At 49.0% G+C, this 140,366-nt stretch overlaps 1 protein-coding gene and 1 non-coding gene across 2 annotated transcripts; one reads left to right on the top strand and one right to left on the bottom strand.

Moving 5' to 3' along the window:
- Nucleotides 1–30,520: 30,520 nt before the first annotated feature.
- CLMN (calmin) lies at nucleotides 30,521–118,982 on the top strand. Its single transcript, XM_049769778.1, has 13 exons — nucleotides 30,521–30,672; nucleotides 88,187–88,248; nucleotides 93,815–93,910; nucleotides 94,658–94,741; nucleotides 96,110–96,202; nucleotides 97,153–97,343; nucleotides 99,600–99,793; nucleotides 101,145–101,227; nucleotides 105,897–107,372; nucleotides 110,107–110,303; nucleotides 112,682–112,742; nucleotides 113,396–113,466; nucleotides 118,782–118,982. Exons 1-13 carry the CDS (start codon nucleotides 30,591–30,593, stop codon nucleotides 118,948–118,950), a joined length of 2,859 nt encoding a protein of 952 aa, XP_049625735.1. The 5' UTR covers nucleotides 30,521–30,590; the 3' UTR covers nucleotides 118,951–118,982.
- LOC126004725 (U6 spliceosomal RNA) lies at nucleotides 56,380–56,486 on the bottom strand. Its single transcript, XR_007493987.1, has one exon. It is a non-coding gene; the product is annotated as a U6 spliceosomal RNA (small nuclear RNA).
- Nucleotides 118,983–140,366: the final 21,384 nt, after the last annotated feature.

Raw genomic sequence — 140,366 nt, 5'->3', positions numbered from 1 at the left:
CTTGTTCTCTTTCCTACATACAGACATATTTCTTTCTCTCTCAAACAAGATTTTAACAGTTAAATTCAAGTTACATATAATCTGATCATTCTAACTCTAGAAATTTATGGGGGGAAAAGCAGCATATCCACTTTCTACCTAAAGACCAATACTTATGAACTCAGGCAATTTTATTTATGGTTCTAAGCCCCAAGTGCCCTTGAATGAGTGACTGGATAAACAAACTTCTCTGTCACAGAATTCTACTTACGTTTACAAGAAAATGACATACAGACAGCATGACCACATGGATGAATGTTAAGTAAATTGCTATGTAGTAAGAAAGAAGCCAGCAAGGGATTGGGGAGACAAAAAAAATCCTGGAAAATCCAATGTTATGAAATTCTAGAAAATGCAATCTCAAGAGACAAGAAGCAGCTCTGTAGATCCTGGGCAGATGGGTGAGAGAAATGAATTTTGAATTTTGAAGTAGTCTTTGGAAAATGAAAAACAAGGACTTTAGGAGTGATAAATTAACCCAATATCCTAAGTGTTTATGGTAGTATGCACAGAAAAAGTCTTCACAAGTTGGCACTTTAAATATGGAAAAGTTGGGGCTGGAGTACAATGGTTCGGGTGTTTGTCTTGCACATAACTAGTCCGGGTTCAATCCACAGCATCCCATATGGTTCCTGAGCACTGCCAGGAGTGATTCCTGAGTGTAGAGCCTGGAGTGTGGCCCAACCCCCCCCCAAGTTTTTTAATTAATATGTATAATTTATTGTATGTCAATTATGCATTTAAAAAGCTGTAAAAAATAAAAAAAGGTGTTGACTGAGTCAGGAAATTTGCTCAAAGGACAAGAGTATTAATTTTTTGAGTTGGGGGAGAGTTTGTTCCCAGGTAACTATATATTCCCCCAAGAACTGCCAGAAGCCACCCCCAAATAAAGATAATAAAGTCATTTTCTGACAAAATAAAAGCTGAGAAAAATTATTGCAATGGACTCATATTTCAAGAACCATGAAAAGAGGGACAGAGCAATAGTATAAAGGACAATGAGCTAGCTTGGAACAGGTCAATCTGGATTTAATCTCCAGTACCTCATATGGTCCCAGAAGAATCATCAGGAATAATTCCCAAAGAACTGTAGAAAGAGACTCTTTAGGTAAAAGAAGGCACACATAGATGCAATCCAATGCTGGGGATATTAGAAATGTGTATACTATGAATATTATAATTCTAAGTTTCTTTAAGAAATGATGGATGCTTCAAGCAAAAAAAACAAACAAACAAACAAAAAAAAACAGGAAAGCTAAAGCATATTGTAGTATTGTTTTGTTTTGTTTTGTTTTTGGACCATACCCAGTGAACTCCTGGCTATGTGCTCAGAAATCACTCCTGGCATGGGGGACCATATGGGATGCCAGGGGATTGAACCACACTCTGTCCTAGGTTAGCCGCCTGCAGGGCAAATGCCCCACCGCTTGCACCACTGCTCCGGCCCCAGCATATTATAGTATTAATGACATATTTAAACATAAAATACATAAATGACCCAGTGAGTCTGTAGTTTTGTGCCAGAAGACTTGGTGATTTCACAGGAACTGGCAAAATATTAATTCAAGGGAGAAATGGCAAGTGGAGAGCATTTATTATAATACCTAATGTAACCACTAAAAAAAAAAATAATTCAACTGCTTCACTTTTGGTTAACATTAAAAATATCTCTCTTGTCCCCAAAGGAAAAAATAAAGTTTATAATGAGAGAAGAAGACAAAAACACAAGTAGAAAACAGAACCTCATATTCAGCCTATTAATAATTACTTTATGTATAAAATCAACACTTCAACCAAAGACAGCCATTATCAGCCTGGATTAAAGTGTAAACAGAAGTTCCAAATAGAAAACCAATTCTCTGCTGTTCACACAAGAGGACTTTCATTATAATGATTAAAACAAATATGGAGCTAGAGGGCAAGAACAAATATATCACATTAAAACATCAAGCTTTAAAAAACTCTTAAGATGGGGCTGGAGAGATAGCATAGAGGTAGGGCATTTGCCTTGCATGCAGAAGGTCAGTGGTTCGAATCCCAGCATCCCATATGGTCCCCCGAGCCTACCAGGAGCGATTTCTGAGCATAGGGCCAGGAGTAACCCCAGAGCACTGCCAGGTGTAACCCAAAAACCAAAAAAAAAAAAGCTCTTAAGAAGGCAATAACTGGGACCGGAGAGATAGCACAGCATTTGCCTTGCACACAGCTGACGCAGGATGGTGGTTCTCATCCCATATGGTCCCCGAGCCTGCCAGGAGCAATTTTTGAGCACAGAGCCAGGAGTGACCCCAGAGTTCCACCTTGTGTGACCCCCCCAAAAAAAATTTTTTAAAGGAAGGCAACAACAGCAAAATCAAGTTTAAGACAAAGAAAGAAGATTGCAAGAAAAAGGGAGGAAATGAGTGATGCTAAAAGGGTCAGTCAGGGCATGAGAGAGAGCACAGTGGGTAGAGCACTTTTTTTGTATGTGGCCAACCTGGGTTCAATCTCTGGCATCCCATATAGTCCCCCAGAAAAACCATCAAGAGTGATTCCTGAGGGCCAGGAGTAACCCCTGAGCACCGCCAGATGTGACCCCCCCCAAAAAATACAAAAAACAAACAAACAAAAATTTTGACTATAGGTATAGCACTAACAGAGTTTTGCAATAGGTAAAGAAAAATAGACAGGGGGCCCGGAGAGATAGCACAGCGGCGTTTGCCTTGCAAGCAGCCGATCCAGGACCAAAGGTGGTTGGTTCGAATCCCGGTGTCCCATATGGTCCCCCGTGCCTGCCAGAAGCTATTTCTGAGCAGACAGCCAGGAGTAACCCCTGAGCATCGCCGGGTGTGGCCCAAAAACCAAAAAAGAAAAAAAAAGAAAAATAGACAGAATAGAAGGAGAAAAAGGCAAATCCATGATTCCTGTCAGTTTTAACAATTGTTTTTTTTCTGTTTGTTTTTTGTTTTGTTTTGTTTTGTTTTTGGGGGACCACACCCAGCAGTGCTCAGGGGTTACTCCTGGCTATGCGCTCAGAAATCCCCTGGCAGGCTCAGGGGACCATATGGGATGCTGGAGTTCGAACCACCGTCCTTCTGCATGCAAGGCAAATGTTCTACCTCCATCCCATCTCTCCGGCCCCAGTTTTAACAATTGTTATATCAACCATTGTTGAATGTGACCATCAGCAGATTAATGAAAAAAAATATAGTAGATGTGGTAAACTCTTCCTTTCCACTGTGGAAAACTCTTTAGAAGCATTTTTTATAAGCATTTTAAAGTATTTTACCTAATTTTGAAAGATGTATATGTTTAATTTACATGATTTGCAAACATAATTCTCCCTCTTAAAATATAAGATATTATTAAAGAGATAAATAAAATTTATCATAACTATCAAAAAAAAAAAAAAAGACTTGGTAAGAAACACAGTGGAATAACACTCCACCATGGAAACTGAGAGTCTTGCCATTTGGAGCCATGCAGATGGACTCAGGGCAGCATTTTATTCCTATAAACAAGAAAGAAACAAGCACCTACCCTGAATGTTACTCCAGGACCAGCCTTTATAACCAATGCGGAAGGCCAGTTTCCAAACTTTCTACCCTTGGGAACCAGCAGCAGTTAAAGTTTGCAGATTAGAGAAAACTGTGACCAGTGAACTGTCAGACAGAAAAAGATTCCCCAAGACTATATAAGTTTACTCATACATATGAATTAAATTAAACAGCAATGGTGATTAGATAACAAAGATCAAATTAGGGCTGGGGAATGATGGAGTGGGTCTTTAGTTAAAAAAAAGTTCATGATGTAGGGTAGAGGGTCCTCAAACTTTTGCTTTTATTTTTGTTATTTGGGCTACACCCGATTGTGCTCAGGGGTTACTCCTGGCTCTGTACTCAGAAGTCATTCCTGCAGACTTGGGGGGTTCATATGGGATGTGAGGGATCAAACTCTGTAGGCAACATGCAAGGCAAATGCCCTACTCATTGTGCTATCTCTCTGGTCTAGTCCTCAAACTTTTAAAACAGGAGGCCAGTTCACTGTCCCTCAGACCATTGGAGGGCCTGACCATAGTTTAAAAAAATCCTATAAAAATATTTCTATGCACACTGCACATATCTTATTTTGAACAAAACAGGAACACATACAATATTTAAAATGAAGAACAAGTAGTTAAATCAACAAACTTACCAGTATTTCAATGTGAACTAAGGACTGGCTTTTGGCAGGCTGTAGTTTGCGGATCCCTACCTGAGACTGAGAGGAAGAATTGAAAAACAAAGAAACGGAGAGGAGTAGAAGAGTGTGGCACATATCCCACACATTCACACTTGGAGCCCAGGATGAGTTGGCTGATAAGCAGGACAGGCAGTGGTGGCAAAAACACCCTGCATACTGGATTAATGTCTTTGGTGGGCCACATGGGGCCTGCAAGCTGTAGTTTAAGGACCCCTATTCTAAACCCTGAGCTGGGACTGCAGAATTGTGCAATGGAAGATGCTGGCAGATTTCCTGCTACTTCTAGAGTTTTTCAAAAGGTGTATTTTCAAAGTCCACTTTATCTCATCTATGTAGAAGATGTAGCAGCAAAAAGTGGTTGTGGTCTGCTTATCCTGGGTAGGCTCTCTCTCTCTCTACATTATTCCCACTGTTGGTCAATGGCCCAGTTTGATCTTTTCCTTGTCTTTATCAGCCTCACTAAGACTTTTTATGCTTCATTAATTTAGTCCAAGAATTGGTGGCAGGAAATGTGCCCTAGTGAAGGGTGATGGACATGGTTTGACTGAAACTCAATTATAAACAATTTTGTAAACACGGTGCTTAAATATAGTAAGGAGTTAAGAAAAATCTTGTCCAATAAATAACTTTCCAGCTTACTATTTGTGCAGTTTTCATTTCATTATTTAATTCTCCTTCATGATAGCTTTTATGAAAGTCAACTTTTCTCATTTCCTCCTAACACTGTGCACGTGCTTGTGCCTTTGTGTGTGCATGCACTCACCATAACTTACAGTATTCAGGAGCTATTTCTGACTCTGTGCACAGGGGTGAGCCCCTGGCAGTGCTGGAGATACAACCAGAGTTGGCCACATGCAAAGCAAACCCCTTAAACTAGCTGAGTGATACCTCAGATCCTCCCTTATCTATTTAACAGGAGAGCTGAGCCCAGTATTAGCTGTTAGCAGCCATATGGGGATCCCTTTGGGGCCATAGAATAGTCCAAGGGGACTAGAGGATAACCTGTGTACTTCGGGAGCATAGCACAAAACAAGGGGCTATCCAATAGAATTGGAAAATTATGGCTTTGAAAGAGGACCGGGGTCAGAAATGGTTGAGAAATATTGATTTTTAAGCACTATTAATTGTTATCATGGAAGCATTGAAAGGTAGGTATTTTCTCTTAAGCAGTATGATTTAATGTGCACTGGTGGAGGGTGTTGGACATGGTATGACTGAAACTAAATCATGAACAACTTTGTAACTGTGGATATCATAGTTATCCCATTTAAAATGTACATATATGCATAAAAGTGTGAGATAGCTGGACCCCTATATCTCACTATGTGATATTTTCACCATCATTCCATTTTCAATGTATTCTATTTCCTGTTGTGATTTCTTCCATGACTCATGGATAACGATGCTGCAGAAAATTTAATAATTTAGGAAGGATCAGTAAAAGTGCAGATTGTACTGAGCCTGAGGCGCAGCGAAATTCACACACTGATTTTTCTTTTATTTGTTTTTCAAAAGGGAGAAAGAAATATCGGTGTTGTCGTTATCTCAGAATGGTGTTTTTCATCATGCACCTTTTGCATTCCTCCTGATTATTTTTAACGATTGCACTGAAATCTTAGTTATCTTGGCTACAGAGTTCCCTCCAAGTACCCCCTTAAAATTTGCACACATGGTGAGTAGCTCCATGGCCTTCTCTTCATTCTGACTCTGGTTTAATCAGATTTATTTTGGAGACAGACTAGGTGATTCTCAGAGCTTACTCCTGATTCTGCATTCATGAATTATTCCTGGTGGGCTTGTGGGACCATATGGGATGCGGACTATTGAACCTGGATTGGCTTTGTGCAAAGCAAGCACCTTATCTGCTGTGCTATCCTTGAGGCTCTGGTTTAATCAGATTTATAAAACATGTTTTCTTGAAGTTAGAGCATTTGTAACTTATTGGGTTTGGGTGTACAACACTATCAGTCAATGTATTGCTGTGGGAACCACACTATATTCAACACTAAATCTAATTCCAGACTTTATCACACCATAACTGTTTTTCATTTTCTGTTTAGGGGCCACATCTGGTGCTCAGGATTACTCCTGGCTCTGGCTCTGCACTCAGAAATTGCTCCTGGTAGGTTCAGGGGACCATATGGGATGCCAGGGATAGAACCTGAGTTGGCCGTGTGCAAGGCAAAAGCCCTATCTACTGTACTATCACCCAGCCCCTACATCAGGGGTTCCCCAAACTATGACCCATGGGCCACATGCAGACAACCAAGGACATTTATCTGGTCTTCAGGGTGTTTTTGCTGCCACTGTCTGTCCTGCTTAGCAGCTAACTCGTCCTGGGCCCGCAGTGTGCATGTGTGGGATGTGCACCATACTTTCTGACTTCCTTCCTTCTCCTCTGTCTTCCAATTCCTTTCAGTCTCAGGCAGAGGTCCTCAAACTACAACCTGCCAAAAGCAGGCCCTTAGTTCCCATTGAAATACTGTTAAATTTGTTTATTTAAATTTACTTGTTATTCATTTTAAATATTTTATTTTTATACTTCAAAATAAGATATGTGCGGTGTGCATAGGAATTTGTTTATAGATTTTTAAACTATAGTCAGGCCCTCCAATGGTCTAAGGGACAGTAAACTGGCCTCCTGTTTAAAAAGTTTAAGACCCCTGGTTTAGAGTGTTTCTCCAGATTAGCAGGTCTCATTTCTCAAAACCCTCTGAGGATTGAGCCTTTCTTCTGGGAGGGCTAATAAAGAAATGGTAGCTACAATATATTTATTCCTTTCTTTAACAGAGACTTTCCAAATGATTTCACCAAAATAAACTCAACATCTTGTTACTAGTAATTTTGGCACAATTTTATTTCAAGCTTCACTTCATAGTCATATCCCATCTTTTCTCAAAAAAAAAATTGGTACAAATATTTGTGAAGATTATGCACTGAAATGCATGTCTGGAGTTCTGTGTGATGTTAGGCACTGACTATGGCAGGGATCAGGGATCTTACAGTTAATGGTAGCAATTCATAATTCTCCATATCTCATCACTCTGCGTTCTAGTTAAAAAGTGGGTCCTGGTGCTCTCTTCGGCAGCACATATACTAAAAAAATTGGAACAAAAAATGTGGTCCTGGATCCATGGTGTAGACGTAAGGGATCCAGTCCATGATGATGAGGATGAGGCTGTTTCTATGGAGATACCAGAGGGACTAGACATCATTTCCAAGCAACGGTTTGCTTTGGAAAGTAATTCTCTTAAAACCTGTGAACATCTATATTGGTGAGTGGGGCAGGGACACTTCTCACTAGGCTTTCCAAGTGGGCAAGATTTACAGGGAAAAATGTTGGTGCCTGAGAAATAAATATTGATGGAGGCTTATTCTCAGCAAGAAACTGGGCTTAAAGGTCCCCTATGCTTTACCTCTTGCAGTGTGGTTCCTCACAGGAATGGGGAACCAGGAATCTGGTCAAAGAGGGAAGGAAGAAGATGAGGCCAAGTTAAGGTCTAATAAGCAACTATTCAATCTTTTGTTTTGTTTTGTTTTGGGAACACACCAGCAGCATTCAGGGGTTACTCCTGGCTCTGCACTCAAGAATCACTCCTGGAGGTACTTGGGGAAACTATATGGGATGGTGGGGAATGTGCCTGGGTTGGTCACATGAAAGGCAAACGTACTCCCCACTGTGTTATCACTCTCGCACCCACGGCTGTTGGAGCTTGCTCTGCCTTTTAGCTGCCTCATGCAGCTAGACAAAAAGGGCTGTGAAGATTTGGTGAAGAAGTAACTCTGGGCAGCCGACTGAGCAGGAGAGAAGAAGGTGCTTCAAGGCTTGAAGTGATCCCTTGCATGCGTGAGAGCTTGAGTTTGATCCCCAGCTCCCCTTGAAGTACTGCCAAGTGTGGTCCTGGGGGTCCCTAAAGTCCCTGGGCCTGAGCAAGTTTATGTCCTGGCTCTGCTTTGCCTAGTAGCACAGGAAGTGGCCCCTGGGCCCTCAGAGTGTGACTTGGTAGTCCCCCTCCCCAACTAAATAATAAATGTGAACTAGAGAAGTAGAATGACATGTGGACAAAGATGTGGAAAACAAACTAGCCAGAACAAAAATTAGCTTATCAGTCAGATCTGCCCTGGGCAGGACTTAAACTGACTCAGCTTCCTTTGCTTATCTGCTCAATGGAGACCATATGGGGATTGTGGAAAGTTCCAGAATGCCATTCTCTCTTACTTGGGGCTGGAGCCTACACTGCAGAATTCATTCACAATGATCCACAGATGGATGTTGGTAGGACTAGGAAACAGGTTCTGGGGGCTCAGATTCATGCTTTGCATCAGAAATTTCAGATTTGATCCCTGGCATTGGGTGCCCAAACCCCCGAGTCAGGAATATGCGCCTCAGCACTCTGGGGTGTGACCCCAAATTGATGCTAGTAAGAGGGTCCTTTTTGGGGGATGCTTTTGAACAATACAGACACGAATTTACAGCTTGCAAAGCTGCCTTTGGTGTTTTCACCAGATAATGGACCAATGCAAAAAGCTCTGGGGCCAGGTGGGGACAGTAAAATGCCAAGCAGATAAGGGTTCTCTTGAAATCTACAGGTTATTTTCTGTGCCAAAGCCTGGCAGAGCTGATAAAAAGATTGGAGGGTTCCACTCTGCTGTGAAGGAGCCCAGAGCAGCTTGTGGTTGTGGGGGCTGAGCTTTGCAAATAGACCTCTTGTTTCTTCCCACTCCCCTATGCTAGCCTGGAGGATGAAAAGGGATGCTGAGTGCCTGCTTCCAGACAAGCTTTTCTTCCATGTATTCCCCTGTTCCTTACTTCCTGCCATTCTTCCCCTGGGCCACACAGAGGGCAAAGGATGCTAGTGTCTACTTCCAGGGGCTCATCTTCTAGCTGCTGCATCTCTAGGACTCTGGAATCTCTTGCCACATGCTGTCTGACAGTTTCTCCCTCATGAACTTGGGAGCAGGAACCATCTTGTCCTCTCTTCTCCTGCCCCACCTCAGGCTCATTCCACCCTCTGCTTGGTCCCTCCATCTTGAGCAGTGGACTCCAGCCAAGGACTACCAGCCCTTCTCCTGCCTCTCCCTGATTTGTCTGTTCACATTGCAGCCAGGGGAAGCTTCCAGAACCACTAATCCTATCCTTCGACTTCATTGCTGAAAACTCTCAGGTGGAAGGGACCATCTGCCAAGGTCTTTCCTTGGTGGAAGCATCAGAAGTGAGACACATGATTCAGCTTTAATGGCTCTGCTGAGAAGTCATACTTATGGTCCTAGTGACTATGCACTTAGCAAGTGCTCCCCAGCCTTGGAGAAGCACGGGATGTGCCACATTTTGTTTCATTGGAGTCAGTCTGGGGCTGTGCAGGGAATCTCCACTCTGCGAACTGGCATTTCCTCATGACTAATGATTTGAACCTCTGTGCTTGAGTGGATGAGCCATTCACCTGTCCTTGGAGTTATGTCCTTGTTCATGAAGAATCATAGTTTGTCTTTTTCTAATTGGTTTGTAGGAGTCTGCTGAAGGTTTTAAAAGGCTGTAAACCCCTAAGGGCTGTAAATGAGTCAATAAAAAGAAAACATAAGATTGTCTTTATGATATTTACAGAAAAGATGCTTAAACTGAATTTTAAAAATGAAAAAGGAGAAGATATATACAGTGAATTATATTAAAAACAAGAGCTTCCGTTAAGTAGAAGATACTAAAAGGCACGCCATAAAGGAGATGTTCCATACACACGCGCACACACATGTACTCATTAAATAACATGTACATATTAAAGAATGACCTTTGGGGTCCACTTCTATTAATGTTGATAATGGTCTAGTCTATAGATAAATACATACATAGTTTTGAGGATACACCAATGGGAATGACTATAGGTGCACTAAAATATGGTTATTGAGAGGCACAAAAATAGCACAATGGGTAGGGCATTTACTTTGCATGAAGGCAACCTAGATCTGATCGCTGGCATCCCATATGGTCCCCAGAGCACTTTCAGGATTGATTCCTGAGCTCAGAGCCAGGAGTAACCCCTGAATGCTGCTGAGTGTAGCCCAAAAACCAAATAACACATGAATATTGGAGTTAATAGCAGTTCCAAGCTGAAAACTATCTAAATGCTGATCCACAGTAGAATGAATAAATATTACATTTTCATCTTCTATTGAAGGGGGCGAAAAAGAGCCTCATCATTCCATGTGAAAGATTTTGGCTGAATCTTAGTGACCAGACAGATGAAAGCCCAGGCACAAAGAAATAGAAGCATATAGTCTATTTGTGTAAGGGTCAATCATAGGTGATGCCAACTTCCCTTTATAAAAATATCTCACAGGTGTGTCATTCTGATGTGAGCTGGGCACGAAATAAACTGTAATTAAGTGGCAGACAGGCAGCCTTCTGTGGCTTCCCGCTGGGCTTGGAGAAGTCCACATTATTATCAAGGCCCTAGATGACAGAACTGGGCAATAAGGCTCTGCCCAGCTCTCAGGGCCCCAATCCTGCCTCTCCCCCTCATTCACTCCTGGACTAGTTCCTACTTGTGAATCATATGACTGTCATCCTGCTACCTGGCTTCACAGGCAAAGTCCACAGGTCTCTGCACCACCATGTTTATGAGGCCTGAGCTACACTCCACTCAGGGGGATATAGCTGAATGGTCTTTGTGAGCCAGTGTCCAGCCCAGCATCTATGGGATAGTCTCTTTCTCCTTGTCCTGCTGTTTTCTGGCCTCAATTGGAGAACTATTGGTGACCAGAGGCTGAGAAGCTGAGCCCTGAACCCATGAAAACAGCTGTAACCCTCAAAATACCTAACAATCACAAATCCCCCAAGTTTGGAGGTGTCAGCATCACTGTGGTAATAGCTAACACAGCTGATCTTTAATTTATGATTTTCTTCTGCTGAATGATTTCCCTGTATATACCCACCACTCATAGGTCACACCCTTTCTAGTCTTCATGATACATGCCACTTCAAGTTGGTTTTTTTTTTTGTTGTTTTTTTTGGGGGAGGGGAGGGGTCACACCTGGCAGCACTCAGGGGCTACTCCTGGCTCTATGCTCAGAAATCATCCCTGGCAGGCTCAGGAGACCATATGGGATGCCAGGATTCGAACCACCGTCCCCCAGCATGAAAGGCAAATGCCCAACTACTATGCTAACTCTCCGGCCCCTCAAGTTGTTTTTTAAATTTTGGGGTAGAAAGACATGTCCAGAGGGCATTTGGTGACTACTTCCAGCTCTGTGGTGGGAGTCATTCATTCCTCATGGTGCTGGGAGATCCTACAGATCTGGGTACCAAACTCATGTCATCCCCCAATTCCCCATGCAAAGCATGTGCTCAGCCCTTTGAACTATCTCTCTGGCCCCTACAATGATACTTCCCCAGCCTTAAATCTAGAACCACCCTACCCCAGCCACCTCATCTTCTCTGTCCTCTTGCCTGGCTTTCATCCATTACTGCCGCCATTTTGTTAGTGCTTTATGAGTTTGTCCATCCAAGCATCCATAGTAGTTAAGGCCCTTCTTATAATTATGGCTCAGTAGACAGCACTTGTGGACTCAGAAGGTCTGTGTGATCTGCTGGAAATGTCTCCTGTGCCCAGCACCTGATAGGTATCGTGAAAGGGGAACAGTCACCTGGGAGGCCAGAGTCAGCAAAACAAGTTTGTTGTGGAAAAGTTCATAGTGATAAATAAGGAAGCTTCTAGAACAGCCCCCATACCTGATCTCCTCTCTTTTCTGTGTTTCTTTTATGGATGAGGTAATACAGAGAGAGATTCTGTGGTGCTAAGGGTCAAATGGGGGGCCTGCTGCATAGAAAGCTAGTGAGTACTTTAACTTCTATGCTATTCCTCAGTCCCTGGGGTGTCCATGGGGTGTAAGGGGTCCATCCTGGGAAGAGGACAGCTCCTCTGTACCTGGTGCTTTAGCTGATTTTATGAGACCAAGAGAAAGTTCTAAAACCTTGGATGAAGCTTCTCTTTGATCCTATCACAAAACAGGTCAGCAGCCACACTGAGCCCATCAGTCATGAACATAGGCCTTTTCCCCTTTGTCAGGGAACAATGGTGTCTTCTGTCTGGGCTCCCATCTTACCCCTCCACCCCACTCTATGAGATCAAATCTCAGGGTGCAGGACATCACTCAGAAAACCTCGTGGACCTCCATTTGGTTCTGAGCACCCGTTTCAATAAATCTCCTTTATGAAACTTGAGATTTGCTCATAGTAGTATTGTTTCAGTGGATATTCGGAACTCTGTGTTCGTTGACTGAACAAACAAAACATGTCCTTCAATTCCACCTATTCTGGCTTCAGCCCACGAAGGAACTACCTGGGGCTAGAGGCATGGCACCCCCCCCCCACTCCAAATCCCCTTCCCAAGGAGAATCAGCCATGGGGAGGTAGAGAGGACAATACTGAAGTCAAGCTGGGAACCCACAGGCTGCTGCAGTTCAGGGAAACCCTTATCTACCTAATAATCAGTACTTGTCAAGCATCAAAGGAGAGCATTTTTATTCCTCTGGGAGGGATTTTGGGAAGGGGTAGTCTTGGAGCAAAAGAACAGACTCTAGGTTTGGGGCAATAAGATAGACAGGAAGGCCTTGCAGATGGCTGACTTGGGTTTAGTCCCTGGTACCACATCAAATCCTTTGAACCCCATCATTAATGATCTCTGAGCACCACCAGGTGTGACCCAAACAAAAACCAAACCAACCCAAGATAACAAGCCCCAGTGGCCTCTGCCAACATCCCCCACCCCCTTGTTCCTCCAGAGACCAGAAAATCACCCCACAAAGCAAGAGTGGCAACTCTGATTTTTTGTGGGCCTTATGCCAGAGAGGCCTCATCTCTGTCACTGTTTACCAGGGAAGCTTTCCCTCTGGGGAAGGGGGTTTCTCAGAAAAAAATGGCAAAGCAAGGACTGGAGCCCTAATTGTGCAGAGGCCAACCACCCCAAGGACTCTATCACTCTATCATATTCTCTACTCGCCTTGTATAGCGAAGGGGCATTGGCACCCCACAGCTCAAGATTACTTATGGGACTCCTGCCTCATTTACTGGGTCTGCAGTGGAGTTTGGGGCAATATTGCTCTCTCTCTCTCTCTCTGTGTGTGTGTGTGTGTGTGTGTGTGTGTGTGTGTGTGTGTGTGTGTGTGTTGAGAGGGGGGTCTCTCCACCAGACTATACTCAGGAGGCTCAGAAGGCCCAGAGGTGAGGCGATTGGAACCAGGTCCTGGGCAAACATGGCCTTTGACCTTCCCCTTTCCCCATACTCTCCCCCAGTGCTTCACCATTTCTGCTCCAAGTCAGGCAGGAGGACAGGCCAATGCTCTCCTGTAGAATCAGGTAGAGACTAGGTTACAAAGACTCGGAGGTGTAAAGAGAGGAGGAAGTGACCAGAGCTATGTTTAGAGGGAACGGACAGAGGAGGAAGAGAGAATAGAAACCAGGGCAGAGACCTATTTGCAGAAATATAGCTCCAAAAGCCTCTGGCAAGAGGACCAGGAAGATGCCAAAAGTCAAACCACTTTCCCATGAACTGGGCCAAAGGTCACCTGGTGAATTTGGCCTGGAGGCAGTGCAGTAGGCAGGACATGCCCCTCAACCAGGCAGCACTTACCTGTGTGAGTGCTGGGAGAGGGGTGTGTGTATCTACCTGTGTGTGTCTGTGCGTACCTATCTGTGTGTCTGTTTGTGTCTGTGTGTCTCTCTGTGTATGTATCTGTGTTCGTGTGTGTTTACCTGTGGTGTGGGTTTTTTTTTTTTTACTTCACACAGGGAAGTAAAAATTCTCAGGTAATTTCATAGTGGCCCTGCCAGGCTCTGAGGCAGGGGCAGAGAATAGGTCCTTAGGGGCCAGAGCTGGTTGAAACCAGGCTCAGCCCTGGCACTGGTTCTATTGGTCTGGTGATAGCTCAGTCGGCTTATAGGTTCCTGCCAGGAAGACAAGATGAACCCTGTAGCCTACACAGGCCCAGTGCCCCAGTGAAGAAACTGAGTGGAGCGTGGTCCCTAGTGGGTTACTAATCAATAATTGTACTCCACCCTAGGGTGTGACCTGGTGATAGTATATTGGATTATTCCTTACTTGAAATTCTGCTCCCATCCTGGGTGGGACCTGATTCTTGTCAATAAAAGCAAGGGTTTGAGGAAGGCTGGGGCTCATTCTTTGGTCTTCTTCCACTGAGCTGCACTCCATCTTAGGAGCAGAAAGCTTTTGTGGTTTGAATTCCTTGCTTGAGCACTGGATTTACTGAACCCATTTTTGTACCTTTTCACTGTGTGGATTATTTTCTGTGGTTCTCTACAACTGGAACTTTTACTCCTGGCTTAAAAGGGCAGGGAAATGGGAACTGCCTTTTCTGTCTGGGAGCTCGGTGGGAATCAAACCTTAGCCAATCTCCTAGAGAACGTGACACTTCCGTCCCCATTCCCTCCCCCTACCTCCCTATCTCTTGCTGCTGATCTGAACAGTGAAAACAATTTGCATCTTGAGGATCACGGAAGTAGTAGAGCAGGGAGGGTGTTTATCTTATATGCAGCTGACTTGAGTTTGATTCCTGGAACCTCATAGGGGCCTCTGTGTACAGAGTTATGGATAAACTTTGAAACAGCTGGATGCAGCCCAATCCTCCATCCCCACCCCCTATCTCCCTCCCAGTGAAAAAATAATGTGCATCTTGGGTTCAAGGCATGCTGTGAGACCCTGAGTTCCAGCCCCAGGGCTAAAACCTTAGGGCAGCACTAGAGTTGTCCTTGGTGACTCTTAAGACCCTTGTGGGGCTGTCTCCTCTGAAGAAAAAAAAAAAAGAATGGTTTTGCAGCCAGAGTGATAACACAACAGGGAGGGCATTTGCCTTGCACACGACCCACCCAGGTTCAGTCTCCAGCATCCCATATGGTTCCCCAGACTGCAAGGAATGATCCCTGAATGCAGAGCCAGGAGAAACCCCTGAGTACTGCCAGTGTAACCCCAAAACAGGCAAATAAAAATGCATCACCCGAGTGGGCACCCATGGGTGAGGGCAGGCTGTTGCTGCTCTTGAAGAGCATGTTGGCATTTTTCTTGCACTCTGCCAGCCTGGGTTCTATCCCTACCACACCATATGGCCCCCCAATTCCCACCAGGAGTGATTCTTGGGTGCAGAGCTAGGAGTCAGCCCTGAGCACCACTAGGTGTGACCAAAAACAGCAAAAACAGCAAAAGAAGCTCCTCTAGCTCTGAAAAGTCTTGTTCGCAGGGATGGTGCTGCTGCTTTGCTGGAACCTGAGTTCCCTAACCAGAAGCAAAATCTAGGAGGTACTGAGATCTGTCGGCAGGACCTGTGCACAACTCAGGAGAAACTCCCAGAAGGCCTGGTAGTGGGAACCAAGCGCTCCCAGAAATAGTGTTAGACCCTTCACAAACTGGACGCTTGGTGAATGCTTTCCCCAGCAGATACAAGGTAAACAAGGACACTTCATCCTGGAAACTTTCTTGTCCCTCAGTCCCAACAAATTCCCACCTTCACTCCTACTCTGACCATAGCACTCATCACAATTCAGTGTCCCTCTGGGGGAACAGAGAAGCCAGGCCACCTACAAGCAAAGACACAATCAAGAGTGTGAAACTAAGCAGCAAAGGATCCATCACCCTTCTGGGTTGTGGACACCTGGAAGTCATCGAGGAGCTGGAAGCAGGCAGGACCAGCCAGAAAGCAATTATTTGCACAGAATCTCAGCCAGAGCTACTAGTGTTTGTGACAGAGGAGAACAAGATTCCATCCCATCCTGGCTTTGAAGGGGACACTGCTAGACTGTCTCTGAATCCCCTAGGGCAAGATTTAGAAGATTGCAGGGATAGTGGGTTTGGAAAGAACAAAGAGGTGGTTTGGGACATGTTAAATTTGAGATGCTTTCTGGGCACTCTGGAGACACCAAGGAGACAGTTGGATATCTGAGAAATGAACAAAGAACCTTCAGGAAATAGAGGACGCATGAAAGCCGGGGCCTGGCTGAGCTGGCCAGGACAAAGGAAGAGCAATCATGGAGCCAGAGCAATAGCACAGCGGGGAGGGTGTTTGCCTTGCATGTGTCAGACCCGGGTTTGAATCTCACCATCCCATATAGTTCTTTGAGCCTGCTAGGAGTAAATCCTGAGTGCAGACCAAGAAGTAACCCCTGAGCGCTACCAGGTGTGGCCCCCAAAATAAAAGAGCCACCAAAGAGCTGAAGTCTACAGCTCTGAGGGCTTGCCTGGTGTCAGTTCTGTCCTGGGGCAGAGGAGGACATGGATGCCAAGAAGATCTAATATCCACCCACCAGAAATGCAGAGGCTGGTAACAACAAGAGAGCATTTCATCCACAGATCCAAGGAGCTGTGTGCATTGGTACAACTTTATAGCTGCCCACTGGACATGCCTCTGCCCACTCTCAAACTTCCTCTGAGCTGGCCTCTGTTTTTCTCTCTGCAAAACAGGGTTAATTCTGCACCCTGGCAGAGAAGACATGAGGGCATCATAAAAAGAATAGTGCTTGGGACCGGAGCAATAGTTATAGTGGTTAAGGCACTTGCCTTACATGCAGTTGACCCTAGTTGAATCCTTGGGTATCCCATATAATCCTCTGAGCATTGCCAGGAGTGATTCCTGAGTACATAGCCAGGAGCACCGATGGGTGTGACCCATAAACAAACAAACAAACAAACAAATGGTGTCCAGAAGGTCTCGCCTCCAGGAACAGGCCTGGGGGGCCGCCCCTTTACCACCACCCAGCCATTCCTCATGGCTGCAGTTGTCGCTTCCAGACTGGCAGTTTTCTGATGGCAAGGTCAAGGCCATGCTGGCCCTTGGAGTAATTGAAGACGACAGAGTATTTTGGGTCTTGCTGAGAACAGTGGAGATCAAAGGCAGAGTGAAGGGGCTGCTGCTGCAGTGGGCAGGAATTCCCCTGGAAAATGCCACCAATTACCAAAATTGGCTACAGTTATAGCCATCACTGTGAAGTGGCCTGGGGGATTTCTGACAGTGGGCTAGAGGGGGGATAGGGGGGGCATTGACCCCTATCCATGCTTCAGTGTGGATTACTGGCCTCAAGATAGCAGAGAGAGTGTGGAGGTGTTTTCTGGGCCAAGAGGAAGCTGAGATGCTAGAAAAATAAATGAGAAGCTGCGAGCTCTAGGGACCAACAAAGGAAATAAACCACCAGCTCTTGGAACTGGCTACATCCACTGCAGCACTCTGGCTACTAGACTGGTAATAAACTCACTGCCCTGGGACCCCCAACCAGGGGCACAGAGGAGTAGACCTAAGGGACCATATGGAATGCCAGGGACCAAACCTGGGTCAGCACTGTGCAAGGCAAACACCATACCCATTGTGCTATCGCTCTGGAAAAAGCTTTTTCTTCAAGAGAAATTGTTCGTTTTTGGTCATGCAATATCTAGGATCCTGCCTCTACCCCTAGGAGCTGTGTGATTCTTCACCAAGTTACTCCCCCTCTCCGTGCTTCAACAACCACACCCAGAAAGATCAGAAGCTCGCCAGAGGGCAATGAAGCATAGGGAGCACAATGATGCCAATGCTGTAGGTGGGTAGGAAGTAGGCCCGCAGCTGTAGGTGGTCTGTGAAAGGACACATTGCCCATGGCGTGAGAATCCTAGACATCATAGACATGTGTTTTGTGCTATAAGCAGATGGTCCTGCTGTGCCTGGGGGGTAAATCACTGGCTTTGGGTGAGATTCTTTGGGCTGCTAGAAACCAGAACTCACCCCTGGCTAAACCGGGAAAACCAAGCATGAGCTCAGCTAAGAGCAGGTTTGAAGGGGAGGGAGGGGAGTGTCCAGGGCTGGTTTCAGGCGCCCCCGCCCAGGAGCCAGTTCCTTATCCTTCGTCCTGGCCCTCTCCGCCTGTGGGGGCCAGCTGTGGAGCTCAGCAAATGAAGGGCCCTTTGTTGAAAAAGCAGGAAAAACAGGCCTGAGACACATTGCAGAGCTTTCCTTGCTCCCCTGGACTCTTGTTTCATCCAGGATTTAGATGTTCTTTGAGGACTCACTGGGGCACATCAAGTGTGGGGGTTCTCACCCTGCAAACTCTTCTGCTGCCCCAGCCACAGATCTACTGTGAGGGACCCAGCTAGTCCTGACACACTGGGAAGTGGGAGCAGGGCCCCCTTCTGGGGGGAAGGAGGCAGAGGAGGGAGCATGTGTAAGATGAGGTTTTAATCCCTTGCAAAACACTAACTCCAAGATGAAATGATGGGGAATTTGCAACGGAGGGAGGGGTTTGTTCTGGCTTTTGTGGGGGGGGCAGGTTCTCAGAGTCCACTTAGGGGTTACTTGGCACTATGTGGTGCCAGGGAGCAAACCCAGGGTCTGACGCTTTTAAGACATGGGTGCTACTGCTGAGACCCCATTCACGGACCCACAGGTAAAGGCAGTTGGTAGCTATGGAGCGTCAAAGCCCAGCTGGCACCCTTCAGAGGAACTGAGCTGGCCACACACCCAGGACATTCTCATCTCTGCACTGGGCATCTCTAGGTTTCAGCCTTCTTCCTGGAGAACGTTATTTCCCTGGGGCCATGAGGAGAGAAACTTCTGCAATCATCTCTTTGGTAAAACCAGATCATGTGATCAGTGCATGCTGCAAGAGAGTCTGGAAAGCACGAAGGGAGGGGTTCTGTTTTAAGATGGAGGGAAAAAAGAGGCTGGTGAGAACTGCAGCCTGGGAAGGGACCTTCCAGGCCAGTGCCTGAGACTGAGAGTTGCTTGATGCTTCTGGCTTCTGACCCCTGTCTGAGGCTTAGCTCTGGGGAAAGCAGTGCAAGACACAAGTACCCCACTCTCTGTACTATCTTCCCACCCCCACCCACAAGGTGTGATTTCATGGAGGATGGATCACATCCAGTGGCTCTCTCAAGATTTACTCCCAGCTCTGTGCTCAGGAATCAATCAGAGTGGTGCTAGGGATTGAAGACAGGTGGATTACATGCAAGGCGAGTTTCCTCCTGCTATACTATCTATCTGGACCTAGAGTGCTCTTTTTTGGGGAAAGACTCCCAGCAATTATTGGGGACCCAGATGATTCTCCACCTGGCGACTCAGGCAGCAGTGCTTAAGCCCAATATTGCTGGATCAGCACCAGCTCGAGTGCCAGACAGAAATCTAGGATCTTACTGAGCAGAACACATGCTCCAGCCCTCTTGTGGGGGCATTCAGCATAAGGTGTAGGGTTCAATGTTGAGCAGAAAAACGCACTGTCCCTGGCCACTCTGGACTACAGAGATAATGGTCATGGGCACCCAGCTAAGCAGAAGTGGGGTTGTTTCTGGGGGAACAGCCATAGATCCTGGCTCAGTCAATGAGAGTTCACAGTATCAGAACAATTCCTCATGTTCACAATGATTACTTAGGTAGGGGTTGGGGGGGGGTCACACAGGGAGGCTGATGAGGACTAGGGGTTTATGAGTGCACTCCGGAAGCTTGGTGGCCTCAGGAACAATGGATCCTTCATTCTGTAAAAGCCTTTTCCCAGGGAACAGATCCTAGAAAATGTCAAGAGTTTTCCCTAAGTACATTGGAATGAATGATAGTACAGCAGGGGTTATTGGCCTTGCATCCTGGTCATCCCATACAGTCCCCTGAGCACCCCCTAGGAGTGCTCTCTAAGTGCAGAATCAGGAGTAATCACTGATCATCACAGGATGTGGCCCCAAAACACAGAAAGTCATCTGGTGTGGCCACGGCCGGATGCAGCTGGGCAAGACCAACGGGCTTCACTGAAGTCCCAGCAGTCTCAGTTGGTATTAAGGGGTCACTGTGGTCCACTGGAGAAACTGCATCTCCTGTAAACCCAGTAAGGGATCCTCTGGGCTTTAGGTTGTCTTGTCTTCTAAATGGCTCTGCTTTCCAAGAACATTATGTGGGGTTGCAGGAAGTCACTTGGGGGAATGAATAAGGGGCCTTGTCAGAGGCTCCCAGTACCTTTTCTTCACAAGACAAGTATGGCTGAAGGCAGCATTGCTCCTGGGAGTAGGAGGGCACTGCAGGAGCCAGAAATACTTGGCAGCAGGCAGAAGGATGTGGGTGCCCAGATGTGAGTCCCCCAGATGAGGAAAGGGAACTCCTTGCAGGCACAAGGAGTACTTTGGCCTTTGGAACATGCTAGCAGGAAGTAAGCAAGAGCCTGCCTGCTGCTCTGAGGTCTGGCATTACCTTTAGCAGCATCAAAACCACAAACTCTCATCCCTCAGGCCTGTTGGTGAACAGGAAAGTCCATTTTAGTGGACTGATGATAAGAGTTTGGCCACGGGCCCCAAAGGCAGGGTGCCCCTTTCTTCTTCCAAGGGGAGGCTCCCATGTGGGACCATGTCAGTCTCAATGCCAGGTTGAACTCTCCCATCTCAACTCATGACCAGCAAGGGCTACTCTCTTTGACCTCATCAGTAGGTCAGGGATGCAGCTGCAAAATTTTCCAAGACCAAGACCCTGGGAAATACTACAACCCAGCCCCCCAGGCATCCTTGCAAGCTATTTCCTGACCACACAGTTTGGGTAGCAAGAAGCTCTTGCAAATCATAGCGTGCCAAAGTGGAGAAATTGGACATTTCCAAAGAGTTCAAAGTTCTCCTGGACTGTGAGGTCTTGGCTAAACCTCTTCATCTGAGATTTGTGAAAAGAGACAGTGGAGCAATGGGTTTGGGTTTCTAGCAAGCACAGAAGCAAAGCTGTGCAGAGCTCCTCAGTCCTGTTTGAACTCGGTGGAAAAGTCCTTTCTGCTGTTCTGATGTGTTGGTTATATTGCTGTCTTTTGTAAGGGTGAAAACAGTGTGGATAAAGAAAATTCATGCTAGGCTGGGAATATAGCTCAAAACAAAAGAGCACTTTCATTGCCTATGTGAGATCCCAGATCTACTCCCTCACCTCTGAAAAGAAAAAAGAAGAGAAAATCAAGAAGAAATAAATAGGGGCCCGGAGAGATAGCACAGCGGCGTTTGCCTTGCAAGCAGCCGATCCAGGACCAAAGGTGGTTGGTTCAAATCCCGGTGTCCCATATGGTCCTCCATGCCTGCCAGGAGCTATTTCTGAGCAGACAGCCAGGAGTAACCCCTGAGCACCGCTGGGTGTGCCCCCCCCTCAAAAAAATAAATAAAAGGAAGAAAGAGGAGAAAGAAAAACAAAAGAGAAAAGGAGATGGGGCCGGAAAGATAGCATGGAGGTAAGGCGGTTGTCTTTCATGCTGAAGGATGGTGGTTCGAATCCCGGTATCCCATATGGTCCTCTGTGCTTGCCAGGGGCTATTTCTGAGCATAGAGCCAGGAGTAACCCCTGAGTGATGCTGGGTGTGACCCAAAAACAAACAAACAAAAAAAAAAGAGAGAGAAAGGGAGGAAGTTGAGAAAAAAGGAAAGGCGAGGGAGAGAGAAAGAAAAGAAAGAGGGGCCGGAGAGATAGCATGGAGGTAAGGCATTTACCTTTCATGCAGAAAGTCATCAGTTCGAATCCTGGCATCCCATATGGTCCCCTGTGCCTGCCAGGAGCAATTTCTGAGCACAGAGCTAGGAAAAACCCCTGAGCACTGCCGTGTGACCCAAAAACCACACACACACACACACACAAAAAGATAAAAGAAAAGAAAAGGAAAGAAAGGGGGCCGGAGAGATAGCATGGAGGTAAGGCGTTTGCCTTTCATGCAGGAGGTCATCGGTTCAAATCCCGGCGTCCCATATGGTCCCCCGTGCCTGCCAGGAACAATTTCTGAGCATGGAGCCAGGAATAACCCCTGAGCACTGCGGGGTGTGACCCAAAAAAACCACCAAAAAAAAAAAAAAAAAAAAAAAAAAAAAATAAAAGGGCAGGAAGGAAGGAGGGGGGGAAGGAAGGAAGGAAGGAAGGAAGGAAGGAAGGAAGGAAGGAAGGAAGGAAAAGGAAGAAGGAAGGAAGAAAGAAAAGGAAGGAAGAAAAAGAAAGAAAGGAAAGAAAGAAAGGAAAGAAAGGAAGAAAGAAAGGAAGAAAAGAAAGAAAGAAAGAAAGAAAGAAAGAAAGAAAGAAAGAAAGAAAGAAAGAAAGAAAGAAAGAAAGAAAGAAAGAAAGAAAGAAAGAAAGAAAGAAAGAAAGGGAGGAAAGAAAGAATAAAACAAAGAAGAAATAAAAGAAAGAGAAAGACCCTTTTTTGGCAGACAGCCAATCACCCATGCCATTCAGGATGCTGAAACCTAAGAACAGATTGAAAGAATAAGATTAATGCAGAGGATAAACTCAGACTCACTCATTGATTTTCTCTGTCAAATTTAGAGAAACTCATCAAGGCCTAGCAAGAAGTGGGCAACATTCCAAGCACTGGCATACTGAGACAGGCTAGACAGACAAGATCTCTCTAGACAGATAAGATCTTTAGGCCTAAGGAGCTGTGCTTTAGGGGGTGTGGTGCTGGTTGGGGAGCAGGGAGGAGAGAAGAGGAATCAGCAAATAAACAAGGCCAAAGTGGGAACTGGGGAGGAAGCGCAACTGTAGGACACTGTTTCATTTTTGGGGTCACACCTAATGATGCTCAGGGATTACTCCTGGCTCTGCACTCAGTAATTACTCTTGATAGTGCTTAGATTAAATGGGACTAGAGCCACTGAGCCAAGGAAATAGCTCAAAGGGCTAGAGAGCAGCACCCTTTGTAGACACCCAGGTTTGATCCCTAGCATAGCTCTCCCAGAAGAGAGCCTAGAGAACAGCCAAAAAAAGTGCCATAGCACCGAGGGATGTCGTCCCACAAACAAAAAAAATCAAAAAGTCCAAGGTCATCAGCTGGACAAGTGCTAAGGATGATTGTTTGCTGGGGTAAAAAGCAGTAAGCAGGTTTGTGGTGTGTGTGTGTGTGTGCGCGCGCGCACGAGCGCACATGCGTGTGTGTGTGTGTGTGTGTGTGTGTGTGTGTGTGTGATGCAAGTTTTCTCAGACTTATACTTCAACTGTGAGAGAGGAGGTAGCACTGTCCTGTGCCCAGGACAACAGATACTCAGGCTCAGAGAAGTTGAGACACTTCTCCTAGGCCACATTGCAAAGTGGGGCAAGCTGCAAGGATACCCCAAGCCAGTCTGGTCAGCCTCACACTCTGGCTCTCTCTGGAGTTTGGGAAAGTAGGAAGGTGTTTACTGGGTAGTGGAGAGTGCAGGGGAGAGGTAAGCTGAGCTCCTGGTTGCAATGCAGCCTAGAGTTTACAGAAAATTTACCAAAAAAAAGTTTACAGAGCCAAACCTGGGAGCCAGAGGTGAGAAGTTAACAAAGCTGGGGGACATTTGGGGGGTGTCATCCCATCTCAAGCCCGGGGTTCCCACATCAGTGGTGGTATGGGCCCTGCAGCCCAATCTTGCCCAGACTCAATGTGATTCCCACCTGGGTTGTCACATCCTCAGTGCTACCCTGGGGGTGAAGACACCCCCCAATTCAGGCCTGTCTGCTTCCCCATGACACGAGTCCCTTGGATATTTGTTCAGAGTGGACTAATTGGGGGGGGGGGTCTGAGACATAGATCTCTAGTTCAGAGTCCATCCCTGCATGATTCTCTAGCACCCCTTCCATGTTTGAGGGGCCCAAGCTCTATGGGGTGACCCCCGTGGACAGTCAGCTTTGTTTTCTGGGTCTCCGAGTTGAACTGTCCAGCCAGGGGTGGGGGGCAAGAATCACTGGAAGTGGCACCTAGGTGCCCTGCCTGGGAGATGCTCCCAATAGAAGGACTTTGGGCTTTAGCTTTTAGGTTCATCGGTAAACTAAGCAGGTGAATAAATAATCCAGAATCCATGGCCCTTTGGTGTGATGGTTCATTTCAACCAATGTTTTTTCTCTCCAAGTCCATGTTGACACTGGGGTCCCCTGGGGTGCCTTGGGTATGGTGGAAGCAAAAATAAGAGACTGGAAACAAGTATTGCAAGTGTCAGTCAAAGATTGAGGAGAGAAACCTCTGGGCACTGTCAGCAGGAGCATTTTGAGCAATGCCACCCTCGGGGATTCATCCAAAGGGCCCCGGGCACAGCAGCTCATGAGGAAATTTGTATCTTCTGTTCATAGCAGGCATGTTCACAACAGTCTCAACATGCCTATTTCTGGCTGTGGTCAGAGTTCACCCCTGCAAGTGCTATGGTTGGGTGGGGAGCCATGCCAGGCCAGTTGCCTACAAAGCTAACATCCTAACCACTGTTCTATCTTTCCACCTTCCTTGTCTATTGAGCTCTCTTCCCCTCGTCATTACCCATTATACTATCTCTCCAGTCCCTAAACGCTCTCATTTTGAACCTAAACCCTTCTGGGGACTAACCTCAAATTTGCTTTGTTTCCCCCAAAATGTAAAAAAAATATATGATTTTTTTCCGGTGTTTTTCAAACACCTCCCCTAGGTGTTTTCACAACTCCCAAATCTCTTGTTGCTCCCCTGCTTTCTATCTTCACAGCATCAGCAGCTTGCATGATGTGGAGAAAAGTTTTTCATTATCTGTTCACTGGAAAATCTGTTCTCCTCAAATAGTGCTCTACTGCCTGGAAAAAAAGAAAGGCAAGAGAAAAGGAGCAGGGTTGTCTCCCGGGAAGCAGAAGCAGCCTTTGACTGCTGAAACCTGGAAGAAATGAAGGGTTTTATTTGTGGAAATTAGGACATCCGGTGCTATCTATGTAGGGAAGAAAGATTTTTTTAAACAATCATTAACACCTCCACGTACCACCCACCCCACTCCCAGGGAATCAAATCCTAGAGAATCCATTAATATTTGACATTATAGGTCATTGCTCAAGTTCCAGGAAAGCTTTGAGTCTGAATGTAACTCTCTACAAGCCAAGGGAAAAAAAAAATCCCTACAAAGATCAAGACATTTCTCTTTCTATTTCTGAGATAATAGAAAGCCAAGAACAGCCATGGCATAATTTTGGGGGGGAGGCACATCCAGCTGTGCTCAAGACTTACTCCTGGCTTTGAACTCAAGGACTGCTCTTAGTGGGGATCAGAGGAGCATATGGGATGCTGAGGATTGAACCCACAGCAGCCATGTGCAAGACCAGAGCTACACTTACCATACTATGGCTCTGACCAACGGTTGCATAATTTTGATTGGCAGAAATTCCACCAGGTGGGGAGTTTGGACACTTTTGATGCACTGAAGACCAGAGAGGTTAAGAATCTGCCTGGGCTCACAGCCCAAAACTCTCAGGCTCACTGTCTCCCAAACCACCTTCCCTCCCACGGTCCCTCCATCCTGTGCTTTCCTTGTATTTCATTTGTATCTCAGCCTTTCTTTGCAGCAAGCCTGCAAGTGGTGGCCCATAGTGGCTGGGTGCAGGTGATATCCACAGACCACTGCATGACAGCTATAGCCCAGAGACCAGTGAGGTATTCTGAGCTTCTGCCTTCCCCTCTTCTCCAAACCAGCTCCCAAGAGACCAACCAACCCTTGCTTTTGTTCCTGAAGGTTACTCCGAGCCATAACTTTGCTTCTAGTAGCCTTGTCTGGTGGGGTTGGGTGTGTGAAACTGTGAAGGAGTGTCTCATCTGCAGAAAGGCCTCGTGACAGCATAATGCTAGTCACCACCTAGAGACAAGATTTAATCCCTGGGCTGGAGGATAGTACAGTGGGGAGAGCATTTGCCTTGTACGCAGTTTACACAGGTTCAATCCCAGCATCTTATATGGTCCCCTAAGCCTGCCAGGGGTGATCTCTGAGTGCAAAGTCAGAAGTAACCCCCCCCCCAATAAAAAAATTAGGATTTAATTCCACCCAAGGCTCTCCTTGTTTTCTGTAGAAATTCTGGCCTTTATAAATGTTTGATAGCACTTTGATGGGCCAGAACATTGGGGGAGTGGGGGGGGGGGGACTAGAAATCAATGCTCAGGAAACTCAGGACATTTGCAGTCAGTTAGTTTAAGGCTCAGACTCAGTGGTACTGGATGCCAAGAAGACTACACTTGGCAGTTCCCTGTGTGGCAGCTGGGATTGAACTCAAGTCCTCAAGTCCTCTGTACCTCTGACTCTGCATGTCCTTCCTCCCCAGTCCTAAAAAGATGTGATAGCATGTCACTTGGGCGACCCAGAGGAGTGGTCTGGAGGCAGCTAGTCTGTGTGTGTGTGTGTGTTGTTGTGTGTGTGTGTGTGTGTGTGTGTGTGTGTGTGTGTGTGTGTGTGTGTGTGGGTGTTTAGGGGGGATACTGATGTGTCAGGGAAGGGATTGGGCAAAGTCTGCGTGTCTGACTCAGCAGCTTTGGCAGGTTAATTTACTGCTCAAAGCCCCATGAAAATATTCTCCTGTTTTGTTGGTCTCTTAAGCTCACAGTGGTAAGTAGCTAACAGGCCAAACTGAAGTTCTGTGTACACAGAAGGGTCCTGGGTGTGGCCAAAGATAGTGCTCAAGAAGGAGATCACACTGGCACCATCTCAGCCCTCTGCATGCTGAGAAGTGGCCCAAGGATGGCTTTGTGATCCCTGATGTTTCCCTGGGTTTGGACCAAGGAGAAGCAGATCCCTGCAGCACCCAGGGGTTACTCCTAGATCTGCACTCAGAAATTGCCTCTGGCAGGCACAGGGGACCTTATGGGATGCTGGGAATCGAACCACCATCCATCCTAGATAGTCTGCGTTCGAGGCAAATGCCCTACTGCTGTGCTATCTTTCCTGCCCAGAAGCAAATTTCTTGATGCTATTCACACCATCTGTTCCCTGAAGCTCAGGTGGGTCGGGTGCAGGTGGGGGGCGGGATCCCAGTGCTCCCCCCACATTCCTTTCCTGCATAGAGATGTCAGGCTCCAAGTGTTGGGACCCAAGTGTTTCAAAGTCCAAGGCTGCTTTTCTCCCGACTCCACATTCTTTCCCTTGACAGAGCTGAGTTTTAAAAGCAGGAGACGGATTTGAGCAGAATCAGGCACATTTTAGAAAAATCTGCTTCTGGAAACTCCCGAAGCCAAGAGTACTTTTCCTTCCTCCCAATAAAAGTGCAAACAGAAAAACAGGATGATTCGTTTATGCAAGAAAATGAAGAGCTTCATCCGTGAGGAGGCCAGAACCTTTCACCCACCAAGATCCACAGAGCCGGGGATTGCTCAGCCCAACTCCTGGGAGGGACTCAGCACAGCGGGGCATTTACTCTGCCTAGGGATCAAGGATCTGTCATGGGTGCTTGCCTTGGAGTTCAGGCGTCCCAGTAATGAGTCATCCATTCATGCATTCACTCAGCATTCATTAAGGGCTCTAAGACAGAGGGGGCGGGGATGGACACAGCCCTATAGACAGCTTTTTAGGGGTACACAGTCAAGGAATGTTAATGCCATGTGGAAGCAGGAGAGTGGGGCTCACGGGCTATCAGAGACTGCACAAAATAAGGGAATATGTCAAACAAGCTCTTGATGGGCCTATGGGTGTTGGAGGAGATTCTGGGGAGGTGCACAGGGCTATGAAGGTTTGCAAAGATGAAATGCAGGGAACAGAAGTACAACCGGAAAGGGTTCAGCAATTTTATGCAAAATTTGGCCATGGGTGGGCGGGCTAAAGGGTGAGCCAGGGCCAAACAGGGAGGGCCCCAGTGCCCAGTGACAGTGATGGGGAGGAAGCAAGGCCAATCAGGGAAGGCCAAAGCCCAGTACTGTTGGTTGAGAGACTAGTCAAGAACTATTTTTTTTTTTTTGTGGTTTTTGGGTCACACCTGGCAATGCTCAGGGGTTATTCCTGGCTCCAGGCACAGAAATTGCTCCTGGCAGGCACGGGAGACCATGTGGGACGCTGGGGTTCGAACCGATGATCTCCTGCATGAAAGGCAAACGCCTTACCTCCATGCTATCTCTCCGGCCCCTAGTCAAGAACTTTTGAGAGAAGAGCCTCATACTTAGTGCTGGGTTCCAGTTTTGGTTTTTAAATTGAAAAATTTTTAATTTAAAAATTAGGTTTTAAATTGAAAATGTCTCTTCCCACCTCAGGGCAAAGGAAAGGAATCTTTAAGGGTTCGAGGGATAGTGGTGATTCAACATTTGGTAGTGAGTTAGTGCTGATTATTATGGGGACTTGGCGGTGATGGCCTTTGGCTTATGTCCCCCCCCCCCCAAAGATGCTGTATTCCCCACTAGGAGTAGAGTGCTGGAATAGTGATAAATGGCGCCTCCCCACAGCTAACACCCATCGCCTGTGACGCCTTCTGCTTCCAGATCCGCCTTGGTACAGAGAAAGGTTGATTCTCTGGGCGCTTTGGTTCGGAAGGAAAAGATTTTCCAGCACAACTTTGCCCCCTGGCAATTCTGGAAAAAGAACTAAAGTGTAGAAAGAAGATGGCTAGTACATGGGGGTACAAGAAGTACTAGTTTGGGGGGACAAAGGTCCAGGGATGGGAGAGGACCAGCTTAGGGACAGAATCAGTAGAAAACTCTAGGCCAACACCCCAAGGATCATAACTGCTCAGGCACCCTGGAGCCTCCACTGGGTCAGGGGAGCCCTGTGACCTTCTAGATGAGGAAAGCAGCAGCAGGCTGGGGAGTGCTGGAAAAGACCCAAGGGGATGGGGTGGGGAGGCAGAAGGACGCCCCTGCTCTCTGCTGCTTGTCAACACAGGCACCTTTGACTTGGTGGCCTGGAAAGTTCCCAGCAAGGCAGCGGTCCACAAGGCTGCCTTGTCCTTCCTTTGCTGAGGGCCCAGCAGTTGGGGTGCCCTCAGGCAACCCCCAGTCATCTCTTCTGACCCCAACCCCCTTCTTATGTGGTTTCCTGGCCCTAAGCTGTACCCCATTCTAGCCCTGTGGATGACCAGAAGGGGGATTCATTTGCCCACTTGGGCCCTGTTCTTACTGTGCCTCTACAGTTAGGAGGAAACAGTAGAGAAAGTTCTGGAATCTCTGCAGTGGGAGCACAGGGCATTCTGATGGGGGGTTGGGTCAGGCCGCTGCCCCAGCCCCCATCCCCAAGCCCTATGTGTGTGGGTGAGGGCCAGCTCTGAGCCAGTCCTTCTGACCCTCACTTCCTCAGCCAGGGGGCACATTCCAATCTGGAATCACAGGTCACCCCACTGAGTCTGAGGAGCTGGGCCCCAAATGTGTGTGTGTGTGTGTGTGTGTGTATATGTAAGAGAGACAGAGAGAGAGAGAGAGAGAGAGAGAGAGAGAGAGAGAGAGAGAGAGAGAGAGAGAGAGAGAGAGAGAGAGAGAGAGAGAGAGAGAGAGGGAGGGAGAGAGAGAAAGGAGGGAGAGAGAGGAGAGGAGAGAGAGGAGAGAGGAGAGAGGGAGAGAGAGGGAGAGAGGGAGAGAGAGAGAAAGGAGGGAGAGAGAGAGAGGAGAGAGTGGAGAGGAGAGAGAGAGGGGAGAGAGAGAGGAGAGAGGGAGAGAGGGAGAGGAGAGGGAGAGAGAGAGGGGAGAGAGGAGAGAGGAAGAGAGGGAGAGAGAGAGAGGAGAGAGGAGACAGAGGAGAGAGAGGGAGAGAGGGAGAGAGGGAGAGAGAGAGAGAGAGAGAGAGAGAGAGAGAGAGAGAGAGAGAGAGAGAGAGAGAGAGAGAGAGAGAGAGAGAGAGCAGCCCCCAAATTTGGCTCCTCCCTCCTCCCCACAACCCAGGATCTTTCCTGGGCCCCATCTCTAGGGCAGACATCCTCAAATCCAAACGCAAGACACAGACCCTTTTCCAGCGGCCCCCCACCCCCTCCCCCCGCCGCCCCAACTCCTAGAGGCAGAGGAGAGACCAACTCTCTGTCTCCACACTACTTGATCCCTACATCCCTTTCCAAGTCCCCCCCAACGAGGTACCCTTAGGGGACCAGGTCTGAGGGAGTCAGCAGAGGTGGGCCACAGGTCCCCTGGAGCATAGCAAAGCGAGAGGGCTGTGTCTATGTTGTGGGGAGTCTGGGGGCTGCTGAGGGGGCCTCCGTGTCCTGGGACCCCCAGCTGGACCCCGACCCCACCCTCACTTGCCCCCCGCAGGCGTGTCGTCACCAGCCGCCGCCCCCGCCCCAGACATCACAATCCAAGAAGGGGCCGGGTCCCCCCAACCCCCCAGATCATCACGACACGCTTGCAACCAAACAATCCGGGTGACGAACGCTCAGGAAAAAATAAACAAAACACCCCCGCCCCCCAGGAAAGCGGCCCGAGCCCGGCCTCCGCCCCGCCCCGCCCCGCCCTCGCCCCCCGGGGCCTCCGCCCCCCGGATGGGGCAGTGAGCGCAGAGAGAGCCCGGCGCCCCGCACCGCCGCCGCCGCCGCCGCCGCCGGGGGCGGCCCGACCGCGCGCCCCGCTCGGCCCCGCCCGCCCGCCCGCCGCCTGGGCTCGCGGGTGCGTGTGCGCCGCCGCCGCCTCCCGCCCGCCCGCCGTCCCCGCGCCGCCCGCCGCCCATCCAGCCGGCCGCGCGAGCCGCTCCATGGCTGCGCCCGAGTGGGATTGGTTTCAGCGCGAGGAGCTCATCGGCCAGATCAGCGACATCCGCGTGCAGAACCTGCAAGGTACGTTCCGCGGGGAAGGAAGGGAAGGGGCGCTCGGGCCGCTGCGGGGATTTGGGGGACACCCCACGACTCAACCACACCCCCCAAAGATCCCCGCGCTGCAACCCTGGCTGAGACTTTGGAGAAGTTGGTCCGTGGAGCCTCCCGAAGTGCATTTGGGGCTAGGGGTGGCTTGGGGAGTGGGGGTGGCTGGAGAGAAGCAGGCTTGGGAATATAGGGGGTCTGCAAGGGAGCCGATCCGGCCTGGGCCTCTTCTTCTGGAGAAGGGAGCCCCCCCTTCTCCCCAGACTTCTCCCCAGACTATGGGGTCGCCCCCCCCACCACCACCAAAGTGCAAGTGCGTGGCGCGCTGGGCTCTGCGCGTGCACCTGGACTTGGCTAAGGGGAAAGAGAAACTCGGGAGCCCGCGCGCGCCTTGTCTACAGACACCCCGGGGTTCCAGGTAGCTCCCTCCAGGCCTTGAGGGAAGTGGATTTGCCTTTCAGAAAAGAGAATTCATTGTGGAAACTCAGCCTGCAAAGATTGCCGGGGGTGGGGAGGGAAGGCACTGGGTTTGGGGGAGAAATAGCCTGCACCAACCAACCCCCCTAAATCCAGTCCACCCCATCTTTCCAGGAGCCAAAGCTGCTGGACATGGTGGGGACACTTGTATGACAGCGTCTGTTTTCCCTAGGTGGGGCTAGTGGGCTGTCCCGCGCCCCATGTCCGGAGTCGCCAACACCCCTTCACAGGTTTCTAGGGGGCCACCCCCCCCCCAACTCCCTCAATCATCCCCATCCCAGGCCCTGGATGGGAACTGAGGGCTCTGACCAGGACACCATACTACAGCAGGTGCTCGACCCTAGCCAAATCGGCATGGGGGTGGAGTAGTCAAGTTTAAACATTACACCTGATAGAATGTTCCTGCGCACCCACGTGGGGCGGCTCCGCCCCGCGGTTGGCAAGGACAGTGCAAGCCGAGGTGACTTGGAGTTGGGGGGGTGTGTGGGTGGAGACTAGTGAAATCTTTGACTAGTTTATTCTATATTTGTTTTTATTTTTATTTTTTGTGCAAAGGATGGAATGAAGTCGTTGAAAATCAGGCCTGGGGAGAAAATACACCACCTGTTGCCTGTTTTGGGGCACGCACAGGTTCCTGTGTGTATAGAAAAGGCGACCCATTTGGGTAGTCGGGGTGCTTGTGAATATAGGGGTGTGTAATCTCCACACCCTAACCCATGCTTCAGTGTAACTTTTCTTTCTGTGTCATGGGCATTTGTTCCAGTTATAGAGACACACGGCACTTGTGGATAAGTTAAGATAACTTATGTATCTAGTGTATTCCTGGAACAGTAAGAGGGTTCCTTAAGGGCCATGTGAGATGGGTGCTGAAGATTGGGTAAAAATTCGGTGGCTGTGTTTCTCTCAGCTCCTGGCAGATTTTGCTGTTTAAAACATACTGTAAGATGCATACATGTGTGTTGTGTAGAATTATTTCATATGTATGTAAAATGTGCCTTAGTTTTCTTACATGCTAGCCCAATCATTGTTTCTGGATGGGTACAGGTTTGACTACCACATAGAACTAGAAGTAGATTTCCAGGTCTCAGAGGGTCTGCCTGACCTTCTCTCCCAGTGACACCTCCACCCTGCCATAAGATAACTACATACTGGTCTTTATAACCTACTTTTGCCCCTAGTACTTCATGAAAAATTCAATTATGGGGCCTTGGGTAAGGAGTGGCAGAGCACAGATCCAAGATAAGAGGTCTTGAGTTTAACCCCTGGCATTACATTCTCTCCCCTACCTTAGCATTGCTCACCTTGTGAGCACTACTGGGGGGGATACCCCCAATGAGAAGAAAACGGAACCAGTTGTACAGTATTTCCTTGAACGAATCTTGTTTGCTCAACATTATTATATCAATATAAATTATCCATGTTCTTTCTGTGCTGGTCAGTTTTTTAATTTTGTTTTGGGGCTATACCTGGTGGTAGGGCTTATTCCAGACTCTGTGCTCAGGAATCACTCCTGGTGGGGTTTGGGGGGCCCCTGGTAGGCTGTGTGCAAGGCAAGTTCTCTCTCTGCTGTCCTATCTGTTAGAGGGGTCTGGTTTGAACCTGCATGGCTCTAAGTGCTGCCACGCTGATCAAGTAGTCCTTGGCATTGAATCCTCTGGCCTCTGTAGCCAGACCTGAGTATCTCTGGGAGTGACTCCCAAAGTCCTCCTAAACACCATTCCCACCTCTACTGTCCCCCGCCCAGTGATATCATAAAACTGCATTATTGACTGGGTATGTGTTTTAGTAGTAGAGTGCTTGGCTAGGTCAGGCCTTGGGTTAATACCTGGCCCTATGTGGACCCTGAGCACTGAGCTAGAAGTAGCTCTTGAGCACTGCTGGGTGGCCCCTGAAACTAAAAAAGACCCAAAAGAGTCCCTTTCCAATAAGAACCCCTGCATCACCGCAATGTAACCAATAGATTGTGATTTCTCCCATTTTGGCTTCCTTTCAGTCATTTTTAGTAAGTTAACAGAATTTTTGTGCCTGTCATCATCCACAAAAGAGAAGTTTTCATGGCCTGGGAAAAATCCCCGGCAGTGGTTGCTGCAGCTCCTGGCTTGGCAGTGTGAAATTCCTGGTGCCAGCTAAGGGCTCTCCTAACCCTAACAGGATGACCCCAGGGGCCTGGGGTGGTTTGCAACTTGCCCTTGGGCTCAACATGGCAGAGTAAGGTGGAGAGCAGGAATGCTTGCTCCCTATTTCCCACTTGGTTTTGCCTTCTCCTGATCACTGCTTCCTTCCCTTGTTTGTGACCCCTCAAGAAGTGCTGAGCAGAGGATGAGCCCTAAAAGTGTCCTGTGCTCTGTTTGGAGCCTGTGGCGGAAGCGAATAACTAACTGCAGGGCCCCTATGGACTCTGAATGCATCTGGGTTATGTGTTTCTCAGGCAAGTGCTCAGCATGGGTGGTGGCCGCAGAGGTGGGCGGCTTCTGAGCTGTGCATTCTAGGTGGTTAGCATAGAGGTGGTGAGGGCTGGAGCTGCAGGAATCCATCATGAGCAGGATGGAGCCTTTTAGTTCTCTGTGTTCCTGCATCCCATGTTCCCCAGGAAGGCACCCCTGACTCAGGTCTCAGCATTTCAGGAAATCTTGTTTCTCCATCCTGCCACCCCTGGACATTTCCTTGAAGCTGACTCTGTTCTCAGCTTTTCTGTGACCCCAACTGGATTCTGGAACCTGTGCAGGGAGAGAGGGTTGTGAGGTTGGCTTACGCCCCTCTAGAACTTTGGGGTGAGTGTTGAGCCGAGTCCCTCAGTCTCCCCACCATGGTGTGATCTGTGTCAGTGAGTCAAGACCCGACAAGCACTATTCATAGCTCTTGCTGCCACCTTGGGCTGACTTGAGCAGGATTTGGAGGTCCCTTAGGGCCAGTTGGAACAGCCATGGGCCCCTCCTGGGGTTCCTGGTATCCAAAGGGGTGCCCACACTGTAGCCCTTTTTAGAAGGGACTGAATGGGGATCAAGACGGTGGGTTTCATTCCCCCCACCATGGTTCTGCACCCTGGTATATCAGGGTGGGGGTTGGTGGGGACTGGCCCTTCTTTGTACCCACCCTATGGGTTGTGATAATTCTAGGCTCTTTGGCTGATAAGGCCTCAGAGATTGCCCTGTCCCTCTTTACCTTGCCTCAGAATCTGGCAGAGCTCTACACCTTTGTGTGGGGGTTACTAGATAGCAGGGGAAAGGCAGTGTGGATCTGAAGTTGGAAAGTTTCTTGGGTTTGGAGCGATACAACAGCCGGGAGGGCATTTGCCTTGCATGTAGCCAACCTTGGCTTGATCTTCAGCATCTCATAGTGTCCCTGAACCCACCAGGAGTAATTCCTGAATATAGAGCCAAAAGTAATAATCCCTGAGCGCTGCTGGGTGTGGAACCCCCGCCCCCCCACAAAAAAAATGTGTCTGTCTCACCAGCCTCCCTCTCTTGGTGCTTTTTGGCCCTTCCCGGCCCTTCCCAATCCTTCTTGGCTCTTCTTGACCCTCCCAGGTCCTTCTAGAACCTTCTCAACCCTCCCCAGCCATTTTCTGTCTCATGTAGCAGGCATCTGCCAACACAGCCTCATGCCAGGGGAATCCACATTGATTAGTGTGCCTGCAGCTGGCCATCTGAGGGCTCTGGTGTATATTGCCCCAAGCAGCACTCTCAGCCACTGATGAGGGTCTTTCCAACCAGAATTGTTGGAAACCAGCAATGCACTGCACACAGGGGTACTGGATTGCAAGGACATTTGAATGTGAGGGCACCATCTGCTTTGGATTTGTGTTGCGCATGTTACGGGGTGACAGAAGGGGCACACTTACGGGTTGTGTGTGGGGGTTTCCCCTTGCGAGGTGAGCTCCATCCCAGGGCAGGCAGCTGGGGAGGAGGGAGCAAAACTGGGCTCTGAGTCCTACGCTGTGCAAGCCCTTTGATGACTCCGGGCCAGTGGACAGCTGCCTGGGCACCACTTGTGCCCTTCTCGTTCCTGCATCATGGGGTATCACCCTGGTGTGTCTGTGTGAGAAGGTGCCCAGGTCACCCTGCACTGCTCCCAGAAGCATCATTGTCAAGAGTCCGAGGCTGCCATCGGAGGCTTTGAGGTGCTACCCCACACCCCCTGGCTCCCATCCTTCCCAAACCACCCCCCCTTCTCAGAGGTACATGAGTTGCAAGAGATTGTGTGTGTGTTTTTTGTTTGTTTGGGGCCACACTGAGTGCTGATTAGGGGTTACTCCTGGCTCTGTACTCAGGAATTATTCCTGGCCATGTTCGGGGGATCCTGTGGGGTGCTAGGATCGAACCTGGTTTGGCCACGTGAAAGACGAGTGCCCTACCTACTGTACTATTTCTCTGGACTCTGCAGAGATGCTTTTTCTTGTTTCTGTTTTAGGGTCACATCCAAAAGTGCTCAGGGCTTCTGACTCAGGGATCACTCCTGGCAGGGTCAGGGGACCCTATGGGAGGCTGGGGATCAAACCTGGGTTGGCTGTGTGCAAGGCAAATGCCCTTTTCTTTTCTTTTCTTTTCTTTTTTTTTTTTTTGGGCCACACCCATTTGATGCTCAAGGGTTACTCCTGGCTAAGCGCTCAGAAATTGCCCCTGGCTTGGGGGGACCATATGGGACACCGGGGAATCAAACCGCAGTCCTTCCTTGGCTAGCGCTTGCAAGGCAGACAACTTACCTCTAGCACCACAAATGCCCTTTTCATGCTGCACTATAGTTCTGGCCCCTGCAGAGGTTTTGGAAGCCAGAGGAAGTGAAATGCTGGACTGAGTCCTTCAGAAACTGGTGCCCATTCTGTTGGGGTCCTGTCCAGGGCATCTTGTTTAAAATTATGAATATTGAGGCACACACCTTGTACTTCAGCCTTCCTGTCTACCCTGATAGCCCTCTGACCCCCCAGGAATTTCCAATGCCTCTGAATTTTGCCAGACCTTCTGGCTTCTCTTTATCTGGGATGTGAAACTTCTAGGGAATCCCAAGATCTGAATCTCAACTTGGCTGCTATGTGTTAGGGCCTCTCTTCTCCAGCTGTGTCTAATCTTCCTCTTTTTCAAAATGAGGGTGTTGGGCTAGTGGGGGGCTGCAGAGGGTGACTCAGAAAGAGAAATACAGGATGGCCAAGCCTTGGCAGAGCTTTGTCCTGTGAACCCACCTCATGCCCCTCGAGCCGCTGAACCCCACAGGCCGTGCTCTCCCTGGTTCTGCCATGTATTGCTATGCATAAAGGGGTTTCTCAAGCTGTGGGATTGGGGTCTCCTGGCTCTTATTGCTACTGAAGGGCTGTTTCTACAAGCTGATAATGGAGTAAGGTGCAGGGTGTGGTTGCTCAGTGCCTAGGCAGAGTGGATATTTCTAGGGAGGTTCCTTTTGTGTCCCCTACGATAAACTTGGGGTGCCTGGTTGTTCCTAGGCAAGAGTGGCCCGAAAGCTACTTTGGAGCTGGCTCCAGAGTCTGGATGAGCCAGGAAGAATCTTCCAGGCAGAATCCCAGTGACTGCATCAGAGCCTGTCCCTGTGTGGATGTCCCTACTGTCCCCCTTGCCAATTGCCCCAGGTTGGCCAGCCTAAAGCAAGGAGAAACAGAATGTGGTTGTCTTGGTGGTGGCAGCCTTGAAAGTGAGCTGCCTCTGTTCCCATGGAAACTATTCCATGTTTGCACCCCTTCCCGCCCCCCATCATGGGTAGCTGGTGTCAGTCACAGAAGAAACCGGGGGAGACTCAGATCCGGAGGCTTTAGCGAACCTGTCCGGGCCTCGCTCCCGGTTCTGTTTCTGCCTCGTTTGCTTCCTCAGAGCAGGGTTGCCAGGTTGCTGTGTGCACACCTCATATCGGATGGGATCCATGACTGGCTCGTGAAGACACTTTGGGGGGGACTCGCTGCCCCTTTTGGTTTGCACAAGGAGGACCTGACAGACAAGACAGATTTCACACACACACACACACACACACACACACACACACACACACACACACACACACAGAGCTTTCTGTGGTGGTTGGAGGGGTTGGAGCTGGTTTACACACACACATACACACACACACACACACACACACACACACACACACACACACACACACACACACACACACACAGCTTTCTGTGGTGGTTGGAGGGGTTGGAGCCGGTTCTGACTGATGGGACAGGGAAACGTGTCATTCTTTTGTGTCATATTTTCTGATGTGCCCCGGCTGTGGTGGACTCTCTGGAACATTGGTCATGGCAGTTATTCCCAGGCCTGTTCCACCAATCTCAAGCTTGCATGGAAGCTCCTTGGAAGCTCCAGACCCAGACAGACAGACAGACAGACAGACAGACAGACAGACAGACAGAAGTCACACATGGCAGGGAGCTGAGTGGGTGAGAACTGAGGGTACAAATGCAGATCTGCGGGATTATGTGGGGTGGAGGGCCCTGACAGCCTGAAAAGTTCCTTCATGGTTTATGGCACAATTAGGAGGCAGTGTGAGGCCCTGGGTTGGGGGGATGTGGTGGGTGGACCCCCTCCCCTCCAGGAACCCATCACTAACCAGTCCTCCCTTTGTCCTTGCCCCTGTCCAGCACTGGTTCCTTCCTCTCTTTAGATATGAGACCCAAGATTTTGAGATTTTTGGTGGTGGTGGTGGTGGTTCATTTTGGTCCTTCAGGCACTGTAGGCTCAGGGTATAGGTTCGAGGACACCACACCCCCTCTGCTTTCCTCTCCTGGGGGTTCTCCCCTCACCTGGGCTTTTGTGATATTTATATCCTCTTTCTTCTTTTCAACTATTTTTAATCCTCCATGGTCTGACATACTTAAAGTCAGACTTGCTGAGAACTGGGACGGGGTTAGAGTGTGCTCAGGGATCATGTACCAGTTGGGTGGAGAATAACTGGGCCCCATGGTCACCTCCCTTCAAGGGGACTCCCCTGCACCATCCACACTGTCTGCAGTTATGGAAACCACCTCTGTTAGTACCCCCTCCTTGACCTGGACCCCTCCAGTGGCTTCCTGTTTCACAGGCCACTCTCAATGCTAGCCAGCCTGGGCCTTTGTCCTTCAAAGAGCCTGACTATGACTCAAACCCTGGCTCCCAGTTCTGCCTTGCACCCACCCGGGCAGAATTCAAGGTATCTCCCCAGGTTCCATGCCTGCTTCTACCCTGAATCCACACTGAGGGGGTCCCTGCCTCTCTGTCCCCATAGCCAGCTTCTAGCAAGGAGGATCATTGGAGAGTCCTTGGGCAGAATTGTTGGAATGGGGTTGGAGCACATGTATGACATGTTTGATGCCCTGAGTTTAGTCCCATACACCGAATGGTCCCAGAGCATCTTCAAGTGTGGCCTGGTTGGCTCCGGGTAATCCTGGACCCGAGAATTTTTCATCACCGGGTCAGAGTGCTGAATTCTCAAAAACACTGCTTGGTGACTGTTGCCTTACCATAAAAAGAACTGTAGCTCCAAATGGACACCCCCAGCAGGGGTCCTCAAACTTTTTAAACAGGGGTCAGTTCACTGTCCTTCAGACTGTTGGAGGGCCAGATTATAGTAAAAACAAAAATTATGAACAAATTTCTATGCACACTGCATATATCTTATTTAGAAGTGAAGAAACAAAATGGGAATAAATACAATATGTGGCCTGTGGGCCATAGTTTGAAGACCCCTGCCCAAGAGGATCAGCCCTGAATCCTGGGGACCCTTCTTGTGAAGGGAACAAGCAAATGTGATCAGGGACAATTTTATGAGGTTGATCCTGCATGATCCAGATGGATCTAATCTATCTGACTGTGAGAGTGAAGGAGGTCTCAGATGGACAGGGGTAGCATATGCTGGAGCTGTGCATTTGCTGAAAGGGGCCCTGAGGCAAGGAATGCTAGCACACCCCCATAAACTGTGGCTACTTCCTAGGTCCACCAGAAGGATATTGGATTCTGCCCATAACTTAAAGAGTTGAGCACAGAAGCCCCTTTTCAGCATCTGACATCAGGAATGCATGATGATTGATACATTTCTGGTGTTTTCAGCCACAAACTGTGGATTCAAAAATGAATCCCAAGTAGGACCCCCCCAGCCTGATGCCAGTTGCTTAGAAGAAGTTCAGTTGGTAGAGATTTTCACAGCAGAGATGGTTTATAGGGGAATGGATGTCCAAGGGGTGTGGCTATTGGGAGATGGCTGTCTGGGGGTTATGCTAGCCAGGGCTCAAGTGTATGTTGAGGGACGGAGGCACAGGGGAGACTTCCTGACAGAGGTGGGATTGATGGGATAGGACAAGCATAAATTCTATTTAGGAATGCACATCTGGCTGGATCTAGATTCATGCAGGGCTGTAATAATAGATTAGTATTCCTGGGGTGCCTCTGTGATCTGGTGCCCTAGCATGAAGATGGTGAAATTATGGTGACCTATTGGCTCATTTTCTATTCTAGAGATCTGGGGTCCAGTATTCACAGTCAGGATTCAGGCGGCTATCACATCTCAGTCCTGACCATGGCCATACCCAATGATGCTTAGGGCTTACTCCTGGCTCTGCACTCAGGAATCACTCCTGGTGGGGTTCTGGGGGACCCAATAGGATGCTAGAAATTGAACCTGGGTTGACCATGTGCAAAGCAAACTCCCTCCCTATTGTGCTATTGTTCTGGCCTGCCTGTGTTCTTTTTATTTTATTTTATTTTATTTTATTTTTGGTTTTTGGTCTATACCTGGCAGTGCTCAGGGATTATTTCTGCCTCTGCATACAGAAGTCATTCCTAGCAGGCTCAGGGAATCATATGGAATGCTGAGGATTGAACCTGGGTCGGTCCCAGGTCTGCTGCAGCCACAGCAAATGCCCTATTGCTGTATTCTTTTAGAGATGATGATTGGCATGGACTTTGCAAATGCTGTTTCCTCCACTCCCTTCCCCCAGCAGATCATGTGCCGGATGTTTTCATAAACAATCTCATCAGAGAGGGAAACCAGATAGTATTGACAGGTCTGTGGCTTCACAGCCGTTTTTCTGCTTTGGCTTATAGTGCATCAGGAGCTTCAAATCCAACACTGGAAGCCTCAATTACAGGGGACTTAGGTACCCAGAATGGAGAGACAGTTCAGACCTGGTGCCTCAGTTTCATTGGGGTCGAAGGGCCCTGTGTGCTGTGTCCCTCTCACTTTCTTCATTGCCATGAACTTCCTGTCCTTCCTTAGATGATGGTCTTGGCCCATGGTCATCATTATGCTGGTCCATCCTTTCTTGTGTACCTGGACCTCATCAATGATGAGACTGTTCATTTTTAATTTCTTTGTGTCTCTGTGCAATGGTCCTCAAACTTTTTAAACAGGGGGGGGGTCAGTACACTGTCCCTCAGACTGTTGAAGGGCATGATTATAGTAAAACAAAAAGTATGAACAAATTCCTATGCACACTGCATATATTTTATTTTGAAGCGAAGAAACAAAATGGGAACAAATAACAATATGTGGCTCACGGGCCGTAGTTTGAGGACCACTGCTGTAAAACAAGAACGAACCGTATTCCTATATCCCAGGCGTTTCCACACGGGGAAGTTGGGCAACACCGTGAAGGTGACGGGGGCTGAGCAGGGTCCCCTGTACTGTCTGACCTTCAGTCTCTGCGTGCCCAGGTCATTTATCCCTCTGGAGGAGTGGAAGATAATGTGTGGTGCTTGGATTGTTAAATGCCCCACCCATGTACAGGTTGCATGAAGAATCTGTTCGGGATTTGTTTGTGTTGATTCTAGGAGACAGATATTGCTATTATGGGGAGGATGGGAGACAATTCTGCCCTGGGTGATGGCTCTGGCTCCCCAAATATTTTCTTACTCTCTTACTCTCTAGGGCAGGGGTCCTCAAACTTTTTAAACAGGGGGCCAGTTCACTGTCCCTCAGACCATTGGAGGGTCTGACTATAGTAAAAACAAAACTTATGAACGAATTCTTATGCACACTGCATATATCTTATTTTGCAATGAAGAAACAAAACAGATACAAATACAATATGTGGTCCGAGGGCCATAGTTTGAGGACCACTGCTTATTTCCTGTCTCCCAAACTAAGACACAGAAGGCATCTACTGTGTTAAGTGACAGAGCCAGGAAAGAGCTTGAAGTCTGTTAAGAAGGTGGCAAGAGTTGGAGCGAGGTATGGGGGGCTGCTGGCACTTTACTGGGGGGTGATGCAGTGAGCTTAAGATGTCAGAAGTAGGGGCCAGGCGGTGGCGCTGGAGGTAAGGTGCCTGCCTTGCCTGCGCTAGCCTAGGACGGACCGTGGTTCGATCCCCCGGCGTCCCATATGGTCCCCCAAGCCAGGAGCGACTTCTGAGCGCATAGCCAGGAGTAACCCCTGAGCGTCACAGGGTGTGGCCCAAAAACCAAAAAAAAAAAAAAAAAAAAAAAAAGATGTCAGAATTAGGGCACGGAGAGATAGCACAGTGGCGTTTGCCTTGCAAGCAGCCGATCCAGGACCTAAGGTGGTTGGTTCGAAACCCGGTGTCCCATAGGGTCCGCCGTGCCTGCCAGGAGCTATTTCTGAGCAGATAGCCAGGAGTAACCCCTGAGCACTACCGGGTGTGGCCCAAAAACAAAACAAAACAAAAAAACAAACAAAAAAAAAGATGTCAGAAGTAAGGATCAGGCTTGGGGGTGTCAGGAGGAGCTGCTGGCCAGTCTTGGCTCCGGAACTGAGCCTTATCAGTGCCTCTGAGTGACTCAGCTGCACAGCCCTACACCCGGCACTGCTCTGCTGCAGGAATCAAGGCTGAATTCCTGTGGGATGCTTTCTGTTGCATGTGGATCTGAGGCAGATCTGAGGACTTGGGAGCTCACATCCTCTTGAACTGCTGGAGGATGTGGCCCCCTGCACCTTGGATTTCTGAAGAGGTGACAGGAGTGACCATGGATACCATCTTTCCATCCTATTGTCACTCAGCAGGTACCTCTTTCTGATAACATTGAAGCAGATTGTCTACTTGCTATAGTGATTAGGCAAGAAAAAGATATCAAGGGAATCCAGATAGGAAAGGAAGAAGTCAAGCTCTCATTGTTTGCAGATAACATGATACTCTACTTAAAAAACCCTAAAGACAGCCCAGAGATAGCACAGCAGTGTTTGCCTTGCAAGCACTGGATCCAGGTCCAAAGGTGGTTGGTTCGAATCCCATTGTTCCATATGGTCCCCGTGCCTGCCAGGAGCTATTTCTGAGCAGACAGCCAGGAGTAACCCCTGAGCACCACCGGGTGTGGCCCCAAAATCACAAAAACAAAAAACAAAAAACAAAAACAAAAACAAAAAAACTAAAAACCCTAAAGACGCTACCAAAAAGCTTCTAGAAACAATAGATTCATATAGCAAGGTGGCAGGCTACAAAATTAACACATAAAAATCAATGGCCTTTTTATACACCGGTAATGATAAGGAAGAAATGGAAATGGACATTAAGAAGCAGATTGTCACCCTTTGAGGTTGGGGGTAGGGTCTCCCCACCTTAGGGACACAAATCACTGGGACCCAGAGTTATTCTGCTGCTCTGCTTGTCCTCTGCCAGAGCAGCAGCTTGGGGTGTCATTCCATATTCTCTCCTATCTTGATACCAAACCCAGGCCACGCCACATCCCACCCCTGCTCTCTGGAGACCTTGTCCAAGGCTATCCTCCTCAGAGTGCACAGGGCGACTATGTGGCCATTGAACATGACTCTCAAAGCAGAAGGGGACAGAATGTCCCAGCCAGAGGGAGGCCCTGGTCTTGATGGCAGGAGTTGGGCCATGTGTTGTGTGTCCAGAGCTGTCTCGGTCCTGAGTATTTTGGACAGGTATTGGGGTCACCTGCAGAGACATGTGTAGAGGGTCTGATGCTGTGGGGGTGGTCATGAGCTAGCAGAGGAGTCCAAGGAATCAGGTGCCACCCCAGAGTGCTGACAGAAAGTTGTTTCTTTTTTTTTTTTTTTTTGTGGTTTTTGGGTCACACCCGGCAGTGCTCAGGGGTTTTTCCTGGCTCCAGGCTCAGAAATTGCTCCTGGCATGCGCGGGGGACCATATGGGATGCCGGGATTCGAACCGATGACCTTCTGCATGAAAGGTAAATGCCTTACCTCCATGCTATCTCTCCGGCCCCCAGAAAGTTGTTTCTAATGCTGTCTTAGTAGACCAGAAATCTACTGCTGGTAGACCAGAAGTCTCGTGGGATGCTGTCCAGGGATCTGTCTTGTCTGGCCCTATCCTGTCTCCCACTAGCTCTGCTAAACTTATCCATAGGAAAGTGATTGACCAGGTCTACTCTAACCTCTTCACTTTAGTGGGTGTCTCTGGCTCGTTCTTTGGGGGTTCCCCCAGCTCTCAGTGACTTGAACACACTGGGAAAGCATCTGTCATTCTTTTTCCTGCCTCTGCCCTTTAGTGTCTTGAGAAGATAGGACTACCCCTCCCCTACCTCTTCTGTCCTCAGGTACTTCCAGCGCTGAGGGTGGTACTTCTAAGTGACACCCGGGAATTCTTTTCTCCCAAGGTTCTAAAGACCCCCATTTTACTCCCTAGGAGTATAGAATATGTCTCCCCTCAACTACTCGATCATTTCCCACTCCCCCACTTTCCTGAATCACTTGGGCAGAAACTCCAGTATTTGTAGACCCCACTTATTATTTCTTCCCACTCTGCCAAGTGGGTTCCCTACAGTTCAACACTGACTATAGTTGAAACATGAGCCTGTGGACCCCTTCAAAGCTCCAACTTTGTAGGGTTTTGAGGTTATCTCCAACATGGTGGAGGCTCTCTGCTCTCCACAGCTGGATCCAGGATACAGCTACCCCTGAATTCTCTGTCACTGTCCCTGGGGGTGCCCCTCTCCTGCCTTCCTGAGGGTAGGGTGAATGCTGAGAGCCCAGAGGGGCTACACTCTCCTCTGACTGCCTTGAGCCCTGCTGTGGCTGAATTTTCAGGACTGTCATGTTCGGTTGGGACCGAACCTTGAAACTCGACTGTGCACATGCAAGGCAAGTGTTCTACTCTGAGCTTCATCCCCAGGCTTTTATGGTTTCCAGTGCACTGAGATTTGGGGGTTCCCCAGCTCAATGCAGGCCTCTGTTGCTCCATAGACTGGACCCATATGGCTGCTATGGTTTTGATGTGGGACAAACTCAGTTTTTGGCACAATTCTGCTCCTTGGCTTTCTGTTAGATTACGAGTTTTAGTAAAAACTCCTTTTCTTTGAAGAAAGGTCCTCCTGGACCGACCCTCCTTCCTGTCTCTCTTCTCTTTCTTATCTCGGTTGGCTTCTTGGCTTCTTGTGCCAAGTGATTGCCCCCATTTATTACCGGACTCTAATCTCTCTCATTTCTAATTTGCAGGCGCTTTTTCTCATCTTCAGAGGTGCTGTGGGGGGAATATTAATGCTAGACCGTGGTCTGGGAGGTAGCGGTGGGGGTATGTGTCCACAGATGCTGCTGCCTCTGGGGTGCTCCATGACTTTGGGCACATTGTCTGCTCTCACTGCGATCTCTTCACCCTTCGGTCAAGGGAGCTTCTGGGCTGGGCCTTGAGCGTGAGGAGCAGGAATGGACAGCACGGGGGTGGGAGTGGGAGTGGGGGGAGGCTGAGGCAGTGCCGTGTGTCTTCCTCCTCTAGCTTCATGCATGTAGATGCATGCATGTGTATGAACCCATGTGTCAGTGTGTGAGCAAGTGGGTAAGTGTGAGTGTTTATTTTGTGCACATGGGTCTGAGTTCAGTGAGCAGGTGTGTGCGCACACATGTGTGAATGAATGTATTTGTGCTCACCTAGACGCATGTGGTTGTGTGTATGTGCACATGCAATATGCTTTACTGTATGTGGGCATGTGTGGGTGTGAGTGAGTAACTGAATGAGAGTGTGTGTATGAGAGTCTACGTTAGTGTGTGTTTTTGAGTGTATATGTGAGAGTGTTTGTGTGTCCTGGTTTGTTTCTTTTTTAAAATCTGGAAGTAAGGGGGCTGAGTGATAGCACTGTGCTTAGGGAACCTTGCTTGTGCCTTGGACTCAAGTCAACCTTGGTTCAGTCGCTGACATTCCCCAAGCCTGCCAGGAGTGATTTCTGAGTGCAGAGCCAGGAGTAATCCCTGAGCATAGCTGGCTGTGGTCTCCGCCCCCAAAACCAAAAAACCAAGTAAACAAAAAAAAATGAATCTGGAAGTAAGGCATATAGCTCAGTGCCTTGCAGTCAACAGAGGATGACAGTGTTGTCTGGAGGTTCCTAGCTGGGGGGTGGGGAGGTGCCTACCCCCCTCACTGTCCCTTTTAGGTCATTTGCCCAGACACCTGCCAGTTCTCCCTTGGGAGAATCGACTTGCAGTGTCAGTAAGAGAAGGACCTGCCTGGGGAGACGACAGCCCACAGTTCTTTCATCTAGCCCCCTGGGGGCTGCCCAACTCTGGGAGACACCTGTCCCTGCTCATTCTGGGACCCAGGGCTGCTGCCTTTGTTCTTTCTGATGGCACATGGGCCCTAGTTCCACACTGCCTGCTGTTTACCGGCAGCCCTCAGCTCCCAACTTCCAGGATGTTCCAGATGGACATGTGGTTCTCACCTTTCTGAGCACCTGGGCAGGAGATGGGAGAAGTTCAGGCTGGTTCCAGGACCCTTACTTGGCTGCCTTCCCTCTGGCAGAAGGGTCCTCATACCGAATGCAGAAGAAACTAGGGGCAATGCAGAGGGCATATTATACCTGGAGGCTGCAGGTCTCCTGGGAACAGCTGTGAAGGAGGCAGGACTTCCTTCAGACTTGCACCTGCTCCCCTGTCTCAGGTTCTGGCCACCTGGTGAGCACCAATCTCCACTCTGTATTGGGGGAATTGGGGAAAGCTGTAGCTTGTGCTGCCTATGGGCTATGTAGGTAGAGGGGTTGCCCAGGGTACACAGGCTCCCAGGGAGAAGTAATGTGCCTTGTGTGGCCCCAACATGGTGTGAGGATGGAGTGCTTTTGCCTTTATAAGGCTGCCTGAGCCCCAGACTCCCGAGGGACTGAGCTTTGCTCCTGAAGCTCTTTTTTTGTTGCAAGGTAAAGCCGCCTCTTCTGCACCCACGAGATCCTGCGGCTCCTCTGGATTATACCAGCTCAGGAGGGGTGTGTGTGGGCACTGAAGGAAGTGTACTGGAGGAGCCCCCAAACCATCCTGGATGCAGCACACAAAAGGGAGGGGCCCCTCTAGTCTGTGACTGTAGAGAGCAGAGAAGGGAGAGCTCACTTGATGTAGGGTGAAAGAGGAGATATGAGTGAAGAAGAGGGTATAGGGCAGAGGGGAGTATGGGGGGTTGAAAAGGGGGAGGTGTGGGGAGCTCCTCACTTGGCAGTAGTAGAACCTTTGCTGGGTTTCAGGGTTCTCTGCTTGAGCCCTTCTTTGCGCTGTGATTTTAGTAAAGGTTTTTTTTTTTTTTTTTTGGTTTTTGGGCCACACCTGGCGGTTCTCAGGGGTTAGTCCTGGCTGTCTGCTCAGAAATAGCTCCCGGCAGGCACGGGGGACCCTATGGGACACCGGGATTCGAACCAACCACCTTTGGTCCTGGATCGGCTGCTTGCAAGGCAAACGCCGCTGTGCTATCTCTCCGGGCCCTAGTAAAGGTCTTAACTTTTTGGGGTGCTTACTAGGGATGCTGTTGGTAAGTCGTCAATGTTAAGGATGAAGATAATCAGGTAATTCAGATTCTTTCTTGTCTGACATGAGAGAACCCTTGCAGGGTGAGAGTCTCTTTAATGGTCTCTTCTGGTCAGGATTTGACTGATGTGAATGAACTGGTCACCTAGTATTTTGAAGTTGGGTTCCTGTGGTGGGATGGGCTCTGTGGGGATCAATGTGGGCTGTCTCCCACATCCTTTACAGACAAGGAAGCAGGTAGGGGTGACCCCTCTGGGAGGGCCCATGTATGTCATGTGCAATCAGGAGCATGAGCCCCACAGATGGAGGGGCAGACCTCACTCATAGGTCACCCTGATAATTCTCCCAACTGCTGGGGTAAGTAAAGCTGGATTTTAAAGGGAACGGCCTTGGTGCCTGCAGCTTTCTCTAGACTCTTTCCAGAGGGTGCATGGTGATGTGTGGCCACCTGATGTTTTGCAGTTGGTAGGCCAATTCGGACTCTGATTTGGGGGTGGTTTATGCGTCACACTTGGCGGCACTCAGGGGTTACTCCTGGCTCTGTGCTCAGAAGTCGCTCCTAGCAGGCCGGGGGACCATATGCGATGCCAGGATTCAAACAAGGGTCCATCCTGTGTTGGGCACATGCAAGGCAAACGCCTTACCAACGTGCTATCGCTCCGGCCCCAGGACTCTGATTTTTGGAGACCAGCTGGTAGTTGCTGGGCCTTTTGTGCAGCATTTTGAATCCCTGTCTCCAAGTGCCCTGCACTATATGTGCCCTTCAAACTCTCCAGGAGATCCCTGTCCCAGCCACCTGCCCATTGCCTATGTCCTCAGTGCAGAGGGGACCCTGTGGTTTCTGCCTCATCTGACCCCCTCGGATGGATCATTTTTCTTCTTTATCTTGATAGCTTGATTTGTCCATAGTTAACCCTCAGGGGGTCTGGGGAAGCAAAAGCGGTGTCTCTGCAGCCCCCTTGCCCTGTGGTTGGGCCTGACACTGGTTGCCCTGCAGATGGACAGAAAGACCTTGTCTGTGGTCCCTACCCTTGAGGACAGGGATTTCCTTAGGATGTAGTTTGTGCTGGAGGCAGATGAAATCTCTGCCAGGCTGCCTGCCCAGAGGCCATTTCCATGTCCTCCATCTGGGCACCAGGGTCTGATTGAAAGGCCTAGATTAGGGGCCCGGAGAGATAGCACAGCGGCGTTTGCCTTGCAAGCAGCCGATCCAGGACCAAAGGTGGTTGGTTCAAATCCCGGTGTCCCATATGGTGCCCCATGCCTGCCAGGAGCTATTTCTGAGCAGACAGCCAGGAGTAACCCCTGAGCACCGCTGGGTGTGGCCCAAAAACCAAAAAAAAAAAAAAAAAAAAAAAAAGAAAGGCCTAGATTAGACCCTTCATGCCTGGGATGAGAACTCAGTTTTCGGAGCAGATGGTCACTTATATTCCTGGAATCTTCTCTCCCATGATCTAGAGCTCCTGCTGGCTCCTGTGTTTGATCTTCGGGGATCTTAGATTTGGATATTTTTGGGATCAGAGAACTCAAATGAAGACTGGGGTGCTGGCAGGGAGGAGTGTGGCATTAGCTTGTGTTAGAGGGAATCAGGACCCAAGGGCTGGAGCACAGCAAGGAAGACATTTGCTTTGCATCCAGCCAATTTGGATTCAATCTTTGGCATCCCATAGGATCCCCCAGTCATCCCACCAGGAATGATTCCTAAGTACAGAGCCAGGAGGAACTCTTTAGACCCCAAACAAATAAACAAAAAATATCAGGGACCAGCAGCAAGCAGGAGTGTTGACACTTAGAGTCTGGGTCAATCCAGTGCAGGGATACAAGCCTTGCAGAGAGGGCGAACCCCACAGCCCTGGGTATATCGTCTCAATATTTACCTGATAAAACACAGACAGGAAGTCCTTAGTGTGTAGTGGGATTGGAGGTGACCTACTTATGTCATTGCTTAAACTAAGGTGGTTGTTTTGCTGTTTGGCTTTCAGAGTCCTGTGACTGTATGGGGGCTGCTGTCCTGACCCCCAAACCCCACCCCCCCACTCCATGCCAGGCTCACTTGTGTTTTCTTCTGGGTCTTTTCCTTGAGTAGGGATTTGCATGTTTGGTTTTGTGTTTGCAGTCTTGCTGGTGGCCCTTTCTGGCACCAGAAACTGAGGTCAAATCCTACCTCCACCCAAGGAAGATATCTTTGGGATTTTGTGTGTTGATTTTTGATTTTGATCATCTTGGTGATTGAGCCCATGTGTCTCATATGTGCAAAATAAGTGTCTCACCATTGAGCCCCAGCCTTGCTCATGAAAACTTCTAGAATTTGCCCTCATGGCAGGTGCTTACTACCTCCCATCATCCAGCACCAGTTTGTCATGAACCACACAACTGTGATATCTACATAAGAACAGTGTTTGGTTTCTCTGCAGAAGAGAAAATGGAGCTGTACATGAAACAGCTCTTCCCCAGCTCCTGGATTTGCCCTGGTGTCTCTGGGGAGCAAGGACTAGGCTGTCTCCTCATCTGGTAATGGCCCAGTAACTTTTTCCCCCTCTTGGTTGTTTAGGACACTGAGCCAGAACATGTACAGATGGTCTCCAGGGAGCGTGTTTGGGAAAGACATGGAACTCCAGGCCTCAGCAGAGAGAGGGCTGCCCCTTCCTAGTGGTCCTTGGATTTAGGCCTTGGAGTCTTCCTGTTGTCACTCCATTTGGAGGGAGGGATCTAAATCCCAAAGGTGAGGGATTTGCATGGGTCACCAGCTAGGGAGAGGCCAACATGGAACTGGCCTCACTTCCTCAGTGCCCTCAGCTTTGTGTGGGAAAGTTGGGACGTGTGTGTGTGTGTGTGTGTGTGTGTGTGTGTGTGTGTGTGTGAGAGAGAGAGAGAGAGAGAGAGAGAGAGAGAGAGAGATCCGGGGTTGGTACCCCACTACAAGGATTGTAGCCCACTCAGGAGACATGGGGAGCCCCGAGGTTCTGCTGGACAGAGGATGTACCCTGGGAGTAGCCTGCCTAGGGCACAGTTTTTATTCCACCAGCTGCTGGAACCATTCTAGGGAATGACTCATGTGGGTGATGGTGGGGTGAAGGGGCCCTGGTGCCAGCCGTACTTGTCCCCGGAGGCTGGGCTCAGCCCCAGCCTCTGGGGCTTCAGGGTCATGAGGACTACACAGGAAATGCCTGACACCCAGTGACATGCACAACTCCTTGTGGACAGCATGGCTGCCCTTGTGCCCAGCAGGTCTCTGCTTGGCTGGGTCATGATCACCCAAACATCCACCCTGCTGAGCCCTGCTCTTGTCTTCAAACTTAACACAGCCACCCCCTTAGTGGCTGGTGGGCACTGGGGTGGCAGGAGAGTATAAGCCATGTCAGGTAGACCTCAGGACTCTGGCAGCAAGCTACCCTTGAGGTGAATAGGGAGCTCGTGGTGTGTTTTCCTTTTAGGGCATTTTCTGATTTTTCTCGGAGCCATTGGTTGAGCTTTTGCGGATAAACACGGGCTGGTGGCAACCTGCCTGCGGCGTGGGCAGCTCCGGGACTAGAATTCAGATGGAAATGGCACTTATTAAGCCTCCTGAATAATTCACAGCACCACCATGGTGTTGGATGCACTGCTGTGGGCCTTCAGAGTGCAGGCTGGGAACCCCAAAAAGTTAGCTAGCAGGAGGGGTATGTGGCCCTCCCCAGTTCCTCTGCAGTCCTCTGAAGGGGTCATATGCCTCTTGTCCTATAAACACTGATCAGAGGACTCTGTTCTCTACCTGCTGCAGTGTCCAGGCCTCTGACTACCAGGAAGGATGGTCCCACCCCCTTCCTTGTCACAATGACCCCCTCATGTAGGGGCAGCAGGCACCTCCCAAAAGGTGCCCCCATCCCAATAGGATAGGGCTTATCACAGCCACTTGAGTCAGGAGCTCAGCTGGAAACAGCATTGGACTTTGGAAGGGTTTAGAGGGGCTGTTGGCAGTAGTGGGGTGGGGTTTCTGCTCAGCAGAGGTGCAGGGAGCACTCACTCTGGCTGACAGGTATGGGGGGGTGGAAACCCCCAAAGACCAGAGCCTGGTGTGGGCCAGCATAGGGAGATTTGGGGGGTGTTACGCACACCCAGTCAGTGGGCAGAGGACAAAGGCTACCCAAGGGACACAGCCTAGTGGGGGGACAACCTCAAGATGGGGTGTTAATTGGTTGCTTCACTTTGGCTTTGTTATACTCCTGTTTGATTTTCAGACTCTTTAAATTTAAATTTAAATTTAAATTTAAATGCTCAGGGGTTCTGCACTTAGAAATTACTCAGGTGGATTTGGGGAACCAGATGGGATGCTATGGGTCGAACCCGGGTCAGCCACGTGTATGGCAAATACTGTATCTGCTTTCTCTCTGGCTCCTATTTTCAGATTTTTGTTAGTTGTTTATTTTATTTTGGGGTCACACATGACAGGGCTCAGGGCTGACTCTGGCTCTATCATTTCTGGTGGTGCTCAGGGGATCTTATGGGATGACAAGTATCAAACCCCAGTTAGCCACATACAAGGCAAACTTTTTACCCTTACCATCTCTGTGGCTCTGATTTTCCAACTTTTTAAAGATGTTTTATTGGTTCACCCTTTCGTCAGTGGTCTCAGCATCCCCCAAGACTTTGGGGCTGCCACCCAAGCCCATGGGTCCCCTCCCTAACCCCCAAACTTATCTCTCAGCATCTTAGAGTTTCTGCATCGTGAGTAGTCTGCGCACATCTTTCTCGGTCATTTCTCTTCCTCCTCCACATCCACATCATCACCACCTCCAGCTCCTCTAAGTGGTTTCCCACAGTGCCGTTCCTCTTTCTCACAGCCCTGCAATGATGCACAAGCATCGATGCTGCCACCTTTCTGTCCATCACTGGCTGTCTGGTGTTTCCTCATCAGCATGCCTGGCTGCTGCCAGAGTGCTGGTGTTGTTTTTTAATTTTTTTTTTTTTTGGTTTTTTTTTTTTTTTGGGCCACACCTGGCCGTGCTCAGGGGTTACTCCTGGCTGTCTGGTCAGAAATCGCTCCTGGCAGGCACGGGGGACCATATGGGACACCGGGATTCGAACCAACCACCTTTGGTCCTGGATCGGCTGCTTGCAAGGCAAACGCTGCTGTGCTATCTCTCCGGGCCCTGTTTTTTTTTAATTTTTAATTTTTGGCCACATCTGGTGATGTTCAATGGTTATTCCTGGCTCTGTGCTCAGAAATTACTCCTGACAGGCTTGGGGGACCCTATGGGATTCTGGAAATTGAACCTGGATTGATCACAAATAAGGCCACAATAGCCTCCCCGTTGTGTTATCACTGTGACCCTATATTCAGTTTCTTCCTTCTTTTTTTTTTTGGTATTTGAGTTGTTCGTGGTGTTGGGTTAGGGACCCACATTCCAAGCTGGTTCTTTGGCCCTCTGCGCATCCCTGAAGCACCTCCCCAGCTGCTGTTCAGAATCCCAGGCCCGCTGCCCGGAACTGTCTGTCCAAAGCTCCAGATCTGACCCACCAGAGCAGCCCAACATAGTGGAGATGTCACTGCCCCTGGGTTATCTTGTTTCTCCAGAACCCGCTGGGGCCATGCATCAGCCCTGGCTCTGCTGTGGAGCCTGGTGGAGCCTGATGCCAAGTCCTAGCCTGGTCACAAGAAGCATGCTGATGAATCAGAGCTTGGCTACCTCCCGAGGAGCTACCAAGATATCTGGATTTCCTTCCTTCCTTCCTTCCTTCCTTCCTTCCTTCCTTCCTTCCTTCCTTCCTTCCTTCCTTCCTTCCTTCCTTCCTTCCTTCCTTCCTTCCTTCCTTCCTTCCTTCCTTCCTTCCTTCCTTCCTTCCTTCCTTCCTTCCTTCCTTCCTTCCTTCCTTCCCCTCTCCCTCCCTCCCTCCCTCCCTCCCTCCCTCCCTCCCTGCCTGCCTTCTTTCTTTCTTTTTTTTTTTTTGTGGTTTTTGGGTCACACCCGGCGGTGCTCAGGGGTTATTCCTAGCTCCAGACTCAGAAATTGCTCCTGGCAGGCATGGGGGACCATATGGGATGTCGGGATTTGAACGATGACCTCCTGCATGAAAGGCAAATGCCTTACCTCCATGCTATCTCTCTGGCCTCTCTTTCTTTCTTTCTTTCTTTCTTTCTTTCTTTCTTTCTTTCTTTCTTTCTTTCTTTCTTTCTTTCTTTCTTTCTTTCTTTCTTTCTTTCTTTCTTTCTTTCTTTCTTTCTTTCTTTCTTTCTTTCTTTTCTTTTTTCTTTCTCTCTTTCTTTCTCTTTCTTTCTTTCTCTCTTTCTTTCTCTCTCTTTCTTTCTCTCTCTTCTTTCTTCTCTTTCTCTCTCTCTCTTTCTCTCTTTTCTCTCTTTCTTTCTTTCTTTCTCTCTTTCTTTCTTTCTTTCTTTCTTTCTTTCTTTCTTTTCTTTCTTTTCTTTCTTTCTTTCTTTCTTTCTTTCTTCTTTCTTCTTTCTTTCTTTCTTCTTTTCTTTCTTCTTTCTTTCTTTCTCTTTTCTTCTTTCTTTCTTTCTTTCTTCTCTTTCTTCTCTTTCTCTCTTCTCTCTTTCTTTCTCTCTTCTTTTTCTTTCTCTCTCTCTTCTCTCTCTTTCTTCTTTCTCTTCTTTCTCTCTTCTCTCTCTCTTCTTTCTTTCTCTCTTCTTTCTGTCTTTCTTTCTTTCTTTCTTTCTTTGTCTTTCTTTCTCTCTTTCTGTCTTTCTTTCTTTCTTTCTTTCTTTCTTTTTCTTTCTTCTTTCTTTCTTTTTCTTTCTTTCTTTCTTTCTTTCTTTCTTTCTTTCTTTCCTTCCTTCCTTCCTTCCTTCCTTCCTTCCTTCCTTCCTTCCTTCCTTCCTTCCTTTCTTTCTTTCTTTCTTTCTTCTTTCCCTTCCTTCCTTCTTCCTTTCTTTTTTCCTCACTTCTTCCCTCCTTTCTTCTTTTCTTTTCTTCCCTTCTTCCCTCCTTTCTTTTCTTCTCCACAGTGCTCAGGGCTTATTTTTGGTTCTGCACTCAAGGGTCACTCCTGGCAGAGGTCAGGGAACTATATAGGATGGTACCAGAGATTGAACCCAGGTCTGATACATGCAAGGCAAGCACCTTACCAGCTGTACCAGCACTCCAGTCCCTTTACCCTGTTTTCTTAACCTGTTTCTCCCCTTCAGGCGGGGGCACTAGAACAGTCTGCCCTTCCCTTGGACGTGACCTGGCCTCCTGCCCTCACGCCCCCATAGGCTTGGCTTCCTGTGTTCACAACCTGCCCTCCCCATGCTGCTCTGGCCTCATCCTGATGTTTTCTCTCTGGTCCTGTAAAGCCCAGGAAAGCTGATGTCCTTATTGGGGGGTGTATAGTGCAGTGATGCCCCCTCCCCCTCCAGACCTGGGGTTTCTAGAAGGCTGGGCAGTAGGATGATCCCCTCCTTCACCCCCCCCCAGGCACAGCCTTTAACTGTGATTTTATTTGAAAGACATTGAGGCTGGAGAGCAAGTCTTGGGGTCCAGGTTTGATCAGAACTCCAGTTTGGTCTTCAGTCTGTATGACCCCCTGAGCACCTGTGAAGACGGCCCTGATAGTCCCTGAGCTAGAGGCATTGGATTGTCTGGTCCTGTTGGCCTAGAAATACAGGAAATGCCTCTCAGAGAGCCACAAACAAAGTCAGGACATCCATTCTTTGGAAGGAAAATGAGTATTTCAGGCTTGCTTCATGTGGAGGAGGGATGGGGATGGGGGGGTCTTTCCCAATGGCATTTTTTTGGTTTGGGGGCTACACCTGACTCTGTGCTTATTACTGGGTCATCACTGACTCTATGCTCTGTGCTCAGCCCGAGTGGGCTCCAGCCAAACCCCAGCCATATGAGAAGTGCCAGCCACTGTGTCCTGAGTGAGTGCCACTCTGTCGTCCCCTCTGACCCCTATTAAAAATCTCACAATTGTGGGGCCAGAGCAATAACACAGCAGGAAATACATTTATCTTGTACACAGCTGACCTGGGTTTGATATCTGGCATCTCATATAGTCCTTTGAGTCCTGACAGGAATGATCTCTGAGTGCAGAGCCAGGAGAAACACCTGAACGCACCTGGTGTGGCTACCAAAGCAAAAAACACACAATTGGGACCTGAGAGATAGCGCAGCAGTAAGGCCTTGCATGCAGAAGGATGGTGATTCAAATCCCGGCATCCCATCTGGTCCCCTGAGCCTGCCAGGAGTGATTTCTGAGCGTAGAGCCAGGAGTAACCCCTGAGCACTGCTGGGTGTGACCCCAAAATAAACAAACAAAACCCCCACAATTGTGGTTTTACAAGCAGCCTCCCTCACCCCATAAACCCTTCCTTTAACTCGAGTAGCCGAATCAGTCTCAGTATTTGCTTATTTTGTGGGAACATCGACCTGGTCTAGTTAGGGCCCTTCCTCCCACTGTCCCTTCCCACCCCTCTTGCCATCCTCCAGTGGCAGCGGCTGTCCTGATTCCAGGCACCAGGATTCACCTCACTTGTTCCCAGACTTTATCTAAACTCAGCTGTGCTTTAGATTTGCTATCTTGCTTTGGTTCATTTCTATGTCCAGGGAGCACCTGGGTCTCATCCCCCAACACCGTCCTGGGCTGTTTCTAGTTTTGGGCTCCATCATGTGATGCTCTTTTGAGCCCTCTGGGCTGTGGCTCTTGTGGTGGCAAGAGTTCCAATTGCTTCTGAGTTCTGTGAGCTTGGGAATTGCTAAGGGAAAGGGCACTTGGTGTTTCTGGGCATGTTCAAGCAGCCCTTAGAGCTCCCACTTGGAGCTCCCTAGAGGGCAGCGGGAAGAGCTCTTGCTGCCCAGAATGTCTGAGCTTCCAGGCTGCAATAAGTGGCAGGAAGAGTGTGAGTTTGCTGTAGGACTCTGAGTCTAGCTCCCTGTGATCCTGCCTGCCCTCAGCCCCCAGTTATTGTTCATGCTAGCCTTGGCCGCCCATCGAGGCTCCCCAGACTTACACTATCATGGTCCATGCTGAGAACATTGCTGGGTCTTTCTTCTGATTGGGCCCATCCCACTTTCACTCTCTAAGCCCTGTTTTGTTTGCTTGTTTGGGACTGACACCCTGTGGTGCTTGGATTCCTCCTGCCTCTGCTCTCAAAAAATTGCTCCTAGCAGGTTCAGGGGACCCTATGGGACTCCAGGGATTGAACCCAGGTCGGCTTCATGCAAGGCGAACACCCTCCCCACTGTGCTGTCACTCCAGCCTTGCCCTTATTCTTGTCCAAGCCCAGCTTAAGTCCACGCAGCATCCTCTCTGATTCTTGGTTAGCACCGACCTCCCCTTTCCAGTGTTGTCAGCAGAGCTCCAGTTCCATAAAATTCAGTCTGGGTTAGACCCACAACATAGGAAATACCTTTTTTGTGGCCAGACTGTTTCAATCCCTGGCACTACTTTAATGGTCTCCCTAGCACCACCAGGAATAACCCTGAGCACTTTCAGGGGTGATTATAAACTCAAAAGGTTCGCTTGATCCATTTTAAGAAAGGCCATGGGGAGGGGGGGGGCTTGAGTGATATCACAGTGGGTAGGCAATTTGTGTTGCACACAGCCTACCTGCTTTCGACTCCTAGCATACCATATGGTCCTGCCAAGAGTAATTTCTTTTTTTTTTTTTCAATGAACCACTTCACGAATTTGCGTGTCATCCTTGTGCAAGGGCCATGCTAATCTTGTCTGTATCGTTCCAATTTCAGTATATGTGCTGCCGAAGCGAGCACTCCAAGAGTGATTTCTAACCGAAGAGCCAGGAGTAATTCTTGAGGCCACTGGGTGTGGCCCCAAAACAAACAAACAAACAAACAAAAATGGCCAATGGAGAGAGATGGTGTTTGTTGGATCTCTGTCCTCCACCTGCTGTGGACTTCACACTCAATCTTCCCTTCCCTCTGCGATACTTGTGCCTGGTGAACTCCTACTCATCCTCAGAACCCACTTCTCTGTTCTCAATCATCTTAGGGCAGGTGATGTGCAGAGGAAATTTACTCTGCTTGGAGACCCACAGCTGTGTCATCTTGGCCCATAGGTGTGAATTGTCTTCTAGGTGCCCTGGGTTTGATGGTGCAACCCCCCTTTCTTCTCCTTCATCTCCCAGCATTGGATAGATCTTATCTTTGGACACACTGTCGCCAGGCCCTGTTTGGGTTGGCGGTCACATGCCTCCAGTGTTCCAGACTTAGAAAGATTTCACTTAAGATGGACTCGAGGGGCCCGGAGAGATAGCTCAGCAGCGTTTGCCTTGCCTGGATCGAGCAGCCGATCCAGGACCTGAGGTGGTTGGTTCAAATCCCGGTGTCCCATATGATCCCCCGTGCCTGCCAGGAGCTATTTCTGAGCAGATAGCCAGGAGTAACCGCTGAGAGCGAGCCGGGTGTGACCCAAAAAAAAAAAAAAAAAAAAAAGATAGACTCGAACGGGACCTTCTGATTTCAGGTCAAGACGTGCCGTCTTGGGCAATGACAAGAAAGCCCAGAAGTGGTTTTGATTGTGGCGGTGTACTATTGGATCCCTCATGTGGACAGGGGTGTGGCCTCCTTGTCCCCCAGTTCTGATGGAGCCTTGCTGAGCTGAGAGACCCTTAGAACCTTACCACTACACTCCCTTCGAACTTGATCTATAATCACACACCTCTGGGACAAGGCCAGTCCTATGTCATCCTGTGCTGGACTGACAGGGGAGCTTATGAGGGTTGGGTCAAGCAATCAATCATTGACAGTTCTGGATTAGGGGTGCCCTCCCCAGCATCCACAGACAACACTCCCTCATGCCTGTGGCTCTGTGGACCCCGCAGCTCCCACAGTGGCATTGGCTCTGGTGGGTACAGGAGCAAGTAGGTTCCTACCCTGTGAATCTCCCTAAGTTCTCTCTGCTGGGAAGGGAGTAGGGGTTGTGAGGCAGCTGTCACCCCCAGTCTCTGCAGAATGTGGGATCCAAGGGGCCTCCTGAATGTTCTTCAATGCTCTCTGGGCCTTCTCCTGTTGATCAAGTTGACAAGTTGGTCCTGCTTTCTGGAACCATCTTCCTATCAATCTCCTGCAGGCTGACTCTCTGTCATTTCTACCTCTGAGGCCCAGCCATCAGCATGTAGTAATTTGAGGGGACAGTTGGGTATGTGTCCATGTCCACGTGTCCCTAGAAGTCTGAAACTTTCTGGAAGAATGTCCACAAACCAGAAGAAATTGTTTGCTTTGAGGGCAGGATATTGACCTGCCAGACAGAGAGGGAGAGACTATTGACTTTATTACCTCTTGTTTATCATTCTCCACTTTTATTATGCTTTTACTGGCTTTTATTCAAATTTTCATGTAAATATGTAAGGGTCGGGACTGAAGAAAAAATACTGGAGTGAAGGCATGAAACTTCCATGTGATTCCAGATGGTCTGCCCCAATTCAGTCCATCATTACATATCTTCAAGCAGACCAATCCTTTTATAAGGGTTTAATGTGTGGCCTTTGTCTTTTTTTTTTCTTTCAAATATTGCTGTGTTTCTGCCTATTCATACTCGCTGTGCCACAATGCAAGCATCACAACAGAGGGTCTGGAGCGATAGCACCATGAGGAGGGTATTTGCTTTGCATGTGGCTGACCAAGGTTCAATCCCTGGTGTCTCATTTGGTCCCATGAGTCCCAGGAGCACAGAGCCATTAGTAACCACTGAGCACTGCCAGGTGTGCTCCCCCCAAAAAAAGACAAAAAAAGAACAAAATAATCATCACAGTGAATTTCACAAAATTATCAAGACACCACCCCCCCAATTATGTAGATGATTCTTGAAAATGTGACTGGAAACACAAACATGAAAAAGACATGAAACACTGTCTGGCATGTGAACCCATGTGTTAAAAATGGGGCCAATTTAACCAAGAAAACTTGGAAGAGTGGAGGTGGAGAAAATTGGAGGGTCTGGGAGGGGACACAAGAGGATTTCTGGGTGATGACCATGGATGGTCCCTGTTGGGTCTGGGTCCTTAGAGGCTCTTAGAGATGTGCAAAGACTGCTGCAGTACACTGAGTTGTCTTGAAGTTTATGCATTTCACAGCATTGAATTATGCCTGGATGAGGGCTGGAGTGAGAAAGGGAGAAAAATGGGCTCATTACCTCTAGGGTGCTCTGAGTTATGTATTTTTCACTTCCATTGTTGAGACCTAGTGACGTGTGGATTGGCAACATGATTTGCATGTTTCCCTGCCTGGATGGCACTTGTGTCTCAAAACTAGACCCATTTTCAAGTTGAAAGTCCCTTCTGAAATTGTGCAAGAGAGAGAGAGTGGGGAACGGCAGGTGCCTGGCATTCACTGTAGGGCATGTGGTGGCAGCCAATGGATTACCAGGCCATGACACATTCCAGAAGTGAATTGTTGACAGTAATTAGTTCATCAGGAATAACTTCCAAAGAAACAAGTCAGACCAGGCCAGAGGTCTTGTTTACAGAAGGGAAGGGACTGGCTTTGTATCCTGCTAATGACCCTGATCTGAATTTCCAGCAACACATATAGTCCCCGAGTTCTGCTAGTGGCAGGTTCTGAGAACAGAACCAGGAATAACCCCCAGAACATCACTGGGTGTGAGCCCCCCACCCCCAGCACAAATCTGAACCTGTGTTTGTGCCTCTAAGGATGTTATCAAGAAAGTGAAAAGGGAGCCCAAAGAATGAGCCTCTAAAGATCAGGAGATTCATTTTCTGTGGAGTGAACCAGTTCAGAGGGGCATAGAACACCCTGCCCTATACCCCAATTAAAAAGGAGCAAGGATTCAGCTAGATGCTTCCTCTTCCTGCCCCCCCAAAAAGGACAAATGACCAATGAATGTGGGACGATATCCAGGACCCTCAGTTGTCAGGTATCATGAAATATCTTTTCAACCTACTTGATAGCTAATCACCAAAAAGGTGGCAAAGGCCAAGTGTTGGTTGGCCAGGATGTGTGGAACATATGGAACCAGGTCTCAGCATTGGGGAGTGGAGCAAGAATGGTGTTACACCCTCAAAATGTGACACAATTCCTGCACACCCCTCCCACCCCTTTCAAGTAGACCCAAGAGAAATGAAGACCCATCCCAATGAGTTTGTCAATGAATATTAACTTAGCATAGCAGAAGGATTCGATCTGTGGAGACAATCTAGTGGTCCCTCCACTGGTGAATGGAGAAAGGGAGCGTGGTTCCCTGTGCTGTGCGTTATCATGTGACAGTGACAAGGTTCATGCTACAGCACAGTTGATCCCTGAGAGCATCATGCTGAGAAAAGCAAGTTACGAGGGACCACACCTCCCTCCGCCATTTCATTTGGATGAAATGTCTCAGGTCAGGGGAGATGAAGTCAAGTAGTAGTGTAATAGTTGTGGTCTAGTATAGTCTTGTAGTTGGCCTGGAGATGGGAATGGGGGCATGGCTGCCTAGAATGAAGCTTTCTTCAGATAACAGTGTTCTAAAATAGGTTTGTGAGACAGAGAATTTGCATTGCTCTCTGCCTAGGTAAGAAAACTGGACTCCAAAGAGTTATATGGCAAGAGAATCCTAGGTTAGAAAATGATGGGGGATAAGGAGGCTGGAGTGTTAATACACTGGGTAGGGCACTTGCCTTGCATGAGGTTGACCTATGTTAGATCCCAGGCACCCATTTTTGGTCCCCCTGAGAACCACCAGAAATAGTTCCTGAGTGCAGTCGGGAGTAACCACTGAGCACTGCTCTGTGAGACCCAGAAAACAAACAAAAAAAGAAGCAAGGAGTGAAGGGAGAGAGGAAGGATGGGAGGCAGAAAGAAAGTAGAAGGGAGGAAGGGAGAGAAAATGAAAGAGAAAATTATGGCAGGCATGGAAATGATCCCTGGTAATGTTGATGGTCACTGAAAGCTTCAAGTTAGGGGATGGCCCTAGGAAGGTGGTGAACTAATTTCCAAGGACGCCTGAGCCCTGGTTATCCCCTCCCTGCAGATTCCCAATGACACACACACAGACACACAGACACAAACGTTGATGCCTCCTGGGGCCCAGTTTTATGTATAACACAGAAGCACGTGTCAGGGCAGGGCTAGTCCTTATAACACTCAATGCTTGAGCCCAGCCAAAGTCTCCACCCACTCCTTGTTCCCTGCCAGGCGGTGAAGACACGCCCCCTGACCTTGCAGCTAGTAGGTGGGATGAGAACGCATGGGCGGGAACTGTAGGGGGCGTGTCCTCTAGGCAGGAAGTGGCTCACATTGCCCCCTAGGTGCAGGGTTTTCTGCTTGTAGGTCCCTGAAGCTTTGGCTAGCCGTTAGCTATTTCTGCCTCTGGATGCAGAGGTTGGGACTCCAGGAGCCATCAGTGTGGGGTGCAAGCCAGTATGAACACGGAGGGGATGGCTGCTTTGACTTGAGTGATCGTACAGCAGGGAGGGTGCTTGCCTTGCATGCAACCCACCTGAGTTTGATCCCCAGCACCCCAGATGGTCCCCTGAGTACCGCCAGGAGTGATTTCTACCTGCAGAGTCAGGATTCAGCTTAGAGCACTGCCAGGTGTGGCCCTCAAACCATATAAACAAACAAACAAAAAAGAACTAACTATCCACCCAACTTATATTCTTGTGTTCTGGTTCAGTGCTTCTCTCCTGTGTTCTGGTCCATTGCCGAGATCGGTCAGCCTGTCCCCTGTGACGTTCCAGTGTTCCCTGCATGAGAAGTTTCTCAGGTTACAACTGCTGTGTCCTTGCAGCTGCCAAGAGCACTGTTTCATGGGCTATTACTACAGAGAAAATCGGATTCTCTTTAAACTCAGTACATTAGCATGATCAGTTCCCCTAAGGCGGGCAAATGTCTCTGGGCAAATGCTTCTTTTGGGCTCCTGGAAAGCATGTGTCCCTCCGAGCTGTGTCTGAGCTTGAAAAGAATGCCTTGTTCCCCTGGTGCCAGCCGCCTGCTTCAGCAGTGAGTCACCGGAAGGCAAGCTTAGAAATCGATAGCATTGGAGGGGTTCCAGGCGATCACGGCTGCTGATCATACTCTGAGTCACAGCTCTGCCACCTCTCTCCTTGACAGCACACACACACACACACACACACACACACACACACACACACACACACACACACACACACCCACCCATCACCATCACCACCACCACCACCAACCACCACCACCACCACCACCACCACCACCACCACCACCACCACCACCACCACCACCACCACACCTCCTCCTCCTCCTCCTCCACCTCCTCCTCTGTCCTGAGAAACAAATACAACAGGATATATAGAGAGACTTCACTTCTGGAATACCTCATGTGATTGTGGAGGTTGACAGGTTGAAAATCTCTAGGGTGAACCACTCAAATCCAGACCCGGGAGGTGTTTCAGTTCAGACCAAGCCCATCTTGCTAGGCGGATTTCAGGTTTTCTTTCTTTAAAACTTTCAATTGGCCTGGAGGTAAGACTCATGCCTTGCACATGTTTGACCCGGGTTCAACCCCCAGCACTGCCAGGAGTGTGAGGCCTGAATACAGAGTCAGGACTAGTAAGCCCTGCCTGAGTAACAGCAGATGTGGCTCAAGAAGCTAAATTTTAAAAATTTACAACTCTTGTACTGAAGTGATAGCATAGCAGTAGGGCTTTGGCCTTGTATGCAGCAGACCTGGGCTGATTCGATCCTTGGTATCCCATATGGTTCCCCAAGCCTGCCAGGAGCAATTTCTGAGCACAGATCCAGGAGTAATCCCTGAGCACCACCAGGTGTGGCCCCAAACCAAGAACAACAGCAACAAAAACTTACAACTGTTTAGATAAGCCCCACCCACTGATGGAGGTTAGTGTGACTCATAATCCAATGCTTTATATTAATACCTCACTCATTTTCCCACCAATAATAAATAAATAATATATTCCCAGGAACATCCAGAAAAATGACTCTTTGTCAGGCTACATGACCTCATGGTGTCCACATGCAAAAAGTTAACTCTCTCACTCACTGTTTATTCCACAGTGGGCTGAGCTGCTCTGTGAGGTTGATCTGGAGCAAAGCTATGACCTAGAACTGTCACCTCTCTGAGCTTTTGGCTGTGTGACCAGTGGCTGGGCCCCCTTTTTTGACCAGGCTAACTGGACTTGTATTTCTCCCTGAGTTTCAAGACTGAACTGGGGTGATCTCATTGCTGTGTGAGGTAGGAGGGGTGGAGGGTGGTGGCCAGAATCCAGACTCACCCTTCTGTGCACCAGGTGGGGTGTGGAATGACTACAGCAGGTGCCAGTGCATTGGCATTGCCAGGGCCCAGGCTGGTTTCTTCCTGGCTTGTGCTCCATCAGTGGCTTGTTTTGTTTTGCAAAGGGCGGTGGCTATGGAGGTGTTTGCTCAGGCCTCACCTGAAAAGAATCAGACAGTGGTAAGGGCAGCCATGGTGGTGACAACGAACACATCTGGGTCATCTGTGGTATGGGTCATGCTTCTGCCTCATCAAGCTTATTAGTCTGGGGTCTCAGCCCTGTTCCACTTCGGGAAGTTGGTTCTAAGTCACATTCTCTGCTTGGGTCTGGAGCCTAACTCAGAGTGACTCTGGCTTGACAGGCCACTCCCCTAGGACAGACCTTGAGGCCTGTGGCTGCATTTCCTTGCTGTTTCTTTGGACAATGGGGAGAAGTGGGGAAACAGGGACAATTTAGCATCTGCATTGCTTGTGCAGGTTAGTTTGACCCTCAGCACAAGCTCACATGCCTTGTATGAGTCCAATGGCTATGCAGTTGGGGATCCCTGGTCATCCACTGTGCTCAACTAACAAATGTGGGGTACAGATTAGCATGCAAAGCTTCAAGGGTATTTGTGACTCCCAGTTTATGGCAGCATGACATTAGGAAAGAGAAGGGGGAACAGGAGCAGTGTCCAGGCTGGCATGTTCTGGATGCTGAGTTTGATTCCCATGGTTGCAAGAGCCCGGAACTGGTCTGGTGTGGCCCTACAACACTAAAAATAGGGGATGGAGTGATATAGTACAGTGGTGGGTAAGGTGCTGTCTTGCACACAGCTGACTCAGGTTCAATCCCTGGCACCCTAAATGGTCTGTTAATCTTCCCAGGAGCTATTTCTGAATGCAGAGCTAAGAGTAACACTTGAGAGGCTGGAGAGATAGCACAGCAGGTAGGGTGTTTGCTTTGTAGATGGCCAACCTGGGTTTGATCTCTGGCATCCCATATTGTCCACTGAGGTTCTGCTTCACTCTGTGGCTGCACACATCTCCTAGTCGATGAACCCTAGCACAAGATGCAGGAAGCCTTATGAGACTGCTAGGAGTGATTTCTGAATGCAGAGCCAGGAGTAACCCCTAAATGTTCCAGTTGTGGCCCCCTCCCCAACAAAAGAGTAACCCCTGAGCACAACCAGGTGTCGCCTCAAAACCAATAGATAAATCAATAAATAAGCAAGTCCACTTAAAACCCAAGTGAAGAACCCGTTAGACAGGCAATTCAAGGGGAAAGGTGCCTGTGTTATGTATGGCCTGCCCCGGTAGACTGTGTAACTGTCTTCTGAGCACCTCTGGGAGTGATCTTTGAGCATAGAGCCAAGAATAATTCTTGAGCACAGCTGAGATCATTATAGAAAAATTTTAAGTGAGGGCACTAATAAAGGATGTACAGGGCCCAAGTGATAGGAGTAACATCTGAGTGCCACCAAGTGTGGCCCACAAACAAAAGCAATAAAATAGAGGAAGTAGTACATAGTAAAAGCACTGAGTTCCATCCCATGACCAGATTTCTCCCTCAGAGCACTGCCAGGTGTGGTCTCTATAAAAGTTGGGAAGGGACAAAAAAAAAAAAAATCCTGAAAATCACTGCTTTCTTCAACAAACACAGCAAGACTGAATGAAAGACTCTTGTTTTATTTTATTTTGTTTGGATCACACCCAGCGGCACTCAGTGATTACTCCTGGCTCTGTGTTCAGAAACCATTTCTGGCAGGCTCAGGGGACCATATGGGATGCTGGGGATCAAACCCAGTGGGTCAGTCATGTGCAAGGCAAACATTCTCCCTGCTGTGCTATTGCTCTGGCCCTAGAATGAGTCTTAAAAGCAGGTGGCAGCCTGCCCACCTGGCACCCAGCAAGCCTTTGAATGCTGTGTCGCTGCCTTACCAGACACTTGCTGAGCGCCAGGTGGCCAGCTTTGTGCCTGGCTATGCCTGTTGGGATTAGTTTTCTGGTTGTAACTTGCTGAGCTACCTTTCACTACTGGACTGTCCATGGACAGGACAGGTGCTGGCAAGGGGCAAAGCTAAGTCCTCGGTGGGTTTTGCTTGGGGAGAAAGGTGCAGGGCCCTGGAAAGATGGGCCAAAGGATCCCAGAGCGCTGTCTGAAGACACCTTGGAGCAGGCAATGGCAAGTGGTGACTGTAGACACAGGGCAAGTTTGAAGTCGATTTCCCTAGGTGTCTGTTGGAGACATTTTGCTGCGCTCAGCCACAGTGCTCATTATCCATTACCCAGGCTTCCAGTGCCTCTTTATTTGGACCTGGCATCCAGCTGCTGCCTAAGGGAGAAATGGGAAAGGCATCTGGGAGAGGGAGCTATGGGCTAGAGGACATCTGGGGCTCCCTGCAGTGTCTGGGGTCTGCATATCTAAGGAGATGCTGGCAACACTGCAACTGCAGAAATGACCTATAAGCCCAACTTATCCAAGCCCAGGACCCCTGCAGGCCACTTGTCCCAGCCGCTTAGTGGGTCCTCTCCCAGCTTGTCTTTGCAATCACCCACTTGTGAAAATTATTTGTTCACACTGTGACTCCCCTCCCTTCCCAGTCAGCCCCCCTGGGCACTTCCTGGACACGCAGGGACACATGTGGAGTGTGACAGAATTGAGTCATCGTGTCCCTCATCCTGTGCCCACAATCCCTGCTGGGACCAGGCCACAAAGTCTCCTTGTTCAAGACAGTGGACTTGGGTCGTGTGCCAGGCCTGGCCGGCACCAGGGTATTAGCTTTGTGGGATTGTTTGTTTGTTTTGTTAAATATGGTCTTTTGCCTTTCGGCTTCTTTGCTTTTTTTTTTTTGTGATGTACATATCTAGTGATTATAATAGAGTCATTTCAGGCTATAAAGGTACAAACTCCAATCTCACCACCAGTGTGATTTTCCTTTCACCACAGGCCTCAATCTCCCACCCACTACTCTAGCCTGCCTTCATGCAGACACAAACAAACTTCTTATTGTCTGTCACAACACAAAGGCAAATAGAATTATCAAAACTTAATCAACACAGATCAGTTTGAAAGATATGTTCTACCTCTCCATGGTGTTACTAAAGTTGGTGTCTAAGGATTTACTTGGTGATAGCTGAACCTTTTGTGGCACTGTTTAGGCTCACTGGGTGATTCCTTTTTTTGGGGGGTGGGGAGGGGGGCATTGTGTTTGGATCACATTGACCATGTCTGGAGATTACTTCTTTCTCTGTGTTCAGGAATCATTCCTGTCAGACTTGGACCATATGGGATGCTATGGATCTAACCCGGGTTGGCCACATGCAAAGCAATACTACCCATTGTGCTAACACTCTGTTCCATTTAGTAGATTTCAATGGAACATAAAAATTAGATTTTCTGTGATCCTAGCCACTACTATAAAATTCTGAGGTTTAACTACACAATCCAGAATTTACAGTTCTGAAACAAAATTGGTATCTTGGCAGTTTGATATGGTTGGCAAACATGGAGCTGGTCCATTTCAGTGGAAGGGTGTAGTGGGGGTGGTGCTGGGCTGCTATAGTTCATGCAAAAAAAGGGGTCTACCCTCACTCATTCTGAGGACACAGAGGGATCAGCCTAGACCTGAACCCCTGGGAAGTATCTGCAGCCATTATTTTCTTTTGGAGCTTGCTGGAGGGCCCAGGTCTTTTTTTTTTTTTGCTGGGAAGATTTTATTTGTGCTTTTCATTAATGTTATCATAGCTTTCATTGCCTCAGTCAGTGTTGAGTGTCAGAAGATGGGAAATAAGTAACCTGTATTTCATAATCTCTGTGCAGCTGCTTCTGGTTCTGTGGCATAATGCAAAAAGGTAACTTAGACAGAAAGACAAATAAGACAGGGCGTAGATTGGCTTGTCCACATAAAACATAACCCTTGGATTTACAAGAACCTTTCCCTGCATTTTCCTATGTGGTAGGTCAAGGTTTGCCAACTCATCATTCCTGGTGCCTTTCTGAAACACGGCTGCTGGGAGTTAGAGGGTCAAGTGTATTCTCTTCCTGTGGTGGGATCATAGAGTCATCTCAGTCCCTGATAGACAGCTATCCCTTTAGGAAGCCTCTTTTGCTTATGCCATTCTCCAGATATCTTTTTCTTACCCCATACCCCAGATTTTTTTCACAGTGCATATTACATTTACCAGGGACACAAGCTGATGGTCATATTTCCTGGAGGTTTCGCTTATGTAACAAGAGCAGGGAGTGTGTCTGCTGGAATGTTCTATGTCCTGCTCATAGCAGGTGGTCAAGCAAGTGTGGATTCTTTTTGCTAGAACTTGATTCCTCAGTTTTCTGTGGTTTATTTTCCTTAATAAAAAACTCTAGCACTGACCAGATGTGCTTGTGGAAGGCTAGTTTCCCATAGTACAAGCCCATCATTACAGGCTGTTGTCACTTCAGATGTTTCTGACCCTGGAAATAAAGAATGAGGGTCTCAGTCATGCTGCAGAAGTGAGATGTGTAGTCAGGGCTCCATATTTTAAGGGGCTTCTGGGTCAGAAGGTGGGCATGTTTGGGTACCAAGATGAGCCAACATCTGTGGGAAAAGCAATCTTCTGGGATGGGGGCCTCTGGGAGGGGGTATCCTGCTTTATAGGTAGTGAGTTTGGTGTTTTGAGCAGAATGAGCAGGTAACCCGGAGCAGGTATCCACTGGATGAGGTCAGATTTGGGGGTGCTTCTACCCAGAAGGGGAACATGGAGGTCACATGGGCCCAGCCATGTGTGAGAGTAGCCCCAGAATGGACCATGGGGAATGAACACCATGTCCCTCTGCCTCCAGCGGCTCCGTGGGAACTGAGCTAGTTTCTTCCTCCCCAGGGCGCCCTGCAGGGTGGGGCAGGTCCCCTGTTCTTGGGAAGGGCTCCTGACACCCATGAGGCGTGTCCCTGAAGCATTTCCTCCCAGCTCCTGTGCCTGAGGTCAAGTCCACTAGGGGGACTGGCTCGTGGCCAGCAGCCAGCCTTGTTGCAGCTCTGCTGTCCTGTGTTGCTGCTGCACTTACCCCAGACCTGTCTGTGGCTCCCTGACCTTGCCCACTTCTTGGCTGTAGCCCCAGGCCCAGCAGTGACCCTTATCCCACAGTGATACACTCACACAAGTTCAATGCAGCCATAAGCATGATAGAAAGTCACACAAGCAGAGAAAAATTACACAAGTCACATAAATACACAAGCCACATAAATATATAATAAATATGCAAGTCACATAAATACACAAGCCACATAAATACAAATGCATGCAAATAAGCCATGTGAATAAATAAGCCATGTAAACACATCATAGGTACATAGTGCTTGTTCAGATATGAAGATATACATACACAGACACACACATGAAGGCAAACAGTAACACATGCACGCACCAGCCTGTGCCGCATTCACAGGTCTGCACATACAATACACAAGCAACAGTGCTCAGGTGTTACTCTTGGTTCTGCACTTAGGAATCACTCATGGCATATGGGATGCCAGAGATTGAACCCTGTTCGCTGGCTGTGTGCAAGGCAAATGCCCTCCCTGCTGTGCTATCACTCCAACCCCCTTTCCAAATCTTTTCTCTCTCTCTCTCTCTCTCTCTCTCTCTCTCTCTCTCTCTCTCTCTCTCTCTCTCTCTCTCTCTCCCTCTCCCTCTCCCTCTCCCTCTCCCTCTCTCTCTCTCTCTCTCTCTCTCTCTCTCTCCTCTCTCTCTCTCTCTCTCTCTTTCTTTCTTTCTCTCTTTCTTTCTCGCCACACCTGGTAGTGCTCAGGGCTTATTCCTGGCTCTCTGCTCAGGGATCAGTCTTGGCGGGTCTTTTGAGACCATATGGGATGTCAGGGATTGAACCTGGGTTGGCCATGTACAAGACAAGTCCCCAAACTGCTTCTATTGAAGAGGGAAAATTCCCAACCCTAACACTATCACCCCAATCTTTCGGGTTGGAATAAATCATCAGTCTAGTTGAGGTTCCTGCCCGAGGGACTGTACCCCATCACCATCATAGTGTCCAGCCTCTCCTTGCCTTGTGCCACCTCCCATTCTTTCCTGCCTCTTCACTCCCCTTTTTCCTGGCTCATTGGCCTGGGAGCTGGGCCAGTGGCTGTGGCTGAGCCAGGCCAGAGAGGTTCCTGTTAGTGTGTTCATGTAGACCTCTGGGGCACCCCTAAACTGGAGCTCACCTTGTCTTCATGCAGCAGGCTTTTGGGGCATCCAGTGATCCCTTCCCTCCCTGTTTCCTTAGTCGGAGCTGGTACCAGGACCCCTAGGGGAACCCACGTGGCTCCCCCCCGCCCAGCCCTTCAGACCCAGCAGAGTGTCCAGAAACGGGGACACATCACCTCCTTTTAGACACTGTTGTCAAGGAAACTGGCTCCCGCAGAGGTCTAGTGAAGGGCAGAGAAAGTTCTGTGCACCAGGCATTGCTACGTAATCTCCAAGCACAGCCCCAGGGAAGAGTTTTTCCATGTTGCTGGGGTAGCTGAGCCCCTAACCTCTGGGGCTGTATCCCCAAAAGTTCCCCATTGGAACTTCCTCCACCCCTGTGTTTGCCCCTATCCACACACCTTCCCTTCCTGCTGCTCTTCCAGAGACTCAAGGGCAAGGGCAAGTCCAAAGCCAGTGGGGGCTGTGGGGAGACTGTGCTTGCCTTTCTCCTCAGACAGTACATCGCCCAGGGTCATCACCCCCATCTTCCTGGGTGTGTCTCAGGACAGTCACTTGGAAGCCCCCTACCTCATATTAACATTACCCTCACCCCCTGCTCTCCAAATAGGATCAGAATCTGGGTGAGGACTTGGGAGCATGAGGGACATAGAGCCAGTGGCCCTGGCCACACCACTGGGTGATTGAACTGGGGAGGGCACCAATGTCTGCCAACTGCAGAGAGGACCAGGGAACAGAGCAATGCCTCAGCATTACCCCTGGGGAAACCTGGGTTCTGCCCAGCTCCTCAAAATTTTTTCTAGTTTGGTGCCAGAGCCATGACACAGTGGGGAGGGTATTTGCCTTGCGTGGCTGACCCAGGTTCGATCCCCAGCATCCCATAGGATCTCCTGAGCCTGCCAGGAGTGAATTTTGAGTGTAGAGCCAGGAGTAACCCCTGAACACTGCCAGGTATGACCCCAAAACAAACAAAAGACTTGACTCTCCTGGCCAATTGGGAGTCCAATCTCAGCAGCTGCAGTGTTGTCTTTCGTATAAGCCTAGGGTTTGTGCTGTGAATAGAGATTTGGGGCTCCCTCATTGCTTCTGTTTTCCTAGTGGCTCAAGTCTTCTCCCTACAGGTGACACATGAATGGCACAGACTTTCCTGGACTAATCACATATATCCCAAAGAGGAATGAATCCCACAGAAGGGGACCCAGACTGGTGCCTGGCAGTACAACTCAAGCCCTTACCAGAGGTCCTATACCCAAGGATCACCTGTGGGCAGCTACTTCCCTGCTGTGTCCCCCCTGCATCCCTCATGCACTTCCTCTTCTTCCCCTGGCCCCGTTGCCTCCCACCACCCCCAATTGCAGAGCTCAAAGGAAACTGCCCAAAGCCCATTCACCCTCAAGCTGAATAGTTTTTGTGGCCCTCTGGGGAGCAGCATGGGATATGGGTCTTGTTAACAATATAGCTCTGCACCCCTGGGAGCTATGGGAGTGTGGGACAGGAGGCAGAACTCTAGAAGGGCTTTGCAAACCACCCTGGCCACAGTGGGGTGAGCAGGACATGGTGGGGAGCTCAGGCCCAGAGACTTGAAGCTTCCCACTGCCTGCCAGGCCCCCCCAAGGTGAGCTAATTGCAGATTAATTCAAATTAATGGCCTGCTGGGAAGATATTTCTAACAAGAGTACAGGGGATTCTGCTAACCACACATTGTCAGTGCCTCCTGCTGGGTCTTTGTCAATGAATGGGCACCTTCAGAAAATGACTTTCAGCTGGATTCTTGGCAAGGTGGGGGGGGGGGGGCTGAGGGGGAGCAATAAAGAAGCCGAATGAAAAAGGTGAAGCCAAAACGGTAACAATTCTTCCTGGGGGCAGGCGCGTGGCTGTGGTGCAGTGGCAGGAAGGAGGCAGCAGTCCTGGGTGGTTCCTCCCTGCAGAGGTTCCTTCCAGCACGCAGAGGCGTGGGTGGGCGCCGCCGCCGGAGGAAAGCGCCCACGCTTCGCTCTGCTCTGCATGAAGCATTCACTGCAGAACAGCCTCTGGCATTTGTACCAGGGAACCTGGGGTGGCCCTCTAGCCTCTCAGCCCCCATTTCCTTCCTTCTTCCTCTTAATGCCCCCTTCTCTCTGCCCAGAGACCTGGCCCTCCCTCCTTGGGATCCATGGAGCATTCTCACACACTGCACCCTTTCTCAGGGTCCCTGTTACCCAGATGCTGGCACTCCACTTCCTGCTCCTCTTCCTTTCCCAAAGGAAAACCTGCCAGGTCTTTTCCTATTAGTTAGATATACTTTGGTCCGAGTTCTGCAGGCCAGGTGAGCCCAGTACCTGTCTGGCACAGACTCAGGGTTCTGTGTCCAGAGCACTGTTGTGTTTTTTGAACTGAGTTAATGCACAGATGGCCACCCAGGGGCTCCTCTGCCTTTTCTTTACACACTCAGGTCGGTTGAGTGACTATTGAAGAGGTTTCAGACCTCGGCAAGCAATTTACCTTCCTCAAGCCTGGACTGGGTCCAGAAGCTTGTACTCATAAAGAAAGTGTTTTCCTCTGTGCTTAACTGCTTCACAGGTAGAATCCCAGAACCCCTGGCCGCAGTCTCCATAGGTTATATTTCTTGTCCCAAGTGAACCTGAAAGGACAGAGCCACAATCCATCTGGAAAGGGCATTAAACTTGTATGCATTCGACATGGGTTTGAACCCTGACATCCCATTTGGTCTCCCAGCACAACCAGGAGTAACCCTGAGTATTTGTTGGGCATGGCCCTCTCCAAAAAAGAAAGGAACAAACAAAACTCAGTGAAATTGGAGCCTCTCTCCCCATTCATGTTTTGACTTTGGTGCATTCTGGAATGTCCTTCTCTGGGCTCTCTTTTGAATGTTTCTACCATGACTCACGCCTGGATGTCACATTGCACAAACTGTACCAACAGGAAGGGTCATCATTGGCAAAATTGTATGTTCTTCAGTTTGGCTTTATCCGACAAAGCCAGAAGTGAGTGTCGGTGCTGGCAGGAATGTGTTAAGTGCTGTGACAGGGTCCCATTTTGTTCTTGGGTTCAAAGGGATTGGGAGACCAAAGAGGGAGGAGTAAGGAGGATGCCCATGGAGCAGGTGTGGGCCCTCCTTACCCCTCATGTTCACCCACAACCCATGTCCCTGTGGAGCCTGACCTGCACAAAAAAAGTGTGGTTCTTACCCACTTCTAGTGTGGTACTGGAGGTAAGGTCCTTAACCTCTCTGCACCTGCTTCTTCTCTCTTTGCAAAATGCAGTTGATACTATCTTCTCACTCCTAGAGGGAAGGTTAAAAGCTGTTGTTTCAGCCAAGTGCTTTAAACCCTCCCATCAGCTCTACTCTGGTGAGGCATATTCTGGAAAAAATAAATCCAGACACTAATAAAAGTCAGAAGAGGAGAAATGAATGCTAGGGGTATATTTTAGGGAGTCAGGAAGAAGGGGGCCAAGGGCTAAGAGGCTTCAGGAAATTACCCATTCTACAGGGCGGAAGACTGACATCGTCTCGTCTCCTTAATCTACCCTGGTTTCTGCAATATAACTGGGGACTATGGCCCCAGATAGCTGTGAGTCTGGGACACTGAACCCCGCTTTCGAATACTGCCCTTCACTTGATGCCCCCCCCCCAAACTGGGTCAGTGCAGGGGGTGAATCACATCATCAAAGCATCAACATCAGAGATTCCCCCCCCCCCCCAGACCCTGAGACCTGCATCAAGCCAGCACCATTGTGTGTCCCTCAGAGGTTAGGGATGTGAGAGAAGTTTGACCAGGGTGGCTCCCCGTGACCTGGATCAGGGTCCTGGGGATGCCAGGAGAGGGACTGCTGGAAGGAAGGGGCTGAGTCATGCCTTGGTGACCAGGGCAATGCTGGAGGGCCCGGGCAGCTGGGCTGAGACAGAAGCATCTTCCTTGACTGTTCTGGGGAAGGTGGGGGCAGCTCCTACATGTCTCCTCTGACCTTGAATCACCTTCAGCCTCTTGCTTGCTATGTGTGACCTCAAAAAGCCCCTCTGTGCACTGGGTTCCCTGGTGTCTGGATGGTCCTTCCCCTCCTTTTGCAGGGATTTCAGTTTGGCGGGGTGAGAGCCCACTCTAGTGGCCTTGCTTGAATTTTACCCTTGAAGGTTCTTCTGTCTCCAAACCTTGCATTGGGCAGTGGCAGCAGGTTAGGCTGTGAATGGGGGTGAGTGAGCCCCTTGCAGGCTCTGCTATCCACAGGCGTGGGGGTATCCCCTGTCTGCATAGTGAGGAAGCAACAGTAGCTGCTGGAGACTTGGGGAGCTTGCATGCTTCCCCCCTCTACAGATGGGGATGGCTCTTTTTTAACTCAGATCAGCTGGGCACAGCTCTCTGTCTCTGTCTCTCTTCGTCTGTCTGTCTGTCTGTCTGTCTGTCTGTCTGTCTGTCTGTCTCTCACTTTTTCAAGCCCCTTAGAGCCCCTGTTCCCCAGAATCCTTGAGTCACTACCACCCACCTTGCCCTGCCCCCCTACCCAGTTCCTAGCTTTGCTGGGGAGCCCTCGGCCAGGCTCAGTAAGAACTGAAAGGGGAGGCTCCGGGCAGCCAGCAGCCTGCAGAGAAGTTATTTTTCAATCAACTTCGGCTTTGCCACTGTAATCCTGCATCTCTGTAGGGGGTTCGGAGCAGAATCTTCTTGGCACGAGGAACTGACCTCCTCAGCTTTGACCTGGGGCCCCCGAATTGAGAAGCAGGACCTGGAGGTGAAGAATAAGCCAGAGCACTGGAATGTGGCTCTGGAAACCCCCGGGCCTTCCCGGCGGCAGCCTGAAAGAAGCCATTGATTGTGGGTGCTGGGACTGTTCCCACAAAACAGTTTAGCCCCTCCCTCTGCAGCACTGCCCAGAATGAGCTTGTGTTGGCTGCAGACATTACAATGCCTGTTCCTTCTATCCTGGGTGAGTCTGAGTGCAAGGTTCTCTCCCACAAGCCTCAGTTTACCCATCTGTGCACTGAATCAATCTCTGGCATCCATCAGAGCTCTCTACCTGAACTCTGAGTCTCTAGGGCCAGGGGCCTAGTGCATCTCACCCAGTCTCAAGGGGGAGCAAGGAGATCACAGGATCATCTGTGAGGAGACCAGCTGGAAGATGTGGTTACAGGAAGGACACTTACTTGGAAAGGGACACTGAGAAGTGCTGAAATAACCAGGAGGGTTCTGTGCAGTAGGATAGGGCGGGGATGGAAGTGTCTGAAATATGGGGAGCCCTAGGAAGGAAGTGTCCCGCTGATTTCTCTGTGATCTCAGGGAAGGCTAGGCCACTTTTCAGCAGCCTGAGTGGGATCCATCACTTGCTGCCTAATGAGCAACCAAAAATCACATGTGGAACCATCATGCATGGACCCTACAGCTGATTCCACACAAGCAATGAATGCCTGGTCAGGAGACCCAGAGGGGAAAGGGTTTCCATGTGGTCACCAAGGCACCAGAGCAGTCACTTTATGTTGTCATTTAGCACCAGCCCCTCCTTATACCTTCCAAGAGCTGTTTGTGGCCTCCTGACCTCCCTCTTCTCCCCTGTCCCCTTCCTGTCCCACTAGCACCCCTCATACCCAAACACGAGGCTGCACAGCATGGAAACTGTGCCCATGCCATTCTGTATCAATCCCTGCCCAGCAGGGATTTTGAAGCCCTGTCAGTTGCCTTAATCTCACCCTCAGTGAGACCCTGGTGAGTTTTCACTGGATGCCCCTGGCCAGGCTGCCTTGAGCTGAGGATTAGTTATTAGTTCTCATTTCTTGTTTGATACTGTCTGTGACAAAGTAGAATGTCCTGTGAACAGAAAGGAGGGAGGTGTCAGGTACCCACAGGAGAGACAGGATCACAAGAGATACCTGGGATGGGGCCAAGGAGCCAAGGAGGCACCCTCAGCCCTCCCAGATGAAACAACTGGAATGAAAGGATCAAAAAGACGATGTGGGAGGAGGATTCCATGGGGGAGCAAGTTCCCCTTTCTGCATGAACTACAGCAGCCCAGCGCCACACCCTATAATATCCTCCAAGACAGACTGCCAAGCCACCACGTTTGTTTTAGATCTATAAATCCTCAACTGTGTATATCTTATTGTAGTATCACCCAGTAGGATCCCAGGAAATCTGATGAGAAAATTGCATAGAAATCTCCCAGTTCAGTGAGTCTAAACAGTAACACAGAAAGCTCAGCTAGCACCAACCACATCTAGTAAATCCTTAAACACTGATTTTTAGTAACAACATGGAGAGATAGAATAATCATTTCAAATTGACCTTATTTGTCTGAGTTTTGATAATTCTGTTTGTATTGTAGCAATATGAAATAAATTTGCTTGTGCCTGCAAGGTGGTAGGTGGGAAACTGGGGACCCTGGTGAAGGGAAGGTCATACTACACTGGTGGTAGAATTTGTATTGGAGCATATAATGCCTAAAATGACTATATTATGATTATATTATATACATGCAGTATATAATATTACAATATAGCTACGGACTACATTGTAAGTCGCGGCATTATAATAAAAAGAAATTTTTAAAGGCAATACATGAAAGTGCCAGTGAGGAAAGCCGAGAGCAAGCCTTGTTACCCAGCCTTAGGGCTATGGGGGAATTGAGCTGCAGGGCAGTAAGCATGGGGGGTTTGGAAGTATTCACAGTTCTGAGAAGGGTATATTGTGTTAGACAGTGCCAGATTGTAGATACAGAAACTCTGCTCCCAGGGGCTCCCTCACAGAGGGCTATGTGGGGTGCAGGAGCTCCCTGCATCCCACGTTGGTCTCTTCTGGCATAATTTACCCTCGTTTCCCACTGCCTCAGCTTCATTTCCGAAGCTGAGGATAGTGACCTACATAGGAAGGAGTAGTCACTTAGATTAGTCCTGTTGCACAATGGGAAGGGTGTTTGTCTTGCACATGGCTGACTTGAGTTTAATCCAGCATACTATATGGTCCCCTGAGCCTGACAGGAGTGTTTCCTGAGTGCAGAGCCAGGAGTAACCCCTGAGCATCAACAGGGGTGGCCCAAAACAAAACAAAAGCAAATAAAAGAACTAGACCTGTTTCTGTCTCCATTATGGTCTCTAGGAAGTCTGCATGTTAGCTGTGTCATCTGGTTAGGGCCACAGTACCTGAGAGGTCTTGTATATAGGATACTGGTCTGGAGGCCAGTGTTGGGCAAGTGAGGGCAGCCAGCGACCCACCCTAAGTTAGTGCTTCTGTAAAGTGGGCTTCTGAGACAGTTACATGAGCACCCTGGAATACATCTACATTCCCATTTGCTTCCAAATTTGGCCTTTGGAGGAGGGAACACTGGAACCATCCATACCCAGTAGTGCTTGGGGGACCATGTAATGCTGCGGATGGAAACGGGCTCCTGGATGCCAACTTCAGAGTTGGCTCCAGTTCTTTGAGCTGCCCTAATGTTATATTTTTCTAAGATTCCTTCCTTCCTTCCTTCCTTCCTTCCTTCCTTCCTTCCTTCCTTCCTTCCTTCCTTCCTTCCTTCCTTCCTTCCTTCCTTCCTTCCTTCCTTCCTTCCCTCCCTCCCTCCCTCCCTCCCTCCCTCCCTCCCTCCCTCCCTCCTTCCCTCCCTCCCTCCCTCCCTCCCTCCTTTAATTTCTTTTTTGCCACACCGGTGGTGCTCAGGGGATACTCCTGGCTCTGCACTCTGAAATCACTTTTGGCAGGCTCAAGGGACCATATGGGATGCTGGAGATCAAATGCAGGTCGGTCTCGATCAGCAACTTACAAGGCAAATGCCCTACCACTGTTCTATCTATCTCCAAGATTTCATTTTTGGTCAAGTTTTCTCCTGGGTCAAATGGAAAACAATGATTTTCTAGGCCGTTGATTTGAGCGAGGTGCTCACTTATAGCTTCAGTTTAGTATCTGCCTCGCCTTGACTTCCTCTGCACTTTGCTTGACTTTGGTACCTTCAGAACCTCTGAGCACAAAAGCTGAGTCTACTTTGAGACCTCCAAGGTCCCAGTGATTTGATTCTTTATCCACAAGGGGACTGACCCTTGCACTGCCCCCTCTATGTCCCTTTACACTGACTACCCACAGCTGGCTGCCAACCCTCTCTCTCTAGCAGTAGTCTTCAAACTATGGCCCGCAGGCCACATATTGTATTTGTATCTGTTTTGTTTCTTCATTGCAAAATAAGATATATGCAGTGTGCATAAGAATTCGTTCATAAGTTTTGTTTTTACTATAGTCAGACCTTCCAATGGTCTGAGGGACAGTGAACTGGCCCCCTGTTTAAAAAGTTTGAGGACCCCTGCTCTCTAGGTTGACTGTCACCCTCAGCTGTGAGTTTAGGGAGGTGACTTGGACCCCTGTTCTAGTTGGGGTGGCGGGTGGGGTGTCTGAGCCATGGGGTCCAGCCAGAGGCATCATCTTCAGAAGGGATGAGCCCAACAATGATAGGTCTCAGCTGGAGATAGACTGAGCCTTTGGTCCTGAGAGCTAATCAAGTATAGAACTGTTGAGTGCTGGGCAGAATTGGATTCCCCAAGCTATGCAGAAATGGGGCAGAAGATGTCAATCTTGGATCAAAAATCTCTCCTTTGAGAAGTTTCACCTGCAAATAGCCTTGTTGGAGATATGTGCATTTAGTCTGTTTCTGTTTAAATAAGAAGAAAAAAGGAGATTCAAGTTGATTGTTGGGGTGTGTTGAGGTTTTCTTTCCTGTGCTCCCTTGCATTTTTTAGACAAGAGGGTCTTTGAGGTTGCTGAGAGGAAACAGGTGAGCATTACTGACAGGCATGACTACCCCAATGTGGCTTTTCTTTCTGGCTCCAGTGCTGCGGAGGCAGAGAAACCTAGGTGGGTTTTTTTTGATTTGCTGGTAGCATCCAGGCAAACTCCATTCATTTCTGGAACCCAAACCTGAGTTTCAGCAGTTGGATCATAAAGGTTCTACCCCTGTAAGCTCTGCCAGGGTTGCCTAATTCAGACAGCAAAACCCCAAAGTCCAGAGCAGGGTTGGGCCAGCCTGCGGCCCCCTGCCTGATTGTATAAATAAAGTTTTATTGGAACACAGCCACGGCCATTTATGTCTGGTCTGGGCCATGTTTCCACCACAGCCGCAGTGCTGACTCGTTGCCGAGACCATATGGCCTGTGAGGTTTATGACAGACCCTGGCCCTCGGCAGGAAGCACTGCCAACCCTGGTTTTGCACTGACGAGCTTGGCCCTGGCTCTTGTCACTCACACCCAGGGAGCTTTAAAAATGCAGATGCTGGGCCCAGACCTCAGGGACTCTGAGTCCGTTTGTCTGGAGAGTAGCCCAGCGGCTTAGGCTTTCTCGTTCGCAGGTGACTGCACTTGCGGCCAAGCTTAGGGGTAGGGTCCAGGATGAATGGGAGTTCTGAGCCCATAGACCTGGAGTTTGCTCCCTGTCTGCAGGGTTTCTACAGGTGTGAGGTTGTGACTATGGCATGAGAGAAAACGAAGAGTGACACAGAGAGAGTTTGTTAATATGTGTCTGGGTAGGTGTGTGTATTTGTGAGTGCATGCGTGGCGTTTAAGTGCATATGTGTGTGGTGTGTGAGTAGGTATGTACAGGAGTGCATGTGTGTATAGGAGTGCTTTGAGTGGTGCATACTTGCGTAGAAGTGGTGTGTGTTGTGGTATGTGAGTCCATATGTGTGTAGGCTTGTGATGTGTGATTGCATTCGTGTATAGGAATGCTTTAATGATGCAGAAATGTGTAGGAATATGTTGTGAGTGCATATCTGTGTGAGGGCAAATGAATGTGTGAGTGCCTGTGAGTGAGAGGACCCGTGTATATCTCTGCGAGTGCATACGAATGCATCTGTGTGTGAATGCATGAATATACGTGTATGCCTCTGTGTACACATGTGGGTGCATCTAAGTGCGTGTGTATAAATATAACGTGTGTGAGTGTGTGTCTTAATGAGAGCGTATGAGTACACAAGTGTGAGCAGTGAATGCATGTGAGTGTGAGTGGTAAGTTGGGAGCACATATGTGGTGAGTGGTGAGTGTGTGAATGTGAGTACTTATGCACAGAGCACGTCTGGTCCATGCCTCATCTATGTTAGGTATCACATCTGTGTAAGGGGTTTGCTCCTCATTCTCCTGTCACTCAAGAGCCATGGAGCCAAGTTACAGGTCGGTCCACTGGATTCAGTCCCATCCTCTCTTATGCTCATTGCTTCCCTGTTGGGGCCCCTCCAATGGGAGATGCACTTTCCCTTCTTCCTTTTCCAGAACTTTCCAGGTGGTTCTTCAGCCTGGGGCAGGCAGTGAAATGCTCGGTGCTGCCACTTCCTCTCCACAGGTCAGAGCTGTGCACAAGAAGTTGGGAGAACACCTAGCTTTGGGCACTTAACACAGATACGAGCCCATTTCCCTGAGCTGCAGTGATGTCTGCTGGCATCTGGCATCCTCTGCCCTCCTTCGACTGTCACCTGAGTGCTTGCCACTGGGCACTCCCGTTTGCCAGCAGTTTCTGAGCATGCCAGGGAAACCTTCACCTTGGCATGAACACACCCACACACCCACATGCCGGACGAATGGCACAGCAGCCCCATATAGCTGCAGAATCTGCCAGCACAGACACTCCCACAAAATAAGTCCACCCATTCACTGCTGGAAACGGAACTCTAAGGTGCAGACAGGAAACACCCCCAGTTATACCATAGCCACCCCAGGTGGCCAGCACCCCAGGAGATAGAAACCTTATTCCCACAGATCCGGGACACACAGTCTCTGAAGAGTGAGCTGTGAGTGGTAGCGAGGTGCCCAGAAGAACTTCTACAAACCACCACACTCTTTTTTTCTCAGTGAGATTTTTAAGGCTGGCTGACATTGTTCGTCGTAAATTCGGGTGGCTGAAGTTTAGCATTGAAGTGAGACTAAATCGTTTGCAGAGGGAAAAACATGAGAACAGGTTTATTTTTCTTTTCACTTACAGGCACCATGCCCCCCCCACCAAATATATAGCTTAAAACTTAATTTGGTGTATAATGGGGAGTAGGTCTCTGAAGCTCAGGGTTACGTGTTGTGGAATAGCTGAGAATCAGAGTCGTGAGGGGCATCATGGGGAAGGTCGTTGCCAGCCTCTGGGCCCGGGGAGAGAATTGAATCTAAGCCCCTGGTTCCGAACTTGGCCAGTCTCTGGATGCCAAGCTGGGAGGCCACTTGCTCTGTGCCAACTCTGACAGTAGATTCCTCTCCTCCTTGGTTTCCTTGAATCTTGCCCCTTGCTGTCACCAAGCAGAAAGGGGAGGAGGTGGCCCTTGGCAGAGATGGGGGTGTGCAGCCAGTCCTATCCCTCTCTGACTCACAGACCCTGCAGGCTTCCTGAGCTCCAGCATCCGTGGAGAGTTTGTGTTTTATTAGCAGTGTAGCGTTAAAAAAGGGATGTGGGTCAGAGCGAACTTGCAGGGGAGAAAAATAGAGGAAATGAAACGCAGAATCAGGGCTGGTGCGAAGCCCACAGAGGCCTGGGCTTTTAATACCACCAGAGACGGGTTGGGGCATTGGGGGGGGGCAAAGTGGCCCCCAAAAGTAGGAATCAAGGGACTTGGCTGCCTGCTGCCTCGTCCCCAACCCCTGTTGAAAAAGAAATTGCTGTTTAATTTGTTTCTGTGTTTTATTTCTCGAGTGAACCAGCATGGGGCCATGTAATGAGGTTGTGTTTCTGGGAGGTGTTGAAAGATGAGGAAAGAGGAGTGAAGCCACCAAGGAGGCCAGACTGAACCCCAATACTTTTCTCCTGAACTCAGCTGCTCCCTGGAGCCCAGCTGGCTGGAGGGGTCGTGGAGATGGGGAATGGGGGTCCTGCTGGCTTCTCTGAGAATCACCAGGGCTACAGTCAGTGCCCTCATGGGGATCTGACTGCTTGGGGTTGCCCTCTGAGACCCCAAAGATATGAAGAAATGTTTCTCTGCCCTGGTTTATAGATCACAGGGGATGAACTGATGGAGGAGGTGATAGGTCTGAATTGGGGGTTCCCCTCAGGTCGTGGAACTAAACAGAGTTTTCCCTTGAAGCTTGTCCACATAGTTCAAGCCTGGGAGGGTGCCCTGGACTCTCTGAAGCAGCACCCCCTACCACCACTTCTCTCCCAGGGTGCATTGAGTAGTACCCCTAAAGTCCAGTGGGGGTCGCTGTGGCAGTGCACAGAGCGGAGCACTCTCTGGTCAGGCCTTGTTTGGCAGAAAACAACTTGCCCAGAATAAAGTGAAGGCTGGGGTCTAGATTGATAGCATAGTGGGTAGGGTGTTTTCTTTGGTGCAGCCAAACTAGGTTTGATCCTCAGCACCCCTTGTGGCCCCTTGAGCCTGCCAGGAGTGATTCCTGAGCACAGAGCCAGGAGTAACCCCTGAGCGCCACCAGATGTGATCCAAAATCAAACAAACAAGACAACAAAGTGAAGGCTGGAAGTGTGGGGGCTCAGGTGTCCCTCCCAGATAGGAGTGCTTAGGGGCCTAACAGTCTATTCCCTGGGGCTGGCCCCACTTCTCCATGCTTGGCTCACCTTGTCCTGGGCGAGATTTCCCCTGGGATCTGAGTGGTACCAACTTATCTTCTGCCATCTCACAAGTACTCTTGGGATGCAAAGAGCCAGGATGGAAAAAAGTGTTCTGGTTTTGGGGGGCATGTTCTATCTGGGAGTGTGTGTGTGTGTGTGTGTGTGTGTGTGTGTTTGAAGGTCTGAGAACTGTGAAAAGTGTTTTGCACCTTGCTCTGCCAGATACACACACATATGCAGGCACACAGATAACGTGTCTATAAGTATATACAGAGGCACACAGTTAGTTAGCTCTATAGTCATGCACAGGCCAATAGCACACACACAGGTGCATACTTCCACAAGTGCTATGCACACACAGGTACACTCATACATGTGCCATGCACACACACACGAACACACATACACGCAAGGCCCATAGCTCTCCTGCAGGTTTCTCATGTGGGACACTCATGCTCTGCTTGGCTGGAAAGTGTGGCTTTAGCCTGGTCCAGTGCATCTCAGAGCCAGTGTCAGCATTAAGTGCTGCTTGTTCAGGACGGAGGGCTCTGCCCAGCCCCCTGGGCAGGAATCTTGGCTCCTCCACCCTATCCATCAGATAGAAGGCCCAGGGGAGACCCTCCAAGAGAGAATCATTTTGGTTATCTAGGAAGGCCCCGGGGAAAGGACTGCTTCCTGCTTCATGCCAGGAAGCCAGCTGGCATCCATGGGGCTCACCCCTCACACCTTGCTAGGCTCTGCACCCCTTTACAGGGCTCGTTTTTTCCGCATGCATTTGCCTATCTCTACTCTGCCCAGGGCTGACAGGAAGGAGCTGTGCCAGTATCTCTGGGTAAATGCAGATGGGTGGGGCAGGCTTCAGCATGCAGCTCTTTTGGGAGTTAGTGGGGCTTATGACGGGGAAGAGTGGGGTCATTGCCTGGAGGCACAGTGGACGGGTCGGCTCTGTGTACAGGTGCAAGTGGGCACAGTGTTGGGGACAGCAGGGGCAGGGGTACAGAGGTGCAGATGTGTACAATGATGAAAGTTTTGATTTGCTTTTCTTTCCTTTATGGCTCTTTTTATTTGATCTTATTTTACTGAAACAAAGTCCTTTGTAATTGGATTTCTGACATACAATGGATCAGAGCCAGTCCCACCACCAGTGTCCACCTCCCTCCACCAATATTAATGTTCCCCAAGTGCATCCATCCCATACCTAATCCTTTGCATCCCAGCCTGCCAGTGTAACAGGCCCATTTTTTTTTTTTTTTGATTTTGGGTCACACCTGGCAGCGCTCAGGGGTTTTTCCTGGCTCCAGGCTCAGAAATTGCTCCTGGCAGGCACGGGGGACCATATGGGGCGCCGGGATTCGAACCGATGACCTCCTGCATGAAAGGCAAACGCCTTACCTCCATGCTATCTCTCCGGCCCAACAGGCCCATTTTAAGTTTAGATTGCTAAAGTTTGGGTCTCTTGGTTCCATTGTTGTTGCCTTAGGTATTTAGTTCTGTCCTTTCTTAATACCACCAATGCACCCAAGACTCCTTGGCCCCTGGCCCCATCCTTTCATATTTGTGTTTCTCCTCTTCTACACAGTTTAAACTCTTTTCTCCTCCTTGCTATACTCTATAGCCAAGGGTGTGGTTCTACTTTTTATAACAAGAATATAAGGCATATTTTGGGGGTGACTTGGGGCCACACCCAGTAGTGCAAAGAGTTTATTCCTTGCTCTGTGCTTCAGGAGCACATTGGCAGTGCTTGGAACCAAAGTGCCAGAACCAAATGGGGTGCCAAGATGGAACCATGGTCTGCCGAGTACAGTGCAGTACCTTCTACATTTACTTAATTTCTCCAGCCCCAGGCTTGTGAATCTTGGGGCTATATTGGCAGCAATAAGGGCTTACTCTTGGCTTTCCCCTTGGGGGTCACACAAGTGACCTTGGGGAAACATTTGGGGTACCAGGGACCAAACCCATGTCTACTGCATGCAAGGCAAGACCAGTAATTACTCCTTACTTGGAGGACAATATGGGATACCAGGGATCAAACCCAGGTTCGCTGTGTGCAAGGCAAATGCCTTACTTTGCTGTACTTTTGCTTGGCTCCTGTGATTTTTTTCTCCCCAAAGCATCACTTTCTTCAGGGTTGGGAAAAAGCAGAAATATTATAGAAGAAATCCCATAAAAGATGAAGATTTCCAGGATTGGGGAGCACAGTCTGTAAATACACCTTACCTGCTAGAACCCACACCCTTCTTTCTGTGACCTCTGACTCTTATGTTAGTAAAGGAGTCCATGTCACACCCCTTCCCCTTTTCAAATTGTCCCTTCTTGAAAAAGCTAGGGGGTCGATGGCAGGATAAAATGGAATCAGGAACTGAGTTGAATTGATTCTGGGATCCTGAGTCACTTCCCACCCTTCCCAACACACAGGCCAGCCAGGAGGTTAACTCTCTGTCTATTGAAGATTCTCCGGGGACCCCATAAACCCAGCTGGGCCCTGCTCTACTCGGAGAGAAGGTCGGAGCCTGGCAGAGGCTTCTAACCCCTTTACTGTGTGCAAGAGGCAAAAGAGAAAAAGGGCCATTGGATTTATGGAAACCATATAAAGTTTTTGTGGTCTCAGCCAACCAGAAATAGGAAGGCCCTCAGGGTGGGGTCCCTCAGTAGAGTCAGCCGTGAAAGGACGACAGAGAGGCAAGTGTATAGCACAGATGAAGTGCTCCTGAGCCAGGATCCGCTACGTGGAGGCCTGGGAAAGGGGTCTTCTGGCTGCACAGCTTGGGGGTGGAGTGGGCACAGTGCTGATACTGGGTAGAGAGAGACTGAAGCAGGTATTATGGAAGCTGAGAGCAGGTAGAAATGTCAGAGTGAACTCGCTCTTAGCCTCTCCCCTGAGCTTGGAGTGGGGTGCCCCAGTTTCTGATCAGAAGCACCGTCCCTCTTTCCCATTTTAGTCAAGCACGTGTTTGCTATTTGAGATCAGATGCACAGTCCCTGGCATCCCCCTGCCCTCCTGTGGGGCACTTGTGCTGTCAAAACTGGTTTAGACGCTAATCCTCTCAAGGCCTTGGCAGGGCTGAAGCACCGACTTGACCTTGAGGAGCCCCTCCATGACCCACTTCTATTGTGGGGTCCTTGTGGGGTCCCTAGAGGAGCACCCCCGCCCTGAGAGTGCCTACTTCTATCCCTCCAGCTCTGACTTTTCTGAGTTAGTTCTCAGTCTCCTGCATGGCCATGAATGAATTCCTGGGGTGTGGGTCCAGGAATAAGGTGCTTTGTTTCTCTTCTGGCTCACACCATCAGGCAGATTTTCCAGGGCAGTAGTTTCTCCATAAGTTTGGGGTGGAAGAAAGATGGGTGGAGTGGATGGAAAGATAGAAGGATGGGTGGTGGGTAGAAGGAAGGAGAGAAGGAAAGGGTGGGAGGGTGGAGGGAGCAGTGGGTGTATGAGTGATGGACAGGTGAATGGGGGTGGGTAGATGGATGGATGGATGGATGGATGGACAGAAGGGGATGGGTGTTGAGTGATGAACAGATGGGTAGATGGAGAGATGGAGGTGTGAGAGTATGAATGAGGAGTGGATGTTGAGTGATGGAGAGATGGATAGACGGACAGATGGAGGTGAATGTATGAGTGGTAGATGTACAGATGGAGGGGTGAGTGTATGATGGATGGATGGACAGTTGGAGGGTGGGTATTGAGTAATGGATGAATGGATGCATGGATAGATGGATGGATGGATGGAGGGTGGGCCTCTGAGCTATGAACTGATGGATGGATGGACAGATGGAGGGGTGGTTATTGAATGATGGACAGATGGGTGGATGGATAGATGGAGGGTGGTTATTGAGTGATGGATGGATGGATGGATGGACAGATGGAGGGTAGGTATTGAATGATGAACACATTGGTGATGGTGGATGGGTGATGATTGGTAGATGGATGAATGGATGGATAGACAGGTGGATGCCTTGGTAAATGAGATCCGTTTAGACTAGCAGATACCCACTTCCTCATTCACACCCTTCCCTTTGGCCAATTTAACAGCCATTGAGCTCTAAGCTCTACCCCAAATTCGCTTCTGCTTCCGGGGTTCTGCTTGGCTCTCTGAAGCCATGTGAGAGAGGGCAGCTTGGATGTTTAAATGTGTCTGTAAAAATTTTACAGTCCCCATAAACTTGTTTAAAGACAGTTGGGGGTGGACGTGTAAGTGGGCCCGCCTTTGGGGAGGGCAGTTTGGAACTAGGTAATAAAGTCTGGAACTTGCCACCCCAAGGCTTGGCAGCCTGTGGTGGGTCCAGGGTGAAAAGCGAGGAGACAGTTACTGCACTTGTGTTTCTAGACCCTCCTACCCTCCCCACCCTCGTGGGACAGGGAGCCACCTTGATCAAACTGCAAAGAGCCTAGTGCAATCAGGGGGAGGGGGGCTCCTTTCAGGGGGTGGAGGGGGTGGCAGGCAGGAGCCAGGAAAATGCCTGATCATGGGGAAACCTGGAAAGCCAGCAACTTCCCAGTCCTCTGGAAGCTTCGCTGTGATCCTTTCTGGGGGCCTCTCCCCCTACAGCGCCAATCTGCCTGCCAAAGCGCCTGCCTTACAGAGGAGACAGCAAAGAGAAGGAAAGCAGTTACGGGCGCAATTACTGTCTGCCGGCTCTTCAATTAAAAAGATTGAAAGGCCCAATATTAAAATTTGATTTATGGGCCCTACTTTAACCTAATAATGTAGCTGAGGGGAAGAAAGAGCCAGAGTCATTAGAGAAAGCATTCACCTTTTATTTATTTATTTATTTTGGCCTCTCCTAGGAGAGAAATTTCCCTGGTGTTTTCTCAGGGTGGAAGAAATGTGAACTTGTTATAAGTGCTGGGGTTGGGAGTCTTCCCTATGGATCTGTCCAAAACTCAGCTGTCTAGGAGTTAGCAGGCTCAGACTCTTAGGATGTTTTTGTTTTTGTTTTGGACTATACCTGGCTGTGCTCTGGGGTTACTCTTGCCTGAGGAATCTCCTGGTGGTGGTGGTGCTCGGGGGACCAGATGGGAAGCCGGAGATTAAATTCGAATTGTCCAATGCAAGGCAAATGCTCTCCCTACTGTGCTATTATTGCTTCTGCCCCTCTGGAGATATTTTCGAGAACTGCTAGGAGTTGGTGGGCCATTGCCATCTATGGGTGGCACCACCACCACCCCACCCCGGGTTAGGCACCAAGTTAGCTAATTCTGTGAAGCGAGTATGGACATCACAGGGATATGACACAGACCTATGAAGACTTATGAAGTGGAGAAAGTCTCACTGAGGCTGCCAGACAGGTGTAGAGTCTGGTTGTCCATCTGTACTAGGGGCACAGTCTCTCTTTGACAGGGGGTCTGATGGCCAGCACCCTGCAGCTCCTCTAAAAGTTCTGACACTTCCTGCCTCTGCTGGTCCAAGTGAGGGTTAAATTATCAAACATACCTGCCCAGAGGACATGTGTGGAGGTGTCTGTCTGGCTCATTTTCTGCACAGTTCAGACCCCTTTGCCATCCTTGGAGGTACCAAGATTTCAGCTGGACCTTCTGTTTTCAGGCTGCTGGCATAATTATGGGGCCTTCGATGGATTTGGGGTCGATGCCTACCTCTGGCCCTGGCAAAGGTGTGGCCTCCCCTACTGAGCTTGCTAGTAAGAGAAATTTTTGGATGATTTCACAGCATCTCCAGGGTTATACCCAGGCCACCCAGGCCCTTAATTCTTGCCCAAGAAACATTTCCCTACCACCTTCCCCGCACTATTGAGGGACTAGAAAAATGAGTGTAGCCCCAACAAAAGTCATCATAAAAGGATGGTTTCTTTTTTCCTAAAGGGTCTAAAGTTGTGTGAAAGGGCCCAAGAGAGGCTCGTGGGCTGATCACAAGTGTTTTTGGCACAGACGGTCTCCCAAACATCATCAGTGCCCCCCCCCCACCAAAGTAAAAAAGATTTATGGAAATGTGTTGGGGATGCCTGGATGTTTGCTAAATAGCAATCACCCTTGAAAGGTAGGGTTTTCTTTTTGGTTTGGAAGCATAGCTGGAGGTGCTCAAGGCCTACTCATGGCTCTGTGCTCAGACATTACTCCAGGCTGGGCTCAGGATCATATGGGATGACAGGACTTGAACCCACGTTGGCCCTGTGCAAGGCAAATGCCCTCCCCACTGTGCTATCACTCTGACCCCAATAGTAGAATATTTTTTTTTTTTTTTTTTTTTTTTTTGGTTTTTGGGTCTCACCCGGCAGTTGCTCAGGAGTTACTCCTGGCTCCATGCTCAGAAGTTGCTCTTAGCAAGCACGGGGGACCATATGGGACGCCGGGATTCAAACCGATGACCTTCTGCATGAGAGGCAAATGCCTTACCTCCATGCTATCTCTCAGGCCCCAATAGTAGAATATTTTATTCTGTATCTGAACTTGAGGGATTTTCATCTGCTGTGGACACTCTGGATGTGGCTAAGGTGAAATGCATCTGGGGCTACATGCCAGCCTCCTTCTGGAAGAGATTCTGGGGTCCTGTCTTGCCTCAGGCTGTCAGGCGGGTTATTTACACACATTTCTTTGTGCTCAGCTTACTGTGCACCTCTTTTTTGCAGTGGAGCGAGAAAACGTGCAGAAAAGGACCTTCACACGCTGGATCAACCTACACCTGGAGAAGGTAAGGGGTCCTGTACTCAGGGGCAGGAATGGGGGGTTCCTGTTTACAGCTGCTCCCCTTCTCTCTCACTTCCCAGATTAGGGGGCCGTAGAACTCACATGGCTCAGATCTCAGCAGTCAGTGAGACTTTGGACTTGCTTTTTCAGAATTACCAGCAGAGGAGAGGGTGGACCCAGGAGAAAGGTCTGGGTCCTTCACAGTTGCACAGCCTGGCTGCTTTTCTGGGGTGGGGCTGATCACCTCAGATTCAAACATGGGTGTATTGGAATAGGAGGGTGTTGGGGTTGGGAGCTTTGATGAGGTTTGGGATTGGTTGGTGCCCACTTGGCACCTTTTTGCTAAGCTGATGCCCATCTTGACTCTGCTGGCCACACATAATTACTTTGATCAGTGAACTCACTTTGCATAAGGTTAGCGCACACATTGGGCTCCCTTAATCCTGAGGACTGGCCTGATCATACTCCACCTTTATCCTGTTTCTCGAGCAAACTGGCTCTTCCAGGCTAAGGCTGCATCATCTCTCCTGGTCCTGCCACCTGTCCTTTGTGTGTCTCGCCTATTCTGTCCCCTATGGTCCATCTCCTCCTCTTGCACCTTTGCTGCTGTTATGCTCCCACATTCCTGTGCTGGCCCTCACCCCAGCCAGCCTGAGCAGGAGGAGGGCAGCGGGGAGTGGGCCTGCAGGGAACCACAGGGTCCAGTAGAAATTCCCTTCCTGTGGGTGGTCTTACATCTTTGGTCAGCTAGGGATTTCCTCATTTCTCCAATTGGCCTGGGCTGAAGGGCGAGGAGGAAGATGGGAGGGTAAAAGGAAGTAGGGAAGGAGGGGGAGGAAAAGGAAGAGGAACCACCCCACCACCACAACCCCACCACCCACCACACCACCACCACCACCACCACCACCACCACCTCCTCCTAAAGGAAAAACCAATTAAAAAAAAAAAGAAAAAGAAGAGGAAGAAGAAGAAGAAGAGGAGGAGGAGGGAAGCGACTTTTGCTGCCTGTGGAAGCAGCTACCCAGGACTCCCTCCACTGGCTCCCTGAGGCCACCCTCACATCTGCCTTATCTCCCTCCAAATGGGGAGACCTGGTGCCTTCTCTTTTGAATGTGGAGTATTTCTCCTGCTCTCCCTCTTCCAGATCCAAGAGCAGCTGTTGGTTCCTCTGAGCACTATGAGAAAAGGAACCAGAGGCAGCCTCAAGTGGGGTCTAGTAATTAAGAGGCACTCTGGACCCCCATTAGCACACACCTCTGTGTTTTGGGGATCATCAGCCGAGTATCCCAGATGAATCCCATTTCCATAATTTTTCACTATTGCTACATTTAGTGCTATACTTGTAAAGCCTTGAGTTTTATTATCATTATTAGTATTATTAGTATTATTATCAATTATTATTTTGGCTTTGGGACCATGCCCAGTGGTGCTCAGGAGTTACTCCTGGCAGATTCTGGGGGACCGTATGGATGCAAGGGATTGATACTGGTCGGCCACATGTAAGGCAAATGCCCTCCTCACTGTGCTATTACTCCAGTTCAAACCTAGGGTTTTTTTGGTGGTAGTGGTATTAGTATTTTAGGGGTAGGTGGGGCCAGCAAAGAAAGCCTGTTCCCAAAATCTGACTTGGCTGAATTCCTAAGTGAATGCCTGATGTATGTGGTGGTATCTGGAAATTCCTTCAGGTGGACCGAATGTCACCAGGCATATTTCTTGGTTTGGATATTTTATTTTTTTTAGGTTATAAAGTAAATGCTGGAAAGTACAGTGGGAAGCAGAGCAAACCCCAGGCACTCGTCCAGCGCCCCCAAATGAGCCTCTTTGAGCATTGATCATAGAAGGCCGATTCCTTGGCCCTGATCCTGCCCCTTCTTAAGGCTCACGGCTGTGCCGGGGCAGAAGATAAATCAGGTCGCACCTGAGCCCACAGCCTCATAAACGGGGTGAAATTAACAGCCGTGTTTCCAACCTTGAGCCTTTCAAGAAGCACCTTTCATGTGAAGGAAACCGGGGTGTTCCACGGGGAATTGGGCTTAACTGCAATTTGAAGACTGTCAGAAATATTTACCGAGTCTCTGGCTTCTGGAAAAATTCCTTCATTTTACCCCGGGACTTGGATCCTACAAAAAGCCCTGGGGTGCTGTTGGCTGGGCCAGACCAATGTCCTGAAGCCTGCAGATTGTTTGGGGGGCATCCTGAGGGGTGTTTGGCCTGGAGCTGGTTCAGTTTCTTCTTCCTCCACCTCTGCAGACTGGCCTCTGGCCAAGGCCAGGGGCCCCTGTGCTAAACTCCCCTGTGGAAATGAATGTTCTCTTACCCCCACTCCCAAATGAGGTTGGCTATTTCTTTGAGCAAGGCTAGCTGAGTAGTGGGGGGTCTGTGGGTTTTGCTCACATTAGCAGGAATAATTTCTCAGGAAGAGACTTTAACCAGAGGAGGCCCAGCAAACACCCCTTCAAATCACCCCGGTTCTGGGAGCTTGCAATGAAAAGAACTAGCTTTGGAGGAATTAGGGAGATTGCCCAAAGAGTTAACTAACACCCTTTCTTGAAGGCTGGAGCCCAGGTTTGGTCCCTGGCACTATATGTCCCCTCCCCATCTTCTGCAGCTCCTGAGCACTATCAGGGGTAGTCACAAAACAAAACAAAATCAAACTGTTTTCTTTTGGGTTCAAAGGCTGTCTGGGAGTAAAGTCTGCCCCGAGGTCCTGAGGACAGAATTGCCTGTATTTTGGCTAAGGGGGGGCCTCTCAGTAAGATGAAGGGGAACACCCATTTCCTTCCTGGCCCCACTGGGCCCCACACAGCTCTCTAGAAGGAGGGTATCCTGGAAATAAGGGGCCAGCCCCACCGTGCCACCTGCCTCCCAAGGATTTCTGTGCTCCAGTCATTTGTTAATAGGACTCTCCCTTCTCTACACCCCATATCCCTGTTTCTGTGATGCCTTTTTTTATTGCACCCGGGTGCAGATGAATGTCAGGTTCACTGCCCCTCATGGTACTGGTGCCAGGAGAAGATCCAGGGCTTCCTGCCGGTCTGGGCTCATGATGGCCCAGTTGTCTGAACCCTGTTTCCCAGAATCACTGCCAATTCTCAGGAAAGCATCACTGCCCCTCTGTAGTTGGGAGGGGAGAGCTCTGGTGGCTTGGCCCAGCACTGACCCCGTTGTCCCCAGGTCTGAATACAGTCACCCCCCCACTGCTGGCAGCCTGAAGGGGGCGCTGTGGGTCTGTGGATTCTCCACCCACCCCACCTCTCTGTCATCCTGTGGGGCACTCTAGGATTCCTGGGCAGTCAGTTTGCAAATCCCTCTGCTGATGTGTCTGACCCATGCAACTCCCCGGCCATATCTAGCCCAACTCTTTGGGACAACTGTCCAAATCTGGTGACCCCAATCTGATCCTCCGTCCTCTGGGCCTCATCTATGCCTCTCAGTGAAGCCAGAATTGGATGGATGGGACCAGAGCACCTTTTAGCAGAAAGAGGAGAGGCTCTGCTAGAAGAGAAGCACAGAGGCAGGAGCCAGAACCCCTGGTAGATGTGTTTTATTCAGAGGGTACCCCAAACTCTGCGGAAGAGGCCACCCCCATGGCTACTTACAGGGTTGGTGAGGCTCTAATCAGGTGCTGCTCATTCATTGCACCCCTTTCCTCTTAGGGGGCAGCTTGCAAAAGCTGAGGCCCCTTCCTTAAAGAAAGGCCCCAGCTGGGGAACCTCTGGGCTGGGGTTTGGGGACTCCCCCAGCTGCTTAGTAGAGCAAGTGAGGGTCCTATGGGAGTGGTGGATCTTGGCAAGTATAGTAAATGCAAAGAAGTGGTGTGTGATTGTAGGGAGGCATATTTATACAGTGTGATCCTGGGGTCCTATTTCTCCACAGTGTGATTGTTGAGTCCTATCTCCCTACAGTGTGATCGTGGGGTTCTGTCTTACAGTGGGGTTCTGTCTTCCTATGGTATGATTGTGGTGTCCTCCCTTCTTATAGTGTGATTGTGAGATCCTGTCTCTCTAGTGTCATCCATGGGGTCCTATTTCCCTACAGTGGGATCGAGGGGTCCTGGCTCTCTACAGTGAGATCTTGGGGTCCTGTCTTCCTACAGTGTGTCCATGGGGTCCTCTCTCCCTATGGTGTGATCATGGGGTCTTGTCTCCCTACGATGTGATCTTACGATACTATGTGATCCCTTCCTGCATTGTGATAGTGAGATTTTGTCTCCCTATGGTGGAATTGTGGGGTCTTGACTCCCTCCATTGAGATTGTGGGGGCCAGTCCTCCTACAGTGTGATTGTGGGGTTCTATCTTCCTGCAGTGGATCCATGGGATTCTGTCTCCCCTATAGTGATTTGGGGGTCCTGTCTATACAGTGTAACCTTCAGGGTCTTTCCTCTGCACAGTGTGATATCATGGGGTCCTGCCTCTGCAAAGTATAATCTGTGGCATTGTATCTCTGTTCAGTGTAATCTGTGGTCTTGTGCCTCTACAATATAATTGGTGGGGTCTTGACTCTATAGGTGTCATCTGCTTGGCTTGTTTGGTGTGAGTGGGTGTTACTTTTAGAGCAGAACATAGGAAGCCCATGAGCCCAAATATCCTCCTGGCTTCCCACTGACTACAGCCACTCCCATGCACCCCAAGTTCCACCTACACATAAAACCTCCTTCCAGGCTTTTATCTGCAGCAACCCCTCATGCCAGATTTGGGCTGAAGGCCACCTCAGGAAGACATGAATAGGATGGAGCTTGACTGGGTGTGGTGGAATCCTTCCTGAGTTGAGAGGCTCACTCTCTTCGCTCATGACCTGGCTATGCCAAGCAGGCCTCCCTGGGTCTCAAGGAGTGGACTTGCCTGAGCACTGTGCCCAGCCTTTGGTGCCCCCAGTTAGGATGGGAAAGGTGACTCTTGATTGGGTGGACCAAGAGCCTTTATCCTGCAAGGCACTATGTGGATACTGACACTATCACATGTGAACCCTGACACCAGCAGGTGCGCAGTGGGTGGGCACCAAGCTGAACATTATGTACTGGGACTGTGATTTTGGAGACTTGACATTCTCCAGCCACACCTTCCTCATTCCTCCTGCTCTCCTTCTCTGGGACCTGCTTTATTTTTTTTTTTATTTTTATTTTTTTTGGTTTTTGGGCCACACCCGGCTTTGCTCAGGGGTTACTCCTGGCTGTCTGCTCAGAAATAGCTCCTGGCAGGCACGGGGGACCATATGGGACACCGGGATTCTAACCAACCACCTTTGGTCCAGGATTGGCTGTTTGCAAGGCAAACGCCGCTGTGCTATCTCTCCGGGCCCTGGGACCTGCTTTAAGAATGCTTTCTTCTTCTTTCTTTCTTCTCCCTGGGGAGCCTGTTGAGGGTTTGGGTCTGGGGAGATGTGGGTGCCCCAGCCTGCAGGTCTGATGGGTGCTGACTCTCCTCCAGTACCCCTGGTCATTTGCAGGACTTAGCGCCTGCTCTGGTGTGTGAAGGCTTGGGTCCCACTGGTTCTGTGGGCCCTGCACCCCTTCCAACCTTCACCTCTTCACCCCTGCACCCCCTTAACCACTTCTTCTGTCTTCCCCCAGTGTAACCCACCCTTGGAGGTGAAAGACTTATTCGTCGATATCCAGGATGGCAAGATCCTTATGGCCCTGCTAGAGGTGCTGTCGGGCCGAGGCCTGGTATGTACACCTGGGTCCCCACACGGATCTGTCCTTGTGCCGCCCTGTAGCACTCGGTGACCCACTGGTGTGGCCACACAGCCCACAGCTTCTGTGAATTTTCCCTGCCAGATGCATGTTTGTGCCTGAGCAGATCCCCTGCGTTCTGGGGGACCCAGAATTCTAAAGGGTGGAAACTGAGCCTGTGGTGGTCCCTGCAGGGTGGAGGGCAGCAATGGGGAGAAGGGGGTTCAGGGGAGGTACCTCATGGATGACTGCTGAGAGCCAAGAGCTGAGACAAGTTTGAGTCTTTCTCTCTCTCTCTCTCTCTCTCTCTCTCTCTCTCTCTCTCTCTCTCTCTCTCTCTCTCTCTCATATTCTCACTCACTTTGTTCCTCTGCTCATTCTCTCTTACTTCCCTGTCTCAGTTTTTCATTCTCTTTCTTTGACTCACTCCCTCTCCTTCTCTCTCCCCTTCTCCTTGGCCTCTCCCTTTCCCTCACTCTGTCTCATTCTCTCTCACTCGCTCCATTTCTGTCTCCCTCTCTTACTCTCTCTTGCTGTCTCACTTTCTCATTTTCTCTCTTCTTCCCTCCATCTGTCTCTCTTTTGCTCTCCCCTCCTTTCTTTTTGCTCTTTCTCCCTCCCTGACTGACATAACTGCCCCAGTCTTGGCCTGGGCCTCAGGAGCCCCATTGGGGATGCCTGACCTGGGACACCTGCACTCTCACAGATGCTGTGTCTCTTACCATTGCTCTTGTGTTGCAGCTGCACGAGTACAAATCCTCCTCCCATCGCATCTTCCGGCTGAACAACATCGCTAAGGCACTGCAGTTCCTGGAGGAGAGCAGCGTGAGTGCCCGATGCCTTTGGGCTGGAGCTTAGGGCCGCCTGGGGAGGGAGATGGGTGGGCCTGTTAAGCCCTTTGTGTACTGTGGAGTCTACCTACCTCCTCTCCCCAGGACCCCCAACCCACCTCCCACAGGCACCCTTGGAGCACCCCCTGGCCCTACCGCAGGAAGGGGAAGCATCTAGTTCTCCCACACAGTGGACACAGTTGATGGGTCCTGTGATGCACAACATGATGGCCCTCAGGGAGGGTTCTCTGAGATCTCAGATTCTGGGAGCTGCGTGAGACAGGTGTCTGAGAGCCCCAGAAAATGAATGAGTTCTCCTCTTTACTGTAACCAGCCAGACCCCATCTTTGATTTTTGTTTGTTTGGGGGCCACACCCATATACTCAGGGGTTACTACTGGCTCTGCCTCAGAAGTTACTCCTGGTAGGCTCAGAAGACCCTCTGGGATGCCAGGGGGTCAGCCGCATGCAAGACAAATGCCCTCCCTGCTGTGCTATTGCTCTGGTCCCAGCAGCTTCTGTCTTTGAAGCTTGCATGCTGTCCTTCCAAATGGGGTGGGGGCCAGCCATTAGGGAGCTCAAACAACACTGAGCTGTACCTGAGAGAGTGGCCAGGGCATGTCCTGAAGTCAGACCTTAGGTAGGGACCTGGGTCCTCCATGACCTTCTGGTCTGGGGTGCATTTTAACTGATCAGTAGGCCATTTTGCCCTGGCTCTCTGCATTGACAAATGCATTGGCTCTCTGCAAAGCTGGGAAAATGCTGAGAGTCTGTACTGGTGGGTGACCTTGGGCATCCTGTGTTTGGTATCTGAAACTCCTTCAGCTAATGTGTATGCCTGAGAGTGGGACCCCAATCCCTTCTCTGGGCACATACTAAGAATATTTATAAATTGCTCAGAAGGATGGTAGGTAACTTTGCCTCTTTCTTTGTTTTTGTTTTTATTAATTTTGGCCCACATTTGGCAATGCTCAGGGATTACTCCTTGTTCGGTGCTCAGGAATCATCCTGGAAGTGTTTGGGGGAGACCACATGGGATGTCAGAGATCAAACTGGGGTCATCTATATGCAAAGCAAATGCCCTCCCTGATGTGCCATCCCTCTAGCCCCTCTTATAACTCAGAAGAGATAGACAAGATTGTTGGAACCCTGAGCCCTAGAGACAACACAGGGGTTAAAGCGCTCTCCTTGCATGCTGCTGACCCCTGTTCAAGCCCCAGCACTGTATATGGTAGGCCCCTCAATGCACAGAGCCAAGGATAGCCCATTAGCAGTAAGAGTGCCTTCCCCCAATACCCAAACAAGTAAATCTTCCTGCCTTATGGAACTCCTTCCTGCTCAACTTACATTTGGCTTCTCTATAGGTGAAACTGGTCAGCATTGACGCTGCAGAAATAGCTGACGGCAACCCTTCCTTGGTCCTGGGACTGATATGGAACATCATCGTCTTCTTCCAGGTAAAGGGCATTCCTGATAGAGTTGTCCAGTGCAGCCCAGCAGCCGGGACAAAGAGTTGGAGATTTGAATGTTTCCCTGACAGCTGTGGATGAGCTGGTTTATTCTGGTCAGGAATCCCAGAGATTTTTGTTTTGTTTTTTGTTTTGGAGCCATACCAGCAGTGTTCAAAGGGGACCATGTGGGACTTCGGGGATGAAACTCAGGTCAGCCACATGCAAGGCAAGCATTCTACTCACTGGAATATCTGTCCTAAATTCCTAAGATTTTATTTGTTTGTTCATCTGTTTTGGGGCTACATCCAGCTGTGCTCAGTCAGGGGTTACTCCTGGCTCTGCACTCAGGAATCACTCCTGGCAGGCTTGGGGGACCATATGAGATGCTGGAGATCACCCAGGTCAACCACATGCAAAGCAAACGCCCTCTCCTCTGTGCTATCACTCCAAGCCCAGTCTCAGAGATATTTTGTTGTTTTTGTTCGATTTGGGGTCACACCCCATGGTGCTCAGGGGTTACTCCTGACTCTGCACTCAGGAATCACTCCTGGCAGGCTCAGATCACCATATGGGATGCCGAAGATCAAACCCAGGTCAACCACATGTAAGGCAAATATCCTCCCTGTTGTGCTATCTCTCCACCTTACTCCCAAAGATCTTTAAAATGGGGTGAACTCCGTTCTCTGTATGACTATTCCCCTCCATTTGGGACTTCAGAATCACAAAATTGAACTTTGCAGTGAATCCGTCTGGGAGAAGGTTGGGTTATCCCAGAAGCAGGAACAAATGTCCCTCACTTTCTGTCTGGATCAGATATAGGTCGGTGGTGGCAGGGGTGTCCGGCTGCTTCTTGAGGACTTGGTCATTCCCATTGGCCACTCTAGTCCAACCCATTCTCTGGGGGGCTCAAACCAAGGTAGTTGCCAGTGGCAGCTGATGTGCTGTTTATCTTACAGATTAAAGAGCTCACGGGCAACCTCAGCAGAAATTCACCACCTTCTAGCCTGTCACCTGGCTCAGGGGGCACCGACTCAGACTCCTCCTTCCCACCCACCCCTACATCTGAGAGGAGCACGGGCCTCTCTGTGAAGGACCAGAGAAAGGCTATCAGGACGCTGCTGGCCTGGGTGCAGCGCAAGACCAGGAAGTAAGCACCCACTGAATTGTTTTCAGGTTGTGGGGAGACCCCCCTGGGGTGGGTGGTAGAAAGGATTGGAGTTAGAGGGTTCCAGGCGGAGTCTAAGAAAATCTGCCGGGGCCGGGTAGGTGGCGCTGGAGGTAAGGTGTCTGCCTTGCAAGCGCTAGCCAAGGAAGGACCTCGGTTCGATCCCCCGGCGTCCCATATGGTCCACCCAAGCCAGGGGCGATTTCTGAGCATATAGCCAGGAGTAACCCCTGAGCGTCAAACGGGTGTGGCCCAAAAACCAAAAAAAAAAAAAAAAAAAAAAAAAAAAGAAAATCTGCCAAGCATGGTGAGCACTCCTGCTGCACAGAGTTCATTGGTTTCTTTCTGTTCATTGGTCTCTTTTTGTCCCGGTCTCTGTTTTATTAGATCCTTCACACCAGAACCCCCAGATATTTAGGCAGAGCATTTGAGCAGCTCCCCCATTTCCAAATCTCCTCCATATGCCATGGGCTCCTCCTGCCATTCAGCACCTCCCCACAGCAGCCCCCAGAAGTCTCATCGGGAGTTGGTCCCTGTCTTAGGAAAACAATATAGGGATTCCTAAATAAACTGGAAATGGGGACTAGAGAGATAGCATGGAGGTGGGGCGTTTGCCTTACATGCAAAGGGATGGTGGTTCGAGTCCCGGCATCCCATGTGGTCCCCTGAACCTGCCAGGAGCGATTTCTGAGTGTAGAGCCAGGAGTAGCCCTTGAGTGCTGCCAGTTGTGACCCCAAAACCAAAAACCAAAAATAAAACAACAGCAACAAACCTCCCCTAAAAAAACTGGAAATTGAACTCCCATATTATTCAGCTATACCATTCCTAGAGATAAACTCTAGGAATACAATTAAAAAAATCCCTCATACCAATATTCATTGTAGCGCTATTACAATAGCCAGCCTTTGAAAATAACCAAGATGCCCTTCAACAGGTGAATGCCTAAAGAAACTGTGGTGCATATATACAATGGAATATTATGCAGCCATCAGGAGAGATGAAGTCATGAAACTTTCCTATACATGGATGTACATGGAATATATTATGCTGAGTGAAATAAGTCAGAGGGAAAGAGACAGACACAGAATAGTATCACTCACCTATGGGTTTTTAATAAAAATAAAAGACATTTTGTAATAATTCTCAGAGACAATAGAGATGAGGGCTGGAAGGTCCAGCTCACAATATGAAGCTCACCACAAAGAGTGGTGAGTGCAGTTAGGGAAATAACTACACTGACAACTAGCATAACAATGTGAATGAATGAGGGAAATAGAAAACCTGTCTCAAATACAGGCAGCGGGGAGGGGCAGGGAGGGAGGTGGGAGATTTGGGGCATTGATGATGGGAATGTCCCACTGGTGAAGGGGGGTGTTTTTTATATGACTGAAACCCAACTACAATCATGTTTGTAATCAAATTGTATAAATAAAGACATCAATAAAAGAAAAAAGAAATAAGAGCTTTGGGGGCCAGTGAGATACTACAGTGGGTAGGATTTTTTTTTGTGTGTGTGTGTGGTTTTTGGGTCACACCCGGCAGTACTCAGGGATTACTCCTGGCTCAATGCTCAGAAATTGCTCCTGGCAGGTACGGGGGACCATATGGAATGCTGGGATTCGAACCGATGACCTTCTGCATGAAAGGCAAACGCCTTACCTCCATGCTATCTCTCCGGCCCCTGGGTAGGATTCTTGCCTTATGTATAGGTGATCTGAGTTTGAACTCCAGCACAATATGGAATTACTCCTGTGTATAACCAGGAGTAAGCCAGATGTGGCCCCAAACCAAAATTAAACAGCATTAACAAAACAAAAAAACAAACAAAAAAAGATCCAAGAAAGCTTTGATAATTTTTGGGCTTAGAGGGTCTGTGCTGTGATCCAGAAAAGATCTGTTTTTTGTTTGTTTGTTTGTTTGTTTTTGGTCCACACCTGATCTGGGTTTATTCCTGGATCTGTGCTCAGGGATCACTCCTGGCAGGCTAGGGTCAACCTATGGGAGGCCAAAGATCCAATCCAGGTCAGCCACTTGCCAATTTCCATGCCCTGGAATAGGGGTTTTTCCATGCCCATATGTGGTGTGTCCTCTTCAGAGGGAGAGTTTGGGCACTCATAGGCTGGTCCAATTCATGCAGCTTCCTGGTGAGTTTCGGGAAAGTGCTGACTGACTCTCCCAGGTCCTGTGCCCAGTGGGCCTCATCCCACTATAGTGTCTCATCTCCCGCTCTCGTGCAGGTACGGCGTGGCGGTGCAGGACTTCACAAGCAGCTGGAGGAGTGGGCTGGCCTTCCTGGCTGTGATCAAGGCCATCGACCCCAGCCTGGTGGACATGAAGCAGGCGCTGGAGGAGCCGATGCGGGTTAACCTGGAGAAGGCCTTCACCATCGCTCATGATGCTCTGCACATTCCCCGGCTCCTGGAGCCTGAAGGTACCTTACTTCCAAGTGACATAGTTTGTCACTAACACAGCCCATGTGGAACATTTAAAAGGGGCAGAAATTGGACCAAAGAGATAGCGTGGAGGTAAGGCACTTGCCTTGCATACAGAAGCATGGTGGTTCGAATCCCGGCATCCCATAGGGTCCCTCGTGCCTGCCAGGAGTGATTTTTGAGCGTAGAGCCAGAAGTAACCCCTGAGCGCTGCCAGATGTGACCCAAATCCCTGTCGTCGTCCCCCCCCCCCCCCAAATAGAAGTGGCAGAAATATCAAAGGAAGGCTGGCTGGGGGATTTGTGAAGGGCATTGATTTCTAAGTCTCTCCCCTCATGCTTGGGAGATACTCCTTGATCAGTATTTAGGGGATGCTGCAGAATTATGGGGCTCCTGAAAGCAGAAACTTTGAGCAGCCTCCTTGGCTCTACAGAAAGGCTTTGGACAGAACCTTCTGGTTCTTAGTTCTCAGATCAATTTGAAGAAGCTTTTTGTTTTTGTTTTGGAGCCACATCTGGAAGTGCTCAGGGCTTACTCCTGGCTCTGCACTCTGGAATTACTCTTGACGGTGCCTAGGGGACCATATGAGATGTTGGGGATCTAACCTGGGTTTGGCTGTTTGCAAAACAAATGCCCTTTCTGCTGGACTATCATTGCTCCAGCCCCTCAGAATTTTAGGATCCATCTCATTTACAGCCTATTTCCATAACTGGGATCCTTCCTTGGGGCTGAAGTGCCACATTGCTTGCTTCTTAACATCATAATGACACAAGTATTTTTTCATATTGCGCTCATGCCTTCCTCAGACTTATTTGGGGCCATATAATTTGCCCACCTCAGGGAATCTACAGGAGTCACCCACCTCCAGGAGTCTCTAATGAGGCTGAGGTTGTCAGATGTTGTCTGTCTTGGAGAGCACTGCAGAGACTCTCTAATTAAGTGATGCTCAGCAGGACTTCCAGATAGTTCCCATGAAGGCCAGGTTCCTTTCATGGAGCAGAATAAAGTTGGGAGATGTGTATATTATGTAAGACATATAAGTCTATCCAGCCACATTCCCTGGGGAAAATACAGCTAATATAGGGGTTCTGTCAGCACTGAGGAGGGGACTTAGTTCAGCCCAACCTGGTGGTAAGCCGGCCTGGAAGGATTTGCAAGGTCCTGGGAACGGGGCCTCTGGGCTCTTGTTTCTTGCTCAACTGTGCCATTTCCTTCCACCTTTCAGCAAGCATAAAATCAGGGTGTTGCCCATGGTGGCCCATGGTAGCCTCTGGGTGTGGCCCATGGTTGCCTCTGGGACCCTGCAAGCCTGATCTTGTGACTGACTGACTTCGATATTTCTCTTTACAGACATTATGGTGGACACACCGGATGAGCAATCCATCGTGACATACGTGGCACAATTTCTAGAACGTTTCCCTGAGGTGGACCCCGTAAGTGGTTCTCTCATATGCAATTTGGGAAGTATTGGACCAGTGGGACATCATCAGAGCCAGATCAAGCCAGGGCTGGATGTTCTGAGTTCCTGTCATGTTTTTGTTCCAAAGGCTCCCTGTGTGGTTGAAATGCCACCCAGATCTGGAGGGGCACCTGCCTTGTATGTGCCAAACTGGGTTCTATCCCCAGCACCCCTTATGGTTCCCTGAGCACCAACTGACGTGATTCCTGTACTCAGAATCAGGAATTAAGCCCTGAGCATTTTGGGGGGACTGAGGAAATTTGGAGCCACACCTGGAGGTGCTCAGGGACTGTTCCAAGCACAGGGCTCAGAGGGGATCATGCCGGGTGATGCTCGGGGACCACATGGCTGTGGAGACAAGCTTCATGCTAAATCTGCACTCTACAGTTAGTCCCTCAGGCTGTCTCTGCCCTGTGTGTTGATTTTGTTCTGCTCTTTTTGTTGTTGTTGTTGTTGTCTTGGCCTCACCTGGTGGTGCTCAGGAGTTTCTCCTGGCTCTGTACTCCTGGCAGTGCTTGGGGGACCATATGGAATGCTAAGGATTTGGCCTAGTGTAAGGCAAAATGCCCTACCTTCTGTGCTGTTGTTTTAATTCTGTGTGAGTGTGTGTGTGTATAATTTTTTTGTTTTGTTTTTTTTTGGATTTTGGGCCACACCTGGTGATGCTCAGGGGTTACTCCTGGCTTTGCACTCAGAAATTGCTCCTGGCTTGGGGGACTATATGGGACTCTGGGGGATCGAACCATGGCCCATCCTAGGTTAGTGCATCCAAGGCAAATGCCCTACCACCTGGGCCACCACTCCAGCCCCAGTTCTGTATTTTTTTAAATTCATTTTTGGCTTTAAGCAGGAAAACTTAGTGATATTCTTTTTTCATTATTTGACTAAAGAACCATGATTTACAAAGATTTTAATAGTTGAGTTTTAGGCTTTTACTTCAAACCCAATCCTCTCACCCATGTCAACTCCCATCCTCAGTCCTCCCACACTCCATCATCCTCTACCCCACCTGTTTGACAGGCACATCATAAAGTTCAATGGTGGCAGCTTATGTTTTAGTGTTGCAGAGTCTGTGTTTGGGATGCAGAGATGTGGGACCACTCTCCCACATTCCCAGTGTAATGAAGCCTCGACCTTTTCTCCCATTACTTCCCTTTCTCATCTTCTTCCTTTGCACCTTAATTTTTTGCCTTTTCTGTCCTTCTCCCTAAGCTCTGGGGTCTGGGGTGATCTTGGCATTTTCCTTTACTATACTACATTTCCTCATCTAATTTTTCTATAGACCCAGGCAAGTGAGAGCATCCTGTGAAAACATTTGTTTTGGGGGGCCAGAGATAGCATAGCAGGGAGGGCTATATTTGTCTTACATGCAACCAGCTCAAATTCAATCTCTAACATCCCATATGATCCTCCAAGTCTGCCAGGAGTGATTTCTGAGCACAGAGCCAGGAATAAAGTCTGAGCACTGCCAGGTGTGGCCCACAAACCACTACTCCCTCACCAAAAAAACCCCAGAAATATAAAAATCTTTTTTTTTTTTTTTTTTGCTTTTGGATATGCCCAGGGGGACTCAGTACTGCTGAGTTACACTCTGGTAGTTCTCTAGGGACAAAACCAAGAATCAAACCAAGGGTCAAACCAGGGGTCAAATTGAGCCTCCCACATATAAATCATGTGCTCTCTCCTGGTCCTAAACAGAAAGACTTTTGTTTTAGGGGTCACATCCAGCGGTGCTCAGGACTTACTCCTGGCTCTGCACTCAGGGATCTCTCAAGGCTCTGTGCTCAGGAATCACTCCTGGCAGGGCTCAGAGGATCGTAAGGTGCTGGAGTCACTGTATATGAGGCAAGTGCTCTGCTTGCTATCTTATCACTCTGGACTCATAAACAGGAAGACTTCAGAAAATGCTTCAGAGTATTTGATGGTGTCATTTACCATGCCAGGCCCATTTTCACTCCCGGCCTCAGACCCTGGCTTCCATTTTCAGCGTGAAGAGGTGCTTCTGTGGCTTTTGTCCAATGGGTTGAATAGACACACTGGGGTCTTTGTGTGTGAGTTCAAACCCGGGTCATCTGTGTGTCTCCTTCCTACCAGCTCTAGTCTCTCTGATTATCCCTCTCATTCTCTGGCTTCTTTGCCATTCCATGTTTAGTTTTTTCTTCTTTTGGTTTTTGGCCCATACTTAGTGGTTCTCTGGGATTACTCCTAGCTCTGTGCTCAGGGGTCATTCCTGGCAATGCTTGGGGGACCATATGGAATGCCAGAGATTGAACCCAGGTCGGCTGTGTGCAGGGCAAGTATCCTTCCTGCTGTGCTATCGCTCTGGCCCTAGCACTTTATTTTTTGACCTGGCAACATGAGGTAATGCAGCAATTAGGACATACACCTAGCCAGGTTATATCCCTGGCACCATCTGACCACCTGGCCTTCACAGGGTATAATATAGGTAGAAGTCCAAGAGTGACCCTTATGCCCATGAGCAGAATGACCCTACTGGTCCCAGCAACCTGGGGTCTGAGCATGAAACATGGCCTGATTGGCTGAGTACTGTCTGGAGTCACCCCAAGACTCCCTGACTACTGCTTGGGAGGTACCTCCCCACAAATAAACAAAAATAAGGGTTACCTTTTCAACTGAAAATTAAAAGTGTTTGCTTGATGGGGTGTAGAAAGGCTGATGGCATTTTTCTGTGGCTTTTCCCCAGCTCATGGACAACCTGGTCATTTTTTACCATCTTGGGAATTGTTGGTCATCTCTGCATTTTAGTTAAATGTCAGTTCTGTGGCTTCATTGGGTTTTTGGGGCGCAGTCAGTCCACTGTGCATTCGGTCCTAGTTACACCTGCTCTCTAAGGGCTTCCTAAGAAGCTGGGAGTCCCTGTAAGAGAGAAAGTGGGTGGGGGATTGGCCTGCACAGTGGCATTTTTAGGTTTAATCTTTAACACCAGCCTGCTCCTCCACTGTGATGTGGACTGGTTCAACCCCTCCTGTGGGTGGGTCAGGCTCTTCTGCTGTTCTTCCCAGAGTAGGCATTGGTCTAGAGCTTCGATGGCAAACCTATGGCACACGTTCCAGCTGTGGCACACGAAGGCCTTGCAGCTAGCACGCGGGAAGGTCCGCAATTAATAAATTTATAAAATTTATAGAGTTTTTAGATAAAATCTTGTTATTAAGGTTTAATTGATGTGCTGGCACTTTGAGGAAATTCTTTGGTTTTGTGCAGCAGTTTGGACACTCGGTCTCAAAAAGGTTAGCCTATCACTGGTCTAGAGGCTTGAAGAAGTTGCGATGCTTCTTCAGAGTTCAGTGTATTGAGTGTCTCTTCTGCCACAGCTTGGACAGGGAGATAATATGTTTGTTTTTTTACTTTATTTAAAGAAAATGCATCACATAGTTGACACATTTGAGCATAATATATGTTTCCAGATAAATGAAAGCAAAGTTATTGAAATAGTTAGAGAGAAAAAATAAAAAAGAAATGAAAGTTTTGGGGCCCGGAGAGATAGCACAGCGGCGTTTGCCTTGCAAGCAGCCAATCCAGGACCAAAGGTGGTTGGTTCGAATCCCGGTGTTCCCATATGGTCCCCCGTGCCTGCCAGGAGCTATTTCTGAGCAGACAGCCAGGAGTAACCCCTGAGCACCACCGGGTGTGGCCCAAAAACCAAGAAAAAGAAATGAAAGTTTTAAAAAAGAAAAAGTACAGTAGCAAGCACATTTTGAAAATTATTGTATCACCAATGAAGTTATAGTACAGCAGCAGAAGGTTTTGTAAGCTCTTACTATTAACTATCCATTCTGTTAACTTGATGTGTTCCTATAGGAATGACAGCATCAAACAAATGTTGTCCAGAAATTCACAGCACTATATTGATACTGCAACTTGTAGGGCCACGTAGTCAGCTGCCAGGTTTCCCAGGAGAAGAAAGATACAAGGGAAAGGTGCACGCACTTGCTCCAAAATGTCAGTGATACCAGACACCAAATTGGTGTACCTAAAGTTTGGCCAGATTGGTGTTCTTGAAGGCAAGCTTAGAGGGATGATGAGGCAGGTCTATTGGGAAAATGGAGATTCTCGGTGATCAAGATAGCAAGGGTGTCGTAGGCAGGGCAGAGGCTTGCTACCCTCTCCTCCTGAAATGGCCAGCTTTCTGCTGCTTGGGATTGTATCCACCAGGATCTTCCATGGCTCAGTTTGTCTCATTCGAGAAAAGAATGAGTCTATGGAGCTGGTTTAGTTCGAACATGGCAACTGTTTCTTGTTTTTTGTTTTTTGTTTATTTTTTCGGGGGAGGGTCACACCTGGTAATGCTCAGGGGTTACTCCTGACTATGTGCTCAGAAATTGCTCCTGGCTTGGGGAACCATATGGGACACCAGGGGATCAAACTGTGGTCCATCCTAGGCTATCGCGGGCAAGGCCTTACTACTTGCGCCACCGCTCTGGCCCCTCGTTTTTGTTTTTTTTAATTGCTCTGTTATGCTAACACTGCAGAGCAATTCATAGTCAGCTGTCCCCCATCCCCCATCTTTGTATTAACCAGAACCTTCACAAGAACTAGGTCCCGGGAGGTTTGTGGTCTTTGCAAGGACATCAGGTTGTGTCTGCGTTCTCCTCTGATGGCATTCTCTGCCTGTCTCTCTGCAGGATGAGGCTGTAGACTCTGACAGAGAAGCTCCCATTGAGTCCACCTTTGTCCACATCCAGGAAGCCCGGGCTGAACCTGAGAGCAAAGTCCTGCTCCTAACGGAGAATGGCGAGCGCACTTATACTGTGAACGAGACCGCCCACCCGCCCCCCGCCAAGGTCTTCGTCTCAGAGACATCGGGCAGTGTGGAGGAGAGTCAACTCCTGGACAGTACCCATAGCCATGTGCCGCTGTCAGACAGCCCCACCAAGGTGGTGGGCCAGGTCCTCTCAGGGGTCATGAGTCAGAACAGCAATGGTGGCTGCGGCAGCAGCAGCAGCAGCAGCAGCAACAATGAGCCGCTTCTAGAATCTTCCATCCTGTCCTGTAGAAAGGAGAGCCGGAGGTCCAGCTCCTTGCCCATTAAGAAAACGGTGCACTTTGAGGATACCTCGTACAGTAAGGACACATCCTTCAGCTTCGAAGGGTCCCCTTGGGGAAGGGCCAAGGGGCTTTCCTGGCAAGACCCACACAACCTGGCTGCAGGGATGTCGGAGAGGAAGCCCAAACCAGAAGTTACCTTCAACTTGACCTCAAAGGAAGTGACTTCAGTGGCCAACGTGGACAAGCCCACTCGGGCCTCGAGTCCACCACCCTGTCCCAGCATGGCCAGTCCCCCAGGCTCCCCTGTGCCTGCCCAGAGCAATGTGGTCCTAGCACCCTCACTGGAGCTGAAGGTGCAGTTGCTGACCACACAGGCTCTGGAAGAGGAAGATGGCTTTGAGGGCATCCCGCTGAAGGCCTCCCGTTTTAATAACGACCTGGTCGACTATGCCTGTACCAGCCAGGTCTTCGGGGAGGAGCCGACTGTGGAGGAAGCAGCAGCTGAGAAGCCAGGCAAGAAGGTCTCTAAGTCAGCCAGCATGAGTCCTGAGCCCGAGGAGCCCACAGAACCCATACTAGAGGCCAGTAAGCCCGAGGTATATGAGAAGGCTAAGCGCAAATCTCCAGGCCGGCGGCGCCGCTCCATCGACGATGGCAGCAGCACCCCTGAGGAACCCCAGGGAGAATTCCTGGCCAACATCTCGAGCCACAGCACCAGCCTGGAGACCTTGGACAGCCGCAGCCAGGAGGGCTTGGACTTGAGGCGCTCCCCGCCACTCTCCAAGATCTCTGTCATTCCCCATGACCTTTTCTATTACCCTCACTATGAGGTACCACTCTCGGCCGTCCTTGAGGCCTTTGCCGAGGGCTCGGAGGATGTGAGGAACGAAGAGGAGGAGCTGGAGGAAGCTGAGAACCTTGTGCTGGACCAGGAGGCCAGAGGCATTTTGTCGGAGCCAATTGAAGTCCAGCTCCCTGACAGTGACCAGGAATTCTGTCCAGAATGGGAAGCAGAGGCTGAGCTGCCCAGCCCAGAGCCTATACCCCCCACAGCCCCAGAGGCTGGGTCTCCAAATGTGACCCCAGAGAGTGTCCCCATAACAAGCCCGCAGGTACGTGGGTGGGACTTCAGGAACACCCGGTCCTACTTTCGAGATTCTGGTCCATTCTGTAGCTTCTGCATCAAGTATAGAGATGGGGCAGAAGAGGACTGACTGTCTTATCACCTACCCAGGGCCAGAAGCTAAGGAGATGTGCTCTGGGGTGCAGGCAGGCTGGGACAGGTCCCCCAGTCCCCCAAAATGTATTTTCCTTTTATTTTGTGCCCAGAGCACCTCCCTCTGGCCCTTACTCAGGCTGTGCCTGGGGCTTCACTGCAGTAGGAAGAGCCTCCTCTCCAAACTCTGTATAGCTGTGATGATGGGGACCTCCGAAACAGTTGTGTTTCCACTGCACTCACCAGGCTCAATGCTCACTTGTACCTCTGACCACAGAGCAGCTGGGAAGGACTCACTGGCCTGGGACCCCCCAGACTGCTTGCTGCCAGAACCAGGGTCAGCCTGTGCAGCGGTGCCAGGCACTGGCACTCTTGGCTTGGCATGTTCTCAGTGTCTGAGCTCTTCTTGTGGAGCTTAAAGAGCAGTAGTGTGAGAAAGTGACAGTTGATGGTCAGTACTGGGGACCATGGCTCTGTGTGGCCTGCACGGCCCAAAAAGGCTCAACAAGTCCTCTTAGTCTCGCCGTGAGCTTTAAAATTCAGTGGGCCACTTTTCAACTTCAGACTGTGCCTTCATGAACCCAGAGCAGGGCTGGGGTCTTAGGTGCAGTTAGGTTGTTAACTTACTCACTGCCCGAAGCTAAGATTCCGGGGTGGAGAGGCGATTTACAATTTGGCCACCTCTGTGGCTGTGTCTCAAGTGTTGCCCAAGGGGGTTCTCAGGGCCCAGGGAGCAAAGTTTGACTTTTACATGTCCTGTCCTTAGTGCTGGGGATAGAACCCACAGCCTCAGATGCCTGTGGTCAGTGCTTTACCACCAGTTGGGTGCCCGGTGCAGATCTCCATGCATCTGCCTCTATGGGGTGCAGGCTCCAGCCTCCAGGGTTTCCAGGGTGAGACAAGACATATCTCATGCTATTTAGCCATCACCATGCTTTTGTCTCCTCTGCCCAGTGTCTTCGGAGGTACTATGGAATGGCCGTGCTGTTATAGTTAAGTGAAATGGGGGAGATTCTTACCTGCTCCTGTTTATTACAGTCCCTGCTCTTTGGAGTCTATCCCATACCTTGATGCCTGGGTGCTGCCAGATGTGGTCCAAACCCTTTCCCCAAGAGAAATTATTGGGATTGCTGTAAATTTTTTTGTTTGTTTGTTAGTTTTGTTTTTTGGGTCACACCCGGTGGTGCTCAGGGGTTACTCCTGGCTGTCTGCTCAGAAATAGCTCCTGGCAGGCACGGGGGACCATATGGGACACCGGGATTTGAACCAACCACCTTAGGTCCTGGATTGGCTGCTTGCAAGGCAAACGCCGCTGTGCTATCTCTCCGGGCCCTGCTATAAATATTTTAAAGAACTGAACGTGCCTTTTACTGTTTATTAGAAAAAAGGTTTAAGTACTTCATGAGCAGTCTTATAAATCTCAGTTAATTCAAAGCAATTTTTTTCTTTTTTTTTGGTTTTTGAGTCACACCCATTTGATGCTCAGGGGTTACTCCTGGCTATGCGCTCAGAAATCGCCTCTGGCTTGGGGGGGACCATATGGGACGCCGGGGGATCGAACCGTGGTTCGTCCTATGCTAGCACTTGCAAGGCAGACACCTTACCTCTAGCGCCACCTTCCCGGCCCCAATTCAAAGCAAATTTTAACCAGGACAGTTACTGTTTCACTGAAATGTGCTCATTTTGCTTTCACATGTATAAACTTAATCTTTGAACTGTAGCAATAAAAACCTCTGCTCCTAAGAGTCTTATGAGGGAACTCTATATATTCTGCATTTCCCCCTTTATTTAAATTCTTGATTAAAGTTGTTCATGATTGAGTTTCAGTCTTAAAGTGTATACTACCCTTCTCTCATGAACACTTCCTGCCACCAATGTACCCAGTTTCCCTCCCACCCAAACCCCTGCCTGCCTCTGGGGCAGGTATTTTACTCTCCTCTCCTCACTTTCTTCCTTTTTCTTTCCTTTTAGACACTGGTCTTCAGTATTGTTAATGAAGGGGTACCATGCATATCAAACACCCAGTTCTTTTCCACAGAGATTGGTTCCTACTCTCATTGTCATATGGCCCCTCCTCTGCCCTCACTGTTTATGGCAGGCTACCTACCATGGACCTCCTGACCCTTACCTCTGTTGTCTCTGGATATTTTTACCATACTATCTATTTTTCTTATATCCCACAAATGAGTGAGATTATTTTGTCTATCCCTCCATTCTGTATGGTTTTATTTTCTGTAAATCTTGTAGGTAAGTATATGCATAAAAATACTTTATATTAAAAATATTTTATGGGTCAGAGCAATAGCACAGTAGATAGGGTATTTGCCTTGCACATGGTTGACTCAGGTTTGATCCCCGGCTCCCCATATGGTCCCCAAACACTGCCAGGAATAATTCCTAAGCACAGAACCAGGAGTAACCCCTGAGCACTGCTAGGTGTGGCCCCCAAAAACATACACATAGAAAAACTCAAAGTAGAGCCCACCCCACCATTCACAGGCTGTCTCCCCACTCTGTAGCCCTAAACTCTACCCAGAGAACAGGGGCTGGGCTGCACATAGGAAGTGCAGGGCCAGAAGGTTCACTACTTAGGGCTAACCTCTCTCCACTTATCTTGTCTTAAATCCCAGGAATCCTCCAACCTGGAAAAGGAAAAGGTAGCAAACCCTGAAGAAGCAAAGGTGCTCGAAGAATCAACCAGCACCAAAAAAAAGGAGAAGAGGAAACACATGGACCACGTGGACAGCGAGATCTTCACAGTGCCTGAGCCTGCACGCTCCTCGGATGACCTGGAAGATGACATCAGTGACCATAGAATCCAGTCCAGGTACTGCCCTGCTGTCCCCCACAGCTGGCTCCCGTTTCCCATCAGCCCTTTCTAACCCAAGAGCCTAGACCTCAATGAAGCCCCACTTCATACGAAAGCCGCCTCCCCCTGCCCTGACCTCACTGTGAGCAGTCCTGCTCATGGTGGTAGCCTGGAAGGATGCTACTGCTGGCTCTTCCCACTCCTGGTGCCTTTTCAGGGAACAGGGGAGCAGGGTGGGTGGGAGTAAGCAGCATGGACTTGATTGAAGGGGGTTTTGAGGGCCCCTGTTCCAGCACCCAGGTGAAAGAGGGGAAGGTTCTAGTAGGTAGGCTATAAGTAGCTGATTGAGTGTCAGAGAAAAACTGTTCTCTGCTGGGTCACCCCTGTCCCATGGGCCCAAATATGATATGGACATTGTGACCAGCCACTAGGGAGTATGGATGGTGGGTACAATGTCTGGACATGGAGAAAGATGGCAGGACATTTGGCATTCTGTCTGCTCTTTTCCCTGACCCCATGTCCCCCAGCATGGCCTTGTGACTCAGAGATGTCTGAAAGGCAATCCTGATCTCTCTCCTTTCCCACCCTCAGCAGGTCCCTGACACCTCCATATTGAGTGCAGGTCTCAGGCAACCCCATAAACAGTTATGTAGGACGGTGCACAGTTTATGGTGCACAAAGAAGTGTGGGAAACCAGGCTTCCCTGTTAAAAGGTGCACCTGTGGCTCAGACTCCATGGGCTGTTTCCAAGCCTTTTATCTGGGGCCAGCAGAGGGTGAAGGAGGAAGTTACTGGGATCCTCAGAGTGGGGGGCCCAGCCCAGGAAATGTGGGAAATTTCTGGGTGTTCCTGGCTACCCACCTAGGTGCCCAACTTCCGGGCACAGGCAGATTGGACAGAAACTACCTCAGCTCTCAAAACCTCGATGCCTCCCTGGCCATGACAGTTGTCATGAACACACCTGTCTTTGCTCTGGGTGCAGCTAGACATTGAGCAGGGGGCCTGAGCAGTGGCAGTTTGTGGGGACATGAGCCCCACCACTGTAACTGGCCTAAGTTTGGCAACCTAGTCAGGCAGGCATAGTGTTTCTAAAAGATCAACTGTTGGTGATTGGAGCATAGCATTGTCCCTGTCGGGACTCAGTGATTGGGTGGGTCCCCAGTAATGTCATTGGCCATTGAGGCTCAGTGATCAGGGTCCACTGTTGTCTTTTGAGGATTGGGTCCCCAACGCTGCCTTTGGCCATCGGGGTGGGACGGAATTTCCCATTTCAGAGCACGAGGCTGGGGTGCCCTGGACCGGAATCTGCAGGATAAGTAGGACCTGGAGTTGGGAGAGGGTCACCATTCCAGGAGCGAGTGAAGGCCAGGTGTAAACAACCAGACAGCCACCAGAAATTTGGAGTCAATCATCTACCTCACGAATCTGAAGTGTTCTGCAACGATGGCCCCCCGTGTGGCGTTTCTCCGGTGAAAAGTGGTTTGGGGTGGTGGGGTAAGGGTTATTTAAGAGGCTCCAAGGGAGCTAGAGTAGTGCTCAGCTCTGCCATCTGAACAAGGCTGAGGGGTGCCAGCCCATTTTACAGATAAGACAAACTGAAGGGTCTGAACGGAAGCCTGGACTCTCCTGGCAGAGACTCTTGCTCACCCTGGGTAGGTCAGCTGGGGTTAGAGGTCAGCGGCTCCTTCCTCAAACTCCATCATCCATCCAGTCTGACTTGAGCTGGAAGAGGCCTCAGGAGAATTCAGGCCGGACCACAGGGCTGGTTGCCAACAAGGACCCCATCCATCTGCCCAATTCCAGTCCCTTTAGAATATGTGATCCAGGCCAGAAAGATAACACAGCAAGTAAGGCTTTTGCCTTGCATGCAGCCAACCCGGGTTCAATCCCCTACATCTCATCTGATCCCCCAAGCACTACCAGGATGGATTCCTAAGTGCAGAGCCAGGAGTAACCTGTGTGATTCTTGGCCAGAGACTCAGTGCAGTGGATAGGACCCTTGTTTTGTACGCAGCCACCCCAGGTTCCATCCCCAGCATCCCATCTGGTCCCCCAAGCACCACCATGAGTGATTTAAGAGCACAGAGCCAGAGTACTGAGCACCACTGCTTAATGGCCTATCTGCTTAGTGGTTATCTGCTTTCCCTGGGCAATTTTCTCCCCAACCTTCTTACTGGATGCTTTTAGACAAGGGAGACCCAGGCCCCAAAGATCTGTGAAAACACTCATCTTGGCTGTCCCATGCAACGAGCCAGGCAAACAGACCCTTCACCTTTCTGAACCTTTCCAGAATCAGAGGCCGTAGAAGCCATATGCAGAAGAGTCGGCTGGGCTTGGTCTCCTCCACCTGCGTCTTGCCATGAGGCTACAATTGACCACCTGTATTTCCTTTTTAGGACCACCCACAGTGACTCCAGCATTTACATTCGTCCACATACTAATAGGTCTTTGGAATCGGTTAGTATGTGACTTTCTTCTTTCTCCTTCAACCCCCCCGCTAATCAGTTCCTTTCCGCGCTTCCTCCCCCAGCCCAGAGCTTTGACATTACTGGAGTGCAACAACTTTACTTTTGGATAGAAGAAAGCAAGGAAACTTTGTCGTTAGGCACAATCCAATCGGCTATCCCGTTTGGGCAATAAGGGGTGTTAAATAAAGTGATTTTAAAGCCCGAAGGCCTCTTTGTTATAACAAAACAAAACAAGAACGAACCAAAAATAAAAACCCACCAAAAATAAAAACCAACAAGATGTAGCCAAGACCCCCCCTCTGTCTCTCGCCATTCCGGCCTTGGAGAAATCACACTCAGATAAAGGAACATGTCAAGCAAGGGTCTGCTTTAGCCTCAGCTACTTAGCCCCAGATGTGTTAGCACCCTCAGCTCCCTGGTTCACCAGTTTGGTTGGGATCTCTGGGGCAGAGGGTATGGGGGGAGGGAAAGGTTAGAATAATGTAGAATTGCTCAGTTTGTTTTTGGAACTAGATGTTTACAGCATTGAGAAAAGCGTGGCATGCTCGGCTGTGTGTGTTTAAAATCGTTTTATTTTCTGTTTCAGAGATTTCATCTTTACTAATTGGGTTGCGGGGGTTTTGTTTATAAATTTCACTGTAGGACCATTTTAGCTATGTTCAATTGAGGAACGCAGCTGAGGTGGATGACAGAAGAAACCGAATGTTAAACAGGTGAGGGGTTGGTTCCCTTACTTCCCTCTTGGGTGGGTTTGCATGATCTTTCCTCAGTTACATATATAGCTCCCTTTTTCTGGGAGGTGGCCCTTCTCCACCCTGGCTTTCATGCCTACTATCTCAGTAGCTTGAGTTGACATGGGGTTTCTTGAGTGGGAAGGAAATGGCCATGAATTCATGCCATTGTGCAGGGCTTAGATGAAGCCCCCTCTTGAAAGAGATGATACCCAGTAGACAATTTCCCAAACACTGAGTTAAGAATCCAGCACCTCAGAGAGCCCTGAATATCATCTAGTGTGACCCTGGGACCCCTCCCTGTGTCCCATCTCCCATCCATGCCAAGTGTAGTCCTCATTCCCCCACACTGTTGGACCTTAATTGTATCATCACATCCCAAGGTCCATGCTGGAACTTCCCACTGATGGATTAAACATCCCCAGGAGTGACCCAGGCCCCTGAGTACTGCTGAGGAATCCCCCACTTTTAAAATATTGAGACATAGGAGAAATAGAAGAGTTGGTTAAGGTGCTTGCCTTGCACACAGCCAACCTCGGTTCAATTCTCAGCACCACATAGGGTTCCCTGAGCCCTGTTAGGGGTGTGCTCTGAAAAACTAAACAAAAGACCCCACAAAAATAAAAATCTTAACTGGTGAAGAACCCAGGTCCCTTAAAGACAAGGTGACCTAAGACCCCAGGGCCCCAGCAGAGTTAGAACTGCGTGATTGTGCCCCAGCAGAAATAGGGGTCCCCCCCACACTGACACACTGCTGGTTCTGTGTCGTCACTACAGGTACAATACTCAGAAATTCAGTGAGCTGACTTTACAGTGTTATGGCATCAGAGCAGACATGAAGAGGGAAAGCAAACAAGCCAGGATGTCTATGAAAGTATCCCATACGGTTAAGAGTTCTAGGTGGTAGATATGCGCTGTCTTTGGTTGGCACACTCAGGTCGTAAAGGCCTCAGACCCTTCCTGGGGCAGTCCTGAGCCTCCACCCTGGGTGATCGCCTTGGTGCCAACCAGTGGTGTTTAAATAAGGATGTCGTTGCACCACTCACCCACAGTCCTGGTCAGGAAAGACACTCCAGCAGATGGAAAGACACACTAGTAAAAGAGCTCATTACCTCAGTCCCAGGTCCCATGGTTGCGAGTTCAAGTGCCTGCTTGAATCCTCAGACACCAGAGATCTCTTCTTCCCCACCACAATGCTGGTCCCATAGAAAGTGACCAAACACCCCCCCCCCGTTATTGTTCTTTGGTGTTAGGTTTTTTTTTTATTGTTTCTGGGTGTTTTTTTAGGGGGTGGGTTTGGTTTGGGGGCCATACCTAGCAGCATTCAGGATTAAAAATCACTGCTGCCAGTTTCAGGGGACCATATGGGATACTGGGCATCAAACTCAGGCTGGTCACCTACAAGAAAAATATTACCTACTGTAATATTGTTCTCACCCCTTGGTGTGTGGGCATTTAGGGTTTTTTGGGGGGGTTGTTTTCGGGCCACATCTGATGGTTCTCAAGCATTACTCCTGGCTCTGCGCTCAGGAATCACTCCTGAGAGACACAGGGGGCCATATGGGATTGTCAGGGATTGAACCTGAGTGACGTAATGCAAAGTGAATGCCCTCCCTGCTGTGCTATCTATTGCTCCAGCTCCAATATTTTATTTTTTGTTTGGGGGCCACACCCTGATGATGAAGGGTTCTTCTTGGCTATGCTCTCAGGAATTACTCCTGTGGATCAGGGGACCCTGTGGGGTGCTGGGAATTGAACCTGGCTTGGCCTCATACAAGGCAAGCAGCCTCCCCACTGTTCTATGTCTCCCATTGTGTCTATTCCCCCCCCACCCCCCTTGTTGCTACTTGTTGAAATTGACTCAGAAGGATGTAGGCAATCAAAATAGAGTCGCCTTTGTTACTTCCTCAGCATCTCACTTTTCCTTGGCCATCTAAGGCCATCCTTGGCACCTTACCCTCTGATTTCTAAACCTAGAGGCAGCCACCCTCTGCTTTCCTTCTCTGGCTGGAGGCTCATGGAAAGGGCAAGGCTTTCTGGTGGGTTCTGGAAGGTGTCTGGAGCCTGTGGGTTAGAGAAGGGCGTGTGCCCCAGGTTTCAGCAGGTGTGACCATGTAAGGTCAGGAGTCACCTTCCAGGGTGTGGGTTTCTTTAGAAACACTTTGGAGAAAGTAGATTCTGCCAGGTTGCCCACCCTGGACTGGGCCAGGCATTGCTGCCCTCTGCCTGCCCCTTTCTGGCCAGGACCTAGTGTAGGTTGGAGGTGGCTCTCAGCTCCCATCTTCACCATCAGAGGCCAAGACTCTGCACTTCTGGGGATGCAGCTTTAAGCTGGGCCTCCACACACCATCAGAGCATGACCCCAGTCCTACCCTATGCAAAGGGCCCGGGATGGGTGACTACAATAGCCTAACATGCTTCCTTTGATCTGACAGGCAAGAAGCAGGCTTTGCCCTCTGCAAAGTGAAAGACTGCTAATTCCTGGGAGGCTAGAGGGATAGTGTAGCAAATAGGGGGCTTGCTTCATGGACAACTGGAGTTCAGTCCCCATTACCATATATGGTCCCCTAAGTCCCATCAGGGGTGATCCCTGAGCACAGAGTCAGGAGTAAGCCTCGAGCACCACCATATCTGGCTCTCAAATAACAACAGAAGGAATTGCTCCATTCAACCCAGCTAAAATTGAGCCTTTATCTTTATGGTAGTCCCCAACTAAGATTCATTATTTTTATTTATTTATTTATTTATTTATTTATTTATTTATTTATTTATTTATTTATTTATTTATTTATTTTTTATTTAAACACCTTGATTACATACATGATTGTGTTTGGGTTTCAGTCATGTAAAGAACACCACCCATCACCAGTGCAACATTCCCATCACCAATGTCCCAAGTCTCCCTCCTCCCCACCCGACCCCCGCCTGTACTCTAAACAGGCTCTCCATTTCCCTCATACATTCTCATTATTAGGACAGTTCAAAATGTAGTTATTTCTCTAACTAAACTCATCACTCTTTGTGGTGAGCTTCCTGAGGTGAGCTGGAACTCTAGCTCTTTTCTCTTTTGTGTCTGAAAATTGTTATTGCAAGAATGCTTTCATTTTTCTTAAAACCCATAGATGAGTGAGACCATTCTGCGTTTTTCTCTCTCTCTCTGACTTATTTCACTCAGCATAATAGATTCCGTGTACATCCATGTATAGGAAAATTTCATGACTTCATCTCTCCTGACAGCTGCATAATATTCCATTGTGTATATGTACCACAGTTTCTTTAGCCATTCGTCTGTTGAAGGGCATCTTGGTTGTTTCCAGAGTCTTGCTATGGTAAATAGTGCTGCAATGAATATAGGTGTAAGGAAGGGGTTTTTGTATTGTATTTTTGTGTTCCTAGGGTATATTCCTAGGAGTGGTATAGCTGGATCGTATGGGAGCTCGATGTCCAGTTTTTGGAGGAATCTCCATATCGCTTTCCATAAAGGTTGAACTAGATGGCATTCCCACCAGCAGTGGATAAGAGTTCCTTTCTCTCCACATCCCTGCCAAGACTGTTTGTTCTCATTCTTTGTGATGTGTGCCATTCTCTGTGGTGTGAGGTGGTACCTCATAGTTGTTTTGATTTGCATCTCCCTGATGATTAGTGATGTGGAGCATTTTTTCATGTGTCTTTTGGCCATTTGTATTTCTTCTTTGTCAAAGTGTCTGTTCATTTCTTCTTCCCATTTTTTGATGGGATTAGATGTTTTTTTCTTGTAAAGTTCTGTCAGTGCCTTGTATATTTTGGAGATTAGCCCCTTATCTGATGGGTATTGGGTGAATAGTTTCTCCCACTCAGTGGGTGGCTTTTGTATCCTGGGCACTATTTCTTTTGAGGTGCAGAAGCTTCTCAGCTTAATATATTCCCATCTGTTAATCTCTGCTTTCACTTGCTTGGAGAGTGCAGTTTCCTCCTTGAATATGCCTGTAATGTCCTGGAGTGTTTTGCCTATGTGTTGTTCTGTATATCTTATGGTTTTGGGTCTGATATCGAGGTCTTTAATCCATTTGGATTTTACCTTCGTACATGATGTTAGCTGGGGGTCTAAGTTCAATTTTTTGCAAGTGGCTATCCAGTTGTGCCAACACCACTTGTTGAAGAGGCTTTCCCTGCTCCATTTAGGATTTCCTGCTCCTTTATCAAAAATTAGGTGATTGTATGTCTGGGGAACATTTTCTGAGTATTCAAGCCTATTCCACTGATCTGAGGGCCTGTCCTTATTCCAATACCATGCTGTTTTGATAACTATTGCTTTGTAGTACAGTTTAAAGTTGGGGAAAGTAATTCCTCCCATATTCTTTTTCCCAATGATTGCTTTAGCTATTCTAGGGTGTTTATTGTTCCAAACGAATTTCAAAAGTGCCTGATCCACTTCTTTGAAGAATGTCATGGGTATCTTTAGAGGGATAGCATTAAATCTGTATAATGCCTTGGGGAGTATTGCCATTTTGATGATGTTAATCCTGCCAATCCATGAGAAGGGTATGTGTTTCCATTTCCGTGTGTCCTCTCTTATTTCTTGGAGCAGAGTTTTATAGTTTTCTTTGTATAGGTCCTTCACATTTTTAGTCAAGTTGATTCCAAGATATTTGAGTTTGTGTGGCACTATTGTGAATGGGGTTGTTGTCTTAATGTCTATTTCATCCCCCAACTAAGATTCTGAGGTGGTGGAAGCTGAAAGTTTTTTCTTTAGCTCTCTAGAGAGCTCAAAAGTTGCTGCTGATCTCATGTTTCCCCAAGTGCCACTGGCAGTAGGTGACATCACCTCTGCTGGCCTTGAATGATACCATATTGCCAGGAGCAGCAGCAAACTTCCAGGTCTGCATGACCAAGCTGAGTGTCACAGGAATGACCCCCTGTCAGTGGCCCTCTGTCACTGCTTAGGGAACAACTGAGCGGAGAGGCACAGAAGGAAATAAAATGTCCCACCCTCAGACAGTCTACTCTCCTGAGAGTCTTGTCTGCAGTCACCCCACATCCAGGGCACTAGGATATCTTGAAGAAAAGTCTGGACGGGGGTGGCCAGGTCTTGGTGCTCTCTCAAAGTGCTCACATGGCTGTAGGTGCGCCAGTTTGGCTCAAGTACCTCTGGGATGTGTTATGCTGATGGAAGAGCTGGGTAGATGTTCCCAGAATCCGGTACTAGCAGAGGAGGGTGGTGGGGACTGTTGAGGGTAGCATGGTTGAGGGTATGGGTGAGAATCGAACACGCAGGCCCAGGCCTCCCTGTAACTGCTGCACTGTTTCTCCTCCTGCAGGAATGCCACCAGCTCTGGGGAAGCCATGGTGCAGGAGGGCCAGGGCCCACGGAACGACTCGCTAACACAGCTGGTGCAACAGCCCGACATGATGTACTTTATCCTCTTCCTTTGGCTGCTGGCATACTGCCTGCTGCTCTTCCCGCAGCTGGACGGCAGCAGACTCTGAGCCTGGCCTGGCAATAAAGATGGTGGGACCCAGCCCCTGGGCCTGCCCTGCTCCCTCCCTTGGGCTCTGGGTGTGGACCAGATACTCTGGTGGGCAGCGGAGGACCTTGGAGCAAGTCACTGAGCCTCCTTCCCTCCCTCTCCCCACCCTGCTTCTCTGTAAGTCTGAAGCATGCTCATGTCTGGCTCATCTGAACTCAGGGCTCACTCAGGGGCCTATGTGTGCTCCTAACTCTATCTGGGGAACAAGGGGGACGGCATCAGTGTGGCTGGGACTTAATGGCACTGGAGTCAGTGACCCCTCAGATGATGGTCAGGGTAGAAGCAGGGACTCTCAGGAAGGAGAATGGATTTATTCTCCTCCAAGAAGGGGGTGTTTGTGCAAGCAAGAGCTTTGAGGCTGCACCAGTGTTGGGGTGTATATTAGAATCCCGCTGAAGCTGGAGGTAAAGGTTGTGGCTGGACTCAGTGGAGGAGGTGTTTTTTTACTCTGATTTACTTGGGGCACATGAAGTAGGGGTATTTTGATAAGGTACATTTTAATTCACACTGGCTTTGATTGCCCTGATGTCAAACTCAGATTTCTGCCCCTGAGATCTAACTTTCCATTGAATTCTTTGGGATGTAACCTAAAGAAGGGATTGAAAGCAGAATGGTGGCTAACATGGAGTCCCTCCTACTTACCCCACGCAGCCTACCCCAACTACCACCCCAACTTTTATCCTGAGCCTGTAGCCTTCTCCAAGCCCCGCAGGCTGCAGCAAGACCCAAGGCAGAGCACAGTTTGGGGAGGCACTCAGCAGTGGTATGTTGAGGAGTGGGGTTCACTGGATCACTGCCCCAAGAAGACCTCAGGTACACTCAGTGTACGGCTCTACATCCTACCTGTTTGGTCTATGCCCAGAGAAGTTTCTAGAATGCTTTAGAGAAACCAAGCAGATGAGTGGTTTGGGAACAGGCATGGGCCCTCTTCCTCCTTCTGTCCTGGGCTCCTTCCACATCCCTCTCTTTCTGCATCACCGAGGGCCAGAGTGTGGCTGCTTTTCCCTGTCCCATCCCCTCTGCAAGCTTGTTCTGGGTGATTGTGTTATTTCCCACTCTCAGGGAGCCTCTTGTCCAGCTGCACCCAGATTGAGGTAAGTTGGATGGATCAAGGTCACATGGATAGGCCTGGCTTGTTTTAAGAAGCCACCTAGACTGACCAAAGGAATGTGCACCATTGAGTCTTAGAAACCCAAGGTGCAGGCGGGAACTCAGACCCAGCCCCTTGGTGCCTCTAATCAAACCCATCAGTGTAGTCAAGCCATCCAGTCCAGAATCAGCTAAGAATGTGGAGAAGTTCCCTTGTGAAAGCTTGTCACAAAGATGAGTGTCTTAGCATTGCTGGCATTTCCAAGGACAGGTACAGAAGATTCAACATTGCTGACCAGATCTCTTATGCAAGCCTCCCCTAAGTCAGTCCTGACAAAGCAGAAAAGAACCCATCAGAATGTGAATGACTTCGTTTTGTGACTCGAAACCTTGTTTCATAAACAAACCCTTGGCCAGATCCTTTCTCACCTATGTTGATGTGTAATATTGTTTCAGCCATCATCCGCTGGATGTTGCAAAATCATTTGGATCAGGTTGGCAGCAAACTGATTGTCCAATGGGAGTGTGGGGCAGTCATAGAAGGCTTTTCTCTGAGGAGATGATGCTCAGAGCTTACTCCTGACTCTGTACTCGAGGATCACTCCTGGCAGGGTCCAGGGAACCAGACAAGGAAGGGTGAAGGGTAGAGTGGGATAAGGGCTTAAACCCTGATCTGCTCTGTGCAAGACAAGCACCTTTCCCATTGTATTGCTCCAACTTGTCTAAGTTTCATTGAAAACCAGCTGCCTCCATCTCTAACTCCTAAAGTATCTCTTCCCCTCTCTGTGCTCCTTCTACTCTCTTCTTCTTCTGCAGCCCAGGCTTATGTTAGTTAGTTAGTTTTTTTTTTTTTTTCCATCTTGGGGGCCACTGGGGATACACCTGAAGGTGCTCGAAGCTGTCTCCCAGACCGGCCTTTTGATTTGAACAAATATCTCCCTCCTTCCATGCCATTTCTCCAGCCCATCCCAAGCTTGCCTGTGGCCCCTCTCCTTGGTGTTGGGTGGACCAAGATTGTTTAGACACCTACACACCAACTCATGAGCCTGGGCCCATCACTGCCTCCTGGGCCAGCTTGGCTTGGTTTGTCAATACTGGGCCTGGAGTTCCATTCTGAGCTGGAACCCCAGCCAGGCCAGGCCCGCCGCTGGGTTTATGATTCAGCCCACTTGGAAATGGGCTGAATCGTCCAGTTTCTGCCCTATGGGGCTGGGCAGAATGATCCCTCACACTGTCTCCCAGCTTGGTGATGGAAATTTCTTGTTTTGTTTTTATTGGGTTGTGGGGTTGTTGTTTTGTTTTGTTTTTGGTGTTTTGGGGCCACACTGGGCAGTGCTCAGGGGTTACTCCTGGCTCTGCACTCATAAATCACTCCTGGCAGACTCGGGACAATATGGGATGCCAGGGATCGAACCAGGATATGTCTTGAGTTGGCCATGTGCAAGGCAAATGCCCTATAGCTGTACTATCACACGGAAATTTCTTTGTGGCCTTTCTCCCCTCTCACCCTTCCTTTGTTGCAGTGTTCTTAACCATCCCAGGCTGTTAGATCCCCCAATGGGGAGCCTTGTCCTGGCCTTCTGAAAAAGTATTTTTTTCAATTCTGTACTTTCAATTTCTCTATCCTCTTACCCATAGCTGTGATCGACAGCTGAGTCCTCCTTCAGACTGTGTCTTTATTCCCTTAACCCTCTCGCTTTCCAGAAGATTCTACTGTGCTTCTGTCTCTTTCCCATCTGTCCTGGATGTTGGGCTTTGTTTTCACTTCTCAGAGCACTCGGTAGTGCACTTGTTCCTTGGGTCACTCGCCTTCTTCCTGTTTTCCACCAGCCACCTTCTTTGCCTGGACGTCTCCTGGGCATGGGTTCTGCCTGGGGTCCCTCAAAAGCCCCTTTTCAGTGCATTAGCCCCAATTTTGGTCGGCACGTGAGCCCCCTGGCCATCTAGGAAGAGGACCCCCTTGCCTCACGTCCATCTTTGCAGGCCTCCTATGATTTCTCCAGAGTTGTCTGCACTCCTGCTTGGGAAAGAGAGGTGTCCTAGGCCAGCTCTCTGCCTGGGCAGTGTCCTGATGACTTTGTAGAGCGGACACCTGAGTACAAAGTGCCCCCTTCCCGGCAGGTGCCCAGAGCACACTGCCCCAGTGCAGCAAGTACTATTTGCACCCCTCCTTGTAGAGCCCAAAGTGAGCTCCAGGTTGAGGGGGCCACACCTTGAACTGCTTCAGACTCCCCCAGTGGTACCTGATCAAGAGACACACCTGTCCTGACCTCTAGCAAAATCCAGGCATCACTATTTTCTGTCTCATTCTTGCTCCTGCCTGGGCTGTGGTGAGCTGGTGGCTATGGGTGTATCTTAGGGTGCCTGGACTAGATGCCCCGTCCTACTCCCTCTGCCCTGACAGTGACTTGTGGCTTGCCTGTTTGTTTCTTTCTCTTCCCTGTGATTGTCTCTGCTCCATCTTGGAGGCTGTACAGAAGCAGCATCTCCTCCATCTGCTCCTGGTTTCACTAGGGGAGAAATGAGCCCTTACTTAACTGGCCTTCAGCTGCCTGTGTCGCCCTATTGGATGGTGGTTCATTGTTCTCAGGGGCTTGCTGGGAATCCAGGGCAGTGTAGGGTCCTGCTCTGTAGCCTGCAGTGCAACTTGGTGCCACATTGAGCCATATAAAAAGCACAGAGTCCTGCTCCACCTTCTCCCAAAAGGAGCTAAAGAGGCCACTGTGATAGCATAGCAGGGAGACCGTTTGCCTTGCACATCTATTTATGGTGGAGATTTATCACTTTGGGCCTGTGCTTCTACCCCTAGCAGGTTAGCCTAGAAAGTTAGGCCTCTGGCCTGTCCCTCAAGGGAGTGAGGCTAGAGCTGGTCACGGGGGACATGGGGGCTTGTCAGAATCACCTCATGCTCATATGCTGATAGTCGTTGCATCACCTGCAAAGTCCCCAGTGTGAGGGGAGCCTGAAAGGAACATGGAGCACCTCTGGCCCACAGTACTACAATCCTTCCAAACTGCCAGTTTGGGCTCTCTCTCAGCCAGACACACCAGGCAGGGAGGCTGAGGCGGAGATGTACTCACCCAGTGCCCTGTGTGTGGGACCAGGCTACAGGTGAGGTGGTCTGAACAATGGGGCAATGCCCCCAGAGTCTTGGAACCCCTCACTCTTCCAGGGCCAGAAAGCTCTTGGGAATCCCCAGTTGGTCTGATGGCCACCAGACCCATGAACCACTTCCCAATTCCCGTTTTGTCTGGAGAACCGAGCTACAAACATACCACATGTACATCTCGTCAGCTAGGGATGCTTGCTCCTATTTGGGGATGTGAGGGCACTTTCAGGGTCTACTGTTGCTGGGCTCACAGCCATCTGGGGCCACCTCCTGCCAACTCTGCCTGTAATCCTGTGTCTCTTTGCCTCTGACTCAGAGACCCCAAAATTATTGGGCCTTTGTCCCACTTTTAGGGAAAAATAATCACTAGCATGCCCCTGAGGGGCCAGGTTGCTAGTACAGCAGGTAGAGAGCACTTTCCTTGCTGGCAACTGACCTGGGTTCAATTCCATATAGAGTTCCCCCAAGCTCTACCTTGAGTGATCCCTGAGCACTGCCATGCCCCCCCCCAAAAACAGCACTTAAAGCTGCTGCCACCTCCCTGGATAGCCCTGACCAGCCCCCCTGTTTTCCTCAGTTCCACCTTAAACCATGGGAGATGTCAGAAAAGGAGGCACTCAATCCCTGCTCCCAGTGACTGGCCTGGTCTTTGGTTCATTCACCTGTTCTTCAGGCCCAAAAGATACCTGCTGCTGACTTGTGGGCCTGATAATAGGACCCTTGCCCATGTGTTCAGACTCTGGGAGGTGCTCAGGGTTATCAGTGTGCCCCTCTCTGAGCACAGAACCCACCTCCCTGTCCCTGACTCTCCGGACCTCCTCCCCAACCACTCACATCCACCTAAGATTGTCCCACATCTAAGCTGATGCCTTCTGCCAGGGGATCTTGGGGTCAAGTAATTTAGGGCTGACCCTGACCACAGCCCAGTGGTGATGTCACAAGGGAGGGAAGGAAGGAAGGAAGGAAAAGAAGCCCTAGCCAGTATCTTTTTCCTTTTAGGGTCCCTACCCTGCCTGCCTCCAAGGCTTACAAAAGAAATCTTTAGAGACTGGAGTGATAGCGAAGTGGGGAGGGTGTTTACTTTGCACACTGCCGATCTGGGTTTGGCATCTCATGTAGTCACCTGAACCTGCCAGGAGTAATTGCTGAGCACAGAGCCATGAGTAATTGCTGAGTGCTGCCAGGTATAGCCCCAAGTCAAAATTAAAAAAAAAAAAAAAAAAAAAAAAGAACCTTTGCTTGGGAATATGGGCTTTAAGTTGTGGACAGGCATTCTTGGAGCAGGGAAGGGGGAAATATTATTCACAGGCTCCACTTACCTCCCTGCACTCGCTGGCACTCTTCACTCCCTTCAGACTCCCTATATCTGACTAGAGAAACCCCACATTCTCATGCTAGCCTGTGTTTGCAACCAAAGAAGGAACAGAAAAATCAGCATCTAATGAGCATTTGCCTTGTACGTGGTCAATCCGAGGTCTATCTTCATCATTTCATATGGTCCCTTGAGCACCACCAGGAGTGCTCCCTGAGTGCAGATTCAGGATTAAACCCTGAGCATAGCCAAGTGTGGCCCAGTCATCACCACCACAGATCAGTATCTAACATAGTCAACTTCAGGACTTTGCTTAACTTGGCCCACCACCTAGCCACTCACCACCTCCAACACATGATTCTCAGAACTGCAAGTGGTATTTCTCTCCTTTCAGAAGGCAAATCTTGCTTAGGGCGAGACAAAGCTGGCACTTGTGGTGAGGAAGCAACAGTCCTTTCTTTGGCTGGACCTTTAAAAGCCATCAAGTTGCGTTATCACAGAAGCAATAAAAGTTTTGAACAAACAGGTTTGCTCGATGGGCTGCAGCCATCATTTTGTCCAGCACCCCTCCCACCAATCATTTGGAGTGCCTCCCCCTGCAAGATTGTGCTGGGAGGAAAGTCAGGTTCCCATTGCCTGCCTGCTTTTGGAAGCCCCTTTTCTCGAAGAACCTTGGAGGAGTGGGCTGGCCTGAAGCATTGGCATTGTCTCACTGTGGCACAGGCTCACCTGGGCATCGGGGACCCTCCATACATGCACACTTTCACTCTGACTCCTTGAAGAACCAGTTTTCCCCTTTGGGTGTGAAGTTGAAGAGCCTCTTTTTCCAAAACCTCCTACGGTTCGAAAGGGTGCCAGGCATGAGCTCTGGCTCCATGTGTGGGGAGCCCAAGGTTCCATCCCTGGCACCCTCAAAAGCGACTCTTCCAGGCAAAAAAGCATCATTATAAAGTAGTCATCTTTCTTGCTTGAAATAAACCCAAGGGCAGGTGACATAGGTGGGTTTTGTACATAGGAAGTGACCTTTGCTGAAAATAAATGTTCCTTTGCCAAGTGAGTTCCAGAACCTGGTAGTTTGCTTCCCTGAACTCCAACTCAACTCTTTCCAGAACCCAGTGCCTTTGCAAAAGGGGTTTAGTTTAACAGAAAGTAAGACTTGGGGAGTTTGGTGGTCTAAACTGCATGTGTACAAGATGTGAGCATGGTCATTGAAGGTTCCTACGGCTCAGTTGTCCTGCAGTGAAGCCAACATCTGGGCAAAGCCCGGGGGACTCTCTCTAATCAGAAGTCCAGCTGCTGGCCTGGCTGCTTCATCCACTTTCCCCCTGTTCCCCTCGTGGACTCAGAACACAAAAGCCCAGAAACCCCACTGGGGATTTCTCACTCATCTCCAAACATGGATCCCTTTAGCCAAAGTCTGGCACATCAGTGTGGAATGTGTCTGGGGTGGACATGAACCCTGTCAGGGGTATCTCCAGCCCCAGCCATAGCTCTCAAAGGTGCAGCCCTGGGTGGCTACCTGGGTGGATGCTGGGAATATTTGCCAAAGACCAAGAGGGAATGGCAGTTTGCTAACTCTGGGTCCATGCAGTGTCTGGGATTGGACAGTAGAAGAGGTTTATTTTTTTCCAGAGTATATGTTTAACAGAGTTAATGCTACTGTTTATTTTATTGTCACAGCCGGACTTAATAATGTCTGATTTTTACTGAGAGCTCTAAGGAAACTGTTAAAATTACTCAAATGTTATTTTGTAGTACGAAAGATATTTTATCTATGTAGCTTCTACATCGGTGTGGCTTTGTTAAACAGGGTCTTTGTAAAAAAAAACAGTTGTATGATGTACACTTATTTATTGATTATAAATGAAGATATAAATGACATAATTTATATGTGAGGAATTAACTGGACTCTGTTATTTGACTGTTTTCTATAAAGGACTATGAGGCTTGGTGCTATGATGAATGGACTTGTACAATTACACATATTCTTATGAAGATTTTGGTGGATAAAAGTCATCAGCCTGAGCATCTCATTCAATGATTTGTAGGTCTCCATGTGTTCGTGCCTTTGCCCACCAAAAGTGACACTAATTTTCCTTGCTAAATGTGAAAATCAACTGACTTGGGAACTAGAGAGATAATGTGGGGATGACAGTGTGGTGGTGGTGGTGGTAAGAGTGGCAATAATGGTTGAGTTGGTGATGGTAATGGTGGTGATGATGCTATGGAAAGATGATGTGATGGTATTGGTGGTGTCATGTGATAATGGTAGAGATTATGGTTTGATGATAGTGCTAGATGGTGTGATGATGGTGATAGGGAGAGAGTGACAGTGATGGCTGGTGGTCTTGGTGTGGATGTTGCTATAAATGGATGGTGGTGGCGTTGATGGTGGTGGTGCCAAAGATGATGTAATGGTGGTGGCAAAGACTGTGCTAGTGATGATGGAGCTAGTGGCAGTGGTGATATGATGCTAGTGGAAACTGGTGGTGGTGGTGGTTATGGTAATGGTGTGATGGTGTTGGCAATGATGATAGTAATAGGGACATCTATGGTGGTGTAATGGTGCTGTGGATATTATTGATGGTGTTGGTGATGATGGTGTGCTGAGAAGTGGTGAGGATGCTGAAAGTGGTGATGGTGTTAATGGTGGTGAATGCTGGTGTCAGTGGTGGCATAGATGGTGGTGATGGTAGCAGTGGGTCAGGACTTGAACTGGGATTTGAGTACAAACTTCACTTTCTGGGGGAATGTGTGAGGTTAAAGGTCAGAATGACCCCAGATTGGCCTGAGCAATTTGAGAGAACAGAAAAGAATGGATATACTCAGGAGACGGGCAGGTCTGAGGATCCACTGAGCCTGTGGAGATGCCTTGGCTGCTTCTGTGCCTGGCTAACTGGTTCCCTGAAGCCTGCCTCCATAATATTTAGCTGCTCTACTCCTGAGTCACCTCTAGGAATCTCGCCTGGGTCTTGGATTCTTGGGCCCTGGTATCTATATAACCATCCCCAATGGCATCCAGGGGTCGGCCCAAGATGGGTCACCTCTGTCCCCTCCCCAAAGGTGCCCTGTTCCCCACTCACCCTGCTGCTGTCTTCACATCCATCTTTTCACAGCAACGCTAAGGGCCCTTCAAAGACCTGCCTGGAAACTGCAGGGCCTGCTCCCTGCTAGAGAAGAAATGAAGGGACTCTGGGGTGTCTCAGGCTGTGTATGGGTACAGAATGGGGTCCAGACTGCACTGAGTCCCATGCCACATCTCCTGGTGTTCTCATGGTAGATGGAGCAGCTCTGCCATGGAGAAGCTCAAGTTGATGACAGGACTAGGGGTTTGGGTGGGGGGTAGTTTTGTTTTCCCATTTTCTTCCAGTGGTTGTAACCAGGATTAATGTCAACTGCGCATGACAGGAAACCAGACACAGTCCAGGCTCCTAAGCACTGAGCACTGGCGCTTCCTGCCCAGGAGCGGCCAAACAGACCCTGCAAGCTCGGCTCTGCACCCCCTGCCTTCGCCTGCCATCAGCAGCTTCCTGGCTACTCTTTATCCACCTCAGGCCTGCATTGGGACCTCCCCAGTGCTCCCTGCTGCAGAGCAAAGGATGAGGCAGGAACAGGCTTCCCTCTGTTCTCTGCCAAGATTCTAGAAGAAATGCACTGTGGCGTCCCTCTGACTGTCCAAGCGAAGTTTCCCACGGTTGCTGGAGGCAGGGAAGTGTCCCTTTGTGAACTCTGTTTGAGCGAGTGACCAGGAGTGGGTGTAGCTGTCAGGATGGGTGGGCCGGGGCTAGTGATTGACACGAGGTCAAGGCCAGTTCTGCAGGCCTCTAGGTAGGACCCCCAAAACGCAATGGGTGTGGATTATAGTCCCACAAAGGCCTCCCCAGAAGCTCACTGTGGGGTCTGCAAGCCCCCCAAATCTGCCCTGGAAGTGGGAGAACCATATAACCCCCAGTAGCTAGAAAGGAATTGGCTCCCAACTCTCCCTACTTTGTCCTTCAGGGAACCCCTGAGGGGACCTCTCCAAGAGAACATCAGGATTTGAACAGGGGTCCTGGTTCATGCTCAACTATCAAGCAACAGCCCCTCCCTCTTTGCAGCTCCCTAGGCAGGACCCAGGTATAAGTCTGTCTCCCTCGAATGTTCCTCCTGCCCAGCACAGCTGCAGTCTGCCTCTTCCCTTTAGGCATCTTGGGCAGGTCTATGGCCACTTTGCCATGATTCTTAAACAGTTCTGGGAACCCGAAACATTCTAGCAGCATTTCTGCCCAGCAGTTCTCTGTCTGGCCTAGACCCCAGAGTCCCATCCCCTAAGATTGGACAGGAAGGGACTCCATTCACTTGAAGATTGTTCCATGGCCCCCATTGGATTTTTTTTTTTTTTTTGGTGGCTATATCTGGCAGGACTCAGGGGTTACTCTTGGCTCTGCACTCAGAAATCACTCCTAGGCTCGGGACCATATGAGATGCCATGAATCAAACCAGGCTCAGCGCATGCAAGGCAAATGCTTTACCCACTGTGCTATCACTTCAGCCCTCATGGCCCTCATTTGAGAGGCCTCATGCAGGGAACCCCAGCCCTTCTGGGTGAGAGACGGCTCATCTGGAGGGTCTGCAGGAGGGAAGAGGGACTTGGCTTAACTTTCAGTCTGAACCTTTTCTGGTTCAAATCTCCATTCAAATCTCATTCAAATCTCCGAGTATTACAAAATACAAATGATTCTTAAAAAGGAATTGACTTGGTACCCCAGAGACACTGTATGAAAGAAGGTGCCAGAGAGGAGTCATGTACTGAGGCTGGCCCATCCTGGGACATGAGGTCCCTAAAGTCACAGTCCTTGAGGTATGAATGGGTTCCCCTTTCTCCCTGAAGGCACTGCAGCCCACAACCACACCCAACACTTTCTGACATAAAAACAACTCTGCTCCATGACTGAACTCAAATGAGCTGCTGAATCTTCCCAGAATGGACTGAAAAATCTAGGAAAGGGAGTTTCTAGGAATAAGGGCAGGCCTTACACACACACACACACACACACACGCACGCACACACACACACACACACACGCACACGCACACATGCACACGCACATGCGCGCACACACACACACATGCACACACACACACACGCGCGCGCGCGCACACACACTGGAAAATTCAACAGACCCCACCCATAGGTGCCATCTTGCCGGAAACAGCCCAGTGTTACAGATAATCTCCAAAAGAACATAATGCCACTGATTCTTTTCGTTACATTGGTTTGGGCTGACAACTCTGGAGCCTTCTTAGAATGGCAACATGCAAATTCCTCATCAAGCTGCCAAACTACCAAATCATTCCAACTCCTGGACTGCTTGGCTCCAAATTTTAGAAACATCAGCCTTGCAGAATCACATCAGATTTCATGAGAAAGTTACATAGAAGCCCACCAAGCTCAGCGACTCAAAACTGTAAGACAAAAGGCTCAACTAGCACCAAGCAGCCCAGAAAACCTTTAGACACTGACTTGAGCAACACCAGAAGATGGAACAATGATCACAAGTTGAATTTTATTAAGCTAATTGTTTGTCATCCCATTTGTGTCATAACAAACATTTTGAAATCAACTTGTTTGTTCCTGCATGGAGGCAGGCTATGATGGTGGGTGGAGGGCAGGAAAGTCACACCGGTGGTGGGAGTGGTGTTGGAACACTTAGTGCCTGAAACAACTGTATTCTGAATAATTGGGTAAGTCATGGTATTATAAAGGGGAAAAAAGCCATGAGGAGAAACTGAAGCCCCAGTGCATTTAATCTATCACAAACCAAGACTTTAGTAAAATATGACAGGCACACACCCAAACCAACTACTTCCCAACACCATGAGGTACCAGAACACTGCAGGACCCAGCACAATAGAAGTGACTCAGGTTTCCCCAGAACCCGGGCTCAAGCAGTACCACATCTTTAACCCCTTGTGCTTAGCTGTTAGCTTGGTTAGTGGGAAATCACTGCTGAGCACCCCGGTCTGAGATATGCTTGGGAGCCCCACTATAAAGACAAGAAACAAGGAGCTGGAGCAATAGCACAGCAGGTAGGTTGTTTGCCTTGCATGTGGTTGACCTGGTTTTGATCCCCAGCATCCCATATGGTTTCTGGAGCCTGCCAGGAGTGATTCCTGAGTGCAGAGCCAGGAATAACCCTGAGCACCACCAGGTCTGACCCAGAAAAAAAAAGTAAAATAAAATAAAAAAAAGTAAAATAAACAAGCCACAACCAAAAGATCTAAATGAAATTTCCAAAAATTAAAAGAAAAAAAAAAAAAAAAGGTAAGACTGGAGCCATAACACAACAGGGAGGGCATTTAGCCTTGCACACAGCTGACCCAGGTTTGATCCCCAGCATTCCCTAGGGTTCCTGAGCACTGCCAAGAATGACCCCTGGGCCCGGAGAGATAGCACAGCGGTGTTTGCCTTGCAAACAGCCGATCCAGGACCAAAGGTGGTTGGTTCGAATCCCGGTGTCCCATATGGTCCCCCGTGCCTGCCAGGAGCTATTTCTGAGCAGATAGCCAGGAGTAACCCCTGAGCACCGCGGGGTGTGGCCCAAAAACCAAAAAAAAAAAAAAAAAAAAAAAAAAAAAAGAATGACCCCTGAGTGCCACCTGGTGTGGCCCAAAAGCAAAAACAACAAAAAATGGTGTCAAAAAATGGTGAGTGATTCAAACCTAGTTCAGACATCAGAGCCTGAACAGTCCATATGTACCTGCTATAGACCAGGCGCTTCGGCAGACCTGACTTCAGCCTCTGAAAATCTCTTACCCACTGGTCCTGCCAAAAGAAATGGGTTTGTGTCTACATTCACATCCTTAACCACCCATCTGCTCATTGCTTCCCAGTACAGCCTCGCTCAGGGTGGCTTGAATGGCTGCTCTCCTTTGCCCAGAAAAGCACAAGCTATGCCTTATTTGACACCTATACCCATTGATGCTCAAACTTTATTCCTTTAGAAATCACTCCTTGTGGAGTTCTAGGGACCCAATGGAATGCCAGGGATTGAACCTGAGTTGATCACTTGCAAGGCAAATGTCCCACCACTCTAGTAGCTCCTTGGCTCATGAAATATGTCTTTTAAACTCTCTGGGATAACTGGACTCAGAAAAGTTATCAGAATTGGGGACCAGCCTCCTTTGCATGTTGGGGTGGCCAATTCACTGGCTGGTTCAGTGTTCTGGGAAGCTGATGACAGTCACAACTTCATTCCAACTTCATTCATCCTTTCAGACCAAGGAAATTCCCCCCAAGCCCTGCTCAGCTGGGGGCCAGCCTGTCCCCTGCAGAAGGACCTCCAGAAGGGAAGATCAGGGACAGAGCCTGCCCTGCAGGAGCATACAAACTGTATACCTCCATCCTTTGTTCACACCCCAGAAACCCAGTCAAGGGAGGTCTCAGCCTGCATCATCAGACCACACTGCTTCAAGTTAGACACTTGGGAGGGGTGTCCCTAACTTTCCTTTTATAGTCTGATCAGAGGTGGCCAGCACAAAACTGGGGAGACCAGTGGGCCTCCCCCCTGAGGTGTCCTCTGTTTGCTGAACCAGAAAAGCAACTTTTTTTTTCTAGTATCTGGCTCCATGGATTCCAAATTCCCAAGCCTTGCACATGCTCACTCAGCACATTCCAGAAGTTCTGCTTTAAAGTCATGACTTTAACCAATTCCTGGAGGCAGCTCATAGGCCAGAGGCATCTGCCTTCCATGCAGAAGGCCTCAAGATTGATCCCTGGCACCCGCTGAGCATGACTGGAGCTAGCTATGCTGGTTCCTAGCCCTGTTGGGCCCAGGCCATATGCATGTTGCCTGACCAAGCCCAAGCATTGACCCATGTGGCCTGGGTGAACCTGGCCTCTGAATACTGCTTAGGGGGCCTCCACTTATAAATATGTAAGGTGTTTGCCTTGCATGCAGAAGGATGGTGGTTTGAATCCTGGCATCCTATATGGTTCCCTGAGCCTGCCAGGAGCAATTTCTGAGTGTAGAGCCAGGAGTAACCCCTGAGCGCTGCTGGGTTCATGGCTTCTATAAACGGTTCTATCTCTACAGCAGTCAGGAAATTTGTTCAGCCTTGTATTAGAGACACAGCTACAGCAGCTTTTATGACTAATTTGATGTCATACACAGGTGGCTGAATAGGACTTCCAAGGTTGAGGGATCCAAGATGTTTCCCAAGGCTTATTCCCTTCCATTTCCCATCTGCCAGCCTTAGCACAAACCTCCCTCCGCCCTCCATGGTCTCATCTGGTCAGAAGACCCTGGGACAGTACACAGGGGTTAATGCACTTAATTTGCCTTGAATGTAGGAAGCCCTGTTTGATCCACAGCACCACATATGGTCCCTAAAATGTGATCCCCCCAAAAAGGGGAGAGCTCCATGGTCTCAGCAGGAGAAATATCTAGTGGAATCCTGCTAGCAGAACACAGATGGCTGTAAAGCAACACATGTTCAATATCTTGTGCCATCAGAAGGTTGCAAATTCCAGCAATGAGCAGCAGTTACAAACCCTTTGCTGGCCAGAATCCTAGCACCATCCAGGGCTGGTGGGGGCAATGTGAGCTAAGTTTCTCATCATGGTTGCTGAGGGTCATGCAAGAGGGTGCCGCCATATTGGAAGGCAAGTGGGTGGTGTCTTAGGGGGCTTCGCAAAGCCTTACCAAAGAGCACAGGTAGTTGAGCCTCTGGGTGCTTGCCCAGAGATGCTGAAGATGGGTCTCCCCAAAGACCTTGGCTTGAATACATCATCACAGCAGCTTTGCTTTTAATTGCCCACACCTGGTGATAACCAGGCTTCCCTTTAAGAGGTGAATGGGTAAACCAAAATTGTCCCCTCTGAACAGTGATATCAAGATCATCTGCAATATACAAAAAAGTTTGGAAGCCATGAAAATATATGGGTGAGGGCTAGAGCCATAGTACAATGGGGAGGGTGTTTTCTTTGTTCACAGCCAATCTCTAGCATCTTATATAGTTCCCTGAGTACCACCAGGAGTAATTACTGAGTGCAGAACCAGGAGTAACCCCTGAGCATCGCTAGGTATGCCTTCCAAGTATATATGAAAAGAATTTAAGTCTATAAAAGACTGAACACTATGATTCCAACTAGAAGAAACTCTGAACAAGTCAAAACTATGTAGAGTGACAAAAGCTATGAAAAGATTAGGGGTGCCATGTTCAGGGAAGGGTGATTGACCAGAAGACAAAAGCATTTCAGGGTAGTGGGACTTACGTGATTCTGCAAGTGTCCTGACATGTAGCATTGACCCAAACCCATGAAATCTAGGACACAAGCTGTGCACCCCGATGTGAAAAGTGGGCTTCATGGCTTGTTAACAGGATTAAGAGGGTTGGTAATGAGAAACTGAGGCAGGGAAATAGTGTAGCAGCTAAAGAGTATGCCTAGCATGTGCCCATCCCAAATCCCATCCATGGCACCACCTGGTCCCTCAAGCATTACTGGTGTAGCCTGGAGCCCCTCAGGCATTGCTGGGCTGACTGGGTAGCCTTCAACTTTGCAGGTTCTAAGGGGCACCATATCCCTGGGCCCTTGTGTTGAGCTGCCAGCCTAGTTGATGAAGACATGTTGGTGGGTTTTCTGCACATGGCTTAGGAGCCCTCTGCCCCCAAATAAGGGAAACTGCGGGGGGGGGGGGGCACAAGTTATAAGAACCTCTATGACCTTGCTGCTGAATGTGGCCTTAGCTCTAAAACTTCTGAAAAATCAAAGCTGTTCACCTTGTTTGAGTGTATATGTGTGTGTTTGTGTTAATGTGTGTATATGTGTTTCCTTAGCTCTAAACTTGAGAAATCAAAGCTCTTCATGAATTTGTGTGTGTAAGTTTGCATAAGTGTGTGTCCATGAGTTTGTCTGTCTACGTGTGTATGTACTTTTGCTTCCTTAGAGAAGACAAAGGTGTTCATTCTAAATGGTTGTATATGTGTATAGGAGTGCAAATGTGAGTGTCTAGTGTTCATGTGGAGGTGTGCAAACCGAATGTATGGTGTGAGTGTGTGATTGTGCACAAGCATGTGTATACTTAAATATGTTTTCATGAATGAGTTTGTATGTGTGAGTTTGTATGCAAGTGTGTGTATGTGAGTGTATGTGTGATTGTGCACAAGCATGGTGTGTGTGTGTGTGTGTGAAGAATGAAACTGAGAAACTTATTTCTCACCCAGCTCCATCACAGCCCGTGTGTGTGTGTGTGTGTGTGTGTTTGTGTGTGTGTGTGTAATGAAACTGAGAAATGTGTTTGTGTGTGTGTGTGTGTGTGTGTGTGTGTAATGAAACTGAGAAATGTGTTTCTGTGTCCTGTTCTTTTTCACCTAGCTCCATCACAGCCCCTATGTGAACTGGATTCTGGGGCACCTGAGGACAACAGGAAGTCTCCGTGAAATTCTCCCAGGGCCATTCCAGGCTGGAGCTTTGTGAACAGCTATGAATAGTCACAACTCACACCAATTAGTAAATAAATAAGCTAAATAACCGCATGGAAATGACACCCAGGAAGTGAAAATTAAAGCACCCTCTTATACATTTTAAATGGTTGCGCTAGAAAGCAAGGTGCTGTTTTGGGCATGCTAAATGTTGCTGGTGTTCCCCAAACTGTGAGCATTTCAGGGGGTAACTTCCAGCCTGGCAAGGCTCTGGGCTTCTCTCGTTCCTTACTGTTGGGGTCATGTCCCAGAAGACTTTTAGGGCTACCAGCTGGGAACTGGTAGCAGTCACTACTTGTTCAGGAATGTTTTCAGCCACTTGGCCACTGTAGAACCTGAAAATTTATACCCCACATCTACCGTTTACCCTAAAGAAAACTGTCCCCCTCTTTTTTTTCTTTTTATTGACTTTTGAATCATACCTGGAGGTACTCTGGGGTTACTTCTGACTCTGCTCAAGGATCACTCCTGGCAGTGCTGGGGGATCATATGGAATGCTGGGGGACCAAATGGGATGCCGGGAATCAAACCTGGGTTGGCTGTACAAGAAAAGAGCCCTTTGCACTGGTCTATCACTCCAGTCCCATCTTTTAACAATCTTACAATCTTGGAGAGGCAAATTTTATTTGGCCAAGACTGAAGATACAGTTACATACCAAATTTGGTGCAACAGCAGTTTTTCAAGACTTAGTGCAGTGCTACTCCTGATTAGATATAAAATACTTGATCTTGACAAATTTCTGCAAGCTTTGGTTTAGCTGTGAACAAATGGAGAAACCCAATTTTTTTTAACATGGTACAGTTGCTAGAACCAGAACCTCACACAAGCAAGGTAAGTGCTTTGCTGTTCTGATGTCTTCTTACCCCTAACTACAGAAATAATAACAACAAAAAAGTTTTTTTGTTTGTTTGGGGTGCTACCTGACTGCTCAAGATTACTCTTGGTGGTAATCCCAGCGAATAAACTAATCTTGACCCCATGCAAGACGTGTCCTCCCAGCTTTTTAAAAGGAAAACATCTCAGGGCTGGAGAGTAGCACAGCAGTGGGGTGTTTGCCTTGCATGTGGCTAACCCAGGAAGTACCGAGTTCGACTCCCGGCCATCCATGTGTCCCAGTCTGCTAGGGGCGAATTTTGAGTGCAAAGCCAGGAGTGATTACTGGGTGTGGCCCAACTACCAATCAATCAGTTAATCAATAAATAAAGAGTTTTTAAAAAAGGAAAACATCTCACTGAACATGTACTGTATTTTCATCATTCCATTTATGATAGTCCTTGTTGATAATTATGCCTAAGTTTCCCAAAGTCTATCCAGGTCAGTGATAGAAAAGTTAGAGGTGTTTAGTGTTCCCATACACCTTTAAAATCACTTTACCTTTTTTTTTTTTTCACCTTTTCAAAGTTAATTATCACAGGTACCCTTGATTATGTCAGCCCCTAACCCTCAGGTAATTTATGGTAAACTCTGACTAACAAAAGGGGCAGGAGAAAGTAGCAGAAAAGGAAGCTTGGCTGTCTCTCTAAGATCCTAGAAGCTGCTCAACAATCCCAGGCTAAAAATGCATTTTCTCTCATGACTCTGTCTGATTTCTTGTGGGAAACTGCAAGCCAAGACCCCATAGTTTAGAGTGACCTGCCCTGACCTGCATTCCAGTGTTTTCTTATCTCTGTAGCAGGGGTCTCATACTCGAGGCCCGAGGGCTGTTTGCAGTCCTCTGTACAACATTTTGTGGCCCTGCCCTAGAGGAATCTTTTTTTGTTTTGTTTTATTTTAGTTGTTTGGGTCACACCCCCCAATGTTCAAGGCTTACTATTGACTTTGCACTCAAGGATCACCCGACTTTGCCTCTTGCGGCCCCCAGGTAAATTGAGTTTGAGACCCCTGCTAGAGGTTGCAAATATATTTTAGTGGCTACAAAGAAGATCTTCATCCAATACACTGTTTTTCTTAGTCTCTCATTATTTGTTGTTTAGATGCTTTTGAATGTTCTGTTTGGATGGAAAAAATTTTTTTGTTTTGTTTTGTTTTTAGATGGAAAATTTTTATAACAAACAATCTCATGAACTTAAGTTTTTTTCTCAGTTAATTATTTCTTACTTGAAAGCCTTTACGAACATTGTCATTAGTTAAAACAAGTGATTTGTCAAGATGATTTCCAAGGATTTACCAATCATTATTATAGTCAAACTTCACCAGATTTGGGAAGTCTCACTTATTCTTTTGGTAATTTTAGAAACTATATTTATGGGGGCCAGAGCAATAGCACAGAGGTAGGACATTTGCCTTACACTTGTCCATCCTTGGAAGGACCCCAGTTCGATTCCCTGCATCCCATATTGTCCCCAAGCCTGCCAGGAGCGATTTCTGAGTGTAGAGCCAGGAGTAACCCTTGAGCACCACCAGGTGTGGCCCAAAAACCAAAAAAAAAAAAGAAAGAAAAGAAAAGAAAAGAAAAGAAAAGAAAAGAAAACCTCCAAAAAGTAAATGATCTTTGTGCCTTTTATCTTTTATCTTTGGTGGGGTTCCAAGATTTCATTGTCTCTCTGATTCTTTTTTTGGTTTGTTTATTTTGTTTTGGGGTTTCACCTGGTGGTACTTAGGGATTACTCCTGACTCTTCTTTCAGAAATTACTCCTAGTGGTAGGGTGTTTGCCTTGTATGCAGAAGGACGATGGTTCGAATCCCGGCATTCCATATGGTCCCCTGAGCCTTCCAGGAGCGATTTCTGAGAGTAGTGCCAGGAGTCACCCCTGAGCACTGCCGGGTGTGACCCCAAAACCAAAAAAAAGAAAGAAAAAGGAAGGAAAGAGGAAAGGAAGGAAAGGAAGGAAGGAAGGAAGGAAGGAAAGAGGAAAGAGAAAGAAGAAAAAAGGAAGAAAGAAGAAAGAAAAAGAAAGAAAGAAAGAAAGAAAGAAAGAAAGAAAGAAAGAAAGAAAGAAAGAAAGAAAGAAAGAAAGAAAGAAAGAAAGAAAGAAGAAAGAGAAAGAAAGAAAGAAAGAAAGAAAGAAAGAAAGAAAGAAGAAAAAAAGAAGAAAGAAAAAAAAGAAATTACTACTAGCAGGCTCAGGGTATTATATGGGATGTTGAGGATCATCACCTGTGTCAGCTGAGTACAAAGCATATGCCTTCCCCACTGTGCTATCCCTCCAGCCCCTCTGATTCATTTTTAAAATCTTCACCTTTTAGAGTAGTTTTAGGCTCAAAAAAAAAAAATGGAAGTGGTTGGCACAGAGATTTCCCACACTCCCTCCCCCTAACATGCCCCACCTGCCTCCCTTTTGTCCCCTTCTGGAACAGAACTTGTTCCATTTTCTGGGGATACACTCATATTAGGGTTCCCAAACCCAGAGTTCACATCAGAATTTCTTTGTTTGTTTTAGTAGTCAGACCAAGCCGAACTCAGCGGTTGTTACTCCTGGCTATATTAACTCAGGAAACAGCTCCTGATGGTGCACAGGGGACCATATGATATGCAAGGGATCGAACCTGGTCAGCCATATGCAAGGCAAATGCCCTCCCCACTGTACTAACCCTTCAGTCTTTACATCATAGCTTCTCTGACTTTTCAGAACATGTCACTTGAACCAACCACTTTTCATCATAAATTCCAAGCTCAGAGCGACCCTTAAATAGCATTTCCTAAGTATTCCCAGCTGACAATGAGCCCCATGCCTTCTCAGATATTTAAGTGACAAGGAGGATGCAGTATTTTACTTTATTTTGATTTTTGGGCCACACCCAGTAGCACTCAGGATTTTGCACTCAGAAATTGCTCCTGGCAGGCTTGGGGGACCATATGGGATGCCAGGAATCAAACCCTGGTCCATCCTGGGTCAGCTGCATGACAGGCAACGCCCTACCACTGTGCTATCTCTCTGGCCCCAGGATGCAGTATTTTAGGGTCAAGGAGATGAGAGTGTCTTCACCTGTATGGGGGCATTCATGCTTGGGGCATCTGATGAGACTCTAAGAGACAGAAACTTTGGTTCATACAGGAGATTGCCTCCAGGTCAGCAGTCCACGGATGGAGGGAGATGGCCTGGAGTCACTAGTCCACCATCTTGGTTTTTCACCATTGACCCATGAATGAGTCTGTGAGACAGATATAGCTTTGGGGCAGATACAACATGTGGGACAGGTGCATTTACAGAAAAGGTGTGGTTTGAGGAACAGGTGTAGTCTGCAGGTATGGAAATTTGAAGAAGGCTGCTCTGAACAGCTGTTTTCTGGGAACTTGGGCATCTTCCTGGGAACTTGGGCATCTTCCCAGACTCCTCTGCTTACAGAAGGCACCACCTCCTTGGGTCTCCGTGAGCTCTTCCCTTTGGGGACTGATATTCTCATGACTTTTCCTTATAGGATCTCCTCTATTTGCCCATTGAACTTTCCTCACAAGCTCAATGTCCCAGTCTCCAAATATTGTCACAGTTTAAGGAACTGGGCTGAGGGCTTCAATAGGAAAATTTGGCAGGAATACTGCCCAGTCCATAATGGCCAGTTCTTCCTGCCACCACTAGGGGACTCAGAGTATAGATCAGAATCTCCCCACCCTAAACCCCCCCCCCCCCAATACTGATGGAAACCCACAGAATGGTCATTATCCAGCTATCACCTGACTAATTCAAGGAAACAAAAACAAATTCCCGGACACCGCCTTTCCTGGGAGACGCCCCTCCCCAGAGCCAGACTTCCTTCCTTTGTTTCATTTCGTTCCCATTGCATTTCAGTTTCCTAAGTTGTTGGAATGTTGGAATGGATCATCCCAGAGCACGACACTTCCCTTGCTCCCAGTGCAGCCTTCCAGGTCATAGCTTTGCTATCCGGCACACACTGCACATCCTGCTTCTTGGGTCTCGGACTCTGACACATGCACCCTGGACTCTGACAGGTTGCACCTTTACTCATACACATCAAGCTCAATGCCAGCTCCCCTGGGCCTTCAGCTGGCAGGATGGTGGCATCTCTATGAGACAGTACACATAACAAACCTCACACTGAAGGCTGGAGAGGGCTAAAGGCATTTGATTTGCACATGGCCAACCACTGGGAACCATATCTGAGCACCACAGGGAGTGACCTGCAAGCATAGAACCAGGAGTAGCTCCTGCACTAAGCATGGTGCCACCTTCATCTTGACACACTCCACAAATCCCTCATTCCTATACTCAGATGTTCCATTGATGTCCTCTCTTAGGGCTTTCCAAATACACAAGCAACATCCCCAGGAGTTGAGCCAATGGGAACAAAGTCCATTTACTTTGAGTCAATTAACTCAACCACACCGCTTAGGGCACGAAGACCCACTGAACCACAGAGTCATAGTGTGTGGCTTTGGTTTATGTCCATCTGCAACAGCTTTGGAGGTCTTTGACTTCATAATCCTGCAAAGGCCAAGAGTCT

The sequence above is a fragment of the Suncus etruscus genome, chromosome 3 (genome assembly GCF_024139225.1).
Source record: "Suncus etruscus isolate mSunEtr1 chromosome 3, mSunEtr1.pri.cur, whole genome shotgun sequence".
Lineage (NCBI taxonomy): Eukaryota > Metazoa > Chordata > Mammalia > Eulipotyphla > Soricidae > Suncus > Suncus etruscus.
Note: the sequence above shows the minus strand (reverse complement) of the source record. Positions and strands in the feature narration are given on the sequence as shown.

Coding starts and splice junctions, on each gene's coding strand:
- CLMN (XM_049769778.1), top strand. CDS start 30,591: ATGGCTGCGCCCGAGTGGGATTGGTTTCAGCGCGAGGAGCTCATCGGC. Junction 97,344..99,599: donor GTGCAGCGCAAGACCAGGAA/GTAAGCACCCAC, acceptor GCTCTCGTGCAG/GTACGGCGTGGCGGTGCAGG. Junction 110,304..112,681: donor GACCATAGAATCCAGTCCAG/GTACTGCCCTGC, acceptor TTTCCTTTTTAG/GACCACCCACAGTGACTCCA.